Source organism: Leptodactylus fuscus, chromosome 7 (assembly GCF_031893055.1).
Source record: "Leptodactylus fuscus isolate aLepFus1 chromosome 7, aLepFus1.hap2, whole genome shotgun sequence".
Taxonomy (NCBI): Eukaryota; Metazoa; Chordata; class Amphibia; order Anura; family Leptodactylidae; genus Leptodactylus; species Leptodactylus fuscus.
Window position 1 is genome coordinate 39,942,849 of NC_134271.1, and position 144,179 is coordinate 40,087,027.

At 43.9% G+C, this 144,179-nt stretch overlaps 2 protein-coding genes and 1 non-coding gene across 3 annotated transcripts; 1 reads left to right on the forward strand and 2 right to left on the reverse strand.

Moving 5' to 3' along the window:
* Positions 1-28,865: 28,865 nt before the first annotated feature.
* On the reverse strand, positions 28,866-93,845 carry LOC142213455 (cytochrome P450 2J4-like). The gene is made up of 11 exons (XM_075281802.1): positions 93,684-93,845; positions 78,697-78,859; positions 69,250-69,402; positions 65,392-65,552; positions 64,467-64,640; positions 64,183-64,327; positions 63,454-63,641; positions 61,571-61,712; positions 34,607-34,766; positions 31,278-31,405; positions 28,866-29,160 (listed from the first exon to the last, which is right to left on the reverse strand). Exons 1-11 carry the CDS (start codon positions 93,843-93,845, stop codon positions 29,039-29,041), a joined length of 1,698 nt encoding a protein of 565 aa, XP_075137903.1. The 3' UTR covers positions 28,866-29,038.
* A 3,549-nt stretch (positions 93,846-97,394) lies between these two features.
* LOC142213458 (cytochrome P450 2J6-like) lies at positions 97,395-118,026 on the reverse strand. The gene is made up of 9 exons (XM_075281806.1): positions 117,868-118,026; positions 108,837-108,999; positions 106,313-106,465; positions 103,763-103,923; positions 100,528-100,701; positions 99,169-99,313; positions 98,884-99,071; positions 98,545-98,686; positions 97,395-97,646 (listed from the first exon to the last, which is right to left on the reverse strand). The coding sequence occupies exons 1-9, from the start codon at positions 118,024-118,026 to the stop codon at positions 97,465-97,467; spliced, it is 1,467 nt and encodes a 488-aa protein (XP_075137907.1). The 3' UTR covers positions 97,395-97,464.
* Positions 118,027-143,488: 25,462 nt separating this feature from the next.
* Positions 143,489-143,595, forward strand: LOC142214739 (U6 spliceosomal RNA). The gene has a single exon (XR_012717304.1). It is a non-coding gene; the product is annotated as a U6 spliceosomal RNA (small nuclear RNA).
* The last annotated feature ends 584 nt before the right edge of the window (positions 143,596-144,179 follow it).

Here is a 144,179-nt window from a genome sequence, read left to right on the forward strand (position 1 = left end):
TTGACTTGCAGAGTAGCTGAGAGCTATTATTCTGTACTCCTTAAAACATATTAAATCACTTAATGCACTCTTTAAAATCCCACAAAGAAAAGCCATGCGTCTGCAGGATATGGAAACCAACTACAGATGTATTTGCTTCCGTTACATGCTTACATAAAGTGTTCTACATTAACCTGGGGCATACATTTAACCTTAACTACCATCAGTACAAAAAGACGTCATTCCACATCCAATATTTTCCCATAATTACAATGTACTTGTTACCAATACCGGGCATAATGAAGAAGCTATTTTACAGCCTATGTCTGTATTATTGAGTGCTCACATTTTACAGCTACATAGTCACAAATTGGACTTTAGTATAGGGTGGATTTTCTGCCATTCAACTTTCTGTCCTGCTGTGGATTTCTTTTTCTATCCATTTCCAAATTCTCTGTATGCTGTCAGTGAATAGAACATAGTTGCTAAAGAGCAATATAGAGTCCTGTTTGCATAGATGCAGTTTGCTAGAACAGAGTATAATTACATTTGCTGCACTGAAGTATCCAGATTCCTGGAAGTGCTCATTGCAGTATAAGAGGTTTACCCACAGTTAGGACTTAACTGTGCGCAAACACTAGTGTGGAGACATCTTCTATAGCAGAAGTAATCCCTGCACTAGAAAGGGTTAATCACAATCATAACTCAATTAATCCTGTGAGCATGGACTCCTTCTGATATATATAAGGGCCCCCTGCACTAGGGGTTTATCCACATACAAGTTACGTCAATGAGAACTCCTAGAATACAGGGATTCCTATAACAGAAGGAGTCTCTTCACTCAGGGTTAGTCACAGTTAAGTTCTAAGTGCAATTTACTCCTTTCTAGTGCAGAGTCTCCTTTTGACATAGCAAGAGTCCCAGCACTTGGGTTTTACCCACTGTGAAGTCATGACCGTTGGTGATCCCTGGAGTGCAATGACTCCTTCTGTAACACTTCAAATGATATAGCATGACTGCACATAAGTTGGTGATGGCTAAATCTGTAGATCAGAACAGCCTAGAAGGGGGGCAATCTGTTGACACAACCATTCTATTTCTCTCAGTCCAGTAATGCACCCCTTTTCAAAGTCTGTCAATTAGGCAAAATATATTTGTATGCATTGTAAAGCCATCAACAATCTCTTCTCCAACTGGTATACTGCCCAAACGTACTTCTGAGATCCTTTTGAAAGGGCGGTGGGAGAAGCACTTGTACACCCTTTGGTGCCAATACCCACTGTCTAATCGGAAAAGGGAAATAGTAACACCCTCTAATTAGTTTACGGATATAGACAAATAGCATTAGAAATCTATGAGGAGTGAGAGTACTTATTATAACAAAGATGTAAGTAAAGCTGACAATGCTTCTACATGTGTAGGAGTAATGGAATCTTTCATATCCTGAAGTAATTGTGAATACTTATGTATGTGTATCTAGCATTAATATTTTTTATTTGAGATGGATAGTTATTGGATAGTCAGTTTGTGCATTTACCTTAAAGACGACCTTTCATGGGTTTGGGCGCAGGCAGTTCTATATACTGCTGGAAAGCCGACAGTGCGCTGAATTCAGCGCACTGTCGCCTTCCCCGATCTGTGCCCTAGGTGAAGAGCTATCGGTGCCGGTACCGTAGCTCTTTACAGTCAGAAGGGTGTTCCTGACAGGAACGTCCTTCTCCACAGCAGCGTCTATCATGCTGTACAGTGTGAGCGGGGAGGAACACCCCCTCCCTCTGTTCACAGTGCTCTTCCATAGATGAGTATTATCAGGAGTGGAGGGGGTGTTCCTCCACGCTCAAACTGTACAGCGCGATCGGCGCTGCTGTAGAGAAGTCCTGTCAGGAACACCCTTCTGACTGTAAAGCGCTACGGTACTGGGACCGATAGCTCTTTACCTGGGGCGCAGATTGGGAAAGCCGACAGTGCGCTGGATTCAGTGCACTGTCGGATTTCCAGCAGTATATAGAACTGCCTGTGCCCAAACCCATGGAAGGTCCTCTTTAAATGAGCTTTGCTTTGGGTAACTCCAAATATACTAATATTATAATTTGATGTTGTATCTGTTACTCATTATTGAACCAATACACCTGCAGTCCGCCTTTGTTTTCCTGTAAATCTGAAGCCAGAAATCAGAGAGGAAATCTCCTGTTATTTATTTGTCTATTACTGCTCAGGATGAAATGCAATACAGCCTGTTAATGAAATTCCTTCCAGGATGCCGAAGTCTGTTATCAAGATTAAGCATGATACCAAACCAATAAAACAAGAAAATGACAGATTTGCAACACAGTCTTGATCTGTTGACTCTGCTTGTCTCTGCATAGGACAATAAACAAGTTATTTGATACATTGCAAATCCCATTGCAAGAACTGTACATGTGTCCACTACCTACTGCATATCATGGGAAGAAGGAATAGCACTGGGGATCATAGTTCAGAGCTGACACACCCTAGTAAATATGCCTGTTTGGCAAATATTAGGGATGCAAGTCTAGGATCAGCATCACTATAATAGGGTGTTACTGCTAGCAATAGGACGGAAGATTGGGGATAGGAATACAGCAAAGGTAAAGGGGAAAACCCATTACTAGGTTTGCAGACAGTTTAATCTACCACAGAGCTTGTGAATACTGAACAGTGAGTCATCTTCCATGTTGCAAATCAGATTGCTGGGTGTTGCTGAGGAAGACCCAGCCGTCATTTTTCACATCGCCTGTAATGACAGGGTAAGAGGGAAGTGGAAGGTCCTTAAAAATGGTGGACACACAGGTACAGAGCTCACTACAGTCACAGCATAGTAATCCGCCATCTGTCTTGTAACAGCTGACTGTCCATCACATGACCATGGACTGTATCAGTGGCGTAACTAGGAATGGCGGGGCCCTGTGGCAAACTTTTGGCATGCCCCCCCCCCTCCTCTGCACTCTTTTATGTCCCTTAGTAAGCCCTGCACACAGTATTATGTCCATCAGTGGCCCTGCACACAGTATTATCCCCCATAGTGGCCCCTGCACACAGTATTATTCACCATAGTGGCCCCTGCACACAGTATTATCCCCAATAGTGGCCCCTGCACACAGTATTATCCCCAATAGTGGACCCTGCACACAGTATTATCCCCAATAGTGGCCCCTGCACACAGTATTATCCCCAATAGTGGCCCCTGCGCACAGTATTATCCCCAGTAGTGGCCCCTGCGCACAGTATTATCCCCAATAGTGGCCCCTGACACCGGGCCCCCTAATGGCCCAGGCCCTGTAGCAGCCGCCTCTGCTGCCTCTATGGTAGTTACGCCCCTGGACTGTATATTACATTATGGACTGATTTTTAGCCACTGAAAGTAAACAGCAAGACAGAGATCTAGAAAACTGTGAGGCATTGACTCAGAAAGTATATTGGAAAATTGTATAATTTTTCATTATTCGAACATTTAATGTTTAATAATGGGAATTTAATTTAACTCACCAAGCATAGGCGAGAATGATGAGGATGTGACACTGCAACCGATAGAGAAGGAAGCAAATAATAAGACCACTTGAAGCAATATCCTTATATTTACTGAGAAATTGGGAGTTTGCGTGTTGCAAAAGCAGTATGTTTTATCCACAATTCAGAACAACTATTTCTCTCACTTGGTTGATGGACCAATCAGAGGAGATTGTCAACTAGATCTGGTATTGCCAGATTCAAAGGCCCAGAAGCACGTGGGCAATGTTCAATAAAACACTGCAAAAAAGAAACTATAGAAAAGCATATTTCAGTCGACCAAAGTAATAGCTTAATCTAGTAGACTGGGATCAAGTTCTGACCTATAAGGATACTGAAGATAAATGGGTTTGTTTTTAAGAATATTTCACAGGAATCATGTAGTAAATGTATACACTCTGGTAACAAAATGTCCAGAAATATAGCACTACATACTTATACATGGATAAGGAAGTACTGAAAATAATTAGAGTAAAACAAAAAACATTTAAGACATTGAGAATCAGGGGTTCATACAATGCATTGCAGGCTTAGGCCTGGGCCCCAAATACCATAAACGTAGCGACTGTGCCGCAACAGGTGGCAAAGCAAAAACCACGGGATTGTACCTCCAAAGTGGATGAGATTCTGGCTTATCTCATCCACACATTGCAGAAAAATATCTGCAACAAATATTTACTTGGGGCCTTAGCCTTGCAAAGAGGCCAATAGCAAATGTAAAAATAAAATCAAGTTAGCAAAGTGAGCTACAGAAAAACAAATCACTATTGGCATAGAAACAAATCCCAAAATGTGTTAATACATAAAAGCCATTTAAAAAAATCTGAAAATATGAGCCATATGTAAGATGTCCACATAATTGTAGAGGACAGAGGGAAGGATGGCATATTAAAGGGGCTCTATCACTAGGAAAAGTCATTTTTATCTAAACATATACTTGCGTAGCCTACTTGCAAAGGCTATTCCACCTTTTGTATGTAAATTGCCTCAGTAGTTTTTGAATGAGACCGTTTTTACTCATATGCTAATTAGTTTCCAGTGAGCACCGGAAGTCTCAGCAAGCACTCTCTGCTGCGTGTGTGAGACTAGGGAGATGAGTCATCAGCAGCCTGGGCTGTATACATAGCAGAAAGAGGAATTCTCACTGGATGCTAATTAGCATATGAATAAAAACAGTCTCATGCAAAATGCATTTAAAGTCATTGTACAAAGGTCCTTTAAAAAAAAAAAAGAAAAAAAATGCATTTAAAAAAACCCCCCAAAACATTGTGTGTACAGACATCTATTCCTCACTCCAGAGAACATAACTTAAGGTGTTCACATGTATTCAGTTGACAGTAATATATGATCAAAATGTGTATACTTTGTTGCCATCTAGTGCCTAACTATAACAATTTGAAAGCAAGAGTAAGCAATTTGTAACACAAACCCCCTGTAAATAAATGCTGTTATAGTTTAATAAGCATTCTAATATGAAAGTGAAATCCTATGTGCTTGATACAATTCTCCCCATGGTTTTTGAGAAAGAACAACATTAAGGGGAATTTATCTTTGTATGTCGTCTAGAGATGAGCGAACAGTGTTCTATCGAACTCATGTTCGATCGGATATTAGGCTGTTCGGCATGTTCGAATCGAATCGAACACCGCGTGGTAAAGTGCGCCATTACTCGATTCCCCTCCCACCTTCCCTGGCGCCTTTTTTGCTCCAATAACAGCGCAGGGTAGGTGGGACAGGAACTACGACACCGGTGACGTTGAGAAAAGTAGGCAAAACCCATTGGCTGCCGAAAACATGTGACCTCTAATTTAAAAGAACAGCGCCGCCCAGGTTCGCGTCATTCTGAGCTTGCAATTCACCGAGGACGGAGGTTTCCGTCCAGCTAGCTAGGGCTTAGATTCTGGGTAGGCAGGGACAGGCTAGGATAGGAAGGAGAAGACAACCACAACAGCTCTTGTAAGAGCTAAATTCCAGGGAGAAGCTTGTCAGTGTAACGTGGCACTGACGGGCTCAATCGCCGCAACCCAGCTTTCCCAGGATCCTGAATGGAATACACTGTCAGTGTATTCCCGTATACCCGATATATACCCCCGATACCCGTTCCAACGGTGTGCCCCCCCACCTTCACCCCAGAAATACCCTGCAAGTCCCCTAGCAATAGAATTGGGGCTATATACACCCACTATTTTTGCTACTGCCATATAGTGCCATTGTCTGACTGGGAATTCAAAGAATATATTGGGGTTACGTGCACCCACAATTTTTACTACTGGTATACAGTGCCAGTTTCTGACTGGGAATTCAAAGAATATATTGGGGTTATAAATACCCTCATTTCTTGCTACTGCCATATAGTGCCAGTTTCTGACTGGTAATTCAAAGAATATATTGGGGTTATAAATACCCTCATTTCTTGCTACTGGTATATAGTGCCATTGTCTGACTGGGAATTCAAAGAATATATTGGGGTTACGTGCACCCACAATTTTTACAACTGGTATACAGTGCCAGTTTCTGACTGGGAATTCAAAGAATATATTGGGGTTACAAATACCCTCATTTCTTGCTACTGCCATATAGTGCCAGTTTCTGACTGGTAATTCAAAGAATATATTGGGGTTACGTGCACCCACAATTTTTACTACTGGTATACAGTGCCATTGTCTGACTGGGAATTCAAAGAATATATTGGGGTTATAAATACCCTCATTTCTTGCTACTGCCATATAGTGCCAGTTTCTGACTGGGAATTCAAAGAATATATTGGGGTTACGTGCACCCAAAATTTTTACTACTGGTATACAGTGCCATTGTCTGACTGGGAATTCAAAGAATATATTGGGGTTATAAATACCCTCATTTCTTGCTACTGGTATATAGTGCCATTGTCTGACTGGGAATTCAAAGAATATATTGGATTTACATGCACCCACAATTTTTACTACTGGTATACAGTGCCAGTTTCTGACTGGGAATTCAAAGAATATATTGGGGTTACAAATACCCTCATTTCTTGCTACTGCCATATAGTGCCAGTTTCTGACTGGTAATTCAAAGAATATATTGGGGTTACGTGCACCCACAATTTTTACTACTGGTATACAGTGCCATTGTCTGACTGGGAATTCAAAGAATATATTGGGGTTATAAATACCCTCATTTCTTGCTACTGCCATATAGTGCCAGTTTCTGACTGGTAATTCAAAGAATATATTGGGGTTACGTGCACCCACAATTTTTACTACTGGTATACAGTGCCATTGTCTGACTGGGAATTCAAAGAATATATTGGGGTTATAAATACCCTCATTTCTTGCTACTGCCATATAGTGCCAGTTTCTGACTGGGAATTCAAAGAATATATTGGGGTTACGTGCACCCACAATTTTTACTACTGGTATACAGTGCCATTGTCTGACTGGGAATTCAAAGAATATATTGGGGTTATAAATACCCTCATTTCTTGCTACTGGTATATAGTGCCATTGTCTGACTGGGAATTCAAAGAATATATTGGGGTTACGTGCACCCACAATTTTTACTACTGGTATACAGTGCCAGTTTCTGACTGGGAATTCAAAGAATATATTGGGGTTACAAATACCCTCATTTCTTGCTACTGCCATATAGTGCCAGTTTCTGACTGGTAATTCAAAGAATATATTGGGGTTACGTGCACCCACAATTTTTACTACTGGTATACAGTGCCATTGTCTGACTTGGAATTCAAAGAATATATTGGGGTTATAAATACCCTCATTTCTTGCTACTGCCATATAGTGCCAGTTTCTGACTGGGAATTCAAAGAATATATTGGGGTTATAAATACCCTCATTTCTTGCTACTGGTATATAGTGCCATTGTCTGACTGGGAATTCAAAGAATATATTGGGGTTACGTGCACCCACAATTTTTGCTACTGGTATATAGTGCCAATTTCTAACTGGGAATTCAAAATGCGCAAGGCTCCCGGAAAGGGACGTGGACGAGGCCGTGGGCGAGGTCGGGGGAATGGTTCTGGGGAGCAAGGTAGCAGTGAAGCCACAGGGCGTCCCGTGCCTACTCCTGTGGGGCAGCAAGCATTGCGCTACTCCACAGTGCCAGGGTTGCTTGCCACATTAACTAAACTGCAGGGTACAAACCTTAGTAGGCCCGAGAACCAGGAACAGGTCTTGCAATGGCTGTCAGAGAACGCTTACAGCACATTGTCCAGCAGCCAGTCAGACTCTGCCTCCTCTCCTCCTATTACCCAATAGTCTTGTCCTCCTTCCTCCCAAAATTCCCAAGCTTCACAGAACAATAACCCCAACTGTCCCTGCTCCCCAGAGCTGTTCTCCGCTCCTTTCATTGTCCCTCAACCTGCCTCTCCACGTCACGATTCCACGAACCTAACAGAGGAGCATCTGTGTCCAGATGCTCAAACACTAGAGTCTCCTCCATCTCCGTTCGATTTGGTGGTGGATGACCAGCAACCCACCCTCATCGACGATGATGTGACGCAGTTGCCGTCAGGGCATCCAGTTGACCGGCGCATTGTGCGGGAGGAGGAGATGAGACAGGAGTTGGAAGAGGAAGTGGTGGATGATGAGGACACTGACCCGACCTGGACAGGGGGGATGTCAAGCAGGGAAAGTAGTGTGGATGTTGAGGCAAGTGCAGCACCAAAAAGGGTAGCTAGAGGCAGAGGCAGAGGTCAGCAGCTTAGGCGAAGCCAGGCCACACCCGGAATCTCCCAAGATGTTCCAGTTCGTACCCAGCCCCGAAAAACTCCCACCTCGAGGGCACGTTTCTCGAAGGTGTGGAGTTTTTTCAAGGAATGCGCCGAGGACAGATATAGTGTTGTCTGCACAATTTGCCTCTCGAAATTGATTAGGGGCTCTGAGAAGAGCAACCTGTCCACCACTTCAATGCGCCGTCATTTGGAATCCAAGCACTGGAATCAGTGGCAGGCAGCAACGGCAGGACAAAGGCCGCCTGCCGTTCACGCCACTGCCACTGCCTCTGCCACTGCCTCTGCCTCTGCCACTGCCACTGCTGACTGTGCTGGCGATGCACTCCAGAGGACGAGCCAGGACACCACTTCATCTGCCTCCGCCACTTTGTTGACTTCTCCCTCATCCTCCCCTGTTCCTGTCTTATCTCCTTCTCCTGCACCATCAAAGGCACCATCAGGCGCTTCTTTACAACAACCCACCATCTCTCAGACATTGGAGCGGCGGCAGAAATACACTGCTAACCACCCACACACACAAGCCTTGAACGCCAACATCGCTAAACTGCTGGCCCAGGAGATGTTGGCGTTCCGGCTTGTTGAAACTCCCGCCTTCCTGGACCTGATGGCAACTGCGGCACCTCGCTATGCCGTCCCTAGCCGTCACTACTTCTCCCGGTGTGCCGTCCCCGCCTTGCACCAGCACGTGTCACTCAACATCAGGCGGGCCCTTAGTTCCGCGCTTTGCACAAAGGTCCACTTGACCACCGACGCGTGGACAAGTGCATGCGGACAGGGACGCTACATTTCACTGACGGCACACTGGGTGAATGTAGTTGAGGCTGGGACTGCTTCCCAAACTGGCCCGGTGTACCTCGTCTCCCCGCCTAACATTCCTGGCAGGGACACGAGAAGAACACCCCCCTCCTCCTCCTCCTCTACCGCCTCCTCCTCCGCCACCGCCTCCTCCTCCGCCACCGCCTCCTCCTCCGCTGTTAGATTGACCCCAGCTACGAGTTGGAAACGTTGCAGCACTGGCGTTGGTAGACGTCAGCAGGCTGTGCTGAAGCTGATCAGCTTGGGGGACAGACAGCACACTGCCTCCGAGGTGAGGGATGCCCTCCTCGATGAGACGGCAATATGGTTTGAGCCGCTGCACCTGGGCCCAGGCATGGTCGTTTGTGATAACGGCCGGAACCTGGTAGCAGCTCTGGAGCTTGCCGGACTCCAACATGTTCCATGCCTGGCCCACGTCTTCAACCTAGTGGTGCAACGTTTCCTAAAGAGCTACCCCAATGTTCCAGAGCTACTGGTGAAAGTGCGGCGCATGTGCGCCCACTTTCGCAAGTCGACAGTAGCCGCTGCTAGCTTAAAATCTCTCCAGCAACGCCTGCATGTGCCACAACACCGGCTTTTGTGCGACGTCCCCACACGCTGGAACTCAACGTTTCAGATGTTGAATAGAGTGGTTGAGCAGCAGAGACCTTTGATGGAATACCAGCTACAAAACCCTAGGGTGCCACAAAGTCAGCTGCCTCAGTTTCACATCCATGAGTGGCCATGGATGAGAGACCTTTGTGACATCCTACGGGTCTTTGAGGAGTCCACAAGGAGGGTGAGCTCTGAGGATGCGATGGTGAGCCTTACAATCCCGCTCTTGTGTGTTCTGAGAGAATCCCTGATTGACATCAGGGATAACTCAGATCACACAGAGGAGTTAGGGATAGCATCCGATCCGTCACAGCTGGAGAGTAGGTCCACACATCTGTCCGCTTCACTGTGTTTAATGGAGGAGGAGGAGGAGGAGGAGGAAGAAGAGTTGTCCGATGATGTGATGGTGATACAGGAGGCTTCCGGGCAACTTCGAATCGTCCCATTGTTGCAGCGCGGATGGGTAGACATGGAGGATGAGGAGGAAATGGAGATTGAACTTTCCGGTGGGGCCAGAGGAGTCATGCCAACTAACACTGTGGCAGACATGGCTGAGTTCATGTTGGGGTGCTTTACAACCGACAAGCGTATTGTCAAAATCATGGAGGACAACCAGTACTGGATCTTTGCTATCCTTGACCCCCGGTATAAAAACAACATCTCGTCTTTTATTCCGGTAGAGGGGAGAGCCAATCGCATCAATGCTTGCCACAGGCAATTGGTGCAGAATATGATGGAGATGTTTCCAGCATGTGACATTGGCGGCAGGGAGGGCAGTTCCTCCAGTAGGCAACCAAGTTCTCACCGGTCCACACAAACGAGGGGCACACTGTCTAAGGTCTGGGACACCTTGATGGCACCCCCTCGCCAAAGTGCCGCCACGGAGGGTCCTAGTGTCACCAGGCGTGAGAAGTATAGGCGCATGTTGCGGGAATACCTTTCCGACCACAGCCCTGTCCTCTCCGACCCCTCTGCGCCCTACACGTATTGGGTGTCGAAGTTGGACCTGTGGCTTGAACTTGCCCTATATGCCTTGGAGGTGCTGTCCTGTCCTGCCGCCAGCGTCCTATCTGAGAGGGTGTTCAGTGCAGCCGGTGGCATCATCACTGACAAGCGCACCCGTCTGTCAGCTGAGAGTGCCGACCGGCTCACTTTGATAAAAATGAACCACCACTGGATAGAGCCTTCATTTTTGGGCCCACCTGTGTAAAGCACCCCAACATGAAACTCCATGTCTGTACTCAACCTCTCCAATTCCTCCGCATCCTCATACTCATCCACCATAAGCGTTGCACAATTCTGCTAATACTAGGCTCCCTCCACCCTGATTTCCCCCAACTCTGCTGGTTAGAGGCTCCCTCCACCCTGATTTCCACCAACTCTGCTGGTTAGAGGCTCCCTCCACCCTGCTTTCCCACAACTCTGCTGGTTAGAGGCTCCCTCCATCCTGCTTTCCCACAACTCTGCTGGTTAGAGGCTCCCTCCACCCTGCTTTCCCACAACTCTGCTGGTTAGAGGCTCCCTCCACCCTTCTTTCCCACAACTCCGCTGGTTAGAGGCTCCCTCCACCCTGATTTCCACCAACTCTGCTGGTTAGAGGCTCCCTCCACCCTGCATTCCCACAACTCTGCTGGTTAGAGGCTCCCTCCACCCTGATTTCCACCAACTCTGCTGGTTAGAGGCTCCCTCCACCATGAATTGGTCCAAACTGGGCTGTTTAGCGGCTCCCTCCACCATGAATTGGTCCAAACTGGGGTTTTTAGAGGCTCCCTCCACCATGAATTGGTCCAAACTGGGCTGTTTAGAGGCTCCCTCCACCATGAATTGGTCCAAACTGGGGTTTTTAGAGGCTCCCTCCACCATGAATTGGTCCAAACTGGGCTGGTTAGAGGCTCCCTCCACCATGAATTTGCCCAAACTGGCCTGTTTAGAGGCTCCCTCCACCATGAATTTGCCCAAACTGGCCTGTTTAGAGGCTCCCTCCACCATGAATTGGTCCAAACTGGGGTTTTTAGAGGCTCTCTCCACCATGAATTGGTCCAAACTGGGCTGTTTAGAGGCTCCCTCCATCATGAATTGGTCCAAACTGGGGTTTTTAGAGGATCCCTCCACCATGAATTGGTCCAAACTGGGGTTTTTAGAGGCTCCCTCCACCATGAATTGGTCCAAACTGGGGTTTTTAGAGGCTCCCTCCACCATGAATTTGCCCAAACTGGGCTGTTTAGAGGCTCCCTCCACCATGAATTTGCCCAAACTGGGCTGTTTAGAGGCTCCCTCCACCATGAATTGGTCCAAACTGGGGTTTTTAGAGGCTCCCTCCACCATGAATTGGTCCAAACTGGGGGTTTTTAGAGGCTCCCTCCACCATGAATTTGCCCAAACTGGCCTGTTTAGAGGCTCCCTCCACCATGAATTGGTCCAAACTGGGGTTTTTAGAGGCTCTCTCCACCATGAATTGGTCCAAACTGGGCTGTTTAGAGGCTCCCTCCATCATGAATTGGTCCAAACTGGGCTGTTTAGAGGCTCCCTCCACCATGAATTGGTCCAAACTGGGGTTTTTAGAGGCTCCCTCCACCATGAATTGGTCCAAACTGGGGTTTTTAGAGGCTCCCTCCACCATGAATTGGTCCAAACTGGGGTTTTTAGAGGCTCCCTCCACCATGAATTGGTCCAAACTGGGGTTTTTAGAGTCTCCCTCCACCATGAATTGGTCCAAACTGGGCTGTTTAGAGGCTCCCTCCACCATGAATTGGTCCAAACTGGGCTGTTTAGAGGCTCCCTACACCATGAATTGGTCCAAACTGGGCTGGTTAGAGGCTCCCTCCACCATGAATTTGCCCAAACTGGGCTGTTTAGAGGCTCCCTCCACCATGAATTTGCCCAAACTGGCCTGTTTAGAGGCTCCCTCCACCATGAATTGGTCCAAACTGGGGTTTTTAGAGGCTTTCTCCACCATGAATTGGTCCAAACTGGGCTGTTTAGAGGCTCCCTCCATCATGAATTGGTCCAAACTGGGGTTTTTAGAGGCTCCCTCCACCATGAATTGGTCCAAACTGGGGTTTTTAGAGGCTCCCTCCACCATGAATTGGTCCAAACTGGGGATTTTAGAGGCTCCCTCCACCATGAATTGGTCCAAACTGGGGTTTTTAGAGGCTCCCTCCACCATGAATTGGTCCAAACTGGGGTTTTTAGAGGCTCCCTCCACCATGAATTTGCCCAAACTGGGCTGTTTAGAGGCTCCCTCCACCATGAATTTGCCCAAACTGGGCTGTTTAGAGGCTCCCTCCACCATGAATTGGTCCAAACTGGGGTTTTTAGAGGCTCCCTCCACCATGAATTGGTCCAAACTGGGGGTTTTTAGAGGCTCCCTCCACCATGAATTTGCCCAAACTGGCCTGTTTAGAGGCTCCCTCCACCATGAATTGGTCCAAACTGGGGTTTTTAGAGGCTCTCTCCACCATGAATTGGTCCAAACTGGGCTGTTTAGAGGCTCCCTCCATCATGAATTGGTCCAAACTGGGGTTTTTAGAGGCTCCCTCCACCATGAATTGGTCCAAACTGGGGTTTTTAGAGGCTCCCTCCACCATGAATTGGTCCAAACTGGGCTGTTTAGAAGCTCCCTCCACCATGAATTGGTCCAAACTGGGGTTTTTAGAGGCTTTCTCCACCATGAATTGGTCCAAACTGGGCTGTTTAGAGGCTCCCTCCATCATGAATTGGTCCAAACTGGGGTTTTTAGAGGCTCCCTCCACCATGAATTGGTCCAAACTGGGGTTTTTAGAGGCTCCCTCCACCATGAATTGGTCCAAACTGGGGTTTTTAGAGGCTCTCTCCACCATGAATTGGTCCAAACTGGGCTGTTTAGAGGCTCCCTCCATCATGAATTGGTCCAAACTGGGGTTTTTAGAGGCTCCCTCCACCATGAATTGGTCCAAACTGGGGTTTTTAGAGGCTCCCTCCACCATGAATTGGTCCAAACTGGGCTGTTTAGAAGCTCCCTCCACCATGAATTGGTCCAAACTGGGGTTTTTAGAGGCTCCCTCCACCATGAATTGGTCCAAACTGGGCTGTTTAGAGGCTCCCTCCACCATGAATTGGTCCAAACTGGGGTTTTTAGAGGCTCCCTCCACCATGAATTGGTCCAAACTGGGCTGGTTAGAGGCTCCCTCCACCATGAATTTGCCCAAACTGGGCTGTTTAGAGGCTCCCTCCACCATGAATTTGCCCAAACTGGCCTGTTTAGAGGCTCCCTCCACCATGAATTGGTCCAAACTGGGGTTTTTAGAGGCTCTCTCCACCATGAATTGGTCCAAACTGGGATGTTTAGAGGCTCCCTCCATCATGAATTGGTCCAAACTGGGGTTTTTAGAGGCTCCCTCCACCATGAATTGGTCCAAACTGGGGTTTTTAGAGGCTCCCTCCACCATGAATTGGTCAAAACTGGGGTTTTTAGAGGCTCCCTCCACCATGAATTTTCCCAAACTGGGCTGTTTAGAGGCTCCCTCCATCATGAATTGGTCCAAACTGGGGTTTTTAGAGGCTCCCTCCACCATGAATTGGTCCAAACTGGGGTTTTTAGAGGCTCCCTCCACCATGAATTGGTCCAAACTGGGGTTTTTAGAGGCTCCCTCCACCATGAATTTGCCCAAACTGAGCTGTTTAGAGGCTCCCTCCACCATGAATTGGTCCAAACTGGGGTTTTTAGAGGCTCCCTCCACCATGAATTGGTCCAAACTGGGGGTTTTTAGAGGCTCCCTCCACCATGAATTTGCCCAAACTGAGCTGTTTAGAGGCTCCCTCCATCATGAATTGGTCCAAACTGGGGTTTTTAGAGGCTCCCTCCACCATGAATTGGTCCAAACTGGGGTTTTTAGAGGCTCCCTCCACCATGAATTGGTCCAAACTGGGCTGTTTAGAGGCTCCCTCCACCATGAATTGGTCCAAACTGGGGTTTTTAGAGGCTCCCTCCACCATGAATTTGCCCAAACTGAGCTGTTTAGAGGCTCCCTCCACCATGAATTGGTCCAAACTGGGGTTTTTAGAGGCTCCCTCCACCATGAATTGGTCCAAACTGGGGGTTTTTAGAGGCTCCCTCCACCATGAATTTGCCCAAACTGGGCTGTTTAGAGGCTCCCTCCATCATGAATTGGTCCAAACTGGGGTTTTTAGAGGCTCCCTCCACCATGAATTGGTCCAAACTGGGGTTTTTAGAGGCTCCCTCCACCATGAATTGGTCCAAACTGGGCTGTTTAGAGGCTCCCTCCACCATGAATTGGTCCAAACTGGGCTGTTTAGAGGCTCCCTCCACCATGAATTGGTCCAAACTGGGGTTTTTAGAGGCTCCCTACACCATGAATTTGCCCAAACTGGGCTGTTTAGAGGCTCCCTCCATCATGAATTGGTCCAAACTGGGGTTTTTAGAGGCTCCCTCCACCATGAATTGGTCCAAACTGGGGTTTTTAGAGGCTCCCTCCACCATGAATTGGTCCAAACTGGGGTTTTTAGAGGCTCCCTCCACCATGAATTGGTCCAAACTGGGCTGTTTAGAGGCTCCCTCCACCATGAATTGGTCCAAACTGGGGTTTTTAGAGGCTCCCTCCACCATGAATTGGTCCAAACTGGGCTGGTTAGAGGCTCCCTCCACCATGAATTTGCCCAAACTGGGCTGTTTAGAGGCTCCCTCCACCATGAATTTGCCCAAACTGGCCTGTTTAGAGGCTCCCTCCACCATGAATTTGCCCAAACTGGCCTGTTTAGAGGCTCCCTCCACCATGAATTGGTCCAAACTGGGGTTTTTAGAGGCTCTCTCCACCATGAATTGGTCCAAACTGGGCTGTTTAGAGGCTCCCTCCATCATGAATTGGTCCAAACTGGGGTTTTTAGAGGCTCCCTCCACCATGAATTGGTCCAAACTGGGGTTTTTAGAGTCTCCCTCCACCATGAATTGGTCCAAACTGGGCTGTTTAGAGGCTCCCTCCACCATGAATTGGTCCAAACTGGGGTTTTTAGAGGCTCCCTCCACCATGAATTGGTCCAAACTGGGCTGTTTAGAGGCTCCCTCCACCATGAATTGGTCCAAACTGGGGTTTTTAGAGGCTCCCTCCACCATGAATTGGTCCAAACTGGGCTGGTTAGAGGCTCCCTCCACCATGAATTTGCCCAAACTGGGCTGTTTAGAGGCTCCCTCCACCATGAATTTGCCCAAACTGGCCTGTTTAGAGGCTCCCTCCACCATGAATTGGTCCAAACTGGGGTTTTTAGAGGCTCTCTCCACCATGAATTGGTCCAAACTGGGCTGTTTAGAGGCTCCCTCCATCATGAATTGGTCCAAACTGGGGTTTTTAGAGGCTCCCTCCACCATGAATTGGTCCAAACTGGGGTTTTTAGAGGCTCCCTCCACCATGAATTGGTCCAAACTGGGGTTTTTAGAGGCTCCCTCCACCATGAATTTGCCCAAACTGGGCTGTTTAGAGGCTCCCTCCACCATGAATTTGCCCAAACTGGGCTGTTTAGAGGCTCCCTCCACCATGAATTGGTCCAAACTGGGGTTTTTAGAGGCTCCCTCCACCATGAATTGGTCCAAACTGGGGTTTTTAGAGGCTCCCTCCACCATGAATTGGTCCAAACTGGGGTTTTTAGAGGCTCCCTCCACCATGAATTGGTCCAAACTGGGCTGTTTAGAGGCTCCCTCCACCATGAATTTGCCCAAACTGGGCTGTTTAGAGGCTCCCTCCATCATGAATTGGTCCAAACTGGGGTTTTTAGAGGCTCCCTCCACCATGAATTGGTCCAAACTGGGGTTTTTAGAGGCTCCCTCCACCATGAATTGGTCCAAACTGGGGTTTTTAGAGGCTCCCTCCACCATGAATTTGCCCAAACTGAGCTGTTTAGAGGCTCCCTCCACCATGAATTGGTCCAAACTGGGGTTTTTAGAGGCTCCCTCCACCATGAATTGGTCCAAACTGGGGGTTTTTAGAGGCTCCCTCCACCATGAATTTGCCCAAACTGGGCTGTTTAGAGGCTCCCTCCATCATGAATTGGTCCAAACTGGGGTTTTTAGAGGCTCCCTCCACCATGAATTGGTCCAAACTGGGGTTTTTAGAGGCTCCCTCCACCATGAATTGGTCCAAACTGGGCTGTTTAGAGGCTCCCTCCACCATGAATTGGTCCAAACTGGGGTTTTTAGAGGCTCCCTCCACCATGAATTGGTCCAAACTGGGCTGTTTAGAGGCTCCCTCCACCATGAATTGGTCCAAACTGGGGTTTTTAGAGGCTCCCTCCACCATGAATTGGTCCAAACTGGGGTTTTTAGAGGCTCCCTCCACCATGAATTTGCCCAAACTCTGCTGGTTAGAGGCTCAATCCACCCTGATTTTCAAAACAAATGTTGGTGCCAACCTCAACTTACTACAAGGGCCAAATTCACTGCTGGTGACAAGCTCTCCTCACTGCAAGTGCCAAATACACATGTTTCAAGGTGTTTTCCTACTGTCAGAGAGGTGGTATTGAGTGTGTAAAGTGTGTAGTTGTTAGGCTGTGATGTTGGGGTAATAGAGGGTCTTTGGTGTGTTAGATGCCCCCAGACATGCTTCCCCTGCTGTCCCAGTGTCATTCCAGAGGTGTTGGCATCATTTCCTGGGTTGTCATAGTGGACTTGGTGACCCTCCAGACACGGATTTGGGTTTCCCCCTTAACGAGTATCTGTTCCCCATAGACTATAATGGGGTTCGAAACCCGTTCGAACACACGAACATTGAGCGGCTGTTCGAATCGAATTTCGAACCTCGAACATTTTAGTGTTCGCTCATCTCTAATGTCGTCCAGTTTTATTTTTTTATTTTTTTTTCTGTTGTTTTTCAAAAAGACAGGTCACTGCTGCAGCCAATCACTGATCTCAGAGGTCACATGCTGAGTACCAGCATTGGCTTGGAGTATTTTTTATTTTTTATTTATTTATTTTTTTTTACAACTGGAGCAATTCCAAATAAATGTAGGAAGTGGCGGATACCAGAGAGCAGTAGAACAAGCAACCTAAATCTTACACTGCACTGGGAGATAGATCTAAAGAAATCCAAACATTCTTCCCCAGAGCTCAACGCAAAGTTTGCTGGACTTATGCTGGATTTGGATTGAACTAATAGCCAAGTGAAAAAAAATAGATGAATCTGAATACGAACCAACGACTAAGTCCCACAGTACTACCGACTAGGCAGATCAAAACAGAAGAACTGAATCAAAAGTATAAACGTATCCAGGCCAAGGTCAATCCAAGATGTCAGCATTAATGTCAGAATCAGAAAACAAGAGAATATTCAGTAAACAAGTCGAGGTCAGTGTAACAGCACGAACAGATATGAACAGAGTTCTGAAGCCAAACTTGGTAATGATTGACTAATAGCAGGCACATGGGGCCTAGAGAATTGGCCTTAAATATTCCTCCTCAGCTGCTGATAGGTTCAGCACAGAAGAGCTCGGACAGCTACAGAAGCTTCATGTGTTGGTATGACAAGCTTAAAACAGCAGTGATTAGAGCAGCACAGTGCCCAAATATTACTATGCAAAACGTTTGTTTGGCTAAACTGTTTTTTCCATTTACTATGACATTTTTGACTCTCATTTATTGTAAGTCTGAAGCTTGACTGTTTTGCAGGGTTTTTTTTTTTACCTCCTCCAGCCTAACTAAACAATACAATTTTAGCCTGGACAACCTCTTTAAGATTTTGATTACCTCTGCAAAAAAAATAAAAAATCTTGTGCAAAAAGTCTAGGTGTAGCCCTAGCCTTAGAGCACTATATCAGAAAACCATCTGTAGATGAGGAAATGGGCAAGGATTGCCTTCTTAGACAATCCCTTTTAAAAGGTAGAAATTTAGTTAGGCAGCGAGGCCCATTATAGTGAACAGAGTAATTCACAAGTCCATTTCTTTTCACGGACCAAGAAATACTGAGAGAGAAAAATAATGTGGCAAGAACTATTAAAATCTATAAAAGGACTGTATTCATCTGTGTTCTCTTTGTTTTCCACATATATATTGCTAGGTGATTGCTGAAAAATAAAGAAGACTGCATCTAGATCTGTCCTGTACCGACTTCTAAGAAAGTAGAACACAAAAGAAAAAAAAAAAAAAAAAAAAAAAAAGCCTCTCTTAGCAGGAGAGATCTTTATTAGAGATGAGCGAACACTAAAATGTTCGAGGTTCGAAATTCGATTCGAACAGCCGCTCACTGTTCGAGTGTTCGAATGGGTTTCGAACCCCATTATAGTCTATGGGGAACATAAACTCGTTAAGGGGGAAACCCAAATTCGTGTCTGGAGGGTCACCAAGTCCACTATGACACCCCAGGAAATGATACCAACACCCTGGAATGACACTGGGACAGCAGGGGAAGCATGTCTGGGGGCATAAAAGTCACTTTATTTCATGGAAATCCCTGTCAGTTTGCGATTTTCGCAAGCTAACTTTTCCCCATAGAAATGCATTGGCCAGTGCTGATTGGCCAGAGTACGGAACTCGACCAATCAGCGCTGGCTCTGCTGGAGGAGGCGGAGTCTAAGATAGCTCCACACCAGTCTCCATTCAGGTCCGACCTTAGACTCCGCCTCCTCCGGCAGAGCCAGCGCTGATTGGCCGAAGGCTGGCCAATGCATTCCTATGCGAATGCAGACTTAGCAGTGCTGAGTCAGTTTTGCTCAACTACACATCTGATGCACACTCGGCACTGCTACATCAGATGTAGCAATCTGATGTAGCAGAGCCGAGGGTGCACTAGAACCCCTGTGCAAACTCAGTTCACGCTAATAGAATGCATTGGCCAGCGCTGATTGGCCAATGCATTCTATTAGCCCGATGAAGTAGAGCTGAATGTGTGTGCTAAGCACACACATTCAGCACTGCTTCATCAAGCCAATACAATGCATTAGCCAGTGCTGATTGGCCAGAGTACGGAATTCGGCCAATCAGCGCTGGCCAATGCATTCTATTAGCCCGATGAAGTAGAGCTGAATGTGTGTGCTAAAGCACACACATTCAGCACTGCTTCATCAAGCCAATACAATGCATTAGCCAGTGCTGATTGGCCAGAGTTCGGAATTCGGCCAATCAGCGCTGGCTCTGCTGGAGGAGGCGGAGTCTAAGATCGCTCCACACCAGTCTCCATTCAGGTCCGACCTTAGACTCCGCCTCCTCCGGCAGAGCCAGCGCTGATTGGCCGAAGGCTGGCCAATGCATTCCTATGCGAATGCAGACTTAGCAGTGCTGAGTCAGTTTTGCTCAACTACACATCTGATGCACACTCGGCACTGCTACATCAGATGTAGCAATCTGATGTAGCAGAGCCGAGGGTGCACTAGAACCCCTGTGCAAACTCAGTTCACGCTAATAGAATGCATTGGCCAGCGCTGATTGGCCAATGCATTCTATTAGCCCGATGAAGTAGAGCTGAATGTGTGTGCTAAGCACACACATTCAGCACTGCTTCATCAAGCCAATACAATGCATTAGCCAGTGCTGATTGGCCAGAGTACGGAATTCGGCCAATCAGCGCTGGCCAATGCATTCTATTAGCCCGATGAAGTAGAGCTGAATGTGTGTGCTAAGCACACACATTCAGCACTGCTTCATCACGCCAATACAATGCATTAGCCAGTGCTGATTGGCCAGAGTACGGAATTCGGCCAATCAGCGCTGGCTCTGCTGGAGGAGGCGGAGTCTAAGGTCGGACCTGAATGGAGACTGGTGTGGAGCGATCTTAGACTCCGCCTCCTCCAGCAGAGCCAGCGCTGATTGGCCGAATTCCGTACTCTGGCCAATCAGCACTGGCTAATGCATTGTATTGGCGTGATGAAGCAGTGCTGAATGTGTGTGCTTAGCACACACATTCAGCTCTACTTCATCGGGCTAATAGAATGCATTGGCCAGCGCTGATTGGCCGAATTCCGTACTCTGGCCAATCAGTGCTGGCCAATGCATTCTATTAGCTTGATGAAGCAGAGTGTGCACAAGGGTTCAAGCGCACCCTCGGCTCTGATGTAGCAGAGCCGAGGCTGCACAAGGGTTCAAGCGCACCCTCGGCTCTGATGTAGGAGAGCCGAGGGTGCACTTGAACCCTTGTGCAGCCTCGGCTCTGCTACATCAGAGCCGAGGGTGCGCTTGAACCCTTGTGCACACTCTGCTTCATCAAGCTAATAGAATGCATTGGCCAGCGCTGATTGGCCAATGTATTCTATTAGCCTGATGAAGTAGAGCTGAATGTGTGTGCTAAGCACACACATTCAGCTCTACTTCATCGGGCTAATAGAATGCATTGGCCAGCGCTGATTGGCCAGAGTACGGAACTCGACCAATCAGCGCTGGCTCTGCTGGAGGAGGCGGAGTCTAAGATCGCTCCACACCAGTCTCCATTCAGGTCCGACCTTAGACTCCGCCTCCTCCAGCAGAGCCAGCGCTGATTGGCCGAATTCCGTACTCTGGCCAATCAGCACTGGCTAATGCATTGTATTGGCGTGATGAAGCAGTGCTGAATGTGTGTGCTTAGCACACACATTCAGCTCTACTTCATCGGGCTAATAGAATGCATTGGCCAATCAGCGCTGGCCAATGCATTCTATTAGCGTGAACTGAGTTTGCACAGGGGTTCTAGTGCACCCTCGGCTCTGCTACATCAGATTGCTACATCTGATGTAGCAGTGCCGAGTGTGCATCAGATGTGTAGTTGAGCAAAACTGACTCAGCACTGCTAAGTCTCTGCATTCGCATAGGAATGCATTGGCCAGCCTTCGGCCAATCAGCGCTGGCTCTGCCGGAGGAGGCGGAGTCTAAGGTCGGACCTGAATGGAGACTGGTGTGGAGCGATCTTAGACTCCGCCTCCTCCAGCAGAGCCAGCGCTGATTGGTCGAGTTCCGTACTCTGGCCAATCAGCGCTGGCCAATGCATTCTATTAGCCCGATGAAGTAGAGCTGAATGTGTGTGCTTAGCACACACATTCAGCTCTACTTCATCAGGCTAATAGAATACATTGGCCAATCAGCGCTGGCCAATGCATTCTATTAGCTTGATGAAGCAGAGTGTGCACAAGGGTTCAAGCGCACCCTCGGCTCTGATGTAGCAGAGCTGAGGGTGCACAAGGGTTCAAGTGCACCCTCGGCTCTCCTACATCAGAGCCGAGGGTGCGCTTGAACCCTTGTGCAGCCTCGGCTCTGCTACATCAGAGCCGAGGGTGCGCTTGAACCCTTGTGCACACTCTGCTTCATCAAGCTAATAGAATGCATTGGCCAGCACTGATTGGCCAGAGTACGGAATTCGGCCAATCAGCGCTGGCCAATGCATCCCTATGGGAAAAAGTTTATCTCACAAAAATCACAATTACACACCCGATAGAGCCCCAAAAAGTTATTTTTAATAACATTCCCCCCTAAATAAAGGTTATCCCTAGCTATCCCTGCCTGTACAGCTATCCCTGTCTCATAGTCACAAAGTTCACATTCTCATATGACCCGGATTTGAAATCCACTATTCGTCTAAAATGGAGGTCACCTGATTTCGGCAGCCAATGACTTTTTCCAATTTTTTTCAATGCCCCCAGTGTCGTAGTTCCTGTCCCACCTCCCCTGCGCTGTTATTGGTGCAAAAAAGGCGCCAGGGAAGGTGGGAGGGGAATCGAATTTTGGCGCACTTTACCACGTGGTGTTCGATTCGATTCGAACATGGCGAACACCCTGATATCCGATCGAACATGTGTTCGATAGAACACTGTTCGCTCATCTCTAATCTTTATGTGAAGGAAGGAGCACCATAAATGAACTTATTTCTTCTAAATGCATTAATAATCTTGCTCGCTCTAGCTGTGCTATTCTGAGGAGCCTGTTGAATAAATGTGTCAGAGATTTAAGAATGTGGCTATTAGAAATGCTTATGAACAGTAAGGGTCAGTTCACACGTGAACTGCCCGCGCGGGTTTTGACACCGAGAGAGACGCGGTGAGCCGCGTCTCTCTCTTGTCAAAACCCGCCTACCGCGACCATCGCGGTCGCGGCTTTCCCCTCCGCTGTCGGTTCAAATGAATGAGCCGACATAGGAGGGAGCTGCCGGGGGCCGCCTGAAGAAAGGGCATGTCCTTTCTTTTCTCCGCTAGCGGAAAAAAAAAGCCCGGTGGTCTACATAGACCACCATTGTAAAGGGGCGGATTTTGAAGCGAAATCCGCTGTCAAAATCCGCCCCTTTGCCTAAATGTGAACTAGCTCTAACACTCAGGATCTGTCTAACCTACTGTAACTGGTAGATAATGTTTGGAGTTTAATAAAGCTGGATTCACACTAGCACTGGAGTCTTCATAGGAGGCTCCGCCACTGAATCTGTCTATTTTTCTTTAAACCAGTTTCAGTATAAAATCGGCCGGAGGAATTTTTCGATTTCTTCGTTTCCCGCTTTTGACTCCTCCCCTTCCAAACCCCATAACTTTTTTTTTATTTTTCCGCTCTCAGAGCCATATAAGGTTTTAATGTTTGTGGGACAAATTTTTCTTCATGATGCTACCATTAATTATTCTGTACAATGTACTGGGAAGCTGAAAAAAAATTCAGAATGGGGTGGATTTGAAGAAAAAGTGACTTTTTTACGGGCCTCGTTTTTATGGCATTTGCTTTGCAGTCAAAATGACATGTTCCCTGTATTCTATGTTTCAGTACGATTCCGGGGATACCAAATTTATATGGTTTTATTTACATTTTAACTACTTAACAAAAGTCTAAAACTGTGCAAAAAATCTTTTTTTCGAAAAGTCGCCATGTTCTGGCACCCGTAACTTTTTTATAATTCTGTGTACGGGGATGCCTAGGACGTCTTTTTTGCAGGACTAGGTGTACTTTTTAGTTTTACCTTTTTGGGTAATTACTATTGCTTTGATCACTTTTTATTCAAATTTTTATTAGAGGCAAAACAGTGAAAAAAATGGTGGTTTGGCACTTTTGATTTTTTTTCCCCGCTACGGTGTTTACCATACAGGAAAAACGTTTTTATAGATTTGTAGACCAGGTTGTTTTGGACACAGGGATACCTAATGTGTATGTATTTCAGTGTATTTAAGTACTTTTATATGTATTCTAGGGAAAGAGGGGTTATTTGAATTTTTAAATTTTTTAAATATTTTTTTTCTTTTGTATTTATTAGACCCCCTTGGGGTCTTAAACCCAGGGGGTCTGATCACTCATGCAGTTCATTATAATGCATTGTAAATTATCTGAAAAAAATACATGTAAACAGATGTAAAAAATGTGAATCAAACTTTCACACGAAAGAGATTCAAAACAGCCGTGAAAATTAGACTTTGTCACGGACCATGAAAATATAGGTCATGTCTGTATGGGGGATGCGTGAAAATGGGTGTCCCTCTAGTGAAAGATGGTTGTGAAAAATTCATTTTTTTTTCACAGCTGTTTTGCACCTCTTTTGTGTGAATCTAACCTTAGGATGCAGTCACACTAGCGTTTGTGGACCGTTCGGGGACTTTTCATTCCGCAGATTTCGGGCGGAAACCCAGCAGACCCAATTATACTCTGTTTCCTGTGATGAACCCAGAGGTGCACAGCTTGTTAGGGGGCGTTCACACTACCGTCTGTGTCCAACAGGTAGTGTCCGCTCCTAGTGTCCGCTCAAAATCTGGCACGGACATTAGGAGCGGACACTAGCTGCCAACCTCCCAACCGTCCCGATTTCCGCGGGACATTCACGATTTGGGTGACATGTCCCGCGGTCCCGGTTAGAGGGAGGTATGTTCCGATTTCAACTCAGATCTGCGTCCAGAGGACGCAGATCTGAGTTGAACACATATGCGGCTGAAGCAAGGAGCTGACACAGGTCAGCTCCTCGCTTCGCCGCTGCCGCCGGCTACTGGCTTGTAGACGCGATGTGCATCACATCGCGTCTACAAGCCAGTAGCCGGCGGCAGCGGCGAAGTGAGGAGCTGACCTGTGTCAGCTCCTTGCTTCAGCCGCATATGTGTCAGCGAGAGAGGCGCGCAGAGAGCAGCAAGGGAGCGGAGGAGAAGGTAAGTGTAATGTGGAGGTGGAACGTGAAACTGATGAAGGAGAGGACGGCATGACACTGGGGGCAGAGATGGAGAGGACGGCATGACACTGGGGGCAGAGATGGAGAGGACGGCATGACACTGGGGGCAGAGATGGAGAGGACGGCATGACACTGGGGGCAGAGATGGAGAGGACGGCATGACCCTGGGGGCAGAGATGGAGAGGACGGCATGACCCTGGGGGCAGAGATGGAGAGGACGGCATGACACTGGGGGCAGAGATGGAGAGGACGGCATGACACTGGGGGCAGAGATGGAGAGGATGGCATGACACTGGGGGCAGAGATGTGGGGACATGAATCTGGGGGCAGAGATGGAGAGGACATGAATCTGGGGGCAGAGATGGGGGGACATGAATCTGGGGGCAGAGATGGAAGGGGGACATGAAACTGGGGGCAGATGAAGGGTGTATATGAAACTGGGGGAGAGATAGAGGGGAGTCATATAATTTATGGGTGACTGTAGGAGGATTATACTGTGTGCGGGCACATGAAAAATTAACGAGTGGGCGGAGTCAACACAAAAGTGGGTGGGGCTAAGTTTGCCACGGCACGCTACGCGTGCTGCACATTTTGTCCCTCTTTCAGTTCTTCAAAAGTTGGGAGGTATGTAGCTGTGTCCGTGACACCTGTCATTTATTTAAATGGGCATCGGGTGCATTCTTCTGCACTCCGTGCCCTTCCTTCCCTGTCCGCATGTAAAGATGTCCGACTTCTCAAGCAGACAGAAGAACCCTACAAGTCGGGTTTTGCTGTCCGCTTGAAAAGTCAGACATCTTTACATGCGGACAGGGAAGGAAGGGCACGGAGTGCAAAAGAACGCACCCGATGCCCATTTAAATAAATGACAGGTGTCACGGACACAGCTAGTGTCCGCTCCTAATGTCCGTGCCAGATTTGGAGCGGACACTACCTGTCGGACACAGACGGTAGTGTGAACGCCCCCTTATAGTCACAGCCCAGTAATCAGACATCTGCCTGGTAACGAGTTTTGCACCTATGTGGCCATCACATGACCGTGGACCATAAATCACATAACCATGGACTGTATATCACATGACCATGGACTGATTTGTATCCACTGTGCGTAAACAGAATGAATGACAGCAGATACAGATCTAAAAAACCGTGAGGAATTGATACATAACTATATTGGAATATTGCATAAACTTTTATTACACAAACAAACTAGTCTCTCAAAATTGGTCTGAAAGTGGACACCCCTTTAAACATGATTTGCCCTAGGCCAAAATGTTTTGGTTTATTTGTTGGGCTGACATATATCTGATTACCTGTGTGATCTGTAGTTAGGAGGGCTAAATTAATTATGCACTATTTGTGAATAGGATGTGGGTGTTTCCAAGTAAAATGGGCCCTACTCTATTAAGCCCTTCTCATGAGTGGGCATACCCCAAATGGTTCCTCCTCTATTGCCAAGCCTCTCCATCCCAACACCGGAATGGACATCCCCAAAATAATATTGCTGGAATCAGCCCTCATCATGCTGTATGTTTTAACGTGTTGAAATGAAGCAATACTGTATCAAACAGTGAATACTGAACTGATTTTCTCCTGCTATTGTACTATATAAATTTATATGCATTTGGCTCCCCCTAGTGTTATCTGCAAGAAGTCAATTTTATCATATACAATTTAAAGGGAAACAGAAGGTGTTTAAGGCAAGTTTATCACGTATTTATGCCCGTTATATTGGGAAATATATTAGTGTTCAATTATCATCTGACAAATAAGCACACACTAATTGCATCTATTATGCAGCACTTTTAGCACAGAACCTTAGAACTGTGTGCAACACAAGCCAGGGAACAGTGTAGATGGGAATCTGGACTTGCAGGACTTTGTGTCTAGCTTAAAAAACGGTTTCCCCGTGGACAGACAGAAGACGCACACGGGCGGTCACCTTTGCAAACCCATTCATGTGAATAGGTTTTAAAACTGATTGCCGGGTTTCCGTCCCCAGTCTAGTTTCGCCAGGGCAGAAGACAGAAACACGGCAAAATACACAAACCGTAGAACGAGCGCAGGAGTGAAAGGACCCTAACTTCAACCCCTACACAGCTAACCCTCCCCCCCAAATGGGTCACCATGCAACCTGATGTTATGACATGATCAGACAGGATATCATACCCTTAGGTTAAAAAGATGTAGTGGAGCGTGCGACTGACTGTCTACATAAAGTAGACAGTAGAATTTTCAAAGGAGAAACTTTTCCAAAGAGAAAGACAAAAAAAAAACTGTGATGTGCTTCATGGGTTGTAGAACACCTCTGGAAGAGATGCTACTGCAAAGGAAACTTCATCAGGTATAAAGAGGAAGTTCTGAACTGTATGAATGCACTCACCTATGCAAAGCAGGTCCATTTCACTACACTCATATCTCCCCTATCCCATAACCCTAAATAGTTATTCAATACCTTCAACTCTCTTCCATCTTCCTGTACCCCCTCCGACATCACTTATCTCAGCTGAAGACTTTATGAAAAACAAAATTGACACCACCAGAAACAGTCTCAACTTACATCTCCCACAACCACTGTACTCAGTTGTTCAGTGCTCTTTATCCTGAACTTGCTTCTGCATCATCACCAATGAAAAGCTCTCCACCTTAATTTCAAAATCCCACCTCACCATCTGTGTGCTTGACCCAATCCAGGTGTAACACTCAGGAGGGCCAGGGCTGGTATCACGGGTAATATATCAGATGTGGCCGGTTTTCAGGGGGTCCCTGGGTCCCAAATGTGCACAAAATCTCCTTTTTGATGTCCCCGACTACCCACCCCCACTCTGATATCTGACAATGACAACAGACAACCAGGTCTAGGGGGTAGCCGTTGCTCTTTTACTAGCAGGACAAGGTAATACAAATGTACATATGGAGTAATTCTTCACATACAATACAGCGATCTTTGTAGGCAGTGTCCAGTTGAGCAGGTGATAGAGCTTGGAGCGGGAATGCTTTGGATAGTTTAATTAGTAGTTGCTTGGGTAGTTAAACTTGTATATACTTGTAAAGATGGCCTGTATCCAGGGAGTTAGTCCTCAACAAACTGGGTACACGTATGTAGGAGAGGAACTAGAATGTGCCAGCAGCGGGAAACCCTCAAATTCTGCCAGACTAGCTGTGGGCTTCTTAAATATAGCTTTGTCCCAAAGACTTACTTGAATAGAGAGATACATGTGAGGTCCCAGATGTATGGATAGGCAGGTCCGTAAGCTTTAATGCTTCTAGGCTTGGAGCTTCAGAGGAAAACACTCTCTGAGGAGAATCTTGAGTACAGAGGAAAAGCCATCTCTGTTGGAAGTGCTCTCAGACTTGGCTGCCATTTTCAGCTCTCCATGTGTCTGTGTCTACAGTTAGCTCCACACAAAGAACTCAGACAAAAGGTCCCCAACCCCCCTAGAGGGGGCTGTAACTCCTCCTCCTCCAGGCCAGTCAAGGGAGCTTGATGGGTCCTGAAGGTCACCTGATCATACTGGACACCCCTTTACAGTGCCAACTCAAATTACCATGGCAAGTATAGGCAGGAGTAGTTCACAAAAACATCCACAAGATGGCACATTAATAGACCCCTGTGTGCTGGCTCTGGTAAAATAGAAGGAATGAAGGGGGAGGAAACGCTTTACCTTATATGCAAATGTCCATACCATCTCGGTCTGCAAGGACTATTAAAGGGAATGGGATGAGCAGTACCGGAACATTACACAGGCGTACCTCATACCCAACCTCAAGTTGTCAATCCTGCACTAACCCATCTTTTTAACCTATTTCTAACCAAAGGTGCCTTCCCTTTTGCCTTCAAAGATGCTATTGTCAAACCCATCTTTAAAGAGGCTCTATCATTGGGAAAAGTTATTTTTAAGTAATCACATCCTTGCATAGACTTTAGAAATGCTATTCCACACCTACCTTTTGTATATATATTGCCTCAGTTGTTACAGAGTTCACTATTTACATCTTACTACAGTTTCGGGAAATAGTTCTATTTGAGCTAATGATCTGATTCGTCCGAATTTGTTGATTAGATTATTGCAAAATTTCCTGTATGTAAACCCAAGTGACGCATAATTCATATGGGTGAAATTATTAATGATGAATAGCACAGACCAGACTGAAACACCATTTACCATTTATTAAAAATGAGAGAGTGGCACAGTTGCGGTGCTTCTGAATGTCCGATATTACAGAGATAAATGGCAATACGGACTACATTGCTTGCCTAAGATTATTGCAGTAGGTATTATAGCAAATCCTTTATTTCATACACGTCTAGTTGTTGCCTTGTTCCTGTTATTTACAGTGCTGGTCCTTATTCAGGTTTTTGAATTGCTCATTGTAGGAGGCTTTTGAGAAGCAGATAGCGGCGTTTCTGTCACACTCACAAATGTGCGTCTCACAGGGGTTATTTTTACCTATAAAATGTGAAAAACACAATGAACAGACATGAGCAACCTATTATAGTATAAAAACCCTTCACCTAAGTATCATGCGTAAGTTATTATTAGAGATGAGCAAACAGCGTTCAATCGAGTACATGTTCAATTGGATATCAGGCTATTCGAGATGTTCGATTCCAGTCGAACACCACGTGGCAAACTCACTAAAAATTTGATTCCCCTCCCACCTTCCCTGGAGCTTTTTTGCACCAATAACTGTGCAGGGGATGTGGGACAGGAACTACGACGACAGAGGCATCAGAAAAAAATCGGAAAAAGTAATTGCCTGACTAAATCAGGTGACCTCCAATTTATACGAATAGTGGATTTAATATCCGGGTCATATGAGACTGAACTATGTGACTGTGAGACAGGGATACAGGCATGGTTAGCTAGGGATTACCTTTATTTAGGTGGGAATGTTACTCAACCAGCTCTTTGGGGCTCTATCTGGTCGGGATTCCTGTCAGCTTGCAATATGCGAGAGCTGACTTTTTCCCATAGGAATGCATTTACCAGCTTTGATTGGCCAAATGCCATACAGAGTACAGCATTCGGCCAATCAACGCTGGTTCTGTGAGGAGGCGAAGTCTATGATCGGGCCAGAATGGAGACCGCTGTGGACCGATCTTAGACTCTTCCTCCTCCGGCAGAACCAGCGTTGATTGGCCAAATGCTGTACTCTGTATGGCATTTGGCCAATCAACGCTGGTCAGTGCATTCCTATGCCGAGATATAGCAGAGCTGGCCGTGCGCGCAGCTCGACTACACCGGAGATGCAGCTGAGCTGAGCACACAGCCAGCACTGCTACACTGAGTGTGCGCTGAACCCTGCTGCACACTCAGCTCTGCTGCATCAGAGATTCTGTTTACACAGTGCTTTCTTATAGTGGTGATGCATGGTGTACCTATTGCTAAATCCCATCCCCAGCCACAGGTGCTTCACCTCTGTGTAAGTGAAACAATGGTGAATTTCCGCAGCATATCATTGCAAGCTGCCGGGTAGCAGAGAATCTGCACTCACTGTATGATATGCAGGTAAAATTTATTCATATTTCACTTACAAAAAAATGAAACACCAACATCAAAGGACCGGATGCGGCTATAGCCACCGATGAATAACAGTTAGGTAGTGTGACCACACTTACTAAAAAACTGCATGCATTTTTATTTGCAGTAATGAGTAGAAACATTTCTATAATGACAACATATGGTTTCTATATAATGGCCATTAATGTACAGCAGGAACACAGCCATGTGCTAGGCATTACTGCATTTAAAGTGTAGCTAAACTTTTTTTTCATAAATTCTTAGTTGAAGAGAAGATAACAAACTTTCTAATATACTTATAATAAGAAAAGTGTCTGTTTATTCACTTGTCTCTTTGTCACTGATCAGATCTACTGTATACAACTCTATCGAAGGGAAGGGGAGAGCGAGTGAAAGGAGCTAGTCAAACAGAGAGACATCATCAATATATAGGATCAGTTATTTTTTTTACAAATCAGCTGGGTTATCAGAAAATGCAGAATTAGCATTCAGCAGCCTCCTGACAGAAATGACTCATCTTATGTTATAGATGCTTTATATCTGTCTTGCCTCTTTCTTCCAATGTCTTGCGAGTGCTAGGTATGACGCAGTGACATCACTTACATTGCGCCTGCTGTACCCTGAAGCCGCCTGCAGCAGAGTCAGGAGAGGATTGCTGAGTAACGGAGCAAGGTGAGTATTTAGGGGTTTTTTTTGTTGTTGATACATTATAAAAGGATGATGGCCACAAACTGAAGAAGCAATGCAGAGATAACCATCTTTTCATGGACGGGTGAGCCTGATGTAACAGATATGTCTGCAAATGGATAAAAATGCTCTAGCTCTCCCTTGGAATCTGTGCCTAGTCGCTTCCCTTTAGCCGTGATTGACGTCTGTAGCCAAATCTGGTAAACCAGGCCATCTTCATGAGTTTGTGGCCACATAAGTAGGTGTCTGATCCCATTAAAGGCCCTCTTAGTTTGGGAGAAATTTTAGAACCGTCAGACTTCAATTAAGTTGGTCTATGGCCACTTTACAATGTGCACAAAGTGTATAATACTTACTGCTACAGGTCACAGTATTGTCAGTACAGGTGTATGAATAGAACTCTGTGTAGGGATTGTCAAATATTACATCACAGTTTTGAATAGACTTGTATTGTCCATAGCAGTCATCATGAATCTGGCAGCATCTGTGTGTGAAAGAAGAAAAACAAGTCTGAGGTCCAGATCACTAATATGCACATGCCTACTGTACATTCAACATGTAAAAGCCACATGCCACGTTATACATGTTTTTTTATCTTCTCTCCTGGCAGGATCTGTCCAGATAAATGTGCTGTACTGTTCAGTATTTTCTCACAATATGAAATCCTATTTGTGTCTTCTGTGTTCAGTGGTTGTGCTGTGAACTGCAGTCGAGGATTTTATTAACATTGTGCAATATTGTATTGAATTGATATAATTGAGCTAATATAGGGGTGGATACATTGATACATTTGTTCTTTCAGAAGACCCTAGAGTTCTGGAAACGACACTGCTGGACGTACCTTACAAATATTTGCGAAAGGAATCTCACGAGGATCTACCGACATTAATCCCTACTTAGATCTGAAAGTAGCACTGCAAAACCAGGGTACAAAGACTATATATGGAAATGCAAATTTACATGTAGACCCTGAATTAATACACTATAAATTTCACTCTTACTACTATTATACACATGAACTGTCTTCAAGATGGAGACTAGTAGTGCAGGAAGCCTATGGAATCTCGGTTGTATATGAAATCTCTTGGGTGGCCCCACTTGCCCTCTTAACCCTTCCCACAATACGCATGGTGTACACTCTGTTACTCTTGCTGTATTAATCATCTTGAATATATTAAAACAATTTTACTTACCTTGGTTTTTAATTCCAGATACATTTTTGCATACTTATTCTGACACTCCTCTTTGTGGGAGGGGAAGTAGGGAGTGAGGAAACACTGGACATATCTGGTTGTACTGTCCTAAATTGTACCATTATGGGTTGCAATTTTTCAGTTGTTTACACAGCTCCAGTGGATTGTCTCATATATGGTTATTACTGATAGATCTCTCATTGCTATAAAATGGAAATCTGATATTTATACTGTGTCTCTCAATACCATGTGCTAAAGTTAACTTACACATGCAGTGGGAAACCATATTGGCATCAGATATACAGGCATTCCATAAATGTTGGGAATCCTGAAATTTGTCTGCCTATCAGACTGCTATTCTTCTAACACTTCTTTCTGGTTAGTCATTTCGCCCATGATGTATAGCTAATCCTAAGTGATGCTACTGTATAGATTTTTTATATTGTGTAGATGTGTCTGGTTTAGGGTTGACTATCTTTTTAAGTGGGATTGAGATCGGTGATTATTTCCCACAATGCTTTGAAACTGGCCAAGCATTGTGGGAAAAGCCTTCACACTGAGCGGAGTGTATACTCAGTGTGAAGGGTCCGCTGTGTTTCCATAGGAATGAATGGAAGCAGCCGGCACACAGCTTTAACACCCTGCGCGCCGGATGCGTCCATTCATTCTAATGGAAGACTAGCTAACATCTCTAGTAGCTACTTACCTGCAGAGATGGCTGGTCCGGTGCCTGGTGTGCTCGTTCTTCTTCGCCTCGCTGCCCCCGCCTCCCAGGTTAGAAAGAGCTAGGAAGAAGGCGGGGCTTATGGCTTAGGAGAGTGTGAGCGGGCACAGGGCGGGGAGACGTGACGTCTCCCCTCCCAGTATCCGCCCACACTCTCCTAATCCGCCCACATTCTCCTAGCCTGGGAGACAGGGGGCAGCGAGGCGAAGAAGAATGAGAACACCGGGCACCGGACCAGCCATCTCTGCAGGTAAGTGGACACCAGGGGGAACTAAGTAGCCAGAGGATTAAAAAAAATCCTCTGGCTATTTAGTGATTAAAAAAAATCCCTACACAGCGTGGATTCTAACAATTAAAGTATTCAATTGTTAGATTCCATGCTGTATAGTGAATAGGATTGTTTTTAAAATCTGATCTCCGATTAGTAAAAAAATCCCATTGACTTGCATTGGGATCGGAATTGGGATCGAGATCGGGTTCGAATGAAAAATGATCGGAAATCAGATTTCAAAATCGATCCTGAAAAGTCAAGATCGGCTCAAGCCTAGTCTGTTTATGTTATTATATGTTATACACCACTGAGTTTGAAATTTGGTTTCCAACCGTCCTGCAAGTTAAAACTGAAAATGTTTTGTATGATAATATTATGGCCCTCAGTCCCATTGTGTGAAATGATTTTCTTTGTAATGTATCTTTCTGTCTGTATTTGAACCCTACAAATTGTACAGCGCTGCGGAATATAAATAAAATTTATTATTATTATTATTATTATTATTATTATATGGTTGTCTATATATAAATAAAAAAGTTTGCAATTAAAAATAAAATGCTCACTATATCCTTTGATAAAATTTTTTGAGGGTTATAGTTTTCAGAATGTTGTCACTTATTGAGGGTTTCATTTTACTAGAACTTTAGGGGGTCTGCAAATGCAATATGGCAATTGAGAACCATTGTGCAAAAGGCAAATAGCACTCTTTCCATTTTGAGTCCTGTCATGTACCCATACAGTAATTTCCAACCACATATAGGGTATTGCTGTGTTACGGTGAGGTGAGAATTTTTCTTTTAATTGTCCTCCAAAAACAAAATAGCAATAGCACTCTTTCTGTTCTGAAAGCCACCAACAAACTACTTAAATGTTGTTTTGATTTATTTGAGCACTTCTCTTGTTTTGATGGAAAACCCCTTTAAGTAGGTGTTCCAGCATTTTTATTCATTAGTAATAGCTGATCGGTGGGGATCTCAAACCAGGCTACACCCTATCAGTCAGCTGCTTTGTGAAGTCAGCAGCACCAGAACTATACAGTAGATGGAGTTGGAAACAGATGGCTCTGTATACTGAATAGTGGATGTCTAGGTCTACTGCAGACACTATTCAAAGGCCACTATACAGTGTACACAGTGGTTTCCTTTTGGCTCTGTTCACTGCATAGTTCAGATGACAGCAGCTCCTCAAAACAGCTGGTTGATGGAGGTCCTAATGATAGATCAAACATCTATGCAGCGCAAAACACACTTTAGCTAAAAAAATTTGGTTGATGTTGCGCATGCTATTCACTTTGCCTGACAGTGGTTAGCGATGTGCATGCTGCAATATATAATAGTTCACAATGGAATGCATAGTTTCTATTAGGGGTCAGACCACTGGTTTTCAAGAAGGGGTACAGCTAAAGGGGATGCAAAGGTTGCAGTCAGTCAGAAGCCTTGGTGCCTGAGATTAGTCAAATGGCACATGGTAGCAGCACAGTTACTTCAAGTTACTTACTTGTCAAGCTCATCCATTGGAGTGCCAGAGCCTCCTAATCCACAGTAGCATCCATAGCCATTGTATTCATTCAGAGGACGACTCTCCGGTATTATGCACTTTATTATTTTTCTGAACTGAATGAGATTTCTGGTGTCAGGTCGACTTGAGACCAAAGTCACTGCAGATAAACATACAGTTCCATGTAGGGTAGTAATAACAACTTGCATTCTGGTATACCAAAGATTGTATAACATACATCAGGGTTCAATAAAAAAAAAAATGTTCTTGACATACTTATTCAATTTACCTCCTAGACAGATGAGCAAGAAGTCTACCTGACTATTCTTATATCTGTGCACTGCGGCTAAAACTCTAATTGCTTTAAGATGGAATCCACTGCCCCCTTTTTGGACACTGACTTTCTTAATAGGAACAAGGATGTCCATAACCTGGAAAGCTTGACAACCTCCCTCAAAAAAACTGTATCCGTCTTTGATGCCATTTGGGTCCTGTGGGACACCTATTGTACATTTAGAAACTTGTAATGTCTCTGCAACCGCTTTCCCCCATCTCTCTTCTACCCTGCTCTACCTTCTTCATGCCTGTTTCTCCCTCCTGTCAGTCCTTAGTCTGATTGCCTTATTGCTGATATCTTATCTGCTGACTGCTTTGTACACTTGGATTTATTGTGTAATATTACTTGTACTTTTCCTTCTCTGTTTTTGTTAATGTGGGGAAATCTTCAAATATATTACAGTTAAAAAAAAAAAAATGTTTAATTTTGCCAACTGTTTTTGATTGTCATTTATAGGATCTAAATGCACAACGTCTTTAAAGTCCCTGAGATTAGAATAAATTATGATAAAACAGAAGCTCTACATGACCAAACTGGGACAATAGAATTTCGAGTTCTTCTACAGGAAGGATAAAATGAAATATCAGGGAATATCTTTAACCCCTTCTATTTCCACTCTCTGTTTGGAAATATATGACGAGGACTTGTCCTGTGTGGAGGAACACATATTTTTATTGTTTATTATATTTTTTTTGTTTGGGGCACCAGTAGAGTATCTTGTTTTGTCCTGCATGCTCCCATAGTGAGTGGTGGTCTCAGACTACCTAAATTAGTCAAGTATTACTATGTAGACAGATTGGTCCATTATTTTTCCAATGGGTGTAGTTAGATTGTTGCTCTGAGTGTTTCCTATGTATGATAATAATAATGCACAATCCACAGCCCAGGCTACAGAGGGGCTAACTCTACTGGGGTCAGCCTAACCAGCAAGCCTTGTGTGTGCAGACAGTTTGACTGATTTGTCAGTCTGTTAGCCAAAAATGACATCCAACAAAGAAAAATGATGACATCACAAGTGAGAGGTTCCAGGAAGTAATTGGGGACAGGTGTCCATAAATGTAATAAGGTATATAAACTCTTTGTCAGATATAGGAACCACAGTCTATCACCTGGGCTTGTTTTCTTTTTTTGTGTGCTATTTGTGGGTGGGGTGGGTTTATTGGTGTCTTGTCTACCTGTGGTGGTCACAACTTTTGGTGTTGATGCGTGACTGTAGAAAGTTGTTTCACTCCTGTATAGCCAAGTATGATAAGGGAGATGGAAGGGAGTGTGGAAGTGAAGTAGCCTTTGTTATGATTACATGTGCATTTTGTGAGCAAGGTTTACAGAACTGGTATACAATGATTGAATATATCTGGTGTGAGGCCCCGATTACCTGATATTCTATTGGAATTTCAAATTGTAGCTTGACAATTAAAAGCTCCTGATGGTCACTATAGTTTATGCCTACTTTACTTCTTCAGCTGATAAACTGCCCTACTGTATATGATGACTTATTAAAAACTTTCTCCTACGAGACTGAAACGATATGAAAAGAGCTAGTTCAAACAAATTATGATCAATGAAAGGTTACATTATATAGTTCTAGATAAGGAAGAACTATTTAAAGAGGACCTTTCGTGGGTTTGGGCACAGGCAGTTATATATACTGCTGGAAAGCTGACAGTCTGCTTTCACGATCTGTGCCCCGGTACCGTAGCTCTTCACAGTCAGAAAGGCGTTCCTGACAGTCTGTCGGGAACATCCTACTTCACAGCAGCGCCTATAGAGACCGATAATACTGATAATACTCATCTATGGATGAGTACTGGGGGAGGCGTTCCTCCCCGCTCAGACAGTTCAGTGCTATAGGCGCTGCTGTGAAGAAGAGGAGGCGTGGATGAAGAAGACAGCGGACCCTGAATGCCCGCCCAGCGTGCACGATGCGTAAGTAGCTAACATTCTTTTTTAGGTTATTATTTTAAAACTGGGGGGTAGTTTAATATAACATTTACGGTGCCTGAATAGCCTTTTTAAAGGCTATTCACGCATATGTGGGGCTCTATCAGCATGATTTAGCTGATAGAGCCCCTTTAAGACAGGATTCTAGGGACTACCTATCTCGCTTCAATGATTTTCCAATGCAAAACAAAAGTGGCACTAGCGATTCCTCATTATATAGAAAATATCCATATCGACAAAACACTAGCGGATAATGTGAAAAAAAACAATACAAGTAAATGGGTTTCTTTTTAACGTCCATCAAAACAAATTTGTCTCTGTTTGATTGTCATGAAACATGGATGAATGTGTTGGGTGAAAAGAAATAGAGGAATGAATTTCAACAATTTTGTTGTCAGTTAAAAATGAATGACAAACTGATGCAAAGCGGAAATTAAAAAACTGACAGACGTCCATAAAAACTGTGTGACACACTGACGGAAAATGTCTGTTTTTTCATTGTGCATGTAGCCTTATTGTTTCTCACCCCCGAATGTACGACAAATGCTGAAGTGATAAACTCCTACTTCTACATAAGATATCTGGTAAAATGTTTCATGGTATCGATAAAGTTTGATAAATATAATACTAGTACTTTAGGTGGGTAATAAATATGTGGCTTTGCAAATGTGAATAAATAAATTTATAATAAAAATAAAAAATAAAAAAAGCTTGAGTACTTTTCCCTTTTTCAGATGACTTACCTGCAAGTAGCAAAGGCAAGAATACCCACGGTCTCATGATGGCAAGTGAGACCCGTTCAGTGGTACACATGGATTTTATATTAGAGGATGACCTTGGCACGTGGTGTGGAATATTGTGCATACTGTGTCCATTAGATATCGCTTCGTTTGGTAAGACTTGGCATAAACAGATTGCTAAAACAGAACAAGGTGTTTTATAATTGTCCTGGATGAAACAGCAATTTTTTTTACACTTTTTTACTTTATTTCAGATCTAGGGAATCGGAGTGAGTTAAATTTTTAGGTTTTTATTAATCAGAGTCATCTCTGAACATTGGCGATTCTGCTGGGTTCTTCCTGTTTCAGAACAGCAGCCATGTTTTTTTCAGCGCACCACGACATAACTGTACATCCTAGTGCACCTAACGGTTACGTTCTAATTTCTGAAAAGTTGTATTACAATTAGAGGTACACCTAAAGCCTCTTAATGTATTTGGTATATCTTACTTTGACTCAGTTCTTACTAAGAGTGGCTTATGTGTGATCTCACTATTACGAAGCATATGACCCACCTCCAGTGCCATGTTTGTTGCGCCAAAATTGATAGATCTTGTTGGCTCTTATATATATATATATATATATATATATATATATATATATATATATATATATATACTAGAGGGAGGACCCGGCTTCGCACGGGTATATTACATTTTATGTTTGTGTAGTGGCCCCATAAGAAATGTCCAATTTTGCACTGGTGTATTTTGTATCTGGTTTGTGTGTATGTCCATAAGCGTCATGTGATTATGTGTATCTCATTTTGGATATCAGTGAAAAACCTATGATCAGTTGTTATGGATACCTGGAGTAAAGCTGTATCTAATCCTTCCCCGTGTAGTACTGTGTTTAGACTCAAGTATCTAATCCTTGTTGGTGTGGTACTGTTTGCAGATGCACATATCTAATCCTCCGGCGTGTGGTACTGTGTGCAGATGTGTGTATCTAATCCTCCCCTGTGTGGCATTGTGTGAAGAGGCACGTATCTAATCCTCCGGTAAGTGAAACTGTGTGCAGACGTGCATATCTAATCTTACGGCATGTGGTACTATGTGCTGATGCGCGTATCTAATCTTCTGGCGTTGTGGTACCGTGTGCAGACAGGTGTATCTAATCCTCTGGCGTGAGGTACTTTGTGCAGATGCGCGTATCTAATCCTCCCCAGTGTGGTACTGTGTGCTGAGACGCGTATCTAATTATCTGGCATGTGGTACTGTGTGCAGAGGCATGTATCTAATCCTCCAAAGTGTGGTACTGTGTGAAGAGGCGCGTATCTAATCCTATGGCGTGTGGAACTGTGTGTAGACACGCGTATCTAATCCTACAGCATGTGGTACTGTATGCAGACGCATGTATCTAATCCTATAGCGTGTACAACTGTGTGAAGACGTGCGTATCTCATCGTCTGGCATGTGAAACTGTAAGCAGACGCGTGTATCTAATCCTACGGAATGTAGTACTGTGTGCAGACGTGCTTATCTAATCCTCTGGTGTGTTGAACTGTGTGCAGATGTGCGTATCTAATCCTCCCTTGTGTGGTATTGTGTGAAAAGGCACGTATCTAACCCTACGGCATGTGGTACTGTGTGCAGATGCGCGTATCTAATCCTCTGGCGTGTGGTACTGAGTGCTGAGACGCGTATCTAATTCTCTGGCTTGTGGTACTGTGTGCAGAGGCATATATCTAATCCTCCAAAGTGTGGTACTGTGTGCAGACACACGTATCTAATCCTCCCCTGTGTGGTATTGTGTGAAGAGGCACATATCTAATCCTGAGGCATGTGGTACTTTGTGCAGACGCGCGTATCTAATCCTCCCCGTGTTGTACTGTGTGCTTAGACACGTATCTAATTCTCTGGCTTGTGGTACTGTGTGCAGACACACGTATCTAATCCTCACCTATGTGGTATTGTGTTAAGAGGCACGTATCTAATCCTGCGGCATGTGGAACTGTGTGTAGACGCACGTATCTAATCCTACGGCATGTGTTACTGTGTGCAGACGCGTATATCTAATCCTCTGGCGTGGGGTACTGTGTGCAGACGCACGTATCTAATCCTCCCCCGTGTGGTACTGTGTGCTGAGACTCGTATCTAATTCTCTGGCTTGTGGTACTGTGTGCAGAGGCATGTATCTAATCCTCCAAAGTGTGGTACTGTATTCAGGCACACGTATCTAATCCTCCCCTGTGTGGTATTGTGTGAAGAGGCGTGTATCTAATCCTATTGCGTGTGGAACTATGTGTAGACGCGCGTATCTAATCCTACGGCATGTGGTACTGTGTGCAGACGCGCGTATCTAATCCTATGGCGTGTGGTACTGTGTGCAGATGTGTGTATCTAATCCTCTGGCATGTGGTACTGTGTGCAGATGTGCGTATCTAATCCTCTCCTGTGTGGTACTGTGTGCAGATGCGCGTATCTAATCCTCTGGCATGTGGTACTATGTGCAGATGAGCGTATCTAATCCTCCCCCGTGTGGTACTGTGTGCTGAGACGCACATCTAATTCTCTGACTTGTGGTACTGTGTGCAGAGGCATGTATCTAATCCTCCAAAGTGTGGTACTGTGTGCAGACACACGTATCTAATCCTCCCCTGTGTGGTATTGTGTGAAGAGGCGCGTATCTAATCCTACGGCGTGGGGAACTGTGTGTAGACACACATATCTAATCCGACGACATGTGGTACTGTGTGCAGATGTGCAAATCTTATGCTCTGGTGTGTGGAACTGTGTGTAGACACGTGTATCCAATCCTTTGGCATGTGGTACTGTGTGAAGACGCATGTATCCAATCCCCCGGGGTGTGGTACTTTGTGCAGACGCGTGTATCTAATCCTTCAGCATGTGGAACTGTGTGCAGACGCACGTATCAAATCCTTCAGTGTGTGGAACTGTGTGCAGAAGTGCGTATTTAATCCTCTGGTTTGTGGGACTGTGTGCAGACGCGTGTATCTAATCTTCTGGAGTGTGATACTGTTTGCTGATCTGTGTATCTAATCCTCTGATGCGTGTATCTCAGTTTGGATATCAGTGTTGGGTTGTGCATGTGGAGTGACCGTGTGTATTGCAGTTAAAATATGAGTGAAAGACTTGCAGGTTTGTATTGGCTAAGGGGGGGGGGCACTGTGTTTGAAATGCTGTATCTCAGCAACGGTACGTCTGAGTGAGTTGGAGTCTCGACTGAAACCTTCCCGGATACCTGAAGTATCTCTGTACCAAATTTGGTGAAGATCGGTCCAGTCGTTTGGTTCGCATTAGAGCACAGACAGACAGACAGACAGACAGACAGACAGACAGAAATTCATTTTTATAATATAGGGAGATATATATATATATATATATATATATATATATATATATATATATATATATATATACTAGAGGGAGGACCCGGCTTCGCACAGGTATATTACATGTTATGTTTGTGTAGTGGCCTCATAAGAATTGTCCAGTTTTGCACTGGTGTATTTTGTATGTGGTTTGTGTGTATGTCCATAAGCATCATGTGATTATGTGTATCTCATTTTGGATATCAGTGAAAAACCTGTGATCAGTTGTTATGGATACCTGGAGTAAAGCTGTATCTAATCCTTCCCCATGCAGTACTGTGTTTAGACGCAAGTATCTAATCCTTGTTGGTGTGGTACTGTGTACAGATGTGTGTATCTAATCCTCCGGTAAATGAAACTGTGTGCAGACGTGCATATCTAATCTTACAGCATGTGGTACTATGTGCAGACGCGTGTATCTAATCCTCTGGCGTGTGGTACTGTGTGCAGACAGGTGTATCTAATCCCTGGCGTGAGGTACTGTGTGCAGATGCGCGTATCTAATCCTCCCCCGTGTGGTACTGTCTGCTGAGATGCGTATCTAATTATCTGGCATGTGGTACTGTGTGCAGATGCATGTATCTAATCCTCCAAAGTGTGGTACTGTATTCAGATGCATGTATCTAATCCTCCCCTGTGTGGTATTGTGTGAAGAGGCGCGTATCTAATCCTTTGGCGTGTGGAACTGTGTGTAAAAAAACACAAAAAAGCACCGCGCGGCACCTAGTGCATTACCTTTGATAGCAACACAAGACCAATATTAATGTATATGCAATCACCTTGTGGTGCTGTGAAATGATCACAGCATTCAAAACAGCCCCACATCCAAATCAAAAGTCAGAAGCAGCAGATGACAAACGCACTAGGCGTATACAGGATATCCAAACTTGGACCAGTTCAAACTTCCACCAACAGTGTAGGGAAAATGAAAGAAATCCGCGCTTACCGACTATATTCTTGCCAATAGACCTTTATTAAAACCTTCCACTCACACAACGCGTTTCGAAACCTATAGCCGGTTTCTTCCTCAGGTGTACATAAGGGACCCTTATGTACACCTGAGGAAGAAACCGGCTATAGGTTTCGAAACGCGTTGTGTGAGTGGAAGGTTTTAATAAAGGTCTATTGGCAAGAATATAGTCGGTAAGCGCGGATTTCTTTCATTTTCCCTACACTGTTGGTGGAAGTTTGAACTGGTCCAAGTTTGGAACTGTGTGTAGACTCGCGTATCTAATCCTACAGCATGTGGTACTGTGTGCAGATGTGTGTATCTAATCTTATGGTGTGTGGAACTGTGTGCAGATGTGCGTATCTAATCCTCTGGAGTGTGGAACTGTATGTAGATGCATGTATCTAATCCTACAGCATGTGGTACTCTGTGCAGACGTGTGTATCTAATCCTATGGCGTGTACAACTGTGTGAAGACACGTGTATCTAATCCTCCCCTGTGTGGTATTGTGTGAAGAGGTGCGTATCTAATCCTATGGCGTGTGGAACAGTGTGTAGACGCGCGTATCCAATCTCCCGGCATGTGGTACTGTGTGCAGACGCGCGTATCTAAACCTACGGCATGTGGTACTGTGTGTAGACACGCGTATCCAATCCCCCGGCATGTGGTACTGCGTGTAGACGTGCGTATCTAATCCTCCCCCGTGTGGTACTGTGTGCAGACGCGCATATCTAATCCTCCCCCGTGTGATACTGTGTGCGGAAATGCGTATCTAATTCTCTGGCTTGTGGTACTGTGTCCAGAGGCATGTATCTAATCCTCCAAAGTGTGGTACTGTGTGCACACACACGTATCTAATCCTTCCTTGTGTGGTATTGTGTGAAGAGGCGCGTATCTAATCCTTCGGCGTGTGGAACTATGTGTAGACGGGCGTATCTAATCCTATGGCATGTGGTACTGTGTGTAGACGCGCGTATCTAATCCTCCCCCATGTGATACTGTGTGCTGAGACGCGTATCTAATTCTCTGGCTTGTGGTACTGTGTGCAGAGGCATGCATCTAATCCTCCAAAGTGTGGTACTATGTGCACACACACGTATCTAATCCTCCCCTGTGTGGTATTGTGTGAAGAGGCACGTATCTAATCCTTCCGCTTGTGGAACTATGTGTAGACTCGCGTATCTAATCCTACGGCATGTGGTACTCTGCAGACGTGTGTATCTAATCCTATGGCGTGTACAAATGTGTGCAGATGCGCATATCTAATCCTCTGGAGTGTGGAACTTTGTGTAGATGCGCATATCTAATCCTACGGCAAGTGGTACTGTGTGCAGACACTCGTATCTAATGCTACGACATGTGGTACTGTGTGTAGACACGCGTATCTAATCTTACGGCATGAGTTACTGTGTGCAGACGCGTGTATCTAATCCTATGGCGTGTACAACTGTGTGAAGACACGTGTATCTAATCCTCCCCTGTGTGGTATTGTGTGAAGAGGCGTGTATCTAATCCTATGGCGTGTGGAACTATGTGTAGACGCGCGTATCCAATCTCCCGGCATGTGGTACTGTGTGCAGACATGCGTATCTAATCCTATGGCATGTGGTACTGTGTGTAGACGCGCGTATCTAATCCTCCCCCGTGTGGTACTGTTTGCAGACGCGCGTATCTAATCCTCCCCCGTGTGATACTGTGGGCAGAGACGCGTATCTAATTCTCTGGCTTGTGGTACTGTGTGCAGAGGCATGTATCTAATCCTCCAAAGTGTGGTACTGTGTGCACACACACGTATCTAATCCTTCCTTGTGTGGTATTGTGTGAAGAGGCGCGTATCTAATCCTTCGGCGTGTGGAACTATGTGTAGACGTGTGTATCTAATCCTACGGCATGTGGTACTCTGTGCAGAGGCATGTATCTAATCCTATGGCGTGTACAAATGTGTGCAGATGCGCGTATCTAATCCTCTGGAGTGTGGAACTGTATGTAGACACCTGTATCTAATCCTTCGGCATGTGGAACCGTGTGCAGAAGTGCGTATTTAATCCTCTGGTTTGTGGGACTGTGTGCAGACGTGTGTATCTAATCCTCTGGCGTGTGATACTGTTTGCTGATCTGTGTATCTAATCCTCTGATGCGTGTATCTCAGTTTGGATATCAGTGTTGTATTGTGCATGTGGAGTGACCGTGTGTATTGCAGTTGGAATATGAGTGAAAGTCTTGCAGGTTTGTATTGGCTAAGGGGGGCACTGTGTTTGGAATGCTGTATCTCAGCAACGGTGCGTCCGAGCGAGTTGGAGTCTCGTCTTAAACCTTCCCGGATACCTGAAGTATCTCTGTACCAAATTTGGTGAAGATCGGTCCAGTTGTTTGGTTCGCATTAGAGCACAGACAGACAGACAGACAGACAGAAATTCATTTTTATAATATAGGGATATATATATATATATATATATATATTTATTTATTTTTTTATTGTGAGCCCCACATAGAGCTCACAATGTACATTTTTCCTATCAGTATGTCTTTGGTATATAGGATGGAAATCCATGCAAACACGGGGAGAACATACAAACTCCTTGCAGATGTTTTTTTTTGCCCTTGGCAGGATTTGAACATCAGGACCTCCAGTGCTGCAAGGCTGCAGTGCTAACCACTGAGCCACCGTGTGGCCTCTAGCTCTCATATTTTGCCTGGATATTCATCTCTTGGCTTTTGAATGGATGGACAGACTTCATTTTGTATTCTTCCAACTGTCATGGCACTCTTGTCTTTGCTGAGAGATTGCTATTGATGAGTTGGATAATGCTGTTTCTCTTTTCTTGACAAATCTTCATGGTTGATCCTTAAAGGGATTCTACCACTAAAACACTTTTTTTTCTAGTTACCACGTCGGAATAGCCTTTAAAAAGGCTATTCGTCTCTTACCTGTGGAAGTGCTCTCCGCCGCGCCGTTCGTTCAAAATACCGGTTTGTACCGGTATGCTAATGAGTTCTCTCGCAGCGATGGGGGCGTCCCCATCGCAGGAGCAGCGATGGGGGCGTCCCCATTGCAGCTCGAAAACTGACCGCAGCGCCGCCTCTCTGGTCTTCGGTGTCCTCCCTTTGCTTCTTCAGCGTACTGTCGGACGCCTGCGCAGTACGCTCTGTTCGACGAAGATTGCCGAACGTACTGCGCATGCGCGAAATTGCGATCCCAGCCATAGTGCGGGCACCGAACTTTCGCGCATGCGCAGTACGTTCGGGAATCTTCGACGAACAGAGAGCATACTGCGCAGACGTCCGACAGACGCTGAAGAGGCAAGGGGAGGACACCGAAGACCGGAGAGGCGGCGCTGCGGTGAGTTTTCGAGCTGCAATGGGGATGCGCCCATCGCTGCTCCTGCGATGGGGACGCCCCCATCGCTGCGAGAGAACTCATTAGCATACCGGTACAAACCGGTATTTTGAACGAACGGCGCGGCGGAGAGCACTTCTACAGGTAAGAGACGAATAGCCTTTTTAAAGGCTATTCCGACGTGGTAACTAGAAAAAAAAGTGTTTTAGTGGTAGAATCCCTTTAATTTCAACCAGTGACCTTGTGCTTGGGAATCAACCTAATAACACACTGAGCTATTAGGAAATGTGAGAACGGGTTGTAATTTGAAGTATATAAGAACAAAAGTATTTTTCCACCACCAGTAGCAAAACAGTAACAATTATTGTGATGTTTTGTGCCCCTTCCAGAGAACTGATTTCCTAACTTCAGCACTCAGGGCTCACCAGCACTCTATCGAAGCAGGTGCACAGGTATATACTGTGGAGTTCCTGCCTACTCATGCGATTTTTGGCTCTTCATTACACTGCTGATGGAGCTGGTACTGCACTTAGGGTGGGCATACCCTTCCTCCCTGCAGCACGAAGAGCTAATGTGCAGACCTGTAAGCGCTTTCCATACAATCCCAGGGTGTTATCTTATTCCTGGGTTTCTACTGGATTATTCTGCGTATTGGTGGTCTTCCTATGTATTGACTAGAGATGAGCGAACACTATTCGAAACAGCCGTTTCGAATAGCACTCTCACATACAAATGAATGGAAGCGGCCGACATGCGGCGGGAGAAGCGGCCAGCTGCCGGCAAAGTCTGCGTGCCGGCTGCTTCCATTAATTTCTATGTGAACATGCTATTCGAAACGGCTGTTTCGAATAGTGTTCGCTCATCCCTAGTATTGACCTTTGGTCTGTTTCCCGATCCTGTAGTTGCTGATCATAATATGCTTCATTACTTTTGCTGACCTTGGCTTGCCTTTGACTACTTAATCTATTCTTCCCGCCCCACCCCATCCTTCATCTGGTCTACGACTCTGAACAGTATCTGTCAGCCATATTAGACCACTCTCTTGTCTGACCGCCTCATGCTACACACTGCCATCTCTCTTGTCTTTGGTCAGCTGTCACTTATACCGGGATCATTCCAAGAAGTAATGAACTAGTAACCTCCACATAGCAATGTCCAGATATCTGCAGAGGGGTTAAAGTGAATATCAGGGAGGCTACTCAATGTCTTTGAAAGAGGCCCAGAGTTTTTAAAGTGCATTCACACGGAGTAAAATGGAGTGTAATTTGGAGTGTAATTTTTACACGTGTAAAAAATTTACGCGCGTATTTTGGAGCGTGTTTTTACACGTGGTGTTTACGAAAAACGTTCCGTAAACGCCACATGTAAAAAAAACCGCTCCAAAATACACGTGTACATTTTTTACACATGTAAAAATTACACTCCAAATTACACTCCATTTTACTCCGTGTGAATGCACCCTTAAACTGGCTAGATGGCATGGTGGGTCCACATCACATTCTTCTTTACACTCTCTGCTCTTCTAATGCACACAATGTTTCCTGAATGAACAGCTGGTCTGCCCTGTGGCAGCCACTACCGGCAGTTACACCACTATTTTCTGCCATGATTTATAATATAAAACTGGAATAAATTATGATAAATACAGGGGTACATGGTCTGTTCCATAACACATTACACATTGTTCCCTTTGAGGAAAGTGGTATGTGGGACACAGGACTTAAAAAGTCACAATTTTGTGCAAAAGTTTAGATGTGAGCAGAAAAACTGTGATTTTTTTTTCAAGGCTTGTATGTCAATTTTCTATTGCACCAACCATGATAAATCAGCCTTTGTGTGCTCTAGAGGGTGTGAGAAGGGGACCAGCAGAGTGCTGGAATCTCATTATATCTCCCCCAAGTTTTTAACTTATGTGTGATCCAGTGCGAGTCTTGAGTAGGTCTCAGCTCCAGGTGCGAATCCTTGCGAGTCTGTGCGAGGCTGCAAATTCTGCACTCCAATCGAGATCCATGGAGTAGGAGGAGGTGTGTGGGTCTGTTCTGTAACTCTTAGTCCGGGGAAAGAAAGTTGTGCTTGTTTATTTTGTGGCTGGTAGTTAGCCACACTTATAGTTAGATTAACATAATTGTTTAGTTAGTCACTCAGATGAGCAGGTTTTTATTTTGTTTTTGCCTGACGTTAAGGCTGTATTTTGTTTTGCACGTTTTGTGCCTGAAGTCAAGGTTTATTTATTTTCCAGGTTTTTTTTTGTTTTTGTTTTTGTTTTGTTTTTTTAAATAAACCAGTTTGCTGCATATTTTGTGTCCCTGTCTTGGCTATTTCGGTCCACACCACTGCTTCTACTGAGCTAACTTCCCCACAAGGGGCAAAGTGGAAATAAGTTGCCTAGAAGGGGCACAAAATGTCACTAAAACTATCCGTCAATTATTTACCAAAATATTACACACAGGCTCAGCTTCAAATTGAGGAACAAAATATGTTTCACTTTCTAGTAAAGTCCCCCCATGTCCCATAGTGTATTGGCTATGCAGTGATAATTTTCCATGGCATAGGTTTAAGAAGACATAGATAATTAAAACTAATTACTGTGCACTTGAATCTAAGGGGGGGGGGGGGCAAAAAGCAAACGACATAAGAAAATACCAGCATTATTGATAGCACATGTTATTACAGATTTTGCATTGGAGTTTGAAGTTATGCTTCTGCACCAAAGCAATAATATACTATGAAGTACGCTAAACTTATTGACATGTTTCTGGCACTTGAAATTATGCTTATTTTAGAATATATTTTCCTGAAAGTAGTCACTACAAGATGCGTAGACGAAAACTCACATAGTCACATAGAGACTCACACAGTCAACAGATTTAGACAAACTGTAGCATTTTAATAATGCTTAACAAAATATTAATAATGTGTTAATAATAATGGATTACAACATATTAAGATAAAAAAAAGTGTAGTAAAAAAAATAGACATAGACCCAATCCATGTAATAAGCAGTTACTAGGGTTGAACCAATCTTGAGATTTCAGGATCAATTTTAAAATCCGATTTCCGATAATTTTCCAGCAAATCCTGATCATGATCGTGAAATTTGCTCGATCGCCGATCAGAATACGATCTTTTCCGATCCCGATCCTTAACCGTAGTCAATGCTTCTCTATGGGAAAAGTCACTTTTAGGGTTGAGCCGATCTTGAGATAACCTCCGACCTCGATCCTGCTGGAAAAGATCGGGTCAGAATTCCGATCGCGATCGTGAAATTTACTCAATCGCCGATCGGAATCCGATCTTTTACGATCCCGATTGCTCAAATCTAGCAGTTACCCATGGAAACTCGCAGGCCTCATAGACTATACTGAGGTCTGCTGGCTTTCTGCCGAAAAAAAGCTTGCAGGACTTTTCTCTCTGCATTTTTCAAGCAAAATGGGGGATGGAATCCCCAAATGGTCACCAGTGTGACCATAGCCTTAGGCAGCTGAATGTGAATGGACTAACAAACAGCACAAACCATATCAGTTTTGTTTTACAAGTCATTTACTGATATATATAACCTTGTAAATGAAGGACCAGCTGCTTCTCTCCCATGCCAGGTGATAAGATAAGAAGAGGAAACTGCAATGGAAAAAAGACATACACTAGTCTTCTTTTGATTTTCAGGGATAATTCCAGGGTTGTTTTTTTTTTGTTCTTGGAAATTTGCTTTTTTATCTATAGCATGCACATGGAGTCTTCACACATTTTCCTTAAGGCTGGGTTTATACAGTGCTTTTTTGACTGAAGAGCTCCATGCTGTTGCAGTAAAGCTTAGCATATGTTACTCTGCCTTTCACTTGTATAGTAGCAGCCATTACATTAAATACATCTGGTTTGCTGACTATTCACATACAGGTGAAATGCACAGTAATATGTGTTACTTGGAGAACGGTGAACGTTTGAAGATTTGTTTCCTCTTGGCTTTACGTGGTTCAGTTCAAAGATTTGTTTCAGGTGGGGCAACACAGTGGCTCAGTGGTTAGCAGTGCAGCCTTGCAGTGCTGGAGTCCTGAGTTCAAACCCCACCAGGAACAACATCTGCAAGGAGTTTGTATGCTCTCCCTGTGTTTGCATGGATATTCAACACAGACATACCAATAGGAAAAAAAAGAAGTACATTGTGATGCTTATATGGGGCTTACAATCTACATTAAAAAAAAAAGATTTGTTTCAGGTTAAATAAGTTTAGAATGAACCAGGGCTTAAATTGTCTTACATTGTGTCTGACACTGTCAGGGTTCCTAGAACTCTATCTAGCTAAATTCTCTCTTTCTAAAGCTTCCCTACACATGGAAATATTGGTCCACAATCCACACAAAAACATGCCTGTATTACATCAGGCTCATCATTAGAGATGAGCGAGCAGTAAAATGTTCGAGATTCGATATACGTTTTGAATAGCCGCTCAATATTCGACTATTCAATCGAATATCAAACCCCATTATAGTCTATGGGAGAAAATGCATCGCTACAGGGGATCCTACCATTCGACTCAGGAGACTCACCAAGTCCACTATCACACCCCAGGAAATGATACCAACACCCTGGAAAGCAACTGGGATAGCAGGGGAAGCATATCTGGGGGCATCAAGTACCTTTATTATGTCGGGATCCCCTGTCAGCTTGCGATATGCCGGAGCTGACTTTTTCACATGGGAATGCATTGACCAGCGTTGATTGGCCAGTCTATGGGATTCGGCCAATCAACGCTGGTTCTGCCTGAAGAGGCGGAGTCTAAAATCGGTCCTCCACAGCAGTTTCCATTCTGGTCCGATTTTAGACTCCGCCTGCTCATTTTAACATTTTAATTATATTTTTTTTGTAGAAAACATTAAAAACCATTTTTTTTTTCAAAATTTCAAACAAAGATATGAAAAACACACAAAGTTAAATAAATTGAAAGTAAAATAGCTGCAGCTACATTTCTTTTCTAACTTTTTCTTTTCAATTTTGTTGGTCTTCCAGCAATAATCGATCTTTTGATGACGATAGGGGCCCGACGTACAAATGTTCCCCCGGTGAACCTACATCTTATGGCTGTGGAGTGGGCACAGCTGCATGACGTCTGTTTCATTCTTCAGTGTCTGGAATACTGCACAAAAGTGGTCAGCGCAAACAACACCAGCGTCAGCATGACTGTGCCACTTTTGTGCACATTCAAGGACAGCCTCATTACTTTGAGGGATCAGGCGTGTGCAACAGAGGAGGAAGAGGAGATTTACTTTGAAGACAGCAAGGACTTGGAAGACCACCATGGCCACCATGACTCTAGGGCTGGACGGATCAGGCAATGGTTGGAGACTGGGTCACAGACTCGAATAGCCTGTGTGGGTACTTATTCACAACAGGAGGAGGGGGATGAGGATGAGGATGATTTTGATCAAGAGATTGATGTCACTGAGGAGAAGTCATTCCATCAGTCCCAGTAAACAGGCATTGTAAGTGGATGGGGGGATGCAGAAGAGACTATAGTCAACTTAGATGAGTTGGACAGTCATGAATCGCCACCAGATACATTGGCACACGTGTCATTTCATACTAAATTGTCTTCTGGAAGATAAATGTGTCAAAAACATGCTTGCAGATCCTGAATACTGGGTGGCAACCCTACTTGATTCTCGCTTCAGAGATAAAGTTCCGGGCTTCATTTCCATCACACCACAGGCATATAGGGATATCGATATGGACCATCAAAAACTGTTGGACGACTTAATGGAGTCAAGATCATCTCCAACTCCTGTACACCTTTCACAACGCCATGGTGGTCCCAGAGACAGAAGCACAGCCCGTTGCAAGGGAAATGTGGGCTTAATGGCTAATGCTTGGCTGTCTTTGTTGGGACCTACAACAGCAACATTAAATGTAGAGATATCAGACCGGAGACAGCATTTTTTGTTGCAGGTGCAAAACTATATGAAAACGCGCATAGACATCTTACTACAAGAGTCTTTCCTGCTGGACTACTGGGTGTCAAAGCTGGAAATGTGGCCAGAACTTGCCCAGTATGCCCTGGGGTTACATTACTGTCCAGCAGCTAGTGTCTCTATGGACTTGCTTATCAGCATTCAGAATACCGGATTCGCCACACACCAGCAATACTGATGCCTGTTTTTTCCCTTTGCCAACAGGTGGTTGAGCACTGGCCAGAGCACCTCTGTTGTGTCCCTTTACTTTTTTTTATTTGGGGGGGGGGGGGGCGTGTATTTTAATAAAATAGTAACTTTCAAGTGAAAAAGCAGATTTTATTTAGTTGAGTGACTGGAGAGTTCCTCTTTTTTTGATGGGAACAGCCTCTCTCTCTCTAGGCTCAGTATTGTGTGTGGCCTCCGCGTGCCTGAATGATCTCCTACAATGCCTGGGTATGCTCCTGATTACATAGTTACATAGTAGATGAGGTTGGATAAAGACATGAGTCCATCAAGTCCAACCTATAACCCTACAATCCCCTACAGTGTTGATCTAGGGGAAGGCAAAAAACCCCATGAGGCTCATACCAATTGCCCTATTTCAGGGGAAAAAATTCCTTCCCGATTCCTGATGAGGTTGTAGATTGTCTCCTGAGGGATCTCCTCCCCTACCTGGCCTAAAGCATCTGCCAACTCCTAGACAGTCAGTGGAGCAACGTGACACGCTGGAGGCGCTACCAGGAGACAGGCCAGTACACTAGGAGACGTGGAGGGGGCCGTAAGAGGGCAACAACCCAGCAGCAGGACCGCTACCTCCACCTTTGTGCAAGGAGGAAAAGGTGGAGCACTGCCAGAGCCCTGCAAAATGAACTCCAGCAGGCCACAAATGTGCATGTGCAGTGGCGTAACTACCGCCATAGCAGCGGAGGCAGCTGCCACAGGGCCCGGGACATTAGGGGCCCGGTGACAGCCGCTACCGCTGCTATCATTATACTCGGGGGTCTTTTTGGACCCCCGAATATAATGATTGGCGGACAGGGAGAGGTAAGAAACATAAAAAACACTGTTACTTACCTCTCCACGATCCTGCCAGGCCTCCTTCCTGATGTCCTTTCTAACGTCTCTGACGTCACATGAACCCGGCCTGCGTCCCAGGTCATGTGACGTCGAACGTCATAGAAGGACAGCAGCAGAGAAGACAGCGTAGGAGCCGGGGGACAGGTAAGTAACAGTAGTTTTTTATGTTTTTATTCTTTTCAGACCCCAGAGTATAATAATTGTTTATGGGTGTCCACAGTAGGACATAATACTGTGTGCAGGGGCCACTATTGGGAATAATAATGTGTGCAGGGGCCACTAAGGGACATAATACTGTGTGCAGAGGCCACTATTGGGGATAATACTGTGTGCAGGGGCCACTATGGGGCATAATACTGTGTGCAGGGGCCACTATGGGGGATAATACTGTGTGCAGGGGCCACACAGGGGGTGTGGCAGAGGGTCGGTCGAGATCTTCGGTGTCGGTCGGGAGGGGGGGCCATGTCAAAAGTTCGCCACGGGGCCCCGCCATTCCTAGTTACGCCACTGTGCATGTGTCTGCACAAATGGTTAGAAACTGACTCCATGAGGATGGTATGAGGGCCCAACACCTTGCAGGACACTTGACATTTGCCACTGAACACCAGGATTGGCAACTTTGCCACTGACGCCCTGGGCTCTTCACAGATGTAAGCAGATTCACACTGAGCACATGTGATAGACGTGACAGAGTCTGGAGACGCAGTGGAGAGCGATCTGCTGCTTGCAACATCCTTCAGCATGACCGGTTTGGCAGTGGGTCAGTAATGGTGTGGGGTGGCATTTGTTTGGAGGGCTGCACAGAGGTAGCCTGACTGCCATTAAGTACCAAGATGAGATCCTCAGACCCCTAGTGAGACCATATGCTGGTGCGGTTAGTCCTGGGTTCCTCCTAATGCAGGCTAATGCCAGACCACATGTGGCTGGAGTGTGTCAGCAGTTCCTACAAGATGAAGGCATTGCAGCTATGAACTGGCTCGCCCATTCCCCAGACCTGAATCCGATTGAGCACATCTGGGACATCATGTCTCGCTCCATCCACCAATGTCACATTGCACCACAGACTGTCCAGGAGTTGGCAAATGCTTTAGTCCAGGTCTCGGAGGAGATCCCTCCGCAACCTCATCAGGAGCATGCCCAGGTGTTGTAGGGAGATCATACAGGCAAGTGGAGGCCACACACACTACTGAGCCTCATTTTGACATGTTCTGACATTACATCAAAATTGGATCAACCTGTAGTGTGTTTTTCCATTTTAATTTTGGGGGTGACTCCAAATCCAGGCCTCCATTGGTTATCAAATTAAAATAATGTAAAATAAATCTGATTTCAATTGATGATTTTTGTGTGATTTTGTTGTCATCACATTCAACTTTGTACAGAACAAAGTATTCACTGAGAATATTCCATTCATTCAGATCTAGGATGTGTTATTTGAGCAGTGTATCTTATAATACACATAATGACCTTTCTACAGACTTTCTATTTTTAATGATTCAGAGCTGTTAATCATTTTTCTATCTGGTCAAACTAGATTATGTACACAAGGCTCACATAGTATTTCAAGGTTGGAACATCACATAGATGAGAAGAAATCACGAGATATTGTACCAACAATTTTCAGAAATAGCATGTCTGCATGTGCATCTGTATTATGCCAACCAATAACCTGTCATCTAAATATATTATTTGATTAATCAATATTTTCTGTATTTTATGCTATAAATTAAAGCACGAGGGCTGATTTAAGGGAGAGCTCTCGCAATACAGACCATTTGTTGTGTCCGTCTGCTTATTCACTGGTTGATATAATCTACCTGAAGAGGCCTAAGAAGGAGGTTACCCTAACACTTCAAAATTTCAAATACAGCACGGACGCACAGACACAAAAATTTGGTTGCATGTCTAGGCCCATAGAAATTATTGGGAATATATTTTTATCCTCAATATAGAGACCTTTTTCAATTTTTTTTTTTTTTAATGTCAACACTGTGGCACAAACAGTGTGGAATAGTAGAATGTGATGAACCAGGTCAAAGGACATGTCTGGCTGAGTAGCAGCAGTTGTAGTAGCTGTGGTAACATAAGTGGAAGTACATTATGGAAGTAGACCACATTTAGTGTGGTGCAGGTGAAGGTACGTGGGATTTTGTAGTCCTGATTCAAATTGGAGATATTTATCTTGTCATTGGTTATGTACAAAATGGGCAAGTTTCACATTTGTACGGTGGGCAGGAAAATGTTTCTGTTCCTGGACACCAGAATATCAAGAAGTGAGTTATTGCAGTACAAAATGTAAAAACAATTGGGGGGCCCCTGGTTATTAAGATAAGATAAGATGATCTTTTAATAGTCCCACCATGGGGAAATTCAGAGTGTTACAACAGCATGGATAATATATTACAATAAAAAGCACATACAAGCTCAGAATAGCAGATAGAAAAAGATACCAGGAGTCATAGCAACTAAAAAGAAAAGAAGACTTCAGGGTCATTTAGTTCTCTGTGTAGAGTGATCTTCGCTTAGCCTGATGTTGATTATACAGCCTGACCGCAGTTGGGAGGAAGGACCTCTGATAGCGCTCCTTCTCACACTTGGGGTAAAGCAGTCGGTCACTGACAGTACTGACAAGTGCTGTCACGGTCTCATACATTGGATGGGAGTTATTCTCCAGTGTGGAACTCACCACGGACAGTATCCTTCTGTCACCCACCACCTGTACTGGGTCCAGGGGGCTCCCCAGGAAAGAGCTGGCCCTTCTAACCAGCCTTTCAAGTCTATTTCTGTCCCTGGCTGGTATGCTACTCCTCCAGCTAGCCACTCCAAAGAAGATGGCTGATGCTACTGCAGCATCCTGGAGAAGCTGCTATTTTCTTGTGTTTGTCTTTTGTGCCTCCAGGTAGTTTTGGATTGTCCTGTGTTATATGATCTATGTTTTATGTAATGCATCCATGTAGTTTTTCCCCCCTTCGCAGTTCAAACTGCTGACTTGATTCAGCCCTTGCCAATCACAGGCCACTGGGTGGGGTTGCGAGGAGATTGTAGTCTCCTAGTTGGCAGTTGAAATCTCAGTCTGGAGTTTTCATCCATCCTGCACAGTTCAGGGTTTGGCCGGCCTGACCTGTGTGGAGAGACAGCCAAGACTGGATCCCAACTATTACCAGCACAGCCCTTAGGAGGAAACTTCATTACCCCAGGCTCATCCAGAGACAGCCCTGAGACACGGAGTATACTTCAGCATCTCTGAGAGACATTTTCCAGCTGTGCCAGGAGGAGCAACGGAGGAATTGACAGGAGGTGCACAATCGGCCCTAGTTTTCAGGTAACCAGATTTCTATCAGCAACTCCTTGCCCTTCCAGAATCCCCTTCTCACTAAATTGGGAGTAGCACAAGAGGAGGAGTAGTGGAGGACTTTCATGTTAGAGCCTACAACATCGCTGGGCAGCCTACTATGAACAAGACAGCGGGCCTGAACTGCAACTGATATCCCCATCTGCAAAGTTGCTGGTTGTACCAGTTGGTTCCTGTTCAAAATAAACAGTTTCTAGGTTCACTGCAACTCTGGATTCCCTGAGTCGTTTGCCTGCATTTACCATCAGGGCTCTCCTGAACAACACCACACCGGCTCAGAGTAGAGAGGCCCCCTCTCCAACTTGTAGTGCCCTGGGGGTAACAAGATCACTATCATCACCATCAGGTAGTGCTGCAGGGACCCTCTGGACTGTGTACAGTCCCGGAGTGGGATTGGAGTGTGTGAGCAGTGTCCCCGGCCTAGCAGGCGGCACAGCCAGTGTCTCTATTACTCCCATCCTCCGGTCTCCTCTACTGAGTTGCTGCACTACCACAGAGTTGAAAAAGGCCATGAGAAGTGCCCCCTGGACTCCAAAGGACCTCAGCCTCCTGAGAAGGTAGAGCCTCCTGTGACCCTTTTGGTGTAGCACATCCAGGTGATCAGCCCAGTCCAGCTTATTATTGAGGAGCACACCCAGGTACTTATAGGTTTTGACTATCTCAATGCCTCTTCCCTGGATGTCCACCGGATTCGGGGCACTCCTCTGCTTACTAACGTCCACCACCATCTCCATAGTCTTCCCAGCATTAATCCTGAGGTGGTTCTACTGGCACCATTCCACAAAATCCCAGTTTAAGTCCCTGTATTCCCTGTTATCTCTGTCTGAGTCATCAGAATACTTCTGCAAGTAACAGCTAGATGAGTTGCATCTAAAGTCAGCAGTGTACAGTGTGAAGAGCAAAGGGACAAGAACTGTACCTGTGCCCCTGTAATACAGATCACAGTGTCAGGCACACAGCCCTGGGCTCTCACATACTGAGATCCAGTGGCGTAACTACCGCCATAGCAGCAGAGGCAGCTATCATTATACTCGGGGTCTTTTCGGACCCCTGAGTATAATGACTGGCGGACCAGGAGAAGTAAGAAACATAAAAAACATGTTACTTACCTCTCCACGATCCTGCCAGGCCTCCTTCCTGACGTCTCTGATGTCACATGAACCCGGTGTGCGTCCCGGGTCATGTGACGTCCGACGTCATTGAACATGGACAGCAGCGGAGAAGGCAGCGGAGAAGACCGCGTAGGAGCTGGGGGACAGGTAAGTAACAATAGTTTTTTATGTTTTTATTCCCCCGGGTCTCCGATTATTATACTCTGGGGTCTGAAAAGACCCCAGAGTATAATAATTGTTTATGGGTGTCCAGAGTGGGACATAATACTGTGTGCAGGGGCCACTAATGGACATAATACTGTTTGCAGGGGCCACTAAGGGACATAATACTGTGTGCACAGGGGCCACTATGGGACATAATACTGTGTGCAGGGGCCACTATGGGGGATAATACTGTGTTAAGGGGCCACTATGGGGCATAATAGAATGCGCAGAAATGCGTAGGAGGGGGTCGGTTGAGGTCTTCGGGGGGTATGTCAAAAGTTCGCCACGGGGCCCCACCATTCCTAGTTACACCACTGCTGAGGTCGGTTTGTGAGGTAGTCTAGGATCCAGTTTCAGAGTTAGAGGTCCACTCCAACAAGGTTCAGCTTCTCCCTCAGTAGCCCTGGCTGAATGGAGTTAAAAGCAATGGAGAAATGAAAGAACATTATTCTCACAATGTTCTCTGGTTTCTCCAGGTGAGAAAGAGCTCTGTGTAGAAGATGGATGATAGCATCAACCACCCCAATACCTGGGCAATAGACAAACCTGTAGGGGGTCCATAGCAGAGTTCAGTAGAGGTCGGACATGTGTCAGGACCAGTCTCTTTAGGAGCTTCATCAAGTGGATATCAGTGCTACAGGTCTGTAGCTGTTTGGGGCCATTGGATATGTCTTTGGAACTGGTACCACACAAGATGTTTTCCACAGTTGTTCCTTATCTTCAGGCTCATATTGTACGTGTGTGTAATAACACCACACAGCTGGTCTCCGCACATTTTAAGAACTCTCACGCTTATCCCATCAGGTCCTCCAGCCTTAGCCGCTTTTACCTACAGCCATCATAAGAAGTCTTAAATTGCACCAGATTTTCCAAAGTGTATAATGCTGTTAGAAAATCTGGAGTATTTTACATATATGACCATAGTTCCTCATTCGCCTAATGTAGGCTTTTGGCCTTCAGCAAGCTAGTATACATTAATATATCTCTTTGTCTATTGTGTAATGCAAAAAAAGAGGAGTGCCACAGAGCACCTTTATTCTTCTGAAAAAAAAAAAAAAAAAAAAGGAATTTTCTCTCATTTTTCGGGCTGAATGGGGGACAGAATCCTCCAACAGAGAATGAGAGCTAGTGTGAACATAGCCTGAGGGGTGTTCAGCACCTGAAAACGCTGCACTGGAAATTACACGTATATTTGAGGACAGTGCTGACTCATAATGAATTTGAAGACGCATAACCATTGTGGACTGCTGTTGTACTCTTTCCTTCTGGATAAATACTTGTAAGGAGCTTGCCATCCCTACATAGAACCTGCACCTAATCATTCACAGTTGTTATAAAAATGCTACCCAGTTCGTACAATTACCATGAGGTTAGGTCATCAGCATCTGAATCCTGGAAAGTATCTGTTCATGAACACAGCCAAACTCAGGCTATGAGAACATAGGACTATTAGGAGGGAGGAGAAATTCGTGGCCAAGAGACTGTATGTCAATTGGAAAGCGCAAAGATTCCCAAACTAACATAGACAGAAGACAGAAAATATCCTGACAGTTCACTCAGAAAGTGAAATAGTTTTAGAACAGTGTCACCTCTGTAGATAATGCTGAGTTTTAAGAGTTTACCCTGGTCCACCATAGAAGATTGTTTTACTCTCCACTCTACTTGTCTCCAGGCAACTGAAAATGGTGGTGCCAAGCTGAGTCTTAATGTAAAACCTGAATTTCTGCAATAAGGAGAAATTTATATTTATATGGCTTGGCCCTCCAGTATTTTCTTCATATGTCTTTTGAGTGTGCACATTTACTACTGACTTCCCAGCAAGATTCAGGTGGTAGCAGGACACCAATGTGTGCAGGGGCTGAATGTTACATACAAACAGTATTCATACAGCAGACTTTAGTGTCATTAATACAGAAAGGAAGCATTACATTAAAAAGAGCACTATATAGTATTTATTATCTATTGAAAGGTACCTGGATCATCAAAACTTAAAATGTAAGAGTGTAAAAGAAAAATCAGGAACACAGTATAAGTTACACAACAGGCACACATCCACATACATTTTTGTTTAACCAACAAGTACGGGATAACTTATTGAATAATAGTGAATTTCAATGCTTTAAGTTCGCATTGACATGTAATGCTGTACCCAAAATATGATTTTGCCATCTTTAAAGACACGTATAATTTTATAGGGCACTTACACAAGCTGTACATTTTTGTAAATTGCTGCATCTTACTTATACCTATGGAAACACTGGTGTTTTCTCTATAGGTATTATTAAAGCAGAAATTCCGCAGAGGAAATCTCTGTGAACTTTGTATGAAAAGCGCTGTGGGAAAAAACACAATGCGTTCCATTGGGGCCTTAAAATCTGTGATAAAACTGTGGTATAATAAAAAATAATGCTGAAGGCCCTGGAAATCTGGCTCCTGACTGTACTGCACTATCAAAATGGCTGCACACCCCAGTGCCCTCACTATAATGGAAAGGGCCATGTAATTCTTGAGACATCACAAGTTTTTACAATTCATAAGTCACAATACAATTGAGTGTAAAACTTTATTCTGTATGTTCCAATTGTTGCAAAAGTTATACATGAAGGCATTATTCAATTTTCAATCATACATTATATGGGTTGTCCAACTCCTTTTTATTGATGAACTATCATTAGGATAATCACTAAGATCAGTTAGGGTCCAAACACTAGGGACCCCCACTGATCAGCTGTTTAAATAGGTCATAGTGCTTGCACAAGCACCCTGAACTCTTTATTATTTACATCATGTGCAATGTAAGCTCATACTCAATCCATTCATTTCTATGGTATGGCGCTGTAATTACATTGCACGAACACTAGGAGACAAATGGCGTTCAATGAAAACAGAGAGGTCACAGTACTTGTATAAGCGGTGTTGATCCATGCCTAAATAATCTTTACAGATCAAAAACATAGTTTTTGTTTACTTTTTTTTTTTTACATAGTAGATAGAAATCTTACACTATGTACTGTGATATTGTAAAGTATTAGTATGGCTCAATATGTTATTCCTCTAAGATTTGCAACATTTCTCTTATACAATATGTCAATTTTCCTTTAATTTAAAGCAATTTTTTAATACCTCCTATTATAAAAATATTAGAGACTAGGATATGACTTTATCTTACTTTATGTTTATGATGATGGAAGTTCTTCATTTTTATCTACGGGCAACTAGTCTCATTTTAAAACGTTTAGGAGCCTGAGAAACACCAAATACTGGAGTGTTGTCTGGAGGAGATTTTAGATCCGGCCATTGGAATTGAAAATGTGTCAGCATAGTAGTGAAGAAGAGAAAGATCTCCATCCGTGCAAGATTCTCTCCAAGACAGACTCGAGGTCCTGGTGTTAAAGAGAAAATTGTCAATGAGTATCACAGAATCAGACAGATGCTGTTTTAGACAAAATAATATTAGTTTGAGTTGTGTAAATATTGTAAGGGTGTAAAACAATGGCAACAAAATCTGAAAACATGTAGTTTCTTGGTTTAACCATTTACTGCAAACTCCTCAGCAGAACACAAGGCTACACTTACTATAGTAGTGCTGTGCTATGAGGTTAGCTGTCTTCAGCAGCACACATGTGGGGAGGGTGTCTCCCTCTTGTTCCATACGTAGCCCCTGGGGGTTGACCTGTTAACCAATCCTTGCTGAAGTACAGTTATAAACTGTAGCATACTTATACAAAATCTCTCAGTAACATGAACACTGAACCACTATTGAACAGTCCATAAGTTGCTTTAACAACACACTTCTCAAGGGCACCTCCTACCCCCATGTAGCCTGCTCCCCCAAGCTACTCTCTGTCTGGTGCAGTCACTGCCAAACACACTCTCCAGCTTTGACTGCTAACTTGTATGACCACCATACTCTAGGCCCAACTCAGGATCAGCCCTCTGGATATGCTCTCTCCCTCAAATGGAGAACACTTGGCCCTGGTGTCTGTTAGTCACAGGCTGGTCAGGTTGTCTCTCTCATCTTACTATGCATCCAAGGTTGCTGAGAGTATATCCTGTATTATACAATTACAACATTCAACAGTAAAAGCTAAGGGGATTGCCTGGCATTAGAAAAATCCCAGTTTATTTTCCAGAAATAACATTATGCTTGTATGAAGTTAGATGGGTGTAAAGGGTGGAGTTTTACCATTTTGTTCAACTCTATCTGCGATGAAATTGAGACAGCACCTGTGATATTTTCTGAGTGGTCAGGAGGGTTGACAAGTACAGTATGTCTTATACACACATATGGTCAACCGGTGGCCCCACCTTGTTACACAATTAAATAATTAAATTATTTTTTTTATATATTTTTTTTTTTTATGTAGATTGTGAGCCCCACATAGAGCTCACAATGTACATTTTCCCCTATCAGTATGTCTTTTTTGGAATATGGGATGGAAATCTATGCAAACACAGGGAGAACATACAAACTCCTTGCAGATGTTTTTTTTTTGCCCATGGCAGGATTTGAACACCAGGACTCCAGCGCTGCAAGGCTAACCACTGAGTCACCGTGTGGCCCCTCACAATTAAATTCTTAATACATTTTATTACCTGAAGAAAAGGGCATAAAACCATCTACTTTTATAAACTCTCCCTCAGAATTCAGGAAGTTTTCAGGATTAAATTCATGAGGATATTTCCACAGTCCCTCATCATAGTTCACTGAGGACAGGTCTGTCATGATTATTGTTCCCTGAACGGAAGACAAAAAGAAATAAAAGAAGAAAAAGTAAACAATATATTGTACAGTACACCATAATATATAATTGGGCCGCAAAATCACGGCCGCAAAATAACACGGCATATACGATCCGAACTCCCATTGAAATGAATGGGAGCAGTTTGAGCGCGTCATCTGCCGGCACGTATATACGTGCCAGATTGCGCTCCACTTTCCTCCATGTGAACTTACCCTAAGGGTCCTTAAATGTGGTCTGTGTATGAATGCTGTGAATACTGATATAGCTCCTTGGTCTGCAATATTCTGTTCATGTGGAGCTTAGTGCCACCCTTTTCTGATCTGCATGCTGCTGTAGATACGGTTGCAATACAGGTCAGTTTTTGTTTGAGGTTTCTGAATGTCAGATCTTTATGACCTGTATATGTAACTATGGCCATGTCTTGAGTATTTATGGTATGGTATATATCCCTTTAAATTACTACATTCTGGTTAAAAGAGATCTGGTCTATCTAATTCCATACCATAAGGGTCTTGGATAATCCTTTTTGTCCTTATGGGCTATTAGCCACTTTCAGGCCAATATTAAGAGACCAATATTATTATTTTATATAATAAAAAGGTGTATAATTGTCCAATATACTTTCTGCATCCATTCTTCACAGAGTTTTCCCCGGTTTATGTCTCTGTATTCCCTATTGTCGCCATCAGTGATAAGGCCTACTATTGCAGAGTCTTCGGAGTACTTCTGTAAGTAACGGCTGGATGAGTTGTGTCTAAAGTCAGCAGTGTACAGTGTGAAGAGAAATGGGGCAAGAACTGTACCTTGTGGTGCCCCCGTACAACAGATTACAGTGTCAGACACACAGTCCCGGGCTCTCACATACTGAGGGTGGTTTGTCAGGTAGTCTAGGATCCAGTTGGACAGGTGATGGTCCACGCCACCAAGGTTCAGCTTCTCCCTCAGTAGCCCTGGCTGAATGGTGTTGAACGCACTGGAGAAATCAAAAAACATTATTCTCACAGTGTTCCCGGGTTTCTCTAGGTGAGAAAGAGCTCTATGGAGAGAAACCCGGGAACACTGTGAGAATAATGTTCTTTGATTTCTCCAATGCGTTCAACAACATTCAGCCAGGAGAACAGGGCACTCTGTACGCCGCCCTCTAGAGGGCAGCATCCTTAACATCATGCATGACTCAGTTAAAAAGTCTAATATCATGATGCAGATTTAATTGCCAAATTAGTATTTCTATTCCAAAAGGAACAGATTCCCAGCTATGGACAGCGCTGTTTCAGCCTATTGGGTCTCCACAGCATAGCGTAGGGATACTGATTTGGCAGAGTGAGAGACTATAGACCAGGGTCAGGGGATAATCATACACATCAGGGAGAGTGTGTGCCTACATAGGCAGTATGGAGACTTACAAGTCATTCCTGCTCTACTAGGGAATAGACTTTTTAACTGAGTCATGCATGATGTTAAGGATGCTGACCTCTAGAGGGCGGCGTACAGAGTGCACTGTTCTCCTAATTACATCCTGGTGAATAGATTTGCATACTTTCATGATGCTGAGAGGAACTGGCCATCTCTTCTCCAGAGTTAACCTGTACTTCTACAAGGTAAACTGCTGCAGTGTCATATCTTATCACAGTAGATAACAAAAACCAATAAAAAGTCATTGAAAAATATATGAAGAAAGGCTCATTTTTTTAACAGTAAAAACTTCTAAATAAATACAAAAAAGCTTTTTCTCACCTTTGGTATAGTATAGCCATTTATCTGTATGTCTTTTATAGGTGCGTGGGAGACTCCTAGTGGCACAACTGAAGAAAAGCGCAGGACTTCTTGCAGCACAGCTTGTGTGTATGGCATTCTCAGTCTGTCCTCATAGTCAAGATGCTCCCTGTTTCCTCGAATTTTGTCTATTTCTTGCTGACACTTTTCTGAAATAATAGAAGATGAATTTCATTCTCGTTTCTGCAACAGTGAGAAACATGAATTGGACAAACCCTTGGGAAGGCCAGGAAAGGTGTTTAAAAAAAAAAAAAAAAGTAGAAGAAGCTTACTCATCTGTTCTCAGCATTCTGTTGTCGACTGCCGGTGTATGTTTGGTCTTGTGTCATGGTCTTGCTGACGAAAGTCCTGTGCTGCACATGACCTCTAAGACTGACCAATGGCCTCAGCGGTCACTGGAGAGGGACCAGTGATGTCACTCATATACATTGCCAGTTTCTTCCCAGCGATTGCTGAGACCACTGATTGGTTTTGGCGGTCATATCCGCTGCAGGACTTTTGGCAGCAAGCGAAGGCATGAGAGTAAATCGAGAGTGGCAGCAGACGATGGAGGGCTAGGGACAGGTGAGTACACTTTTTATATTTTCAATTTTACATCCCCCCCTTTCCCGATCCTCCACAGATGTTTGTCCAATTCCTGGACAACCACTTTAAATATGACAATCCAAATTCTGAATAGATATTACATGCCTTGTATTTCTGGATACATCATCATATACTGAAGACACCACTCAAGGCTGGCGGATGTTGTCTCTGTGCCAGCAATAAACAGATCAGATACAGAGATGAATAGATTCTTATTATCAAACGTCAACGTCTTACTTTCTCTCTGTTCCTAATTTTTAAAAAAGAGGCAATGACACAGTAAGATACTACCATTTTCTTAATACATGAAAAAAACTAAACATTCCTGTTAAAACAATGGCAGTCTATACATTATATTCCAGAATGAAGCTTTATGATATTATATGTACCTTTTCCAGCTCCTCCAGATAGCAGTCTATGTAATCTCTAGGTAGTCCAGGCACCTTCGTTCTCTTATGCTCCTTTAGAACTTTCTCAAGGAAATCAAAGAATATCTCCACATTTCTGAAGATCTTTTGATGGGGCAAAGGTAGGTGTTTGACAAATCCAAATGCATTGTACAGCTGAGAAGAAATGATCACATACAGGAAATATTGTATATCTCGATGCAATAATGTATCCCACAAGGGCACGCCTACTCTACCCAGACCATGTCACTGCTATGGCACCCTTGAAGACAGCAATACAGCCCTGGACATTGTTATCGCTTTCACTACCGGGTGGCGAACCTGAGCAAGAATCAATTCTATAAAAGAATGGCATGATTAGCAATAAAGAAGTGCCAAAACAGAGAAAGAGGCACGTGAGAGTGTAGATTGTTTATAAGAAGCACTGGGGTACAAAGAGGATTTGTGTCTCACACAACTCTTTTACCACTTGCACGCTTTTTATTTGATTCTTTAGATCTGTGCTGCTACCATGGTGATCACAAGACCGAAACCCAAGTAGAGTATTGGTATGACTGAAATCCCCTTTCTTATCGCTGCTATATAAGCAATTAATAAAGGCTTCTTAAGGATAAAGTATAGTGTTCATTTTATACAACTCGTTTCAAACCCAAAATGGATGCACATCCAGTTCAGATCCAAAATGTGTCATGTAAAATGAATGCTCTATCCTAAAAGAAGTTGCCGAGGATATATATATATATATATATATATATATATATATATATATATATGAATGGAGTGACTGATGAGACGTGAGTTGCTCCATCCATTTGAATGGGGACAGAGAGGATAAGAATTATATTGCTGTGGCAGGACAAGCCCTTTATTTCTCCATCCTATATAGTTGACCTGATAAATGTCTTACTTGAGCCCAAAAACCTGTTGCCATCTTCATATTAATATGTATAAGGTTAAGTATGTTCCGGAATGATGAGTCATCATACTCGTAACGTCTTCCAAACACAATCATGCAAATGATGTTTGACACTGCATTATCAATGACAAGATGTGGATCAAGTAGAGTGTCTGAAAGAACAAAAACAGTTATAGATGGTGAACATGGGCTGGACTAGAACTACAGTCTAGTACTGTACTGCAAGGTCTTATTTACACAACATTTACATTTTCATGTGAAAACTCCAGTGAAAAACTTATGCATTGACTGTTTTTGGCTTTAATTACATCTGACATCCATTTTCACAAAGGCCAATACATGTTTATTTTTAAATCCAACAAAATCAATGTTTATTCACATGTTCATTTTTTTGTCAAAACTGACAAATATCAGACATATATGGTCAGTTTACATAACCTGTTAAAAAAATGTACATGTGAATACAAGCCTAGACTTTAATGGGTTTTAAAACACATTTCATGGCTGTTCAAAAAGCAGATGTCAAAGGTCATTTTCACAGTCATGTAAAGAAGGCTTACTAATGTACTCCAACTAGTTTTCAATTTTATACTTTTGGGCATGTGGCGACTAGGGATGGGTCCCCTGATTTGTTTCAGGTCGAACACGTTTGTATAACACTCTCTTTATCCTAGCTATCCAATTGGTAATTCTCTTAGACAAACACAGCCAAAGTTATGTCAAAAGTGAAAATGACATGAATGTATATGGAAAAATGAATGGTAAGCAGTTGATATAAACTCTGACGTTAACCATATAATGTGTTGACTGCTTTTATGCATTTTAAAATAGACCCTTTTTGTGGGGGAAAGGTGCTTGTTGGGGGTTTTGAGAGAGACCAAAAAAGGCAGTGAAGGACAGGAGATTGGAGGCGTACGGGTGGTTTGAGTTAACAGGGATGTAGGGATGTTAAAATCACTATTGATTCTCCATAGCGATTGTCTTCCACTGGCAGACTACCTCTCTCTTGGGATTCATATCTTTCCCACATATACAACTGTCTACTCAGGGATCTACCCGCAACTGTTTTGCGAACTTAGGGCCCCCCTAGATAAATGGCAGACTCTTCCTGTCTCTCACCTGGGGAGAATCACTGTGGTCAAAATGTTCCTCCTTCCAAAATTGCTCTACCATTTCGAGACACTCGGTCCCTCGGTTGGACCTTTGGAATTTACCACAATAGGCAAAAAGGCAATTTTTTGCAAAAGGCTTTTTTCAGTTTATATGGAATGCCAAGCACCACTGTATCCCTCATTCTGTGATGCTGGTTCGGAGGTCTGGGGAATTGGATGTCACACATCTTCTTCACTATTATTGGGCAACACATCTGCTTAGTATGTTATTTTAGGTGGCTTGAAACTGTGGAACGAGAATTTTACAGTCTATGGAAGAGGGTGGGGGAGGTGCAAGGAAGTTAGATGTAATATTTAGGTGGATCCGTGTGCCAGCACCAGTTGTATTACTATAGAGGAAGAAGATTTTACACTAGAGTTGTGCTGAGTTGGTCCAGGATTGGGGGATATGTCAACAGAAGTAAGGAGAACCATTGGAGAAGGATAACAGGTGTAAGCAAGTTCAGCAAGAGAAGTTGTGTGTGTCTGGGGGCAGACAGCTTACAGGTTTGGGAGTAGTTATGCAGAGAAGGTCAGATGGTGGGGTAGAATAGATGGAAAGGTAAAGATTGTGTTACTGACAATGGTGGTTTGGGGTGGAAGAGTCACTTTTACAAGAAGAACAACAGTGATTATGGTGATAAGCATCCATGTTTGTGACATTATGTAGGTATTGTATTTTGAAGTTTTCTGTGTTAATTTTGCAGTTACCTTCTGGTTCTATTCTGGCCCATGCACTTTAAGAGTTGCACTTTTGGGAGGTTTCCTAAAAGTTACCAAGGCTAAACAGAAGATTGGAAAAGGGTGGTTTGAAGCAATGAGATAAAAGTCAGTAGACTGGGCTGTGATGGGTGCAAATGGGTCTGGAAGAAACAAAGAAAAAGAGGGATGAAGGATCGAAAATTGAAGGAGCTGTCAAGTTTGGTGGAGGAAGCCTGATGATATGGGATTGTTTGACTCCTGGCGATGGTAGTCTCAAGTACTCGAGTACTATGGATGACATAGTGTTCCATCAGGGCAACAACCCAAAGCATACATTGAGATTGGCAAAGAAATGGTTCAATGACAATGAAGTAAAGGTGCTGGAAAGACCCCCACAGTCCCCAGACCTCAACCCAATTGAACACTTGAAGAAAAAGCTGTATTTGTACCCAAGTGTACCAGTATGCTCCAACATTGGGAAACTATAGATGAGACCTGGGATCAGAATTTAGTTGAGACATGATTGAGAGTATGCCCAGTAGGATTGATTTGGTTATAACCCTGCATTATGCAGTAAAGACTTCTGGGAAAGTTGGGCATGATGTTCAGGGTGCTTCCCATAGAGGGCGGCATAACAGAGGCACTGCCTCCCTGTTTACATCTTGGGAGACAGATTTGCATATTCTTCCCAGTATGATTCAGGCAGTGTTGAAAGCCAAAGGTGGATTCACAAAATACTAACAAACTAATAAAAATCTAAATTTTGATCTTTAGGGGTAGTTCACACGGTGTAAAGTGCCGCGTGATGTGGCACATGTACGCCGCGGCACCCTTTGCGTGCCGTACACGCTCCCATTGATTTCAATGGGATCGTATGCGCCGCGCTAGTTTGCGGCCGTGCATTTATTCACGGCCACAAACTAGCGTGGCGCATACGATCCCCGCTCCCATTGAAATCAATGGGAGCGTGTACGGCACGCAAAGGGTCCCGCGGCGTACACGTGCCACATCACGCGGCACGTTACACCGTGTGAACTCCCCCTTAGGAGCAAAACAGTAACAATGCAATGACATGACAAGAAACTGCATAACTAAACATTTGCTAAATAGTTGCAAGTCAAATTTATGTATGAGACATTTGAAGCTGTGGTTAATGGTGAGATATGGAGATATGGAGCCTGAAAGTCAAAAGTTCAAAACATTGTTACCCTTTTGCTCTTCAGTATATATATGATTGAGCAGCAACCAAAAACAATAAAATACTCAAAAAAGCTATTTTTTTTTTAAGATTGAATATTTCGTCACTTGTGTGTTGGTGAGCAGAGCAGAGAAAAAAAATTAAATAATTAAATTAAAACATTTTTTTTCTTTGATTACCGCAAGCTGTTAGACTGTATATTGGATGAACAAAAGAGAAATGGTTAAATAACATTTTTTTTTTTTAGATTTGTGTAGGCGTAATGACAGAGCGAGACAAAGTGCAAATCCTTCCCTATCTCCGCCATTACTGCTAATGCCTGTGATCAGCAGTTTAAGGTGTTCACCAACCACTGTCTATTAGCTGACCAGATGTTTGCTGATGTTGGGTGATGCCAGAACATCAAACAATGACATACACTCGTGTGTCTTCGACACATGGCAGCAGCCATATTTGTTCATCTGAGATGAATGGGCACTACCGAGCAATTTGAACTATTCAGGTCCAACCTGGTTGTGACAAATTGACTTCCCCATCTTTAGTGGAAACCATTCCTTCTTCTTAAGTGTAGGATATTGTCAGTCACTTGACAGCTCAGGTAGGGGAATGTGTAATGTGCCAATTTTAAGTAATCTGCATGTACACTATATAAAGCACAGTAAAGTTAAGGTAAAACCCAAATCACTACATTAACTTTCTATTATTATCTTTATTTTACTTATTGGTTAATGTAACTTGTAAACTGGTTGATGACATGTTACAAGTCTATTTGGTCAGCAATCTATAGAAAACATTTACCTTTCTTCTTCTTAAATTCTTGAATTAGATATAAACTCTCCTCGCAAATCCTCTCTTCCATGGACTTTTTACCTAGTCCAAAATTTCGGAGTGTTGAGAGTGTGAATCGCCTGTGCTCTTTCCATGCTTGCCCATATCGTGCTAGTACCAGACCTGAAGAAAAAAACGTATAGTTACGGTATTTTGGGCACATTCAGACAATAAGGTTGGGTTTAGTTTTATCTGCATCAAAATCAAAACCTGCACCGAAAAAGATGCACATAGTTTTCAATTCTTGATGTAGTTCTTGACTTTATTGGTGAAACGTGCTATGGGTAGTGTGGCCCAGAGCCTGGCAACAGGAGTATTGCTGGGCTACTGGGTCACTCTCCATTGCGGTGGTGGTTGTGGAAACTGTGCAGTGCGACAGCCTGTAAATTAAGGACCCATTATATAGAAGTCGCCATGAAGTGACTAGGCTTGTGTTCAATTTTGTAGATTATTGCTGAATAGAATAGGATCGATGTATATAATTCCTCAGAAAAAACATACAGAGACATACATGGGGTCCATTTATTATGTAAAGAAATACCTAGCATCTACATAAGGTACATGTGTGTATTGTAGAAGAGAATAGCAGCCCTTGCACTGCCTAAGAAAAAGGGCTAGGACTGCTGTGCTGGGGTTGCTATGGAGATGGAGTTTTTTTAAAATCTAACCCGCCCCGTGTTAGTGATATGATGTCACTTGTTATGGTTAATAAACTTTATATAAATCAGGGGCACGTGGGGTTCAGGTCTCTTACCCTTCGTCCAGTCCGACGTGAGGAAACGCCCGCCCACTCTTGTCCTCGTGATATTTGGTTTTCTTTTTAGTTCTGTGTTTTTCTAACTTTTCTTTGTTGTCACAGCTAGGCGGGAGTGCGCCACATTCCGTGGCGAGTTGAGATGTCATGAGGGGGCCCGCTGTCCATCAGCGGGCTGTTCGGGAGTCCGTCACGGATGAAGAATTGTTTCATTTCGTTTAATTTTGTTAATATATTTGTAAATAAAGCTGTGGCCAACCCACTTAAAACCATACTTGGTTTCGTGTGGTTTTTGTCGAGGGGTTTTACACCGGGGCGGTTCATTTAAGAGTGAGAGTGGTCAGTCACAGCAGTCTGTCCAGAGATATATATAAGGTCCATTGGATACTGTAATGTCTTCAAGAAGTATGAGGAGTCAGGGATGAAATCCAACAGCAACTTGGTTTATTTACATCTCCATACAAGCAACCCCCATCTCCTTCCTCCTTCCTGTCCTATGAGTCCCTGCTCTTACAGAGACAGGACTGCTTGCTATATATTACAGATACATAGAGAAATACATAGCAAATACATAGAATTAGACAGGGTAACATAGAATCCTTATTAAGCCTTTCACTGCCAAGGACGTAGCTCTGCGTCCTCCCAGGGTGTCACTTGTCTAGCCAAGGAGGTAGCTTCTACCAGTGGCGTAACTACCGCCATAGCAGCAGAGGCAGCTGCCACAGGGTCCGGGTCATTAGAGGCCCGGTGACAGCTGCTACCGCTGCGTTTTTTTTTTTCTTAATAGGCCGTTACCATCTGGAGTTACTCCAGCCGATAACAGGCCCTATTTACTTACTGATCCTGGCAGGGCCGGGATCGGTAAGTGACACCGCGGGCCCCACAAACACTATCTTTCTATCTTTCCAGACCCCCGAGTATAATGATCAGAGGCCCGAGAGACGTAAGAAACATGCCTGTGTCCCGGGTCATGTGACGTCTGACGTCATTGAAGATGGACTACAGCAGAGGCCAACAGCGGAGGACTGCAGCAGAGCCGGGAGATAGGTGAGTAACAGTGTTTTTTATGTTTTTCTCCCCCTGGGTCTCCGATTATTATACTTTGAAAAGACCCCAGAGTATAATACTATGTGCAGGGGCCACTAAGGCACATAATACTGTGTGCAGGGGCCACTAAGGCACATAATACTGTGTGTAGGGTCCACTATGGGGTATAATACTGTGTGCAGGGGCCACTATGGGTCATAATAGAGCACGCAGGAATGCGTAGGGGGGGTAGGTTGAGGTCTTCGGTGTCGGTCGGGGGAGGGCCCCATGTCAAAAGTTCGCCACGGGGCCCCGCCATTCCTAGTTACGCCACTGGCTGCTACGTCCTTACTTCCAATGCCCATATCTCTGGTCTCGTTTGGGCTATGAAGATAATTTTAGATTCATTTTAAAGATGAGAATCTCCAAGTTCTTCAAGTTAACTCTTACTGTGCCAAAGGGGGAGGAGGAGCAGCCTGCAGCATGCACAGAGACAGAGAAGCATTTTCTCTGTCCCTGTGCACAACCTGTATATGACCCCAGGAGGGGGGAAGAAGGAATTCAGTCCCTATTCCCCCCCCCCTTTCAATCAGAGCGCATACTGTACTTTTGCTGTCTGATTGTCACATACAGGTATAATGTAATTCCCCCCTGAGCTTTAGTAGTGGGTTATTCTTTTGTTATACCCCCTGAAGATAACCCGGAAGTTTATTGGCACTGTGACCCAGACATTTACCATTGTCCAGGTCGCAGAGCCAAAAAAAAAAAAGTCGCACCAAACACTTACACAACATATACACAAAATCATGAATAAAGTTTACATTTCACCCAATCCCTGTCCTGTCTATACCTGAGCTTTCTAGAGTAAAATATGCCTCTAGCAATATCCGTTACATGCTAAAATAATAGTAATAACGATTATCACTAGAGATGAACGTATAGATTGCTAAGATTTTTATAGGGGGATGGAAAATAACATTTTTATGTAAAGTCCTATTTAATTTGCATGCACAAAATGGGATGGCGCATTTCTGCGATTTTGGCGTTTCTTTAACCCTTTCATTGCCAGGCACGTAGCTATACGTGCTCCCAAGGTGGCACTTCAGTAGCGGAGGACGTTGTATACTAATATCTCTGGACTGCATCAACATATCTTGATTAGAGATGAGCGAACACTAAAATGTTCGAGGTTCGAAATTCAATTCGAACAGCCGCTCACTGTTCGAGTGTTCGAACGGGTTTCGAACCCCATTATAGTCTATGGGGAACATATACTCGTTAAGGGGGAAACCCAAATCCGTGTCTGGAGGGTCACCAAGTCCACTATGACACCCCAGGAAATGATACCAACACCCTGGAATGACACTGGGACAGCAGGGGAAGCATGTCTGGGGGCATAAAAGTCACTTTATTTCATGGAAATCCCTGTCAGTTTGCGATTTTCGCAAGCTAACTTTTCCCCATAGAAATGCATTGGCCAGTGCTGATTGGCCAGAGTACGGAACTCGACCAATCAGCGTAGGCTCTGCTGGAGGAGGCGGAGTCTAAGATCGCTCCACACCAGTCTCCATTCAGGTCCGACCTTAGACTCCGCCTCCTCCGGCAGAGCCAGCGCTGATTGGCCGAAGGCTGGACAATGCATTCCTATGCGAATGCAGAGACTTAGCAGTGCTGAGCCAGTTCTGCTCAACTACACATCTGATGCACACTCGGCACTGCTACATCAGATGTAGCAATCTGATGTAGCAGAGCCGAGGGTGCACTAGAACCCCTGTGCAAACTCAGTTCACGCTAATAGAATGCATTGGCCAGCGCTGATTGGCCAATGCATTCTATTAGCCTGATGAAGTAGAGCTGAATGTGTGTGCTAAGCACACACATTCAGCTCTACTTCATCGGGCTAATAGAATGCATTGGCGAGCGCTGATTGGCCAGAGTACGGAACTCGACCAATCAGCGCTGGCTCTGCTGGAGGAGGCGGAGTCTAAGATCGCTCCACACCAGTCTCCATTCTGGTCCGACCTTAGACTCCGCCTCCTCCAGCAGAGCCAGCGCTGATTGGACGAATTCCGTACTCTGGCCAATCAGTGCTGGCCAATGCATTCTATTGGCGTGATGAAGCAGTGCTGAATGTGTGTGTTTAGCTCAACTACACCAGTGGAGTAGTTGAGCTAAACACACAGATTCAGCTCTGCTTCAATCAGCGCTGGCCAATGCATTCTATTAGCTTGATGAAGCAGAGTGTGCACAAGGGTTCAAGCGCACCCTCAGCTCTGATGTAGCAGAGCCGAGGGTGCACTTGAACCCTTGTGCAGCCTCGGCTCTGCTACATCAGAGCCGAGGGTGCGCTTGAACCCTTGTGCAGCCTCGGCTCTGCTACATCAGAGCCGAGGGTGCGCTTGAACCCTTGTGCACACTCTGCTTCATCAAGCTAATAGAATGCATTGGCCAGCGCTGATTGAAGCAGAGCTGAATCTGTGTGCTTAGCTCAACTACTCCACCGGTGTAGTTGAGCTAAACATACACATTCAGCACTGCTTCATCACGCCAATAGAATGCATTGGCCAGCACTGATTGGCCAGAGTACGGAATTCGGCCAATCAGCGCTGGCTCTGCTGGAGGAGGCGGAGTCTAAGGTCGTACCAGAATGGAGACTGGTGTGAAGCAATCTTAGACTCCACCTCCTCCAGCAGAGCCAGCGCTGATTGGCCAAAGTACGGAATTCGGCCAATCAGCGCTGGCCAATGCATCCCTATGGGAAAAAGTTTATCTCACAAAAATCACAATTACACACCCGATAGAGCCCCAAAAAGTTATTTTTAATAACATTCCCCCCTAAATAAAGGTTATCCCTAGCTATCCCTGCCTGTACAGCTATCCCTGTCTCATAGTCACAAAGTTCACATTCTCATATGACCCGGATTTGAAATCCACTAGCTATTTAGCTAGTTGAGCTAAACACACACATTCAGCACTGCTTCATCACGCCAATAGAATGCATTGGCCAGCACTGATTGGCCAGAGTACGGAATTCGGCCAATCAGCGCTGGCTCTGCTGGAGGAGGCGGAGTCTAAGGTCGGACCAGAATGGAGACTGGTGTGGAGCGATCTTAGACTCCGCCTCCTCCAGCAGAGCCAGCGCTGATTGGCCAAAGTACGGAATTCGGTCAATCAGCGCTGGCCAATGCATCCCTATGGGAAAAAGTTTATCTCACAAAAATCACAATTACACACCCGATAGAGCCCCAAAAAGTTATTTTTAATAACATTCCCCCCTAAATAAAGGTTATCCCTAGCTTTCCCTGCCTGTACAGCTATCCCTGTCTCATAGTCACAAAGTTCACATTCTCATATGACCCGGATTTGAAATCCACTATTCGTTTAAAATGGAGGTCACCTGATTTCGGAAGCCAATGACTTTTTCCAATTTTTTTCAATGCCCCCGGTGTCGTAGTTCCTGTCCCACCTCCCCTGCGCTGTTATTGGTGCAAAAAAGGCGCCAGGGAAGGTGGGAGGGGAATCGAATTTTGGCGCACTTTGCCACGCGGTGTTCGATTCGATTCGAACATGGCGAACACCCTGATATCCGATCGAACATGTGTTCGATAGAACACTGTTCGCTCATCTCTAATCTTGATGCTTTAAAATGCATTTTAAAGAAGAGACTCTCATCTTTAAAATGATACCAGGAACTTGATGATTTTACTTACAGTTTTGGAGTGATTCACTGTTGAAAACACTATTTGGCATTGAGATCCAACTGCAGATCTCAATTCCCGACAGTGTTTCAACAGTGAATCACTTCAAAACTGTACATCCAATCATCGAGTTCTTGATATCATTTTAAAGATGAAATTCTCCTCTTTAAAATGCAATTAAAAGCATCAAGATATGTTGATGCAGTCCAAAGTTATAGCGCTCCAAAGTGCCCCCCCCCCCTCCTGTCTAAGCAAGCAATTTGCAATCTTTAACAAGAAAGGAAGAGGGACACGAGCAGTTCAGCAGAGAGAGAGAGAGAGAGAGAGACAGAGAAACAATCTGACTCTCTGCATAACTTGTATGTGACAGCAGGAGGGTGGTGGCAGGGACTCTATTGTCCCTATTAACCCTTCTCCTGCCAATCAGAGAACATATTATACATTTGTCTCTGATTGTCACATACAGTTATAATGTAATTCCCCCCTGAGCTTTACTAGTGGGGTATTCTTATGTTATACCTCCTGAAAATAACCAGGAAGTTTATTGGCGCTGTGACCCAGACGTTTACCATTGTCCAGGTCGCAGTGCCAAAAAAAAAAGTCGCACCAAACACTTACACAACATATACATAAAGTCGCAAATAAAGTTTACATTTCACCCAATCCCTGTCCTGTCTATACCTGAGCTTTCTACAGTAAAATATGTCTCTAGTGATATCCGTTACACGCTAAAATAATAGTAATAATGATTATCACTAGAGATGAACGTATAGTTTGCTAAAATTTTTATAGGGAGATGGAAAATAACATTTTATGTAAAGTCCTATTTAACTTGCATGCACAAAATGGGCTGGCGCATTTCTGCGATTTTGGCGATTCTTTAACACCCGCCCCTGTAAATATATACATGTGTGGTATGTATGAACTCCTCACATATTGCAGTTTTATGTACAGTACATTATGTTTGCAGAAAGGGATTTCTTGAGCTGCACTTTAGTGGCAAATTTGAATTTTTGCGCAATTTTTGCTAGCAATCTCTGTTTGCCGCAAAGTTGAATGAAGGTGCTTGTATATATAAACTATTAAATTGTGTTTTTAGATACGGTATGCTGTGTACTCTGAAAAAAGTTAGATTTTGGTATCACAGTCACAGTTTGGTAGGTGCAGTATAGCTTTTTAACATATTAGTGAACAACAGCAAAATCCTGCTTGTCTTCTGTATTCGTGTTTTTGGGAGTCCGAGCTCTTTGTTGTAGTTGATGTTTGCGGTACATATAGTATATTTACACATTGTATACACCATAAGCTATTATTTTAAAAGTATTTTGTATATGAATCTGAGATTGAACATGAGTTTTAGGTGCAAATATGTTTTAGTGTATTTTTTCAAAAAAATTATTTGTGTTGGTCGCAAAGTTGCATGAAGGTGGATATGGCTATCGATGACCCATTAAGACATTTGTAATCTTCAGGTTGTCTACTTTCAAAAAATATATAGGGTTTAGGGGTTCACTTACTTTTCATGGTGTGTAATCCCTACATTTTATAGGATGATACTTTTTTAACATTTCCAGCTTCAAAGCAGATTTTTCTTCCTTCCAATTCTAGCGATTTTCTGAAGACACGTGCATGCGGGTTCAGGCCATAGTGATATGTATGAACTCTGCACATGTTGAACTCTTATTTTTAGGAGGTTTGGTGCATCTAATATTTTGTTTGGTTTCCGCTTTTAACAACTAATATACATTTATTTGCATTTTTTCATAAAACATTCACTTTAAATCAAAATTGCATGATGGTGCCTGTTCGTATAAAGTACCAAGTGACATTCTGACAATGCTGCAGGTGTCTACTTTAAGAAAATATATAGGTATGGGGGGTTGGATGCTTTTTTAATGTTGCAATTTAGGTTTGATTTGTCCATTTCAAAACTGTGAAAATTGCTCTGGCTACTGGAGGTGCAAAATTTCCAGAGACCCTTGGCAGCGAAAAGGTTAACACCCGCCCCTGTAAATATATACATGTGTGGTATGTTTGAAGTCCTCACATCTTTTTTCGAAAGTACATTTTGTTTGCAGAAAGGGATTGCTTAAGTCGCACTTTAGTGGCAAATTTGAATTTTTGTGCAATTTTTGCTAGCAATCTCTGTTTGCCGCAACATTGCATGAAGGTGGTTGTATAGTCAGTGTTTTTGGGAGTCTGAGCTCTTGTTGTAGTTGATGTTTGTGGTACATATAGTATATGTACATATACTATATGTACACATTGTATACACCATAAGCTATTGTTTTAAATGTATTTTGTATATGAATGTGAGATTGAACATGAGTTTTAGGTGCAAATATATGTTTTAGTGCTTTTTTTCAAAAAATGTTTTGTGTTTGTCACAAATTTACGTGAAGGTGGATGTGGCTATTGATGACCCATTGAGACATATGTAATCTTCAGGTTGTCTACTTTCAAAAAATATATAGGGTTTAGGGGTTCACTTGCTTTTCATGGTGTGTAATCCCTACATTTTATAGGATGATAATGTTTTAATATTTCTAGCTTCAAAGCAGATTTTTGTTCCTTCCAGTTCTAGTGATTTTCTGAAGACACGTGTATGCAGGTGTAGGTCATAGTGATATGAATGAACTCTGCACATGTTGAACTCTTATTTTTAGGAGGTTTTGTGCATATAATTTATTGTTTGGTTTCCACTTTTAACAACTAATATACATTTATTTGCATTTTTTCATAAAACATCCACTTTAAATAAAAATTGCATGAAAGTGCCTTTTCGAATTTTATTATTATTATTATTATTATTATTATTATTATTTATTTATTTATATAGCACCATTAATTCCATGGTGCTTTACATTTGGGGGTTTACATACAATACACAGAATATACAGGTAGATATAATACTGACAGTGACAGACTGGCACAGTGGGGTAGAGGGCCCTGCCCGCGAGGGCTTACAATGAGGGAAGGGGGTAGAGACAGAAGGAGAGGGGGAGACTGTACAGATGTCAGTGAGGTGATAGTGTTATTGGAGGTTGTAGGCCTTCCTGAATAGGTGAGTCTTCAGGGCCTTCTTGAAGCCTGTGATTGTGGGGGTCAGTCTTAAGTGTCGTGGTAAGGAGTTCCAGAGTATGGGGGATGCATGAGAGAAGTCTTGGAGACGGTTGTGTGAGGAGCGGATGAGGGCAGAGCGGAGGAGGAGGATCTGAGGTTACGTGTGGGCAGGTAGCGGGAGATTAGGTCAGAGATATATGGAAGGGCCAGGTTGTGGATGGCTTTGTATGTTAGCGTTAGTAGCTTGAATTCAATTCACTGGGCTATGGGTAGCCAGTGGAGGGACTGGCAGAGGGGAGCAGCCGATGACCAGCTTTTTTGCTGTGGCCTGCTATATGGGGCCTTAGTATTAAGGTGATGGACTACAGAAAAACCTCATTGAAAAAACTACTCAAAAATTCAGTGAAAAAATTGATCTTTAAAGAGTTGGGTCTATCAAAGAAGACAATGATCTTAGCAAATTGTTCAAATTAACCATTGGAAGCATCTATAAACAGGGTATGAGAACAGGTGAATGTTGACTGCTAGCAGTGTATAGCCATTACTCCATCGAATCAATAATAACATGAGATTAGTCTAAGGCCTGGGCCCCTCTTATAGCCTAAATGCAGCGTTTTACAGTACTTGCAAAGTGGATGGGATTCTGGCTAATCCCATCCACACATTGTAGAAAAATATCTGTAGTGAATATGCTTCGATTTTAAAAAGCATTGCATTCTTGTAAATCGCAGCATGTCAATTATACCTAAGGAAACGCTGGCAGTTTCTATATAGATATAATAGAGGCAGAAAGTCCGCAAAGCAAAACACTGCAATGCATTTCTGACGTGGTCTTTTCCATTTTAGCCTAAAAATGTCAGAATATTCTCAGATTACCTTTGGTTCCAGAGACGGCTTCTGTCAGTCTGTTATAAGGTCTGTCTGCGCATTCATGTCCTTTATTTATTAAGACTTCTTTGAGGTCTTTATGTCCTCGGACCACCACTGCTGGTGTTAACCCTAAGTAAATGCTGTACACTGGACCATATTCTTCGGAGAACTAAAACAAAATTATACATATCAGCTTTATAGAGATTTATTTGCAAGAGTGTTATGGTTTCCAAATCCTAAGAGACATAAGAGATCAATGGTGTTATAGAGAGAGAGCAATGATATACCATGATTAGTATTATTATTATTATTATTATTAGACCCCTTCACTAGCAGTCATGACATAGGGGAGCAACACCATACCTCCCAACTTTTGAAGACGCTACGCATGTCGTGGCAAATTTAGCCCCGCCCACTTTTGTGTTGACTCCGCCCATTCTCATTCATTTTTCATGTGCCCGCACACAGTATAATCCTCCTACAGTCACCTGTAAATTATATGTCCCCCCCTCCATCTCTGCCCCCAGTTTCATATACACCCTTCATCTGCCCCCAGTTTCATGTCCCCTCCATCCTTGCCTCCAGTTTCATGTCCCCTCCATCCCTGTCCCCAGATTCATGTCCCTCCATCTCTGTCCCGATTCATGTCCCCCATCTCTGCCCACAGATTCATGTCCCCCTTCCATCTCTGCCCTCAGTTTCATGTCCCTCCATCTCTGCCCCCAGATTCATGTCCCCACATCTCTGCCCCCAAATTCATGTCCCCACATCTTTGCCCCCAGATTCATGTCCCCTCCATCTATGCCCCCAGATTCATGTCCCCTCCATCTCTGCCCCAGATTCATGTCCCCTCCATCTCTGCCCCCAGATTCATGTCCCCTCCATCTCTGCCCCCAGATTCATGTCCCTCCATCTCTGCCCCCAGATTCATGTCCCTCCACCTCTGCCCCCAGATTAATGTCTCCACATCTCTGCCCCCAGATTCATGTCCCTCCATTTCTGCCCCCAGATTCATGTCCCCCCATCTCTGCCCCCAGATTCATGTCCCTCCATTTCTGCCCCCAGATTCATGTCCCCTACATCTCTGCCCCCAGATTCATGTCCCTCCATCTCTGCCCCCAGATTCATGTCCCTCCATTTCTGCCCCCAGATTCATGTCTCCACATCTCTGCCCCCAGATTCATGTCCCCACATCTCTGCCCCAGTGTCATGCCGTCCTCTCCTTCATCTGCCCCCAGTTTCACGTTCCACCTCAGTGTAAACATTACACTTACCTTCTCCTCGTTCCCTCGCCGCTCTCTCTCTCTCGCGCACAGTTGTAGACACGATGTGACGTCATCACATTGCATCTACACAGCCAGTAGGCGGCGTGCAGCGGCGAAGCAAGGAGCTGAACTGTGTCAGCTCCTTGTTTCAGCCGCATATGTGTTCAACTCAGATCTGTGTCCTCTGGACGCAGATCTGAGTTGAAATCGGGACATACCTCCCTCCAACTGGGACTGCGGGACACGTCACTGGAATCGTGAATGTCCCGCAGAAATCGGGACGGTTGGGAGGTATGCAACACTTGGTTGGAGAAAAGTTTTACTGTGCTGTCTGTTTATGGAGTAGGCGCACCACCTTGTTAAATGTTGTGCACTTGTGTTAGTGTAGATGCGCCTTTATAAGCTATGTGCACTTTTCCCCTTTTTTGTTAAAATAAAATTTTAAAAACCCACAATTGCCTCGTTTTAATGCATTGTGATCTAACAACTTTTGCCTTTTTTGCTTCTTTTTTAAAAAGCACAAGGCATAAATACAGCATGAATAGAAGCGCCATTTAGGCCTTTCTCGACAAAAACAATAATGGTGAGGGCAGCTTAACATCTGGACAAAAAGGGCAGGTCATAGGACTGAAGAGGAGAGATGCAGGATGGTTGTTTTGATGCACTGCCCGCCATCTATGTGTTCTTAATGTTACCTGTTAAGAGGTGTTTGGAGCAATGGTCATGTCAGGGGAACACACACAGCAAACAGATGGCCCCGACAAACCACTGGTGGAGAGGATTGCTTAGTCCACCAACAAGCATGAGCAGCTTCCATGGTTTCCTTGTACACAATGCAAACAAAGGTCATACCTATCTGCAGGACACACCTCTGTCTTTGAGCAGACCACTTCTAGTTTCTATAATTTTCAAGCATATCAATTTGCTGTCACAGCAGCCATTATGTGCCCTGCCATTGACAAGCAACCAACCTCACCTTTGTTTGCAGTGGTGTTGTGAATGAAAAATCTGAACTGTAATGGACTTTAGTAGTGATACGAGGAACGCTAACAGCTCAGTAATATGTGAAGGACATACTGCGATCACATGCGCTGTCTCTCTTCCCTCTCTTTAAACCTATCTTTCCTATGCATTTATCATCCATTTTCCTATCTCCATACTTTTAACCCCATCGCTTTTTCACCCCTCCCCCAGTTTCATCCCCTAATATAATATAAAATATCCCCCACCCCATTATCTGTTTATAATCCAGGCCACATTGTGTAAACTACTAGTCCAGCGCCGCACCTCCCATGAGGCGACCTGAAGCGACCGCTTCAGGCGGCGCTATGCCGGGGCCCCGGGGAAGGGTGGAATTTTTACTGACCTAAGCTAGTCCAGGAAAATCTGTCCTGGACTGGTTTAGCATCACAGTCACCGAGCAGTGGATTGGGGCGGCCCTGTGGACACAGCGCTGCTCCAGCGGCCGCCCCTCACGCTTAGGCAGAGAGCAGGTCCTCTCCCTGCCTGCTCTCTGCCTACTAACGACGCTCGCTCCGCTCTGCCATGCCCCCTCCGCTCAACAACACCCCCTCTATGCGGCCCCGCCCCCTCCGCTCCGCCCCCTCCTCTGGGGGGGGCGGCTTTCTGACGTCCGCCTCAGGCGGCAGAAACCCTCGGTTCACCCCTGTACTGGTCATATTATTATGGACCTAAGGTCATATCATTTAACCCTGCTGTTCTGTTCGGGTCAATATGACCCGAAATGATTTTTGAGACCCTGCAGATTTTTTTTAATGAGGATTTGAAACTAGTGGTTCCTTGACTTTTCCTCATTTGTGGAGCTCTACATTTTTATTTTATTTTATTTTTTTTTTGTTTACTTTTTGCTACACGCTGATTGCTACACTTGTACTGTTCGGGTCAATATGACCCGATAGCATTTTATACTGTTCTACAGGTCTCTGATTATTTCTGACTGCAAAAGTTATGTTTTTTTTATGTGTACTTCCTCTCCAAATGGTGGTGGTTTCACTGTTCTTATCAGTAAGCAAGTAATTATCTAGTCTGTTTGTGAGAGAGGAGACTGGTTGTCTATCATTCAAAGGGTAAAAGTTTGTGGAATTGCGAAATCGGTCGCCACATATTTAGAACTACAATGTGTCTTGAAAGGTTTCATGACATTTCGAGAGTACTGTGGTTTGATTCTAAAACAGATAGAATGGAAAGAAGAGCTAAAGATAAACTAGCCCCTATTAGAAATGTTTGGAATCAATGGGTAGAGATTCTACCAAAATTGTATAACAGTGCTGAAAATGTAACTGTTGATGAGCAACTGGTGGCATTCCGAGGTAGGTGCCCATTCAGACAATATATACCAAGTAAGCCAGCAAAATATGGCATCAAGATCTGGACACTTTGTGACAACAAAAGTTCATATGCTCTAAATGTTCAAGTGTATACAGGAAAAGCCCCTGATGAGAAAGACCTGAAAAAAATCAGGGTATGCGTGTTGTTCTAGATTTGACTCATGGACTAAAAGGACAAAATGTCACATGTGACAACTTTTTTACATCCTATCAACTAGGCCAGATGTTGGAGAAAAAACAACTTACCATGCTGAGTACTATGAGAAAAAACAAACCTGAACTACCGCAAGGTATCCTTAGCAAGAGAGAGGTGTACAGTTCTACTTTTTATTTTTCTGGAAATACAACTGTTGTTTCTTATGTTCCAAAAAAAACCAAACAGGTAATTCTCATGAGCACAATGTACCATGACAATGCTGTAAGTGATAGAGAAGACAGAAAGCCTGACATTATTTTGGATTATAATGCCACAAAGGGAGGAGTTGATACTTTAGACCAAGCAATATCAACATATACATGCAAACGCAAAACCAATCGGTGGCCAATGATTTTATTTTATAACATACTGGACGTTTCTGCATACAATGCATTTGTCTTATGGAGAGAAATCGACCCCGATTGGAACCGGAATAAGCTGCATAAAAGAAGATTATTTCTTGAGGAATTGGGAAAATCCCTGGTGAGGCCATATATTGTATTGAGAGCAGAAAAGTGACCCCCAGAAGTGAGGGAGCAGCAGCCATTGTAAAAAGTGTCCAGCATGCTCAAGAAAGAGACTCCACGTCCACGGCCTCCACCAGCACAGCTACCAGCAAAAAAAGGAAGAGATGGAGCTTCTGTCCATCTTCCTGTGACAATAAGACTAATCTGACATGTGCTGGATGTTCAAAATATCTGTGTAAAGGACATGTGTCTTATTATTGTGCTCAGTGTAAAAACGCATGAACATGTTCAGTGTATTCTTTTTTCTTTCTAAAATGGTTGAAGTTTTTATGATTTTTCATTTGTTGATTTATAAAATTTGTTTTCAAAAAGTTAAATTTCATGTTTTAGTAATAGTAATGTAAAGCTTCTTTATTATTTGTATGCAGAATGTCAACAATCGAAGATAATTGCAAAAAGCCTGTGTAACCTTTTTATGAAAAAAATAAATAATTAAGTTTGAATTTAAATTTTTCTTTTGTTTATGATCAAACATGTTCATATACAGTATTTCAATGAAAAAAGTATTCAAATAAAACAATCAGAGTAGCTAAAAATCAAGAATTAATAGGTCGGGTCATATTGACCCGGGAACAGTACAAGTGTATAGCAAATGCGAACAGAACAGCAGGGTTAAACCTCACCCAATTTCTGTCACTAATTTTATTGCAGGTCACAAGCTCTTCCCTTTTTCAAGTATAACCTTCCTAGTTACACTTATTTATTAGCAAGAATCAATCCAGGCTATAGTCATCTCCACAGGGTACTAGATCCTCACGTCAATTGTACAGTTTTCCTAAATAATCTTATCCTCTAATTCTGATATTGTCATCACTTAATTGGTAATTTTTGGAGTGTAAATCTTGAAATGTGTAAAAGCAAGCACCACAGCAGTGTATGGTTGTATTATCTACGTACCATTCTTTTTCCCGTAGACACAAACGTAACATTACATTTGATATAACTTTGGCTGTGTTTTCCTTAGAGAGCTAGAAATGGGATAGAACATGGGATAGAAATGGGATAGAATGGCTTCTAGAAAGTCTAAGAGTGTCCTACACTATATTTTAGACCAATTTAAGCTGTGCTTCATACCTAACTTGTTGGACCTGAAACAAATCTTGGGACTGAACCACCTGAACCTGAAACGAATCTTGAGACGTTTTCCCATCTCTATTAAAAGGATGCAGGTAGGTATCGGGGCAGGTATGCTGACATATTTTTAAGTTTTTACTTTTTGGTCTATTCCCCAATATCCCCTTTAGAGTTTCTACAGCATCCCAGTGTACACTGCTTTATATGTTCTTATTTTATTTTGTTGTGTTCGTGTGCCAGTGTGCATACAGTTTGTTTCTATGTGTTTCTTCTGTATTGTGCCACTTCCCATTTGTTATATGTTCCCCTTTTTAGGACCTCTCCCCTTTTTAGGACCACTTCCATTGTGGTTTGGCAACCCTCATTCAGTAGCCTAGGCAAAGACATTGAAAGTCTCCAGCATCAGTTAGTTGTGGAGTGTACTAGCAGTCAAGAGGTCAACACCTGCTGAGTGTATCCAGTGCAGCCCCCAAGGGAAAAAAATTGACCAGCCCAACAGTCATATACATCCCTGAGACAGGGAAGAGAATCTGACAGGTCCTACAGAGGGAGACAATGTTCCAACCTTTAGAGGAAGTCTAGATTGTGGAACCTACCACCTACTGTTCATCTCCAGGTATTTTGATTCCTGAGACTTCAGGTAATACAGCTCCCATAGCCATAGTGGGTGAGGCAGAGACTTTATATAATTAGAGTGGAGAAGGGGCACCAACTTCCATCCCTAAACTGGTCATCCCTCAGCCCAAGTCTGGGATCAGCCACCACAGTGGAATTATTCCTAATAACTATTATTCTCATTGGAAAGCTGCATGTGTAGCGCCCCACGGAGTGGGTCACTACAAATGTCATTTTATGTGATCTACACTGTGTACTGTGAAGGTATAGTGAGATCCAGTCAACCTGTTAGCATACACAAAGTTCCACAGCCATTATCTCTTTAAGAAAAGGGGTGGAGCTACAGACTGGAAGAGGGTCTCTCTTTTAGTTCCAGATCAGAAAGTGCAGGAGTGCAAGAGAGAGGAGCAGGTGTGTGGAGGTGCAGTGTGTGCGGCAAGCCTCATGGTGTGATAGAACAGCAAAGGAGACCTGCAGAGGTGAGACAGGACCTTGCAGGGACGGAGCCGCAGTTATAGGACCATCAATTCCTAACTAGTGTAAGAAACACTAAGAACATTGAGAAACTCACTGGACCGAGGCCTAGTGAATGCAAGATTCCTGGAGGCTCAGTAACATACAGAGTTGGGGTGAGTGCATCCAGCATCCCAAAGAACTCGCGTTACCTGCTGTCCAGAAGGGGGAACTACCCAGTTGCAATTAACCTTTGAGCTCCTGGAACCCAGGAACAGAGGAAATCTATTAGAGAGTTTGAGCAGCAATGGAAGGCTGAATCATACTGGTGGTAAAAGGGAAGACTGGCATCTCACTATACTGAAGCAAGGTGAATCCTCCTGTAACATCTGGTATCTCCTGCTGACTACAGAAGTAAACTGTAAGTGTTTGGTTAACCCCTGTCTGGACTGTATTCTTTCATCGATCCTCTGTTACTCCTCCTGGAAATCATCCCTTCCTCACCTATATCATCTGGCCCTGGGACCTGCCCTGGTTGGGGAGGGTATAACATCTGGCACTGCATCACCACCTATTCCCAGAGGCCCTATCTACAGTGCCCGGCTTCACCTCAAGCCGAAACCCCAACTGGCGTCACGACAAACTTTTATTTTTCTTTATTTTTCTTTCATCCATTTTTGCTTAAAGCTTCCATTTTTCAAGGCGCTGCCGCCCCCGGTGTCGGGCCTGCTCACACCGTGAATCTACATAGGCCGAGCCGGAGCGACTCACCTTTTTGGCGCCACGAACAGGATAGCGAAAGTGCGCAAAACTTTTATTTTTGTTGAAAAAGACTGTTGCATTTTTCAAAATTTTCCCTGCTTTCCAAAATAGCAACAAACAGCAGTTGCCTGATTCATGTTACATTGAGCTGCAGGGTTGGTGTCTTTTCCTTGCAAGCCATGCTGAGTGCAGAACATGTGACATGCCTGTGCAAGAAGCAGTGAAAGATACAGATTGCATCATCCCCAATTGCAGTCTACCCCTGACAACTGTAGAAGTCTCTGTAGCAGCCGGACCAGCATCCTCTGCAGTGATAAGTCATCCATCCATCCGGATCAACTCTTTACAGTATCAAGTCCGGTGAGTGTGGCCTTGCTGGGGTTAACAAGGGGGGGTGATGTATCAAGCAATTGGATCCTCATCTCCAGCCCCAGGCCCCTCTGATTCCCCCATAGACTCTAACCGTGGTCACAACCAAGTAGCTATGGCACCTATATTACCGTTAACAATGCCGTACATTCCAGGTGCGTCCTGGCTGCCCCAGTATACAGGTGAGTCCCATAGCCTCAAAGAAAAGCTGAGTAGCCTGTTTGACCTATACCCTATGACAGAGGAGCAAAAGGTCGCAATATTAATAAGTCAACTTGGTGGTGCAGCACAAAGGGAAGTGAAATCCTGGCCATTGAGTGATAAAAGAACTGTAAAGGACATTTTTACCAAACTCAGGATCACCTTTGACACCCGCACCACAGCTGAGATAAAAATGCGGTTTTTCAGCTGTAAGCAAAAACCGCAGGACACTGTGAGAGATTTTGCCCTCAATCTGCAAGAAGCTTTGTGGGTTATTAAACAAGTAGATCCCGATAGTATTCAGGATGAGGACAGGATGCTAAAAGAACAGTTTGTAGAAGGCCTATTGTCAGAATCCGGTAAGGCCCAACTGCGTATGATGGCCCTGCAGAATCCTGATATGAGCTTTATTGAATTCAAGGACAGATCCATCCGTATCCTGAGGGAACCTGTCTATCCATGCGGACAGACGGAGGAGCAACAACTTGCTCTCCACAGGCAAACACCTGTGAGCCCTGCAAGTGCTGCACCTTTTCCATCTACTGTACAGTGTGCACAGATCCAATGTGATGATGCTGCAGAGCTGCGGTTACAAATGACTGAGCTAACTAAACATGTAGCTGCATTAACCAAAACTGTTCAAGATCTCCAAGTTTCTTCTCCAGCAAAGATCCAGCTTGCTTCCAGCCCAGAGGATCTACCTTGGAGACGTTCAAGAAGAACATTGTTTCCTCAACAGCGACTGACGCGCAACGGCAGGAGGACCACTGACAAGTTTGACCCCTCTGGCCGACCCATCTGCAGACGGTGTGATAAGATTGGTCATGTTGAGAGAGAGTGTCCTTTAAATGGGCAACTCCTGGAGTAGAGGACCAACCTTCAGGAGTAAGACGATTTGGTCCAACTAGCTGGAAAAGCAGGTATGTAGGTGGACGTCCCATAATTCCAGTTACAATTGACGGTGTTCCTTTCACAGCACTACTGGACACTGGTTCTCAGGTAACCACTATTCCTCAGACTTTGTTTCGCAGGTACTGGACTGATGCTGATATTACCCAGCATCCAAATGGGGACTTGGTACTAATTGCTAGTAATGGACAGCCTCTGGTCCAGGTTGGATATAAAGAGGTCACCATGAGAGTAGGTAGCACGGATCTTAAATCCCAAGGTCTAATAATTGTTGATGTGGATGAAGGGGAATTTGCTAATGTGTTAACATTGGGGACAAATGTGTTGGAGAATTGTCTAGATGAGGTAATTGCCATCTTACAGGACGCATTGAGATCTACCCCCTACAAAGAAAGATATGCTCTGAATAAGGAGATTAAAGCCCTTGTCCAGCGTCAACAAGTGGAGTTAGCAGGTGGAGAGATTGGCAGTGTGAGGGTAAGCGACCCCAATTCCATCATGCTTCCCCCCAGGAGTGAAATCATTGTCTGGTGCAGAGCAGCAATAGGCATCAAAGGGCAAGACTACCAGGCCCTGCTATAACCTGTCTATTCTGACTGTAGGCCCACTGTTATGACAGCTAGAGGGATAGTTAATGTGAAGAAGGGCAGAGTTCCAGTGCGCATCTTGAACTGTGGGGAGGAGGAGGCTTGCTTACCCAGGTATGCCACAGTGGCTAAACTGTTCACTGTCAGTAACAATGACATCCAGCCAACAGAGCCCTTGGCTGATCAGACAGATGTTAATGATTCCCCAAAACAGTTAGAGGACTGGTGTCAAGCAATACACATTGGCACTGACAGCACTCCTCAATACCAAAGAAATGGGGTTGTGCGGTTAGCACAAGAGTACGCAAGGGTATTCAGTAAGACTCCCTTGGACTTTGGGCAGGTGAAGGTAATACAACATACCATCCCCACAGGAGACCATCCACCAATTAAAGAAAGGTATAGGCCCATTCCACCCGCACATTATCAGTGTACTAAGGACATGATTAAGGACATGAAGAGTGCTGGGGTAATCAAGGAAAGCCATAGCCCCTGGGCAGCACCCTTAGTGTTAGTTCACAAGAAAGACGGGACGATGCGCATGTGTGTGGATTATAGAAAGATTAATAATATCACGCACAAGGATGCTTACCCTTTGCCGCGCATAGAGGAGTCACTAGCAGCGCTCAGGACGGCTAAGTACTTTTCTACCCTAGACCTAACCAGCGGGTATTGGCAGGTTCCTGTAGCAGAGGCTGATAAGGAGAAGACTGCCTTTACGACTCCCATGGGTCTTTACGAATTTAATGTCATGCCCTTCGGCCTATGCAATGCGCCAGGAACCTTTCAAAGGCTGATGGAGTGCTGCCTAGGACACAAGAATTTTGAGACAGTCTTATTGTACCTAGACGATGTGATTGTTTATTCCAGAACATATGAGGATCACTTGCAACACCTGGCTGAAGTCTTTGAGGCCTTGTCCAACTTTGTCCTGAAGGTCAAGCCTTCCAAATGCCACCTCCTGAAACCAAAGGTACAGTACCTAGGACATGTGGTCAGTGCAGAAGGAGTTGCCCCAGACCCAGACAAGGTGACTGTGATCAAGGACTGGAAAGCTCCAACTACCATCAGAGAGATCCGCCAATTTCTAGGGTTAGTTGGCTACTACAGACGATTTATCAAGGACTTCACTACCCTAGCAGCCCCCTTGCAGGATCTCCTTGTTGGCCAATCCAACAAGTCTAAAAGCAAGAGCCCCCCAGTGGAGTGGAAACCCCAATTGGAAGAATCTTTCCAGAAGCTAAAGCAAGCCCTCACTGGAGAAGAGATCCTGGCATATCCTGACTACAGTCAGCCCTTCATTCTGTACACAGATGCAAGCAACAATGGACTTGGAGCTGTCCTCTCCCAAGAACAGCAAGGCAAAGAGAAAATAATTGCTTATGCAAGTAGGAAGCTTCGTCCTTCTGAGAGGAATCCAATCAACTATAGCTCCTTCAAGTTAGAGCTTCTAGCAATAGTATGGGCAGTGACAGAGAGGTTCAAACATTACCTGGCTTCTTCAAGATTCACAGTCTACACCGATAACAATCCCTTGACACACCTGGACTCTGCTAAGCTTGGAGCTCTGGAGCAGAGATGGCTTGCCCGCCTATCCAATTTTGAATTTGTCATCAAGTACCGAGCTGGCAAGAAGAACCTGAATGCAGATGCCTTGTCCCGCATGCCAAACCCTCCTGATCCAGAAGAAGAATCTGATGACTTAGAAGAGGTTGAAATGCCAGCCTTCTACAACAAGCGAATGGCCCATAACTCTGGCTGTATGACTGGAAGAAGTCTAGCAACTCAAGAGATTTCCCTGAATCCGTTACCCCATCATGGCTGGGCTGAAACTCAAGAGAGTGATCCAGCTGTGCAACTTGTCAGAGAACTTCTTGGAGTAGAAAACGCCTCTTTACCTGCGGATGCACCACCAGATGCTCAACAGCTCTAGAAAGAGAGGAAGAAGCTCGTTGTTTTTGAAGGGAAGTTGGTTCGAAGAGCTATCAACCCAAGGACCCATGAACTACTCTGGCAGATTGTAGTGCCCCAAAAGGACATACCTATGGTGCTAGGAGCTTATCACAACCAAGCAGGACACTTTGAGTGGAAGAAACTAGAAGTGGTGATCCGAGACCGTTTCTTCTGGACGGGTATGAGAAAATCCATTGAGCAGTGGTGCAGAGAATGTGGTACGTGCAATCTCAGGAGGAAAGACACTACTACTCAAAAGGCTCCCCTGCAACCTATCCAGACAAAGCAACCCTTGGAGATAGTGGCCTTAGACCACGTGCAGCTGACTCCCAGTAGATCAGGATACACCTATGCTCTTACCATTGTGGATCATTACGCCCGCTTCCTGGTTGTTGTTCCAGTTGAGGACCAGACTGCAAAAACAGCTGCAAAAGCATTCCAAGAGCATTTCTGTCGGCCCCATGGTTATCCTGACCAAGTCTTGACTGACAGAGGTCCAGCATTTGAAGCGGAGGTATTCAAAGAGTTCTGCTCCCTCTATGGATGTAAGAAGATCAGAACAACCCCATACCACCCTCAAGGGAACGGACTTTGTGAGAAAATGAACCACCTGGTCATCAGTTTGTTGCAGACCTTGCCTTTGGAAGAGAGAAACCAATGGCCTGACAAATTGCCTGACCTAATTGAAATGTACAACCATGTCCCAACTAGCTCCACAGGGTATTCTCCAGCATACCTAATGCATGCCAGACCAGGTAAACTTCCAATTGACTTGGAGATGGGAGTCCTAAATCCTGAGGAAGTGCCCAACTCACCTGATCTTGATTGGATTGCTGAAAGACAGTTGCAGTATAAAAAGGTTCAGCAGTGTGTAGAGCAAAGCCTTGACCAAGCTAGACAAAGACAAGAGAAAAGCTACAACCAACATGCTCCAGCTTCCCCTTTACCAGTTGGTGAGCAAGTATTGAAAAGAAAGAGAAGACACCACAAACTAGATGATCAATGGGAATCTGAACCCTATACTGTCCAACCATCTAACAGTGATAACAGCAAAGTATGTAAGATTTCCAAAGATGTCGGAAAGACTTGTATAACTGTATCCAGAGACAATTTGAAACTATGTCCGTCTCAATTACGTGAGGAAGCAGGAAACAAAGTGGAAGAAAATCCTCAACAATCAGGAAAATCTGAGACAGAAGTTCAGACCATACTTGGGCCGTTTCCTAGTTCTTGGCCACAAATTGAAGGTGCTTTAGTAGTACCAGTAATGCTGTTCCCACAAGCATCGCCTCAGGAGATAGAAGATCCTCAAGAACAGCCAATCCCAGTTCCTGATGATGTACCAGCGCAAATTCCAGTAAGCCCGATTCCTAGTGAAAGTAGGCCTACCGATCCCCTGATGACTCCGGTGAGTAGGAGAAGACTGTCAGGAATCCCATTTCTGCGTAGATCTCAGCGCAATACACAGGGACAACTCCCCATACGTTACAGGGACAATCAGTAAAGGTATACTAACCCAATGTGTTTACAGATAGTTGTGTTGTATATGTTGAATTCAGTTTATGCAACGTTACAGGTTTAATTGCAGTGCCGGCTCCCTAACGTATTGCACTAGTAGGTGAGTCAGAAATATGAACTGTGCATTAATACTTACTCTCCTGAGCATGGCATTACCAAGAGAGAATGGACTAAAGGAGCTGTGCCAGTGTTTAACATGTTTAGTTTTTCAGGGTTCCTACCACAATAACTTTCTTGTGGTATTGAAACGTTTAAACTTCCATTTGCCTACCAACCTCTTCAAGTGCATGGAATGCAATTTATGCAGGTGCACCAACGCTCTCGGGGGTTGGGGGATGTTTCAAATATGGCGGCCTGTCGGATAGGAGCCATCAAAACAGCCTGTGCAGTGAAGAATTTTGAATGTTCTAAAATACTCCGCAGCTGCACTCGGAGTTAAGGAGGTGGACTAAGCGGTTTGGGGCTGTAATCCGCAAGGAAAGCAACCGTGAATGTTGCTGGGTTGTAAGGAATACACAACCAGATTCTAACGGGTTATAGAAATTGTGTTTACTTGAATGTTTTTGTAAAAGTTCAAATTGATCTTGAGGAAGTTGCACTTTTTCTCCTTAGGGAATTTACTTACATATGAAGTTTACACTTGTATGTAATGTCCTTCAAACACTATGGTGTTCATGTTACCGTCTACTAACCCTCTTCTTAGTTCACTGGAAGGGTAGCCCGAGACGTGCTACTTTTAACAAGGGGGGAATGTAGCGCCCCACGGAGTGGGTCACTACAAATGTCATCTTATGTGATCTACACTGTGTACTGTGAAGGTATAGTGAGATCCAGTCAACCTGTTAGCATACACAAAGTTCCACAGCCATTATCTCTTTAAGAAAAGGGGTGGAGCTACAGACTGGAAGAGGGTCTCTCTTTTAGTTCCAGATCAGAAAGTGCAGGAGTGCAAGAGAGAGGAGCAGGTGTGTGGAGGTGCAGTGCGTGCTGCAAGCCTCATGGTGTGATAGAACAGCACAGGAGACCGGAGACCTGCAGAGGTGAGACAGGACCTTGCAGGGATGGAGCTGCAGTTATAGGACCATCAATTCCTAACTAGTGTAAGAAACACTAAGAACATTGAGAAACTCACTGGACCGAGGCCTAGTGAATGCAAGATTCCTGGAGGCTCAGTAACATACAGAGTTGGGGTGAGTGCATCCAGCATCCCAAAGAACTCGCGTTACCTGCTGTCCAGAAGGGGGATCTACCCAGTTGCAATTAACCTTTGAGCTCCTGGAACCCAGGACCAGAGGAAATCTATTAGAGAGTTTGAGCAGCAATGGAAGGCTGAATCATACTGGTGGTAAAAGGGAAGACTGGCATCTCACTATACTGAAGCAAGGTGAATCCTCCTGTAACATCTGGTATCTCCTGCTGACTACAGAAGTAAACTGTAAGTGTTTGGTTAACCCCTGTCTGGACTGTATTCTTTCATCGATCCTCTGTTACTCCTCCTGGAAATCATCCCTTCCTCACCTATATCATCTGGCCCTGGGACCTGCCCTGGTTGGGGAGGGTATAACATCTGGCACTGCATCACCACCTATTCCCAGAGGCCCTATCTACAGTGCCCGGCTTCACCTCAAGCCGAAACCCCAACTGGCATCACGACAAACTTTTATTTTTCTTTATTTTTCTTTCATCCATTTTTGCTTAAAGCTTCCCTTTTTCAAGGCGCTGCCGCCCCCGGTGTCGGGCCTGCTCGCACCGTGAATCTACATAGGCCGAGCCGGGGCGACTCACATGTGTTTGCAGTTATCTGACTAAAGTTCATCTTGATTCAACTGTACAACTACCTCCGATCACCACCACATGAATGGAAGAGCCCTCTGGGAGAAAACTACCACCAAAGGCAGGTACCTTGCAGGTTCCTGGTCTGGCCTGGTTGGTGGACTGGAGGAGTTGGTTGCCTGTCTTTAGCCTAATCCTGACATCACCACCACAACTTCAACTACCATTCTCTGCTTCCCTCCATTTGGTTGCTATGTTTTTTGGAGAATTTTTATGTTGTTACATTGTATATTTATACAGTATATATTCATATATTAAAAACTCTAAAAACCGATCACAAAGATAAAGTCTGCTTGGATTTGTCTTTACATTGACATTGTAGAAAACAGGGTTCAAAATATACAGTCTGTCCATATTCTCATGACACTGTACTTTATACTTACTTTCTTCAGTGCCTTCAGTGGATTTGAGAAGTCAATCTGCAATATGTTGCCCACCACAGGGAAAGGGACAGGTCCAGGTGGGAAACCCTTGGGGCGAGACATCTTCCACCACAATAAAACCAGCAAGAAGAGTCCCAGAAGAAGAGCTGTGCTAAGCTCCATGGTGAATGCTTTGCTGTTTCTCACACACTGACCCCTGACTAGGGCCTCGTGCTACTTCCTCGAATACAAGGTACAACCACTCCCAAAGAGGAGGCTTAGATGACATCTAGTGCTAGTGTAGAGTAGACTGAGGTAAAACATATATGGTATATACACATGATTATGGGGAGAGAGAGTCTGCTTGACTTCTGCTTGTTGTTACTTTTAACACTGGATTTCTGAGTTACACTACTTGCTACACGGTGAAAAGTGTTACTGCTGTTTGCAAAATGAGAACATTGTAGGACCTTGGAGCCTTTGGGTTTTCCAACTGCGAGATTGGAATACAGCACTCCCCAGTTTTGTTTTGATACTTGTCAATTCTAAGGAGAGGTGCAAGATTTAAACTTGGGTTTTAATAGCATATAATACAATAGAAAAGGTCTGAGATGGAACAGAATAGCGGATAGTACAGAGTAAATGTGAACAAAGCAAATATACTATCGTACCAGAGGTATAACTTGAAGTTCCAGGGCCGAAATGCAATATCTGTAAAGGGGCCCCCAATTACCATGCACTACATATAATACTCTGGTCATCTAATTATTTTGTTGTAATATTCCCCATCAGGTAAGATGTGCTCCATACTTACCAATGTGGTCCAGTGTGCATCTTGCAACATGTATTCTCTGCTTGAGCAGCTGCTTGAGGAGGAATACTGTTGTGCAAGATGTACAGTGTTGGCCAAAAGTATTGGCACCCCTGCAATTCTGTCAGATAATACTAATTTTCTTCCAGAAAATGATTGCAATCACAAATTATTTGGTATTATTATCTTAATTTAATTTGTTTTCAATGAAAACCACAAAAAGAATTGTCAAAAAGCCAAATTGGATATAATTCCACAGCAAACATAAAAAAGGGGGTGTACAAAAGTATTGGCACTGTTTGAAAAGTCATGTGATGCTTCTCTAATTTGTGTAATTAACAGCACCTGTTACTTACCTGAGGCACCTAACAGGTGGTGGCAATTACTAAATCACACTTGCAGCCAGTTGAAATGGATTAAAGTTGACTCAACCTCTGTCCTGTGTCCTTGTGTGTACCACATTGAGCATGGAGAAAAGAAAGAAGACCAAAGAACTGTCTGAGGACTTGAGAAGCAAAATTGTGAGGAAGCATGAGCAATCTCAAGGCTACAAGTCCATCTCCAAAGACCTGAATGTTCCTGTGTCTAGGCAGGAGGCCTTCAAAGAAAAGAACACGGTCCCTACAGTCAATCATGGTGGAGGTTCCCTGATGTTTTGGGGTTGCTTTGCTGTCTCTGGCACTGGACTGCTTGACCGTGTGCATGGCATTACGAAGTCTGAAGACTACCAACAAATTTTGCAGCATAATGTAGGGCCCAGTGTGAGAAAGCTGGGTCTCCTTCAGAGGTCATGGGTCTTCCAGCAGGAGAATGACCCAAAACACACTTCAAAATGCACTAGAAAATGGTTTGAGAGAAAGCTCTGGAGACTTCTAAAGTGGCCAGCAATGAGTCCAGACCTGAATCCCATAGAACACCTGTGGAAAGATCTCAAAATGGCAGTTTGGAGAAAGCACCCTTCAAATCTCAGGGACCTGGAGCAGTTTGCCAAAGAAGAATGGTCTAAAATTCCAGCAGAGCATTGTAAGAAACTCATTGATGGTTACCGGAAGCTGTTATTTGCAGTTATTTTGTCTAAAGGTTGTATTATCAAGTATTAGGGAGGGTTCACATGGTGTAACGTGCCGCTTGACGTGGCACGTCTACGCCGCGGGAGCTTTTGCGGGCCGTACACGCTCCCATTGATTTCATTGGAAGCGGGGATCGTATGCGCCGCGCTATTTTGCGGCTGTGAAATACTTTTGGCCATCACTGTGTGTGTGTGTATATATATATATATATATATATATATATATATATATATATATATTTTTTTTTTTTTTTAATGTAATACCCCTCTGAACCTTATTAGAGGGTTATTCTTATGTAATACCCCTCTGAACATAACCAGGAAGTTTATTGGTACCATGACCAAAATGTTTACCATTATCCAGGCCACAGTGCCAAAAGAGTTTCACCAAATACTTACACAACACATGCGCATGCACATCAATAAAGTTTACATTTCCATACCTGATCTTTATAAAGTAAAATACACCTCAAGCGATATCTGCTACATGATAAAATAACAGCAATAACGATTATCACTAGAGATGAACGTATAAATTGCTACAATTTTTATAAGGGGATAGAAAATTATATTTAATTTGCGTGCACAAAACTGGTTGGCGCATTTCTGCGACTTTTGCGCTTCTTTAACCCCCGCACTTGTAAATATATATATATATATATATATATATATGTGTGTGTGTGTGTGTGTGTGTGTGTGTGTGTGGTATGTATGAATTCCTCACATATTACAGTTGTTTGTTTGCAGAAAGGAATTGCTACTTTTTAGTTGCAAATTTGAATTTATGTGCAATTATTGCTTGTGTGGTTATATATATATATATAAAATATTAAGTTGTGTTTTTATATACAGTATGATGTACAATCTCAAAAAAGTTCGATTTTGTTATCACAATCACAGTTTGCTAGGTGCAGTATAGATTGAATTTGAGTTTTAGGTGCAAATATATGTATATTTAGTGTATTTAAAAAATATATATATTTGTGTTTGTCACAAAGTTACATGAATTTGGATGTGGCTTTTGATAACCCATTGAGACACATGTTATATTCAGGTTATCTACTTTTAAAATATAGGGTTTATGGGTGCACTTGCTTTCCAAGGTGTGTAATCCCTACATCTTATAGGATGATACATTTTTGATATTTCCAGCTTCAAAGCAGAGTTTTGTTCCTTCCAGTTCTGGTGAACTTCTGAAGACACGTGCATGCGGATGTAGGCCTTAGTGATATGAATGAACTCTGCACATGTTGTACTCTTGTTTTGTTTTGTTTTTTTATGTAGATTGTGAGCTCTATTAGCAACTAATATACATTTATTTGTTTTTGGGTTTTTTTTCATAAAACATTCACTTTAAATCAAACCTGCATGAAGGAGCCTGTTTATATACAGTAGTAAGGGGCATTCTGACAATGCTGCATGTGTCTAATTTAAGAAAATATATAGGTATGGGGGGGGGTGTTGGATGATTTTTTTTAAAGTTGCAATTTAGGTTTTTGTCCATCTCAAAGCTGTGAAAATTGCTCTGGCTACTGAAGATGCAAAATTTCCAGAGATCCCTGACAGTGAAAGGGTTAAGGGCAAGAGCTATTGGGATGGTAAAGGCCAATATTAGACCTATACTAAGATATAAATGAATGTATACACCTAACTACATTTGGCATATGACCCTGCTACTGTAATCTTCATGTATGTAAATAACTATGTTGAACAAAATATTTTATTAGCTTTTAAGATTCTTGACATAAAAATTCATTGCATCTGTATAAAATCAACCACAAATGTACTCTAACACAGGGTATGGGTGTTGACATACATTCGGTAGATAAACATATAAATATTTCAGCTTATGAGTTGTAGTCCATGTAGTTCCAAAATTTTAATTTAATTTCTTGCTCTTGTCTTTCTTCAGATCATTTGATCTATGTGCGCAGCACCAGCCTCATCTTAAACCTTTTAGGAGTCTGAGAGATCCCAAAAACAGGTTTGCTGTCTAGAGGAGACTTGGGGTCTGGCAGGTGGAATTCAAAGTGTGTCAGCAAAGTAGTGAAAAATAGAAAAATTTCCATGCGTGCAAGATTCTCCCCAAGACAAACCCGGGGGCCTGAAGAGGAAATAGATAATAAGAATACAGATAAGAACCAGTAATATGTAGCCAAAAGGAGTGAACATACATGACCCCACACTTACAACGACTACCTGGATAATCCATTGCCTGGTTATATAGATTCAGATGTGCCCACTCTTACCTTAAAGGGGTTGTCCCATCACAAGGATCCTATCTACTATGTTAGTTCATGTGGTTTTAAGACTTTTCCTAAATGCATTGCTTTGTCAAAACTGCTTTGTTTGGCCGCTACCTTAATATATTCACTTCATTGTTTACACTCCATTTCTATGGCCCTTGGGATTATCTGCTCATTTGTCAAGTGATGTAGCTGCTTGCTCTCAGAGGGGGAGGGAGGGACTGCGAGCAGCTCTGAGGTATTTGATAAGCTCCGCTACTTAAATGACACAGATAGGGGAAGTGAGAGCTCTGGGATTTCTGAGCTCTTATCAGTCGGTTTAATTGAATTTGGCTGATAAGGGCTGAGATAGGGAGTCCGTTAACTCTGTATGTAATGCAAACTGACTCAAATCCAGCTCTGCTACATTAGCTTCACACTGTGGTAATTCATTTACAACCAATCCTGTGCAAGTGGAACCCCGCCCACCAAGGTGCCAAGAAAAGCAGGAAGTGAAGAGAGCACAACAGCCTGCAGGTTAGTGAACGAGCGTCATGGGAATACCTTTAACCTTTGGTTGAGGCTTCAAATTCTCCTGAAACATAATACGGTAAATAAAATATTGCAGTATTCTAACCAAACTGTGTACAATTCACACAGAGTGGGTTTATAAAAGTAACGGTGACATTGTGATGATCTAGTATCTATTCAACATAATTTATGAACCATTTGTCTTTTGCCTTACACCCTTTCTCATTTTCTTTAGTCCTATATTACCTGCAGAAAACGGTAGAAAGGACTCTACTTTCTTAAGTTCTCCATCCTTGTTTAGAAAGTTCTCAGGATTAAAGTCATATGGAAACCTCCATTTACTCTCATCGTAATGCAATGAGGACAAATCTGTGATAATTGTTATCCCCTAGATGGAAAAATGAAAATTGGTCAACAAAGTATATTCTATATATAGATTCTTTATGAAAATGAGCACTATGTGTATAAGTGAGATGGGACGATGGGACACGATACATATACAAAAATCCCTTTACCCAGGTCAAACTGGCTTCTGTACATTTACCGGTTTGTCTCAAATGATAAAAAACAAAGTATTTTCCTCACTTTTGGGATAACATATCCATTTAATTGGACGTCTTTTATAGGTGAATGAGCAACACCCAGCGGTACTACTGAGGCGAAACGTTGTACTTCTTGTAACACAGCCTGTGTGTATGGCATATTCACTCTGTCATCGTAGTTAAGATGGTCTCGTGTTCCTCGAATCTTGTCTATTTCTTCCCTACACTTTTCTAGAATACAATTATTAAAAGCAGATATGATATAGAGAAATACAGAAAATATAAACATTTACTGAAAATATAAAAATATTAAATGATACACTTTTACCTTGAACATCTGGATACAACGTCATGTAAAGAAGGCTCCATTCTAAGCTGGCAGATGTGGTCTCTGTACCAGCCACATAAAGATCTCCCACACATGTAAACAGGTTCTCATCATCAAAAGTTGACTTGTTGCTGCTATTGTGCTCCTATATAGAACATACATTAGAAGGTCACAAACATTTAGCCTGCCCTGCTTGAAGTATATCTAACCTTTCAAACTTTGTAAAAACCAGTTGTAGTTTGTGTACATATAAACAGAGATGAGCGAACAGTAAAATGTTCGAGATTCGATATTCGTTTCAAGTAGCCCCTCAATATTCGACAACTCGAATCGAATATCGAACCCTATTATAGTCTATGGGGGGAAAATGCTTGTTTCAGGGGTAGGCAACATTCGATCAAATTATACTTACCAAGTCCACGAGTGAGGGTCGGCTGGTTCCTCCGTACAGTCTTCTCCTTGCAGTGTCCCCGCGGCATCTTTCGGCTCTTCATTCACTCTGCCAGGCATCGGGCCTGGGCAGAGCCGAATGCGCATGCCCGCACTACAAGCAGATATGCGCAGTCGGCTCTGCCCAGGCCCGATGCCTGGAAGAGTGAATGAAGAGCCGGAAGATGCTGCGGGGAAGCTGCACGGAGAAGACTTCTAAAGGTAGGAGAAGAACCAGCGTTGATTGGCCGACTGTATAGCATTCGGCCAATCAATGCTGGTTCTGCATCAAACTTTTCCATTCGAATAGCGAGTGGTACTCGATCGAGTACGAGTATTTCGAATATCGTAGTATTCGATCGAATACCTACTCGATCGAGTACTACTCGCTCATCTCTACATATAAAGTGTAACACAATATGTGGCCATTGTATGATGTGTAGTCGGCATGTGTTTGCAGTTTTCTCCTCTGCAGGCTCTGTCTGTAATTTTCAATTCTCCTTGAGCTGGTGGGTAAAGTCTATCTACAATGACGTTCCCCATACTCTGCACACAGAAAGTAGTGGATACTGATACTGATAGTGATAGTGTTCCCTCTCTTTCTGTTATTTAGAAGCAAGATTATATACGAAATTAAAGAGACTAAATAAAGTACTTCGGTTGAGATTCCTAAGAACCTTCTGTAGTCTTTACCTGTGTCTCTCCACTGTCCGTCAGCTCCAGCCCACCCCCACAGACCTCATATAATAACTCCATGAGCATTCTCTTCTGATATGACATATTACAAAATTTCATATACTCGCTTGTACTATTGATTTATGCTAAATTTCTTGAAAAGATAGTAAATGATAAACTTAAATCTAAGATTTGATATAAAGATACAAATACAATTCTCTGTGTAACTATATTTGATATGTTAAAGGAATTTACCTTTTCCATTTCATCTAAATAACAGTCAATGTAATCTCGCGGTTGATCGGGCACTCTGGTTCGCTTGTGCTCTTCTAACATTTCTCTGAGAAACCCAAAAACAACCTTTTGATTTCTGAAAATCTTCTGATGTGGCAAAGGAAGATGTTTGATGAATCCAAATGCATTGTACAGCTACAACAAGAAGTTAAGATTTGGCAATTACATTTGGATTATTGTGAAACAGTTTTTTTTTTTAGGGCATTCATAAAAGAGAACCCAGTCATAGCTTTCCTTAGCTTTTCTTCAATTCAGTATCCAAACTCTATATTTATGAGGCTACTGATAGGACCCAACCGCCACGTGCAACTCGGACGTCAGCCAGAAGAATGTATTGGAATTGCAGGACTAGACCGTGCTGGGAGGCACCAGACCATGGGGGATGAGTGAGTATGTTTTTTTTGTTTCGTTTTTTAAATTTTAATCTGGACAACCCCTTTAAGTAAAAAAAAAGGTACATGAGAAGATCCTTAAGAGTTAATATGATATTGTAAGACTTGCAATGCTGAATTAGACTAGAAATGCTGAATTTAGCACATCATTTCAATGCTATAACAACTAGAATTGGGGCATCGATGACGCTTGGTCCTGAAAGATTAAACCCTTCCTGCTACAGGAATTTTACAATTTTAATTTTTGACTCCCACCTCCTTCCAAACCTCATAACTTATTTATTTTTCCATTCACAAACCCACATGAGAGGTTAATGTTTATCGGACAAATTTTACTACATAATGATATCATTTAATTTTCTGAACTATGTACTTGGAAGCTGGAGAAAAAATTCAGAATGAGGTAAAATTGGAGAAAAACTGTAATTGTGTGACTTTCTTAGGGCCTTTGTTTTTATGGTGTTTACTGTGCAGCCAAAATGGCATGTCACGTGTATTCTATGAGGTGGTATGATTTCAGAGATACCAATTTTATTTAGTTTTCTTTATCTTTTAAAAAAAATCCAAAAATTTGCAAAAATTTTTTAATAGAATCATCATAATCAGACACTCATAATATTTCCATATATGAGAACATATAACATGTCTTTTTGCCGTTGTATTTTTTATTCATACCATGTTTTGATTGCTTCTTATCCAAATTTTTATGGGAGGTGAAACCAGAAGATATCGGTTTGGCTCTTTCGATTTTTCCCCACTATAGTATTCACCGTATGGCAAAAATATTTTAAGCTTGTAGAACAAATGTGTTTTATTTTATTTACTTACTTTTATATATGGTCTATGTAACAGGGGGTGATTTGATTTGTAGTTTTTTTTAATTTCCAGGGGCTGGCAATATATGAAAAATGGTGCCTTGGTTAGTGGAGATGCAGCAACTATTTAAATATTGGACATCCACCATAATAATAGGGTGCATGTCAGGAAGGGGTTCAAGTGAATGCAGATTGATTGTCATTCTATTAGTGTTAAAGTCTGTTGCTCTCATTCCATGATGGATGAGAGCAACAGACACTAACAGTGGAGTGAGTCATAAAAATTATATAAAATTATATCGACAAACTGCATTTTGTATTCATTTAAGTTATCTTTGGCTGACATTGAAATTTGATAATCTGAAAAATGTAAGTATGACAAAAAAAAAAAATCTGTAATGGGGCAAATACTTTTCCCAGCACTGCACATCAGGCTATAGATAGATCAATGGCTCAGAATTTTGTAGACCTACGGACTGGGTGTTGCTCATAGAAACATCTGGTATAAGTCTTGATTTTTTTAATTTGCTTTACCTGTCTCCACCTTTAGGTGAAATCAATGGGAGCGTGAACGGCCCGCAAAAGCTCACGCGGCGTCTTCGTGCCGCATCACGCGGCACGTAACTCCGTGTGAACCCTCCTAAAATGTTACCATCATGGCTTGTGGAAAAAGCAGTGATATGGCGGAGACATTCCTAGTTTTACAGTGTAGGATATCTGGTAATTGTCTGTGTATCTGAATTTGTTGTGAACTCAGTTTATATGTGTTATAGTTTTGTTATCACTCAGATATGAACTTAATGTTATATCCAAAAATTAAATACAGTGGACTTCATACAATACTGTAAACTGCAGCCTAAGCTGCAGTTCACACCTGCGTTCTACTCTCCGTTCTGTGCTTTCCGTCTTCTGCATGCCAGAAGACGGAAAGCTCAGACCGGGTCCGGCCGTGAGCGGCGGTGAGTGTTTTATGCTCTCCGCTGCGAAACCGGATTTTTTAATCCGGACACAGAGTACTGCATGTCCGACTCTGTGTCCGGATTAAAAAACCCGGTTTTGCGGCGGAGAGCATAAAACGCTCACCGCCGGACAGCTTTCTCACCCATTCAAATGAATGGGTGAGAAAGACTCCTGCAGGTTTCCGTCTCCTGCTCTGTTTTATGCAGGAAACGGAAACCTGAAGTACGGAGAGCACAACGCAGATGTGAATGAGCTCTGACAGGTTCACATTAAAGATTTTACTTGTGTTGTGTTCCTCTTTGTTTTATTGTACTCCAACCTTTTCAAATATTTGTCAACATTTCTTTTTAGTTTCTATTTATGGTAAATGATTTAAAGAGGACCTTTACTGTCCTCAGGCACATGCGGTTTTATATACCGCTAGAAAGCCGACAGCACGCTGAATTCATGAATTATGAGCCCCGAGTGAAGAAATATTGGTGCCGTTACTGATAGTTCTTCGCTGTCAGAAGGGCGTTCCTGACGGTCTAGCTGGGAACGCCCCTCCTGAAAGTACTGTGTGTAGCGCTATACTAGGAGGGGGCATTCCTTACCGCCCAGAAATGATGCTGAGCAGTGAGGAATGTCCCCTCCTCCTCCTGACAGTATTCTTGACAGTCTATAGACAAGTACTGGGGGAATGTTCTTCACCGCTCAGCATCATCACTGGCCGGTAAGGACGCCCCCTCACAGTATAGCACTACATACAGTCAGGAGAGGTGTTCCCAGCTAAATCATCAAGAACGCCCTTTCGACAATGGGCAGACATCGGTAATGACACCAATATCTCAAGCCCCAGGGCACATAATGGGAAAGCCAATAGTGCGCTGAATTCAGTGCACTGTCGGCTTTCTAGCGGTATATAAAATCGCATGTGCCTGAGGACATGAAAGGTCCCCTTTAATACATTGCTAATAACTATTTTCATAAAATGCATTTAGTTTTTATTAACTTGTTAGTTGTAGAATATCATAGATTAGTTATTCATACCTGTGCCCAGAACTGCGTTGCTATCTTTACGTTTTCACGCACAAGATTGAGAATATCTCGAAATGTTGAATCATCATAATCATATCGTCTCCCAAACACAACGGAACAAATTATGTTGGACACAGCATTTTCAAGCACATAGTGAGGATCGTACAGACAGTCTGAAAAACACAGGTATATAGTCTCATTATGTTAAATATGTTCATTTCTGGTTCTGTTTAAAGAATGGTATTAAAGTATGGCTGATGCTGTCACCCGTGTCTAGTACCTGTGCCTAAGTCTGTCTACTGTATCTGTAAAACATTGCAAAGGTAATGTTAAAAATGTCCTTACTGGGGGGGGGGAGGTCACACAGTGGCTCAGTGGTTAGCACTGTAGTCTTGCAGCGCCGGAGTCCTGGTGTTCAAATCCCACCAAGGGCAAAAAAACATCTGTAAGGAGATTGTATGTTCTCCCCATGTTTGTATAGATTTCCATCCCATATTCCAAAGACATACTGCTAGGGAAAAAATGTACATTGTGAGCTCTATGTCACCACAGGTCCTGCAAGCAGCACCAGCTTCTAATGATAATAAATGCATGGTGACTTGGCTATTGTTGAGGGTGTGGGGACTATAGGGAGCAGATTTTAATGATCTTGACACATGGTAGCTCTCAATAGTATTTGCAGGAACAGAGACCTCTTGTTTACACAGCAATCCATGCTGAAACTGAGAGGTCGAGGTGTGATCATCTGACTTATTGAAGGTGAAAGCAAGATATAAAAAGACACTGTGAGTAGACAACTACTATTACTGAGGGGATGGCCTTTAGACAATATAATGAATGGAAAAAAAAATCTGAGTGTCCTTAAAGATTCAGATCCCATACTACTTAGGGCTCATCCTATTACAGATTACTGTAATACAGTGGACACGGGGGTGTTCCTTCCATAAGACGACCTGAGACAGCTTGAGGTGGCTCATTATGGAATAAACTGGGGGCAGAATTTTGTTGTTACTTATGTTGTTATTGCAATAAGTAGCTGCCGGTACTTTTTACTCATCTGTCCACGCTCCTGTCTAGGCCACCTTTCGCTGCCACCGCTAGGCAGTGCTACACTTCTGTTATAACGCTGAAAAAGTATGGTGTTCTTCAGCGTCAGCTACAAAGCACCCTGGAGACGGCAATGGAGGGCGGTCAGGACCAGAGTGTGGACAAGGGAGTATAAATTATTGTCTGTGGGAGTGGAGAAAAAAAGGGGGTCCTGAACTTAGTGGTGGTGGGGTGTGTGAAAAAGAGGGTTATATGCTGTGTGTGTGCTCAAGGCCAAGGCCCCATGTTGAGGAAACGCAGCTTTTTTTGTTGCAGATTTTGTTACGTTTTTTTTGAGCCAAGAATGGCCAATAAAGGAATGAAAAATAAATAGGAAGTTCTTACACCTCTATCTTCTGCTTAATCCACTCCTGGATTTGGCTCAGAAAACCGCAGCAAAATCTGCAACAAAAAAAGCTGCGTTTCCGCAAAGTGGGGCTTCAGCCTTAAAGGCATTCATATACTGTGTAGGTGCATTTAGTTCGCCTCAGACAGCAAAGAGGCTAGGTTCATCCCTAAGTGGACAGAAACTGCTCCTAGCCTGTGCTATACCTACATTTGCTATCTAGTTTATACAAAAGCACACAAAGGCATACCTCCCAATCGTCCCGATTTCCGCGGGACATTCACGATTCCGGGGACGTGTCCCGCGGTCCCGGTTGGAGGGAGGTATGTCCCTGATGAAGCCATTGGGCGAAACGCGCGTCGGGGCGTGGTACGTGTGGTAGGTGCTTTATATTATAACTATTGTCTTAGGGTTGGTGCTTTACCTTCTATGTATATAATTTTCACATATGTCTCTCTGTTGTGAATTCTTACCTATGGGATATTTCTATCTACTTTGGAACTGCCACACTTGCAACAACATGTGAACCCTTATTATTTGACTGTGATATATATACCTTTTTTTTACCCTAGACCTATATACTATTTATTACCACACACCACCAGCCTTTTTGTGAAGCATTTACCCCCTGTTGTTTATGTGTAATTTATGTTTTCATATTTATTATCACTTAATAAAAATTGTCATTTTATTTATTGTGTTGCTTCTGTCACTTCTTGGACATAGTCATACTTAGGATTCACATCTGTAGCATTCATTCTGTTTTTCTGTTCTATCTTAGGAACAAGTAGCAATCCCTACTACAATGGGGTCCGTTGGGTATCTGTTATGGTTCCCATTATTTTGCGGGGCTGAAAAAGTCTGCCATGCAGGACATTTTTGATAAAATCTGTTTCTCAGAGGCTACGGATAAAACCTGGCTTAAAAAGGCAATATCCCCTAGAAGTTTTGCTCAAGTCTCTATAGGTCTCTTGGACACCTTCAATACTCATATCAATCTCATTTATTGTCTTTATACTCAGGAAAGATTGCTGGTCAACCATTCTAAATTTCTAATTGGCTAAAATCTTAATATTCATTGGATAAACTCACATACTAAAGACATCTTAAGGTGCCGTCCACAGGCTTACCTTTATTTTTCTTAAATTCCTCAATTAAGTGCATTTTCTCCTCACAAATTCTCTCTTCCATTGACTTTTTTCCTAGGCCAAAGTTCCGCAGTGTAGACAGGGTGAAGCGCCTATGCTCCTTCCATCCCTGCCCATAGGGGGCAACAACCAGCCCTGGGTCAAGATGTGGAAATTTATTAGGGTTAGCAGAATAACATATAATTCATACATCTTCAAACTACAAACATGTAAAAATAAAAGACTGGAAGGCATCAATTTGCATGGTTTTCTATATTTTATTCAAGTTATTTATATTTTTGTTGCTCACATAGCATCAACATATAACACAGCGATATACAAAGATTTACTGTACTTCAGACTGGCTTTTCACATGTCATTCACCTCCCCAAGCATATTCAGCTATCACTACCATATTACAGAGCACTTATGAAGTCTTATGCAGATTAGATAGTTGGTGCACTGTGCGCAGGCTGCACTACCCTATGCAGTGGGAGTTGATCTTCCCATTACTATGACATTACCCATCCTATTCGAACAACAAGAGCAGTGGTCTCAGAGCTGAAGTCCTGAAGTCCCCTGCCCTGGGTGCACAAACTGCCTCATTTGCACAAGACTTAAAGGTTGTTTTTCTCCAAATCTACAACAGTGACATACATAATAAATGTATGTTGTGTATTACTGCAACGTGCTCTGTAATACAGTGGGGACAGTAGAATATTCTTGGGGGAGTTAGTAGACTCCCTTTATGTCCAATAGAGAAAATAAAATCACAATTTTTTAAGAGGCATACACCTCTTAATAAATTTGGGTCATTTTTAGGATGTCCCGAACTCAGATTTGGAAATCTACTCTGACTCTTGGTACCCCCACTGACGGATTAGCTTGGAAATCATCATCTCCTGCCATAAACAGGCACTTTTGCCAGAACAATAAAAGTCCAGCCAAGTACAGTACAATTGGCCACAACCAGTTTTATTTGTGTTTTTTCAGGCAGTCAAATAACTACTGCACAGCATCTCAAAAACAGCAACCAGTATAGGATTTTATTCAGCAGCATTCCCAGGAGCAGAGTCATGAAGCTGTGTGCTGTCTGCCCTTATACACACATCGCAGGATTACAAGGAAATAACCCCAATCATCCAAAATACCTGAAATTGCTAAATGGAATAGCGACACACCCAACGCTCCCTACTCCCGAAGCAGCGAGGTGACATGAGGACATCCCCTCAGGCGGTGCTACCAATCAAAAACTAGGGTATGGCATTTTGGCTAAGGTCTTCTTTAAGCTAAAGCAGCCCAGGTACAGTACCCAAGGCAGGGAAGGAGACTGGCAGAAACAGGGAGCTCAGCTGTGTGGGACATCGCAACAGCAATGCAAATACTGCACAGTACGTTTACTTAGTGGTGCACATAACTACCGGCAACTATCAACACTTATTTCTTTTTATTGGCAGCCCCCAGACGTTAGGGCACGATTGTTCTGTTAGTGTCAGTAGACCACTCCAGTCATTTACAATATTGCAGAAGCCAGTACAATCATGCTCTAGCATCTAGAGGGGCCACCAACAAAAGGCACACTGGCAAGCAACTATGCCACTATAGGGTATAATACTGTGTGCAGGGGCCATTATGGGCATAATACTGTGTTCAGGGGCCACTATGGGCATAATACTGTGTGCAGGGGCCACTATGGGCATAATACTGTGTTCAGGGGCCACTATGGGCATAATACTGTGTGCAGGGGCCACTATGGCCATAATACTGTGTGCAGGGGCCACTATGGGCATAATACTGTGTGCAGGGGGCCACTATGGGCATAAAACTGTGTGCAGGGGCCACTATGGGCATAGTACTGTGTGCAGGGGACACTATGGGCATAATACTGTGTGCAGGGGCCACTATGGGCATAATACTGTGTGCAGGGGCCACTATGGGCATAATACTGTGTGCAGGGGCCACTATAGGGCATAATACTGTGTGCAGGGGCCACTATGGGCATAATACTGTGTGCAGGGGGCCACTATGGGCATAATACTGTGTGCAGGGGCCACTATGGGCATAATACTGTGTGCAGGGGCCACTATGGGCATAATACTGTGTACAGGGGACACTATGGGCATAATACTGTGTGCAGGGGCCACTATGGGCATAATACTGTGTGCAGGGGACACTATGGGCATAATACTGTGTGCAGGGGCCACTATGGGCATAATACTGTGTGCAGGGGCCACTATGGGCATAATACTGTGTGCAGGGGCCACTATGGGCATAATACTGTGTGCAGAAGCCACAATGGGGCATAATACTGGGTGCTGAAATGAAGGAAGTGGGGTTGGTCGATCGGGGACAGACATCATGCCAAATGTCCGCCTTGGGCCCCTACCATTCCTCTTTACGTCACTGAGTGCATGGGCAGCTTTACCTTTGTATAGATTTATCTTTTATAAATCATCATAATTTTACCTAACTGTACTGAAGAAGTTGGCCAGATATAGCTGGATAGGAAATATAAAGTAGCATTTACCTTTTCTACCAGAGATGACTTCTGAAATCCTATTCTGAGGCCTGTCTGCGAACTCAACACCCTTAGTCACAAGAACTTCTTTAAGGTCTTTCAATCCTCGGACCACCACCGCGGGAGTAAATCCCAGATAGATGCTGTATACTGGACCATATTCCTCAGAAAACTGGCCAAGAAATAAAATAGTTGTTCTGTGCATTAGACAGATAGACATACATAGACCAATTGTGTAAAATCTAATATACTCTGCTTATCACTGCTTCCATATCACTGCATAGCTAGGCATATTTATCATTCAATGAAAGCTAGGTAAGCATTCCTGTATAAGGTGCAGCCATCCAGCTTATCCACAATATAATATACTTCCAAAGCAACACAATCAAGAATTTGTTAAAAAAACAAAATCTAAATAATTTATATTCACAAGGGGAATAATAGAAAACATATAATAGGAATAATGATAATATTATTATTATAATAATTATTATTACTATTCATATAATACTACAGTATACTACCATAGCAAATGTCTGATTGCAAACCCATGACACCAGATTATCACGTATGTAGAGAGAGTCTGGTCGCACTCGTATGTTAATTTCACATAGAAATAATCACATAATCTGATACAGAATTCACCAGCAGCCATACGTGACTGCTCATCTAGTGTCTACTCTAAACACTATTGTGCCTTCGTAATACCATGACTGTCATTGTATCATGAAAGTTGGCTTCAAGGTCAAAAGAATTTTACTGGAATGCACCAAGAGGAAACTCACTTATATCTGTGAAAAAGTAACAATTCTACTACCTAATTTGTAATACAGGATCCCACAGCAGCTTCTCATAGCAGAATAAACTGGGAGCACCAGACTCAGAGGTGCTGACAGATGATTTCCCTGAATTGTCTCGGAGGTATAAACCCTTCTACAGGGAACCTGTCAATGAATAAATGACTGTTTACAACAAATCTTTTCCCCAAAAATGATATCAATCTACTCAGCGCCTCCTGTTGTATAAGGACTTGTTCACATCTGCGTTCAGGGTCGGACTGGCCCGCCGGGGAGCCTGGGAATCCCCCGGTGGGCCCCGAGCCTTGACTATTAGTGCTCATTTCCCCAATGCAGAAGCATTGGTCAGGGGCCCGATCGGGATTTTCAGTGGCCGGGTCGGGCCCCTGAACCAATGCATTTGCACTGGCAAACTGATCACTTGATAGTGGCAGGGGCCGGATCTGTAAGCTCGGGGCTGCCGGCAGCACTGTAATGATTAGAGATGCCCGGCTGCCGGCAGTTTCCCAGGGCCCCGACACTTACACCGGGGGCCTCCTGCCAGGGAGAACTGAGGACACCCGGGGCAGCATCTGCAGTAGCTATTGCTACCATCCTACGGTATGTAGAACTCTCTGCCCAGAATTTCCCCTCCCCCTCCCAGCAGTGAGTTATCGCTCACATCGTACTGTGAGGGGACAGAGAGAAGTCTGCTGCTACTGCTGCTGCGACCAGATCATCACCTTTCTACTTCACAAATGTGCACAACTATGTTGAACAATCTTTGTTTTCAGATCATTTGAGAGTTGTTTTGAGTAGCCCATGATGCCACTCTTCAGAGGAGATTCAAATAGTAGAACAACTTGCAATTGGCCACCTTAAATACCTTTTCTCATGATTGGATACACCTGGCTATGAAGTTCAAAGCTCACTGAGGTTACAAAACCAATTTTGTGCTTCAGTAAGTCAGAAAAAAGTAGTTAGGGGAATTCAAATCAATAAAATGATAAGGGTACCCATACTTTTGCACCGGTCAAATTTTGGTTTAATGCATATTGCGCATTTTCTGTTAGTACAATAAACCTCATTTCAATCCTGAAATATTACTGTGTCCATCAGTTATTAGATATATCAAACTGAAATGGCTGTTGCAAACACCAAAATATTTAGAACTAAAAATGATTAAGATTAATAGGGGTGCCCAAACTTTTTCATAGGACTGTATATATTTTTTTTTCATTTTTTGGTAAAATGTAATGTTTAATATGTATATGTGTACATTTTTTTTAACCCTTAAGTCCTATCATGGTGTCTATCATACACCACTACCTACACATATCATTATGATAGACACCATGATAGGACTTAAGGGTTAAAGTATCTGTCTCTATACTGTGTGAGGACTGTATGTTTGTATACAGGTATGTGTGTGTATATACAATATGCTATAATAATGTGTGAGTGTATGTATATAGGTGAGTATATATAGTATTCATATATGTATATATATGGCTTATATATGAATGTATATAAATGTATATGTGCTATAATAATGTATATGAGTGAGTGTATGGCTATATTTAGTATTCATATAAGTATATATTTGACTTATATATGGTATACTAGCATGTGCCCGCGACTTAGTCTGCGGGTTGGTTGCGGCGCTGAGCCGCTTATATGTAGCGAACTCATGGTGGCTATGATCCGCCGCACTCCTTACGCCATCGGGCCCCCTCCCTATTTACGGCTTGCCCCCCGCCCCCCCATTCCCCAGGGCTCTTCCCCCCCGCACCAGGTCCCTTACCCCATACATGCGCTACCGCGCCCATGCACCTTTCCCTGCCCTTACGTCTGCCTGTGCCCATGCCCTGTCTTCCCTTGCGGTGCGACCGCAGCCGCCCCTCCCGCTCACAGGTTCTTCGCCCCGTGCTCCGGTTCCTCCCCCCCAAACATCCAAACCCACAAACTTTCACATTTATAATATTATTAGGGTAAATGTGCAGTACATATCCTAATATATATATATATGTATATATATATATATATATATATATATATATATATATATATATATATACACAGTGGGGCAAAAAAGTATTTAGTCAGTCACCAATAGTGCAAGTTCCACCATTTAAAAACATGAGAGGCGTCTGTAATTTACATCATAGGTAGACCTCAACTATGAGAGACAAAATGAGAAAACAAATCCAGAAAATCACATTGTCTGATTTTGTAAGAATTTACTTGCAAATTATGGTGGAAAATAAGTATTTGGTCACCTACAAACAATCAAGATTTCTGGCTCTCACAGACCTGTAACTTCTTCTTTAAGAGTCTCCTCTTTCCTCCACTCATTACCTGTAGTAATGGCACCTGTTTAAACTTGTTACAAGTATAAAAAGACACCTGTGCACACCCTCAAACAGTCAGACTCCAAACTCCACTATGGTGAAGACCAAAGAGCTGTCAAAGGACACCAGAAACAAAATTGTAGCCCTGTACCAGGCTGGGAAGACTGAATCTGCAATAGGCAACCAGCTTGGATTGAAGAAATCAACTGTGGGAGCAATAATTAGAAAATGGAAGACATACAAGACCACTGATAATCTCCCTTGATCTGGGGCTCCACGCAAAATCTCACCTCGTGGGGTCAAAATGATCTGAAAGAACGGTGAGCAAAAATCCCAGAACCACGCGGGGGGACATAGTGAATGAACTGCAGAGAGCTGGGACCAATGTAACAAAGCCTACCATCAGTAACACACTACGCCGCCAGGGACTCAGATCCTGCAGTGCCAGACGTGTCCCACTGCTTAAGCCAGTACATGTCCGGGCCCGTCTGAAGTTTGCTAGAGAGCATTTGGATGATCCAGAAGAGTATTGGGAGAATGTCCTATGGTCTGATGAAACCAAACTGGAACTGTTTGGTAGAAACACAACTTTTCGTGTTTAGAGGAAAAAGAATACTGAGTTGCATCCATCAAACACCATACCTACTGTAAAGCATGGGGGTGGAAACATCATGCTTTGGGGCTGTTTCTCTGCAAAGGGGCCAGGACGACTGATCCGGGTACATGAAAGAACGAATGAGGCCATGTATTGTGAGATTTTGAGTGCAAACCTCCTTCCATCAGCAAGGGCATTGAAGATGAAACGTGGCTGGGTCTTTCAACATGACAATGATCCAAAGCACACCACCAGGGCAACGAAGGAGTGGCTTTGTAAGAAGCATTTCAAGGTCCTGGAGTGGCCTAGCCAGTCTCCAGATCTCAACCCTATAGAAAACCTTTGGAGGGAGTTGAAAGTCCGTGTTGCCAAGCGACAGCCCCAAAACATCACTGCTCTAGAGGAGATCTGCATGGAGGAATGGGCCAACATACCAACAACAGTGTGTCCCAACCTTGTGAAGACTTACAGAAAACGTTTGACCTCTGTCATTGCCAACAAAGGATATATAACAAAGTATTGAGATGAGATTTTGTTACTGACCAAATACTTATTTTCCACCATAATTTGCAAATAAATTCTTACAAAATCAGACAATGTGATTTTCTGGATTTGTTTTCTCATTTTGTCTCTCATAGTTGAGGTCTACCTATGATGTAAATTACAGACGCCTCTCATCTTTTTAAGTGGTGGAACTTGCACTATTGGTGACTGACTAAATACTTTTTTGCTCCACTGTATATGTATATATGAATGTATATATATGGGTGCGTTCACATGATGTAAAATGGAGAGTGATCTGGCATGTATACGGCATGTCAGATTTTGCACGCTCAAAAAGATCCCATTGATTTCAATGGGAGTTACGAGCGTATACGCCGCGTTATTTTGCGCCCGTAATTTTGGGGGGTCTTTTTGAGCGCACAAACTGCTATCACGCGTAGACGTGCCAGATCACTCTCCACTTTACATCGTGTGAACGCACCCTATGAGTGTCTAAGTAACTGTTGCAGTTTTTGGAAATCGCAGAAACTCTGTGGAGTTTCTGTAAAAAGTGCTGCAAGAAAACTCATGTGTTGCTGCTGGAGGGGTTTCCCGCAGCGCTTTTTGGCTGCGGGACGCTGTGCTAGACCTTGTCCTGATAGTGTGGTGTACAGTATTTTGAGATTTTAAAGAGGAGCTCTCACCACCTGGGGCACATGCAGTTTTATACACTGCTAGAAAGTCGACAGTGCACTGAATTCAGCACGCTGTCGGCTTTCCCGTTCTGTGCCCCCATTGAAGAGCTATCGGTGCCAGTACCGTAGCTCTTCACTGTCAGAAGGACATTTCTGACAGTCTGTCAGGAACGCCTCTCCTCACAGTAGTGCCTATTGCGCTGCACTGTGAGCGGTGAGGAACGCCCCCTCCCCTCCTGATAATGCTCGCCGATAGACAAGTACTGGGGGGGGGGGGGAGCATTCCTCACTGCTCAGCTTCATGGCTGAGCGGTAAGGAGCGCCCCCTCTCAGAGTACAGCGCAATAGACGCTTCTGTGAGGAAGGGGCATTCCTGACTGTCAGAAACGCCCTTCTGACACTGAATAGCTACGGTAATGGCACCGATAGCTCTTCACCGGTGGCACAGAATGGGAAAGCTGAATTCAGTGCACTGTCGGCTTTCTAGCGGTGTATTAATCCGCCTGTACCCCAAATGGTGAAAGGTCCTCTTTAAGGATTAGGAACAACAGTGAGACGCAGTGTTTTTTATTGAGGTTTTGTCCCCAGCACCTCGTTGTCTCCTGCCTGTGTCTGTTCAGTCTCATGGCCTTATTTCTGGAAATCCTGCACCTAATTAGTCTTAGTGATCACATGAGGTGCAGGACTCCCAGCAAGGAGGTGCCGGCACGAGACTAAATGGACACTGGAAGCGGACAACAGAGTAACGGGGACAGGTGAAGGCGCTTTTTATTGATTTACTTTTTATTTTACACCTCCCGCCCGGTACATGGGTTGCTCCAATTCCTGTACAAATCTTTAAAGGATTTATCCATCTTTGTAATATTGATGGTCTGTCCTTAGGATAGGCCATCAATATTACATCTGTGATGATACAACAGCCAGGACCTCCGCAGATCAGCTCCTCCAGGACAGCGTGGCTACATGTAATGGTAACATTTCTAGGAGCCATGCTGATCACTTTCCATACAGTGTGTAGCAGTAGGTCTAGGTAGTGCGTTGTTGCACATCGTATGGTAAGTGAGCTGCATGGCTCCCGACATGTTATTACCTTTAGCCGCCCTGTCTCGGTATCGCTGGTCTGCAGGGGTCCTGATGGTGGGCCCCTGGAAACAATTCCACTGGTGGGCCCTAGACACCCCAGTCTGACCCTGTCTGCGTTCGGTATTCCATTCGGGGAGTCCCCTAGGGACGCATTAAAAAGCGGTGAGTAATGAAAGCACATGGACCCCATAGACTATAATGGGGGCCGTGTTTTCCATGTGCTGTCCGCATGAACCATTGAAAGAGAAAAGTTGTTCTTGAAGTACTTTTCTCTCCACATGACTCGTGCGGACACCGCGCGGAAAACACATGGACCCTATTATAGTCTATGGGGTCCGTGTGCTTTCATTGCTCACCGCTTTTCAATGCGCTGGGTATTACGTTTGGATGGTCTTGAAGCGGACACGCTGAGCAGAATACTGAACACAGATGTGAACATGCTACCTGCAGACTAAATAGAATTTTCCATGTCACTGGTTCCCTTTAAGAGGGGCACTCACAAGGTATAAGTATATCATAAACATGTTGTGTTTGCATTGGCATTTAGAACATCATAACATTACTATGCATGTGTCATTATGACTGTTAAAGTTCATGGTGTTACGATAATACAGAACATTTACCTTTAGCCCTATGTATAGATAACATATTACACGAGTAAATGTGCTGCTGGCCAACAAGTCATTTCACAGATTCATATAAGATAAAATGAACAGCAAACAAGTGTTTTATTTATTTTATTGTTCCATCTTGGCCATTGTTATACTGGGATATAGAGATGAGCGAACAGTAAAATATTCGATATTTGATATTCATTTCGAATAGCCCCTCAATATTCGACTATTCGAACGAATCTGGAACCCCATTATAGTCTATGGGGAAAAATGCTTCGTTTCAGGGGATTCCACTCTTCGACTCAGGAGAGTCACCAAGTCCACTATGACACCCCAGGAAATGATGCCAACACCTCTGGAATGACACTGGGACAGCAGGGGAAGCATGCCTGGGGGCATCTAACATGCCCAAGTGACTGTATTACATCGGGATCCCTGTCAGCTTGCGAAATGCGGGAGCAGACTTTTTCCCATAGGAATGCATTGACCTGCGTTGATTGGTTGAATGCCATACAGAATTCGGCCAATCAACGCTGGTTTTGCCGTAGGCTCGTCTGTGAGGAGGCAGAGTCTAAGATTGGACCAGAATGGAGACTTCTGTAGACAGATCTTAGACTCCGCCTCCTCCGGCAGAACCAGCATTGATTGGCCGAATGCTGTACTCTGTATGGCATTTGGCCAATCAACGCTGGTCAATGCATTCCTATGCCGAGATGTAGCAGGGCTGGCCGTGCTCTCAGCTCGCCTACACCGGAGATGCAGCCAAACTGAGCACACGGCCAGCACTGCTACAACAGAGATGCAGCTGAGCTCAGCGCACGGCCAGCACTGCTACACCGGAGATGAAGCAGATCTGGCTATGCGCTCAACTCAGCTACATCGGAGATCGAGCTCAGCGCATGGCCAGCTCTGCTACACTGGAGATGAAGCAGAGCTGGCCGTGTGCAGAGCTCTGCTACACCAGAGATGTAGCAGAGCTGAGTGTGCGCTGAGCTCTGCTACACCCGAGCTGTAGCAGAGCTGAGTGTGCGCTGAACCCTGCTGCACACTCAGCTCTGCTGCATCAGAGATGTAGCAGAGTTGAGTGTGTGCTGAACCCTGCTGCACACTCAGCTCTGCTACATCTGAGATGCAGTAGTTTTCAGCACACACTCAGCTCTGCTGCATATCTGGTGTGTGTGCTGAGCTCTGCTGCTTCTCCGGAGTAGCAGACCTGTGTCAGCACTGCTACATCTGAGAACGAACCACAATGGAAACTGGTGTGGACTAATCTTAGACTCTGCCTCTACCGGAAGAACCAGCGTTGATTGGCCGAATGCTGTATTCTGTATGGCATTCGGCCAATCAACGCTGGTCAATGCATTCCTATGGGAAAAGTCAGCTCGCACATATCGCAAGTTGACAGGGATCCCGACCAGATAGAGCCCCAAAGAGCTGGGTGAGTGACATTCCCACCTAAATAAAGGTAATCCCTAGCTAACCCTGCCTGTACATCTATTCCTGTCTCACAGTCACATAGTTCACAGTCTCAAATTAACCGAATGTTAAATCCACCATTCGTATAAATTGGAGGTCACCTGATTTAGCCAGCCAATTACTTTTTCCCATTTTTTTCGATGCCTCCTTTCTCGTAGTTCCTGTCCCACCTCCCCTGCACAGTTGTTGGTGCAAAAAAACGTGTCAGGGAAGGTGCGAGGGGATACAAATTTTTAGTGTGTTTGCCTCGTGGTATTCGATTGGAATCGAATACCTCGAACGGCCTGATATTTGATCGAACAGTGTTCGCTCAGCTCTACTGGGATATCATCCAGAAGAAGTAATATGTGATAAATTATAATACTTCCCACGTATTAGATCCTGAAACTTTAATCTGTGACATCGGTATTAGTATATCTATCTGTTGCAGCTATTTGGGACAGGTTTTTGTCAGCAGAATATGTAAACATCAGGATGTATTTTGATAGAAATAATTTTTTTTTTTTTTTTTAAATAGTTTCAGAAATATCACCAAATACTATCTTTGTTGCCAATACCAATCATTAACACTGCAGTTTTCATTTCCCATTGCTTTGTGGTCTGAGACGCAAATAAAGTTGATGGTGGACAGTTTGAAACAAGACATTTTTTGGTGCTTTGAGCCAATGTTACCCATCAGATGGCTTTTGTGTCAGCCAAGTCCCCTAAAAAAGATTGTCACTATATACTGTGCATGCACCTGCATTCTTATATAGATTCTGCACTTACCTTCTTCATACCACAGTACATCAGATACCTTCTATGTGAAGGATGGGACAAAATATACATAATATATACATAATATACATAATATATACATACATAATAAAATAAACTTCAATGCTAATGCCAAAAACCCTTCCTGCTTCCTTGGATAGTACTATACAACCTGTACACACAGTGATCTGCCCCTGGACTGGTTACTTACTTTCTTCAGTGCCTTCAGCGGATTTGAGAAATCCATCTGCAGCATATTGCCAAAGACAGGAACTGGTACAGGTCCAGGAGGGAAATGTTCCGGGCGACATACCTTCTTGAATAAATAAATTAGAATGAGTCCCAGGAGAATAACTATACCGACATCCATGATGACTGCTGGTTCTTTGAAAGCGTCTCCAGATCAGGTACTTCCTACTACAAACTACAACCACTCCCAGACAGGAAGCTGTGACGATGCCTTGTGTTACATACAATCCCTGTCAGATGAAGGGAAAAGTTATTTTTATGCTGAAAAAGTTTGACAATTTGGAAAACTTCATTTATGGTAAAGAAGTTGTCCAAGATCGACTATGTGTCAGGTACTCATGACCTATCCACAGAAGGGAAAACTTCATGATGACATACCGATAATACCACAGGATAGGTCATCAGCATCTGATAGGGGGTCAGTATTGGAAAGTGAAACATTTGCTCTTTGATGCAATTCTAGTTTTAGCTTGATACCATGTCATATACAGTCCTATGAAAAAGTTTGGGCACCCCTATTAATCTTAATCATTTTTAGTTCTAAATATTTTAGTGTTTGCAACAGCCATTTCAGTTTGATATATCTAATAACTGATGGACACAGTAATATTTCAGGATTGAAATGAGGTTTATTGTACTAACAGAAAATGCGCAATATGCATTAAACCAAAATTTGACCGGTGCAAAAATATGGGCACCTCAACAGAAAAGTGACATTAATATTTAGTACATCCTCCTTTTGCAAAGATAACAGCCTCTAGTCGCTTCCTGTAGCTTTTAATCAGTTCCTGGATCCTGGATGAAGGTATTTTGGACCATTTCTTTCTACAAAACAATTCAAGTTCAGTTAAGTTAGATGGTCGCCGAACATGGACAGCCCGCTCTCAAATGATCTGAAAACAAAGATTGTTCAACATAGTTGTTCAGGGGAAGGATACAAAACGTTGTCTCAGAGATTTAACCTGTCAGTTTCCACTGTGAGGAACATAGTAAGGAAATGGAAGACCACAGGGACAGTTCTTGTTAAGCCCAGAAGTGGCAGGCCAAGAAAAATATCAGAAAGGCAGAGAAGAAGAATGGTGAGAACAGTCAAGGACAATCCACAGACCACCTCCAAAGAGCTGCAGCATCATCTTGCTGCAGATGGTGTCACTGTGCATCGGTCAACTATACAGCGCACTTTGCACAAGGAGAAGCTGTATGGGAGAGTGATGAGAAAGAAGCCGTTTCTGCACGTACGCCACAAATAGAGTTGCCTGAGGTATGCAAAAGCACATTTGGAGAAGCCAACTTCATTTTGGAAACAAAGATTGAGTTGTTTGGTTATAAAAAAAAGGCGTTATGCATGGTGTCCAAAAAGAAACAGCATTCCAAGAAAAACACTTGCTACCCACTGTAAAATTTGGTGGAGGTTCCATCATGCTTTGGGGCTGTGTGGCCAATGCCAGCACCGGGAATCTTGTTAAAGTTGAGGGTCGCATGGATTCCACTCAGTATCAGCAGATTCTTGAGAATAATGTTCAAGAATCAGTGACGAAGTTGAAGTTACGCCGGGGATGGATATTTCAGCAAGACAATGATCCAAAACACTGCTCCAAGTCAACTCAGGCATTCATGCAGAGGAACAATTACAATGTTCTGGAATGGCCATCCCAGTCCCCAGACCTGAATATCATTGAACATCTGTGGGATGATTTGAAGCGGGCTGTCCATGCTCGGCGACCATCTAACTTAACTGAACTTGAATTGTTTGTCCAAAATACCTTTATCCAGGATCCAGGAACTGATTAAAAGCTACAGGAAGCGACTAGAGGCTGTTATCTTTGCAAAAGGAGGATGTACTAAATATTAATGTCACTTTTCTGTTGAGGTGCCCATACTTTTGCACCGGTCAAATTTTGGTTTAATGCATATTGCACATTTTCTGTTAGTACAATAAACCTCATTTCAATCCTGAAATATTACTGTATATACTGTAATGTATTCCAAGATAGTGCCCATCAGAGCCATGCTGGCAATGTTGTAGCAATAGCTTGTAAATAAGCAAGCATAGTATTCTTATTTGCTTCACTCTTTCTTCTGTTGATTTTCAGGCAGACATTGCGGCCAATTTTCCATGAGAAACATCAGCGCAAATGTGAATGTAGCCTTGGGCTGGGTTCATATCTGCATTGGTATCTCCGCAGGTAATTAGTTTTTGTGATCTGTGGAAAGATAAGAACTGACAAGAAGGGGTCGTTTAATAACCTTTCATTTTATAGGGTTTTCTAAAACCATCCCCTGGTGTGCATTGGAGCATTGGAGCTTTAACGCTGTGTGTACGCTCTTTTGGATGGAGACAAAAGTCAAACTTGCAGTATTTTTGTTCCATCCAAAAAATAAGGCTACACAATGGACAGCAACATATCTGTCTTAACATTGAGGTCTATGGAAGGTGGACATATACAGATTACAATGGATGGTAATCCCTCTATGTCCATTTTGCGATTAATTTTTTTCCCTCTTCATTCTTCCCTGTCTATGCACAGAAGGATGCCTGTTGAAGCATCAAAAATGGCAGATTGTGGTATGCGTTGTCTAACCGTTTGCGTCCATTTTTTGATGAATGTTGTTTTTTTAGACAGATTCACAACGAGTAGATGCCATTGTATTGTTTATGTTGTATATTTGGATATCCTTTACAATTTAGGTACATTGAATTAAAATTATCTCCTTATTATGATGTATGTTGCAGTTGTTTTCATCCAATGGATGCAAAGAAAAAGGTCTTTAGTTAATATATTATTTGCCCTCAAATGCCAAACTGAATACATAATAATAATAATAATAAATTTTATTTATATAGCGCGAACATATTCCGCAGTGCTGTACAATTTGTAGGGTTCAAATACAGACAGATACATAACAAAGAACATCATTTCACACAATGGGACTGAGGGCCCTGCTCACAAGAGCTTACAATCTATGAGGTAGAGGGGGTGATACAAGAGGTAGCAGGGACGGCATTGCTTATACAGTATTCAGACAATTCTGTAATAGAGATGACTGTCATTACACAAACAAAACTTTATGAGCCGTCACTAGTGGTGTCCTGTAACATGTGGATGGAGCTTGGACAAATAAAGTTAGCCTGAAAAGACATCATATCATGTGGGGTAATGTGGGAGCGGGGACAGAGGAAGGCTAATAGTTGTGTTTTTATTCTTGATTTGAGATTATCCCAGGAGACTTGTCTCTCTGATGGGTCTGGGTAATGCGTTCCAGATAGTGGGTCTGTATGGCAGAAGGCTCTGGCTCCCAATTGTTTAATGTGGATCCTGGGTCAGTTTATTTGTACCTGCTGATTTGAGAGGTCGGCATGGATTATAGGAGTGCAGAAGTAGTCAGGGCCTAAATTGTTAATGGATTTGAAAGTCATCAAGTATACTTTAAAAGTTATTCTCCATTTTCTAGGCAGCCAGTGCAGTGAGCAGAGGATGGGGCTTTGGCTATTAACCTTGCCGCAACATTTAGGACTAGCTGAAGGTGATATTTTTTATGTTTTTATGTTGAAGATCTATATTTAGGGCATTAGAGCAATCCAGATGTGAGGATATGAAGGCATAGATCAGCGTGAAGAGGTCTTTTGTTGGAATAAGGTGTTTGATTTTTACAATGTTCCTCAGGTAGAAATATGAAGATTTGATAATGGAGGATACCTGGTAATAACTACGCCCAAGTTTTGCACATACTCTGAACTTTGAAGGGTTGTGTTTCCCAGTGGATATATAATTGCCATTTTGCCATTAAAGGGGCTCTATCAGAAAAATCATGCTGATAGAGCCCCACATCTGCGTGAATAGCCTTTAAAAAGGCTATTCAGGCACCGTAAAAGTTATATTCAGGCCGCTCTGCCTCCCCAATCCACCGCTCAGTGACCCTAAGCCAGTCCAGGACAGCTTGTCCTGGACAGGCTTAGGTAAGCAAAAATGCCGCCCTCCCTGGGGCCCTGGCATAGCACCGCCTGAAGCGATCGCTTCAGGTCGCCTCATGGGAGGTGCGGCGCTGTATGTATATATTCTGAGCGTCGTCAATCCATTTTTTGTGTGTAGCTATTTAGCAGGATTTGATCATGTGGTTATCATTTGACCATATTTGAGGGGTACGTTATGTTACTTTAATATTGTGTTGTACCTCCTTTCCATGTTTGTTTTATTTATCTATGTATTATGATTAGAGATGAGCAAATGTCGTTCATTCGAATAGGTATTCGATCGAATATCAGGCCGTTTGAGGTATTCATTTCCAATCGAATACCACGCGGCAAACACACTAAAAATTCGTATCCCTCTCACTTTCCCTGGTGCGTTTTTTGCACCAATAACTGTGCAGGGGAGGTGGCACAGGAACTACGACAACGGAGGCATCGAAAAAAAATTTAAAAACCCATTGCCTGCCGAAAAACATTTGACCTCTGATTTATAAGAACATCGGCCATCTTCATGACATTTGCGGTGAGAGATAGGGAGAGAAAGAGATCTGCTGAGGGCTACATAGCTATTAGCTTCTAGTAGGCAGGGAAAAACGGAAGAAAAACAACAGCTCTGTTCAGAGCTATATACTGCAAGGAGAGGAGTCGAGCTTTCCACGGGGTGTCCCCCAAAACTGGGATACAGAGCAATTCAGTCCAAATATATAAGCTCAACCCAGCTTTGCAGGTGGTGTCTCCCCATAACAGGGATACAGAGCAACTCAGTCCAGATATATAAGCTCAACCCAGCTTTGCAGGCAGTATCTCCCCCAAAACAGGGATACAGAGCAACTCAGTCCAGATATATAAGCTCAACCCAGCTTTGCAGGCGTTGTCCCCCCAAAACAGGGATACAGAGCAATTCAGTCCAGATATATAAGCTCAACCCAGCTTTGCAGGCGGTGTCCCCCCATAACAGGGATACAGAGCAATTCGGTCCAGATATGAAAGCTCAACCCAGCTTTGCAGGCGTTGTCCCCCCAAAACAGGGATACAGAGCAATTCAGTCCAGATAAATAAGCTCAACCCAGCTTTGCAGGCGGTGTCCCCCCATAATAGCGATACAGAGCAATTCAGTCCAGATATATACGCTCAACCCAGCTTTCCAGGCAGTGTCCCTATAAACACCTAACAGGGATACAGAGCAATTCAGTCCAGCTATATACGCTCAAACCAGCTTTCCTCGGTGTATAGACCATAAAAAGGGTATTACTATACATCTGAAAATGCGTAAGCCTAGCGCAAAGGGACTAGGACTGGCGCGTGGGAATGTAGCTGGGGAGCAAGGTTGTGGTCAACCAACAACGTCTCCCGTGCCTACTGCTCTGCGGCAGCAAGCATTGCGTTTCCCCACAGTCCCCGGCTTGATGGCCACATTAAGTAGGGTGCAGGGTACAACCCTAACCAGACCCGAGCACCAGGAAGAGGTGTTACAATGGCTGGCGGACTAGCACATTCTCCACTAGCCAGTCAACCTCTACCTCAACTCCTCCTCCTACCCAACAGTCTGGTCCCCCTTACTCACAACATGCCCAATCTTTCCAGCAAAGTAATCCCACCTTTCCCACCTCCCAGGAGCTGTTTTCGGGTCCATTCACTGTCCCTCTCTCTGTCCCACCATGTCCCGAATCACCGGAGGTACCAGATGAGTTTCTGTGTCCTGATGCCCAAACACTGGAGCATCTGCCATCTCCTGTTGTTGTTGACCAGCAATCGGCCCTCAGTGACGACGATGACAAGGCACAGTTGCCATCAGGGCAGCCTGTTGCCATGGTCAGTGTGCAGGAGGGGGAGGAGAAGCCGAGAGAGGAATTGGAAGAGGAGGTGGTGGACAACGAGGACACTGACCCGACCTGGACAGGAGGGATGTCAATCAGGGAAAGCAGTGTAGATGTGGAGGGAAGTGCAGCACCAAAGAGGGTGGCTAGAGGTAGAGGCATGTCCAGAGGCAGAGGACAGCTGCTTCACCGAAGCCAGGCCACACCCAGCAGGGCCCAAAATGTTCCCTCTTGTACCCAGCCTAGAAAAACTCCCACATTGAGGCCACGGTCTTCAGTGGTGTGGAAATTTTTTAATGTATGTGCGTAGGACAAATATAGTGCGGTTTGCATAATATGCAACTCGAAACTGAGTAGGGGCTCTGAAAAGAGCAACCTTACGACCACTGCCATGCACCCTCATTTGGAAAGCAAGCACTGGGCTCAGTGGAGAGAGCAAACGCAGGCAAATCGTCGTCCGGCGTTGCCGCCACTGCCTCTCCCACTGCTGCCAGTGCTGGTGCTGCAGTCCAGACCAGCAGCCAGGACACCTCCACATCTGCTTTCACCACTTTGGAGACTTCTCCCTCATCCTTCACTTTTCCTGCCTCAGCTCCTTCTCCTGCCTTAGCTCCTTCTCCTGCACCATCATGCACATCTTCCCAGCAACCCACCATCTCCTAGATGTTTGAGCGCAAGCAAAAATACAGCGCTACCCACCCCCATGCACAAAACTTAAACGCGCACATCTCCAAACTCCTGGCTCAGGAGATGTTGCCATTCCGGCTTGTGGAAACTCAGGCCTTCCATGACCTGATGGCAAATGCGGCACCTCGCTATGCCATCCCTAGCCATCACTACTTCTCTGTGCCGTCCCCGCCTTGCACCAGCATGTGTCACGCAACATCAGGCAGGCCCTAAGTTCCGCTCTTTGCACAAAGGTCCACTTGACCACCGACATGTGGACAAGTTCATGCAGACAGGGACGCTACATTTCACTGACGGCACACTGGGTGAATGTAGTTGAGGCTGGGACCCGGTCACAAACTGGGGTGGTCCACCTCTTCCCCCCCAACATTCCTGGCAAGGGCTCTGAACCACCACCATCCTCCTTCTCCTCCACCTCCACCATCACATCGACCCCAGCTACCTTCTGGAAACACTGTAGCACTGACGTGGGGAGACGTCAGCAGGCCATGCTGAAGCTCAACTTGGGGGACAGACAGCACACTGTCTCCGAGGTGAAGGATGCCCTCCTCGATGAGACGTCAACATGGTTTTCGCCACTGCACCTGGGCCAAGGCATGGTCATGTGTAATAACGGCCGGAACCTGGTAGCGGCTCTGGAGCTTGCCAACCACCTACACGTTCCATGCCTGGCCCACATTTTCAATTTAGTGGTGCACCGGTTTTTAAAAACGTACCCCAATTTACCAGAGCTACTGGTGAACATGCGGCGCTTGTGCGCCGACTTTCACAAGTCTACAGTAGCCGCTGCTAGCCTCCAAAGCCTCCATCTGCCAGAACACCGGCTGTTGTGTGACGTCCCCACACACTGGAACTCGATATACCACATGTTGAGCAGAGTGTGTGAGCAGCAGAGACCCTTGCTGGAGTACCATCTCCAATACCCAAGGGTTCCTCAGAGTCAGCTCCCGCAGTTTCTGCACCATGAGTGGCTATGGATGGCAGACTTATGTGAGATCTTGCGTGTCTTTGAGGAGTCCACCAAGAGGGTCAGCTGCAACGATGCACTCGTGAGTGTCACAATCCTGCTGTGTGTGATGTGAGAATCCCTCATCGCCATCAGGGATAATGCTTTGTACACTGAAGAGTCGGGCATAGGAGCAGAACCATCCCAGCAGGATAGTCAGTGCACACTCCTGTCCACTTCACAGCGTATATTGAGGGAAGAGGATGACGAAGTGGCAGATGATCTCATTGTCACACAGGAGGCTAGCGGGGAAGTTCATTGCGTCCCATTGCTGCAGCATGGATGGGGCGAAATGGAGGATGAGGAAGAAGAGGAGGAAATGGAGAGTGACCATTCCAGTGGGGACAGCGAAGTCATGCCAAGTAACACTCTGGTACACATGGCTGAATTCATGTTGGAGTGCTTTTCAACTGACAAACGCATTGTCAAAATCCTGGAGAGCAACCATTACTGGATTTTTGCAATCCTCGACCCCCGGTATAAAAATAACATATCGTCTTTTATTCCGGTACAGGGCCAGTCACCAGTCGCCAGGGCCAGTCGCATTAGTGATTGCCACAAACAACTGGTGCAAAATATGATGGAGATTTTTCCATCAACTCTCGTTGGCAGCAGAGAGGAGAGTTCCTAACAACTATCATCTGGTCCACACCCGGCAGGGGCACACTCTCCAGGTCTGGAACATGTTAATGGCACCCCCTCGCCAAACTACCGCCACTGAGGGGTCTAGTGTCACCAGGAGGGAGTAGTAAAGGTGCATGTTGTGATGTTGTTCCGATCCCTCTGCGCCCTATAATTATTGGGTCTCCAAGTTGGATTTGTGGCTGGAGCTTGCACTGTACGCATTGGAGGTCCTTTCCTGCCCTGCCGCCAGCGTGCTTTCGGAAAAGGGTCTTCAGCGCAACCGGTGGCATAATTACGGATAAGCGCAGCCGGCTGTCAGCTGACAGTGCTGACCGGCTGACGCTGATCAAAATGAACAGCCACTGGATAGACCCATCATTTTCATGTCCACCGGTATCAAGCACCCTGACATGAAGTTTCATGTGTGTGCTCACCCTCTAGAATTCCTCCTCCTCATATTCCTCCACCATCAGCGTTGCACAATTCTGCTCCTACTAGGCTCAATCCACCCTGACTCCTCAAACTCTGCTGGTTAGAGTCTCAATCCACCCTTATTCCCCCAAACTCTGCTGGTTAGAGTCTCAATCCACCCAGATTCCCCCAAACTCTGCTTGTTAAAGGCTCAACTAACCCCAAGGGCCTAAAACTCTGCTGGTTCAAGGCTCAACTAAGTTAAGCTGGTAAGAGGCTGAAGTCACCTAAAGGGCCTCAATCTCTGCTGGTAGCTCAGCTTAAGGGCCTCTAACTTAATTTGGAAGGGCTCACGTTAAGGGCCAGAAAAGTGCTTTTTGGAAGGTCTCACCACATCACACACACACACTCACACACATATCCACAATGATAGTTAAGGGTGAGTATTGTTGGATTTCCCATTGCCTATTCCATCTGTGGTTGTCATGGACAACGTGATTTAAAGGGGTGCTTGTTAAGGTTTCATTAGAGTAAAATTTGGGTTTCTGTCCATCCAATTGGGGAGGAAAGAAGGTTTCCAGGTATTTTCTCACTTTGATAGAGTTTTTTTTTGGAGTGTGGAAAGTGTCCATAGCAACAAAGTGAACCAGCCACACAAAATATATGAATAAAAATTAACTTTTATTAAGTGCTCCTAAAAAGGTGTAGCAACATATATACATACAAAATATATAAACAAACATAAAACAAAATCATATAGGGGTAGACAATGCTACAAATACCAACTTGTCAGCCATGGAATGTACACTGGATGGCAACACTAATATCATAGTACAAAGGGCTCAACCATAGCTAAAACTGAAAGTGTCCAATAATAAAGTGTTGTAAATGAAAACAACAAATAATCAGTGTAATAACCCACAGATAGCTATGAGACTGCCCACATAAGATGATCCAAGATTAGCCTCCATACATACCAACAGTAAAGGGACCCTTTAAGGGTCAGCTGATCCGAACAGTACTCGCTCATCTCTAGTTCCCATCTTCAATGAATTTCAGCCCTGCTAACATGTCAGCAATCTTCTGAATTCTAAGAGCTACTTTAAAAGGGGAATATTACCTGACAAGATGGTTTTCTTCTTTTAACCATGGTTACCTCCAAGGAAACGTGTAGTCATATTTGCTTTGGATCAAAAGAGTTTTGCAGACAAAGACATTGCTATTTGTAAGATTGCCCCTAAATCAACTATTTATCAGATCATCATGAACTTCAAGGAGAGGTTTCATTGCTTTGAAGAAGGCTTCAAGGAACCCAATAAATCCAGCAAGTACTATACATATATATGGGCTATCAGTAAAAAGAAATATTTATAAACAATGTGCTACGTGTTATAAGCATCAATTAAACATTAGCACACAGCAAGTACAATAAAAAAATGTAACAAAGTTTATTTGTACATATCATGAATAAGAAACATAAAGGAGGGATACAACCACATACATAAAAAAAAAATAGATTTCCACCTGATGATGCGTCTTCTGTAATACCAAATATCTATTATTTTACACAATAAAACATTTTGGAGCATCTTTGGAGTTTCATTTAATTAATTATTTTTTTTAAAAGACAGATAGAACTATTATTATTGTATTTCTAAGTGAATGAGCAAAAGAGAAATCTAAATCAAATCAATATTTGGTGTGATCGCCTTTGCCAACAGCAGGGTCTCCTGGAGCCAGTCCGACATGGATGGGGGAGTACTGGTCTTCCATCGGCGGGGGTGACCGACCTGATCGCTATCAGCATAAAACCGACCAGTTTACAAATATGTTTCTGAATCTTGTGAGAAAAGATTGAAAGGAGGAGGGGGCTGGGTCGTTCTCTAGGATCACCTCAGTAACCACCCTGATGACTCTGCGAACCTCATGCCAAAACAAGAGGAGAAAGGGGCAGTTCCACCAGACATGCATCGTTGTACCTCATCCTGAGGAGCAACACCAGCAGAAACCAGGGATGGATAGAAACATGCTGTGGAGGACAAAGGGGACTCAGTACCACCTAGAGAGCAATTTGAAGTTGGTTTCCTGTGCCTTACAAGACATAGAAATGTTATGGCAGGAGCAGAAGGCCGCACGCCACACATTGGATGGAAAGGAGGCCCCAATGTCCCCAGCCAGTGGCATAAATGGGTACAAGAGATTCCAGGTCAGCTTCACACAGGTTATAGAAAACAGAGATCGGATGTGGAGGCATTGCAGGGCTCACACATAAGAGGCCAACCGTTAGATTTCTCTTTTGTTCATTCATATTTGCATTTTGTTAAATGACAAAAAGAAAAAGAAAATTTAACACTGTGTTTTTGATCTTTTGTGTCTATGATCTTTTCATGTACTGTGTATACTATATTGTACAGTGTATGGTGTTGTGCAAACACTAGAGGGCGCACTAAATCCATAAAATGTAAGCAGGAAGATATTCTTTTATTTCTGAACTGTCTTGCATAATATATTAGTGAAAAATATCAATACAGTATAACAAGATCAGAAAATGCCTGTGTCTAATGTTATATACAATGACTATTCCCTGTTACATACCAGACCCATAATGTACATATGTAAGGCTATGGTGGGGATTCCAGTGTCACATTGCTAACTAGGTTGGAATTTTGATAAGAAACTATTTCTTCAGTTGTACTGTACTCACTCTATGGGTCCTTGAAGATAGAAAGATATGATGATCATAATATTGTTTAATATTAATGTTTTCTATGCATTTATTTATCTTATAGTTTATTCTTTCTGACAAGGATGCTTTGCGCAGCCACAGATAGGAAGGACATGCAGTCAGCAATGGGCGTTTCCTGTAGCTGATCAGTTTCCCTACTTTGGACAAGGAGGCCCTTATCAGTAGGTGAATTCCATATGGCCTGCATTGATAGGGGACCCACAAGGGTTAACCAGCACTAGCCAGTAAAAATCAAGATTGTCACTTTAGGTGATTCCTTTCAAGGCAGTGTAAGGAGTGAGACTGGGTAACGGGCACTGTTTTAAGGCATTGACTCCAGGACATTGATGCCCAGTAGCTTGGTGACAAAACAAGAGAGTGAGACACAGTAGACTGACAGCAGGTAGCTCTCCTAAAGCTTAATGTGAGGGAAGTCATAAAACCGTGCAAGCCTGGGGGACAGTGGAAGTGTGGCCCCTGAGAGAGAGGGACCATGGACTCTGCACAGAGAGAGAGATAGTGTTAGGAGTAGGACCGGAGGCTCTGTTCAGAGGTTGCTGGCCCTCTCCTCTACTCGCTCTCAAGTTCCCTGGTTCTGGGTCTCAGGAGACAGGCCAGAAACCTCTGCAGCAATGTTTTTCCAGCCTAGCTGAGGGCCGGAGCCTATTTAAAGATAGGCTCTTGTTCAGGACTGCTGCTAGCTATTCAGTGTTTCTCCACAGTTCCTGATAGTAAGCATTTCTCTCCTATATCTGATTGCCTCATTTCTGACCCCTTGCCTTGACGTTTGACTCTGCCTTTGCCTCCTGATTTGTGTACTGTGCCTGCTCCTGTTTATGACCCTGACTTGCCTTTAGACCTCTGCTCCCTGAACCCTTGTGCTGCTCTACCACTCCTGTTACTGACTCGGCCTGCCTGACCTTCCCTCTAGATTACTATCTGTACTGCGCTGCCCTCATGTTGATGGCTCGGATTGGATGACTATGCTTTGGCTCTCTGCTGCCACCTGCTGACTACCACCCACCACTGCCTTCTGATTATTGGACCAACACCACTACTCTGAAGATCTGCTTTTAAGAGTTCCCATTTTCTGGTTGTGCTGTGATTTGTGGTGTGCTGTGTGTCTGGCATTTTCCAACTCATACCTCTCTGCTCGGCAGGGCTGCCAAGTCCATCCCCACCATCAAGGTGCACACCTCTGTGGCATTGGAGTTGGTGCGGCCCTGGGGGTGCTGGACACTCAGCACTGTATTAACCATTTCGATCAGTGTTTCTAGTACTGGTTCTCACTATTGGCTCAGAACTGTATCTGCTATCCTAACAGATAGTAAATGAATATGGTCCAACCTGCCTGCATCAAAAAGAGGATCAGTTGTGACCTGAGCATGGGCCAGAGTAAAATAAGCAAACTTACCCCTAGGAAGCTATCACGAAACGCCTGTTGGGGTAGTGGTCAGTGTGGTCACAGGATTCCTCGCTTGATGGCTAAGGAGTTGCTCCACAATAGATTATGTGTGAGGAATCCATTGTTACAGCTTATTGCAAGTTTTTGTATATTGCACAGTGCACTTGTGCACTTTTATAGGCTGCTATTATTTGTTGTTACTTGATTATCGTATATACTTGAGTATAAGCCGAATTTTTCATCACAGTTTTTGTGCTGAAAAAGCCCCCCTCGGCTTATACTCGAGTCAGCAAAAAAAAAATAATATTATTTTGATATGTTTATGATTATGAGACCTTGTATTAAAGGGGCTCTATCAGCAAAATCATGCTGATAGAGCCCCACATATGCAAGAATAGCCTTTAAAAAGGCTATTCAGGCACCGTAAATGTTATATTAAACTACCCCCCCCAGTTTTAAAATAATACCCTAAAAAAGAATGTGCTCTACTTACGTATCGTGTACACTGGGTGGGCATTCAGGGTGCGCTGTCTTCTTCATCCATGCCTCTTCTTCCTCCGATGTCCTTCGGTCCCGTCCACCTCCGGCGCTCGTGAACTGACACTGATAAAAAAAAAATGGCCTGGGCACATGCGCAGTAGCCGTAGTAGAAGCCGCATGCTACTGCGCAAGCGCCCAGGCCATTTTTTTTTTATCAGTGTCAGTTCGCGAGCGCTGGAGGAGGACGGGACCGAAGGACATCGGAGGAAGAAGAGGCGTGGATGAAGAAGAAGACGCACCCTGAATACCCGCCCAGCGTGCACGATGCGTAAGTAGATAACGTATGGTAAGATAGGTCATCAAAGTCACATGGATTAGGGTCTGATACCAATGACCCAATACAAATCACTGCATCACTCCACGAGCGCAGCTTCCACTTTACAGGTCATGTGATGTCACATTCATTTATGTATGTATCCTGCATGCAGCTCAGGCTTATTCAAGTGAATAGGGCTAAGCTGCATAACCAGTCATATCCGCTTTACAATATATAACGGTAGGATTGGTTTTCAGTGTAAAGGAGTCTCAAGCCACGGACCCTAGGGCTCTGTAGCTGACCCTTTGGCTGGTTTGCAGCCAAATGGAATGCTTATTTTTTTTTCCATGTTCTGCTTCCACCATGGCAGATTGTACTGTGTGAACAGGCCTTTATACATCCATTATCAACTCGTTACTGAATCTTCACCGTCATCTCTGCAACATTTAAATTCATTTCCTTTTTTGTTTTTCCTTGTTAAATTTAAGTTATTTCTGTAATTTTTTGGCAGATTTTCTATGTGTTGTAAATAATGCATAACGCATAAAAACTAATTTGAAAAATACAATTTTTTTTTTTTTTGAAGGCACATCATTTTACATCACTTATAATGATTATGGGCCCTGGCACATATCCAAATCCCATCTGTGGGAAATGGCCTATGTTTTCGCCGTATTACCTGGACTGAATGCAGCTGTGTGCATAAGGGTCATTGCATCGTAGTCAGATATTATGCAGTGAGCTCCCACATGACCCTATTTATACAGGTATGAATTGACAGAACTCTTTAGGTTAATTATAGTATTGATCAGGGGAGCTCATTGCATGATAACTGACTATGATGCAGTGACTCCTATGCACACGGTCGGGTTCAGGCCTGGAAATAGAATCCACACAGATAGGACTTGGTTGTGTGCAAAAAGTGCAAGGGAATATAGTACAAATAGGAATAGCACTCCTCACTATAGACCACTTTGATTAGTGTAAAAGGAACCCAATAATGGACAAACCAGATAAAAGAATATGGTTAATTAAAATGGTTGTCCGATCTCAATGATCCTATCTATACTGGTAGCTATGTAAATTGAAGCCTTATTGTAACGTCTCTGCCTGTTCGAGTCAGTGCGCCACCCTCTGCTCACATGCGGCAGTGCAGGAGGTGTGTGCAGTTTGGTTCCTTGCTTAAAGTCTTTGGTTGCACTGTGTGAACTCGGCTCTAGTTCTGTGATTGAATTTCCACCACGCCCGTCTTCTGCCTTTGTTTGCCGCTGTTAATGAAGTGGTTAATTCTGGTCTTGCCGTGTGATTGACAGCCTGTCTACCTATTAACTCCAGGGTGGGTTCTTCATCCCTATTTATTCTTGGCTCACATTCACACTGGTGCTCGCTATTGCCTTGTGTGTACTTGCTTTTTCTCTCGCTGTTATTACTTATATTCTGATTCTTGACCTCTGGCTTTCCTTATTGACTATTCTTTTGGATTCTGATTTTGACACTTTATTGCTCGACTGTTACTGACCCCTGGCTAGCTGACCTCCCTTTGTTGTTATCGTCTTGTCAGCATTTTGTGTGCCACGTATATAGGTAGGGATCGTCTCCAAGTTGCCGCCTATTGCATAGGATAGGACCAGGCAAGAGGAAGGGACAGTGGGGGGGCTTCAGCTTAGGGCTCACTGACTCTTGTGCCCCTTTCTCCAGGGTTTCCAGCAGCTTCTGGGGAATTGCTGTCCTACCAGTTCCCTAACACTTTTGCTAAATATATTGCTGTAGAAATTCAGCTTTGTTTTCCTGGTATGTGAATTTATTCCTCCCCTTGTTTACTGTACACAGTGTTGCTATAACCACGGACCTATAGAACAAGTGATGTCACTCACTCACTGCTCTTGCCGACAGGACAGTGGTTCAGCTAATTGCAATTTTCTGACAAAATTGTATGCTGAAATATATAGCAACAGCGGCACTACTGCTCCCAGGATGACTCTATGGACTTCTTTAACTTTCAACACACAAGGCAAGGCAATGGTGTGTAAGCGGTCCAAATCGCTAACAAACAACACTGCTAATCGCAGTCCAGGTGGTGCACATTGCAAAAATATATATAAAAGTCTAGAAAATTGAAATTGAGGAAGCAAGGCACTCACCATAGCGATTTCATAAAAGCACAAGTCTTTTATTCCTTTTCTTTAAAAACATATAAGCACATCAACAGATAGGCAGGTAGCAAGCCTGATGAAGTCTGCTATGCACGAAACGGACATTGCTAGGAATTTTTTTTTTTGATGAATGCTACCATTCTTCCTGTTGATGTGCTTATACATTTTTAAAGAAATGGAATAAAAGACTTGTGCTGTTAAGAAATCACTATGGTGAGTGCCTTGCTTCTTCAACTGTTAAGTTTTCTGACAAAGTTGAGTCTGTTATCGCTCTATGTAAACACACAGACAACACTGAGTCCATTCTGTACAAGCATCTGCATATTATCTGACCTGCAGAAGTGTTGTGTGTTCTGTCCAGCCAGAAGGACGAGGGAGATATACAGAAAGTGAGAAGCAGACACTGCAGGCAGAGTGCTGAAAGACTAAGATGGGAAAACCCCTTTAATTAAAAATATATTTAAAAAGTACTGAGATGATGCATTTCGGGGTTTAGACCCCTTTCTCAAATCTAGTGTATAATTTGGTGTACTTGGTTGTGTGCAAGGGCCCTAACATTGACTAAAGCACTAAATACATGGACGATTTCATAACAAATCCATTTGTTTTTATATCATTTCATTTTTCAGATATTATATTTTTATTGAAATTAAAATGTAATTGTTCCTTTAGTGATTTTTATGAACTATCCAGGCCAGTAGCTTATCCCTGTATTGCTTCACCTCCTCCTGTCTATTAGCATTAGCAGCCACAGGTAGTTCTCTATATTTACCACTAATTGCCAGGCTACCCATGGACTTGCCATTGCCTCGAGTTGTAGCATAGTAATTACCAGTAAATAACTAGCTTCGGGGTTCTGCCAAGCAATGCCGCGCCAGCTGCACACCAGACATTGTTGCTGGTGCTTTTAATTACAATTAAGGATTTTTTCTTGTTCTCTTGTTATTCTGGGTTTATAAAGTTATCTTCTCCATAAGAATACATGCAGAATCACATATGTGTATACTTTATATAAAGCATTCAATATAAAATCGCATGTTTCTGTATACATTTTTGTGAATAAAAGCACTGTATAGACCCTCTCTTATTGGCCTCCTGGTTATCCAGGTAAGGGGGAATTTACACGTAGTAAAGTGGAGCGCAACCTGGCACGTATACAGGTGTCAGCAGTTTGCGTGCTCAAAAAGATCCCATTGAGTTCAATGGGAGTTACGAGCGTATACGCCGTGTAATTTTGCAGCCGCAAAATTACGGGCGCAAAGTTACGCGGCGCACTTTACAACGTGTGAATTCCCCCTAACTGTGTGTCTAGTGATAAGCATTAATAAATGTAATACTTACACAGCACCGCCCTGTGTGCAGCTGACGCCACATCGTTTGGCAGGTCCTCAGACACATGATCAGGTTTTGTTGTTGCAGAATTTCAAGCAAAACCTATAAAGTTTATATAGAACTTTAATGCATACATTCACACAAGCCTAAGCCTACACTCACACAAATGCCTTAAACGGATGTCAGATGGCCGCATTAGTTTCAATGTCTATGAATAGGGCTATTCATATGACCATTATTTTAACAGTCCATCAAAATATAGGTCATGTTCTATTTTGTCCTGTTTTCATGGATCCCTCCATACACTGTAATGTTTGAAGGATCTGAGAAAACAGCCGCCTCCTTTGGTGCAAAATCCCCCCACACTGACATGCCCCCCTCAGGTTTTCTCATCACGTACTCAGCCCAGGTTTCCCCAACAGTATCAAGTCTTCCCACCACCCAGGGTTGTTTCCATAGTGTCATGCACCCCCCTGATGGCTTCCTAGTTCATCACTGGCTTCAACTCATTGGCATCCAGTATAAAACTCCCCAGTGGCCCACAGTATAATATGCTCCCCAGAGGGCTGCCTAGTATAATGCTCTACAGTGTCTCCCTCCGTATAGTGCCCTGCAGTGGTCCCACACAATATGATATGCTTTCCAGAGGCCCCCCCTAGTATAATCCTCCTTAGTACTCCCTGAATAATGCTCCACAGTGGCCCCACACAATATAGTATGCTTTGCAGAGTGTCCCCATAGTATAATGCTATACCACACAGAATAATATATTCCCCAGAGGGGTTCCCCCAGTATAATGCTCCGCAGTGGCTCAAAACAATATAATATGCTCCCCACAATGCTTGCTACTATAATGCTATATACTGGTATATACAGTCCTATGAAAAAGTTTGGGCACCCCTATTATTCTTAATCATTTTTAGTTCTAAATATTTTGGTGTTTGCAACAGCCATTTCAGTTTGATATATCTAATAACTGATGGACACAGTAATATTTCAGGATTGAAATGAGGTTTATTGTACTAACAGAAAATGCGCAATATGCATTAAACCAAAATTTGACCGGTGCAAAAGTATGGGCACCTCAACAGAAAAGTGACATTAATATTTAGTAGATCCTCCTTTTGCAAAGATAACAGCCTCTAGTCACTTCCTGTAGCTTTTAATCAGTTCCTGGATCCTGGATGAAGGTATTTTGGACCATTCCTCTTTACAAAACAATTCAAGTTCAGTTAAGTTTGATGGTCGCCGAGAATGGACAGCCCGCTCTCAAATGATCTGAAAACAAAGATTGTTCAACATAGTTGTTCAGGGGAAGGATACAAAAAGTTGTCTCAGAGATTTAACCTGTCAGTTTCCACTGTGAGGAACATAGTATGGAAATAGAAGACTACAGGGACAGTTCTTGTTAAGCCCAGAAGTGGCAGGCCAAGAAAAATATCAGAAAGGCAGAGAAGAAGAATGGTGAGAACAGTCAAGGACAATCCACAGACCACCTCCAAAGAGCTGCAGCATCATCTTGCTGCAGATGGTGTCACTGTGCATCGGTCAACAATACAGCGCACTTTGCACAAGGAGAAGCTGTATGGGAGAGTGATGAGAAAGAAGCCGTTTCTGCAAGCATGCCACAAATAGAGTTGCCTGAGGTATGAAAAAGCAGATTTGGACAAGCCAGCTTCATTTTGGAAGAAGGTCCTGTGGACTGATGAAACAAAGATTGAGTTGTTTGGTCATACAAAAAGGCGTTATGCATGGCGTCCAAAAAAAACAGCATTCCAAGAAAAACACTTGCATCCATCATGCTTTGGGGCTGTGTGGCCAATGCCAGCACCAGGAATCTTGTTAAAGTTGAGGGTTGCATGGATTCCACTCAGTATCAGCAGATTCTTGAGAATAATGTTCAAGAATCAGTGACGAAGTTGAAGTTACGCCGGGGATGGATATTTCAGCAAGACAATGATCCAAAACACCACTCCAAATCCTCAGGCATTCATGCAGAGGAACAATTACAATGTTCTGGAATGGCCATCCCAGTCCCCAGACCTGAATATCATTGAACATCTGTGGGATGATTTGAAGCGGGCTGTCTATGCTCGGCGACCATCAAACTTAACTGAACTTGAATTGTTTTGTAAAGAGGAATGGTCCAAAATACCTTCATCCAGGATCCCAGAACTGATTAAAAGCTACAGGAAGTGACTAGAGGCTGTTATCTGTGCAAAAGGAGGATCTACTAAATATTAATGTCACTTTTCTGTTGAGGTGCCCATACTTTTGCACCGGTCAAATTTTGGTTTAATGCATATTGCACATTTTCTGTTAGTACAATAAACCTCATTTCAATCCTGAAATATTACTGTGTCCATCAGTTATTAGATATAGCAAACTGAAATGGCTGTTGCAAACACCAAAATATTTAGAACTAAAAATGATTAAGATTAATAGGGGTGCCCAAACTTTTTCATAGGACTGTATATACTGGTATATATAATATGCTTCCAAGAAGCCCCAGACAAATATAATTTGCTCCACAGTGGCCCCACACAATATAATATGCTCTCCAGAGGGCCCCCCCTAGTATAATGCTCCACAGTGGCCCCACAGAATATAACATGCTCTCCAGAGGGCCCCCCCCCCCAGTATGATGCTCCACAGTGGCCCCACGCATTATAATATGCTCTCCAGAGGGCCCCTCTAGTATAATGCTCCACAGTGGCCCCAAACATTATAATATGCTCACCAGAGGGCCTCCCCCAGTATAATGCTCCACATTGGCCCCATACAATATAATATACTCTCCAGAGGGGCCCCCTAATATAATGTTCCACAGTGGCCCCACAGAATATAATATGTATAATATAGTATAGTATTGTATTGTATAGTACTGTATGGTATAGCATAGTATATATAGTATGGTATGGTATAGTATAGTATATTGTAGTATGGTACAGTATATTATAGAATCAAGAATCAATCAAGAATTAAAGAAGCTTTATTGGCACGTCCGAATAGACGGGGGGAGTAGTTGGGGTTGAGGGGGATGATATTGGGTATGGGGGGTGGGGTGGTTAATTTGGGGTATAATAGTCTTTGGGGTCTCATCTTCCCCTTAGTTGGTGGCAGATGGACACATATTGGGCAGCGATCTCCACAATCGACTCTCCTTCTCCCAGTAAGATGTAGAATTTCCTCTTCTCATCATCCAATCGGATTAAAACAAGTCAGAGGAGCTTTATTGGTGCCAGAGGGAATGGCTGGTATGGGGGGGGGTTGAAGGTCGGGTTGGGACGTGTGGGGTGGGTAATTAGAGGGGGCAGAAATGGGACGTCCATGGGGGAATGGGTGATTAAGGGCCATAACAGTCCATGGGGTTTCAATCTTTGGAAGTATACGACCCTCACAGCTGTGTATTTGGTACAGTGTAGCAGGAAGTCAGCCTCGTCTTTTAGGGCCTCCTGTTCACAGTGTTGGCACATTCTGTTCTCCTGTGGCTTGTAACGTCTGCTGTGTCGCTTTGTCTCCATCTCCGTGCTGTGGGCGCTCAGTCTGTACAGGCTCAGGGTCTGTCTGTGTTTGGGGTGGTATATTTTCTCCAGGTAAGTGGCCATGGTGTAGTCCCTTTACAGTGACTGGTACACGGTGAGTTTCTTGTAGTTATAGTATGTATAGTATGGTATGGTATAGTATAGTATAGTATGGTACGGTATAGTATAGCATGGTATGGTATATTTTAGTATAGTATAGTAAGGTATAGTATAGCATGGTATGGTATAGTATAGTATGTTATAGAATGGTATAGCATAGTATAGTACAGTACAGTATAGTATGGTATAGTATAGTATAGTACAGTACCGTATAGTATGGTATAGTATACCATTAGACATAACATAGGAGAATCTAGCATAGGAGAGGCATAAGTGCAGGGGCTGGCACAAGGGCAGAAGGCTACTTCTATAAGGGTTATAGTGTGGTAGTGCCCTGGCAGGCAGCACAGGAATGCTGTGTGTACTCATCAAACAAACTTATTTACAAATCAATTATTGTGCAAAATGGCCTCACCATCCTGCAGCTTCCAAACCTACCATTCATCTACGCCTGAAATGAACTCTATCCACAGTCCTTCTCTCCTTCTGTCACCATGCGCAGCTCACATACACTATTGTATTTATTCTTATTATTTAGATGACCATCAGCTGTGAAAAATAGATAAAACAGTCTGTTTTTCATGATTTTCATCCGGGGGACACAGACTCAAGTTTATTAAGAAATCAATGAAAACAAACACAAATAGAGCAGGTAATATTTTTTGATGGATCATTCACACGGTCCATTAAAAAAAATTGACATGTCGATAGCCCCACACTCTGTCATTGAATTCAAAACCCTTATCTCCTGACCACCTTCTTCTTCTTCCACCTTCTTCTCATTTGAAGTTCAGCTCCTTAGGCCCGATTCACATCTGTGTTTCAAACAGAAACCTATACGGATTAAAAAGTGGTTAGCTAAGAAACCACATGGACCCTATATACTGTAGACTATAATGAAGTCCTTGTGGTTTCCGCTCGGTTTCCACATGAATCATGTGGAGAGAAAGTGCTGCTTGCAGCACCAGCGTCTTCACCCAGCTTAAAATGTAAGAAAGTGTCCCCGTCAGCTCTGAGAGAGGAAAGTGTTAGAGCCAAGCTTGTGTGAGTGAGCTGCAACCCTGAGACAGTGAGAAGCAAGGCTGGGTTCACATCTATGCCAGATCCTCAATTGGAGTTCCAGTTGTGCCAATGCAGGAGATCACCTTCAAGAAGGCGACCTGAGGTGATGATTTCAGGCGGCGCCTCATGGAATAAACTTGGTGGGGCTGAATTTTTTTAATTGGCCGCTACTTATTGTATTATTGCAATAAGTAGTGGCCGATAATTTTTATTCACCTGTCCACGCTTCTGTCCAGGCCACCCTTTGTTGCCTCCTCTAGGTGGCACTGCACTTACTCACTGAAGGGCGCCAGGGTGCTGTACAGTCATGGCCAAAAGTTTTGAGAATGATACAAATATTAATTTTTACAAAGTCTACTGCTTCAGTTTTTCTAATGGCAATTTGCATATACTCCAGAATGTTATAAAGAGTGATCAGCCTAAAAGCATTTAATTGCAAAGTCAATATTAGCCTAGAAAATTAACTTTATCCCCCAAAACACATTTCAACATCATTGCAGCCCTGCCTTAAAAGGACCAGCTAACATCGTTTCAGTGATTGCTCCATTAACACAGGTGTGGGTGTTGATGAGGACAGGGCTGGAGATCAATCTGTCATGATTAAGTAAGAATGACACCACTGGACACTTTAAAAGGAGGCTGGTGCTTGACATCATTGTTTCTCTTCTGTTAACCATGGTTATCTCTAAAGAAACACGTGCAATCATCATTGCACTGCACAAAAATGGCCTAACAAGGAAGAGTATCGCAGCTAGAAAGATTGCACCTCAGTCAACAATCTATCGCATCATCAAAAACTTCAAGGAGAGAGGTTCCATTCTTGGCAAAAAGGCTCCAGGGCGCCCAAGAAAGACCAGCAAGCGCCAGGACCGTCTCTTAAAAGTGTTTCAGCTGCAGGATCGGGCTACTAGCAGTGCAGAGCTTGCTCAGGAATGGCAGCAGGCAGGTGTGAGTGCATCTGCACGCACTGAGGCGGAGACTCTTGGAGCAAGGCCTGGTCTCAAGGAGGGCAGCAAAGAAGCCACTTCTCTAAAGAAAAAACATCAGGGACAGACTGATATTCTGCAAAAGGTACAGGGAGTGGACTGCTGAGGACTGGGGTAAAGTCATTTTCTCTGATGAATCCCCTTTTTGATTGTTGGGACATCTGGAAAACAGCTTAAGAGATAAGATAATCCTTTAATAGTCCCACCTTGGGGAAATTTCAGCGTGTTACAGCAGCATAGTAATACAGATACAGGATAATACAGAGTAATATGTTACAGACGTAGACACAGATAAGCTGAGAAGAGAAGATATACTAGGAGTCCATGGCAGCTAAGGAAAAACAGAAGAGAAAGAGGAGACCTCATGGTCATCCTCATAATCATTAGTTCTCTGTGCGGAGAGCTCTTCGTTTGGTCTGATGTAGATTATACAGCCTGGTCGCGGTTGGAAGGAAGGACCTGCGATAGCGCTCCTTCTCACACTTGGGGTGAAGCAGACGGTCGCTTACAGTGCTGCCAAGTCCCATCAGGGTCCCATACATGGGGTGGGATTTGTTCCCCCGCATGGAGGTCACCACAGACAGTATCCTTCTGTCACCCACCACCTGTACTGGGTCCAAGGGGCTCCCCAGGACAGAGCTGGCCCTCCTGATCAGCCTGTCAAGTCCATTTCTGTCCCTGGTTGATATACTGCTTCCCCAGCAGGCCACACTGAAAAAGATGGCTGAGGCAACCACAGAGTTGAAGAAGGCCCTAAGAAGTGTCCCCTGGACTCCGAAGGCCCTCAGCCTCCTGAGCAGGTAGAGTCTGCTGTGGCCCTTTCTGTGCAGCGCCTCCAGGTGATCAGCCCAGTCTAGTTTATTATTGAGGAGCACGCCCAGGTACTTATAGGTCCTGACTATCTCAATACATGTTCCTTGGATCTCCACCAGGGTCGGAGCACCTCTCCGTTTACTAAAGTCCACCACCATCTCCTTGGTCTTCCCAGCATTAATCCTGAGCTGGTTCTGCTGGCACCATTCAACAAAATCCCGGTTTAAGTCTCTGTATTCCCTATCATCGCCATCAGTGATAAGGCCGACTATAGCAGAGTCATCGGAGTACTTCTGTAAGTAACAGCTGGATGAGTTGTGCCTGAAGTCAGCAGTGTACAGTGTGAAGAGGAATGGGGCAAGAACTGTACCTTGAGGTGCCCCCGTACTACAGATCACAGTGTCAGACACACAGTCCTGGGCTCTCACATACTGAGGGCGGTTTGTCAGGTAGTCTAGGATCCAGTTGGACAGGTGATGGTCCACACCACCAAGGTTCAGCTTCTCCCTCAGTAGCCCTGGCTGAATGGTGTTGAACACACTGGAGAAATCAAAGAACATTATTCTCACAGTGTTCCCGGGTTTCTCCAGGTGAGAGAGAGCTCTGTGAAGAAGGTGGATGATGGCGTCATCTACCCCAATGCCTGGCCGGTAGGCAAACTGGAGGGGGTCCAGAGCGGAGCACACTAGGGGGCGTAGGTGTGTCAGGACCAGTCTCTCTAGGACCTTCATTAGGTGTGATGTCAGTGCTACAGGTCGGTAGTCATTGTAGCCCATCGGGTTGGGTTTCTTTGGGACTGGTACCACGCAAGATGTTTTCCACAGTTGAGGTACCACCCCCAGCTTCAGGCTCATATTGTACATGTGCGTTATAATACCACACAGCTGGTCACTGCACATTTTAAGAACTCTTGCGCTTATACCATCAGGTCCCCCCGCTTTGTTCGCTCTAATATTCTTCATTTCCTTACACACCTGAGACTCCTGCAGGATCAGATAGTCAGATTGCAGTTGACCGCAGGTCAGTGGGGGTTGGGTCTTGGTGTGTGAGGGGAGGGCGGTTAGCTGACATGCTGGTGGAGGGAGCATTTGCTTGGAGTTGAATCTATTGAAGAATAGATTAAGCTCGTTAAGCCACTTCCTGTCCCCTACTGTTCGGTGCCTTGTCTTTTCCTTGTGTCCTGAAATTGCCTTAAGGCTGTCCCACACCTCAGAGATTCTACCCTCCCCCATCTGTAGCTCCATCTTCCGTCTGTAGTTGGCTTTCCCTTCCCTGATCAATTGTCTCAGCTGTTTCTGAACCGCCCCCAGGCCATCTTTGTCCCCAGACCTAAAAATTCTCTTTTTTTGCTTGAGGAGAGTTTTAATCTCAGAGTTAATCCATGGTTTGTTATTGGAGAAACACCTCACCTTCCTAGTTGGTACCGTGCTGTCCACACAGAAATTAATGTAGTCCGTTATGCAATGTGTGAGTCCCTCAATGTCCTCTGGAAATGAGTCTTGAAACACTTCCCATAAAGTTATATCAAAGCAGTCCCTTAGAGACTCGACACTTCCCTCTGACCAAATCTTCACTGTACGGGTAACCGCCGGTTCTCTGCGCACCAGTGGAATGTATGTGGGTCGCAGATGTACCAGGTTGTGATCTGATCTGCCTAGGGGTGGTAGGGCAGATGAGTTATATGCATCCCTTACATTGGCAAAGAGCAAGTCCAGCGTCTTGTTGTCTCTTGTATGGCAGGTTACATACTGTGTGAAGCCTGGTAGAGTGGATGCTGAGACATGGTTGAAGTCTCCAGACACTAGGAGCAGGGCATGGGGGTGAGATGATTGCAGCTCACTCACAACAGCATATTCGGAGAAGACGAGGTGAGTGCTACCACCAGTCTTGTCTCATGCCAACTGTAAAGCATCCTGAAACCATTCATGTGTGGGGTTGCTTCTCAGCCAAAGGAATTGGCTCTCTCACAGTCTTGCCTAAAAACACAGCCATGAATATAGAATGGTACCAGAATGTCCTCCAAGATCAACTTCTCCCAACCGTCCAAGAGCAGTTTGGCAATCAACAATGCCTTTTCCAGCATGATGGCGCACCTTGCCATAAAGCAAAGGTGATAACTAAATGGCTCAGGGAACAAAACAGAGAGATTTTGGTGCTCGCTTCGGCAGCACATATACTAAAATTGGAACGATACAGAGAAGATTAGCATGGCCCCTGCGCAAGGATGACACGCAAATTCGTGAAGCGTTCCATATTAAAAAAAAAAAAAAAACAGAGAGATTTTGGGTCCATGGCCTGGAAACTCCCCAGATCTTAATCCCATTGAGAACTTGTGGTCAATCATCAAGAGACGGGTGGACAAACCAAAAACCTACAAATTCTGACAAAATGCAAGCATTGATTGTGCAAGAATGGACTGCTATCAGTCAGGATTTGGTCCAGAAGTTGATTGAGAGCATGCCAGGGAGAATTGCAGAGGTCCTGAAGAAGAAGGGTCAACACTGCAAATATTGACTTGCTGCATTAACTCATTCTATCAATATAAGCTTTTCTTACTCATAATATGATTGCAATTATATTTCTGTATGTGATAAAAACATCTGACAAACACGCATAAAAACCAGAGGGCAGCAGATCATGTGAAAGTATAATATTTGTGGCATTCTCAAAACTTTTGGCCATGACTTTATGTTCTTCAGTGTCAGCTACTGTGCACCTTGGAGGCGACAGCGAAGGGCAGCCTCATCAAGAACCTGGACAGTTGAGTAAAAATTTAATGGCCACTACCTATTGCAATAATACAATAGGTAGTGGTCTTACATACACTGGGAAGGGTCATATAC

Excerpts from the sequence above, each read along its gene's own strand:
- LOC142213455 (XM_075281802.1), bottom strand. The coding sequence starts at position 93,845 with ATGGAGCTTAGCACAGCTCTTCTTCTGGGACTCTTCTTGCTGGTTTTA. Across the intron at positions 63,642-64,182 it reads GATGTATCCAGAAATACAAG|AAAAGTGTCAGCAAGAAATA; the intron begins GCATGTAATATC and ends CTATTATTTCAG. Across the intron at positions 31,406-34,606 it reads CCAATGGATGAGCTTGACAA|ATGCTGCCAGATTCATGATG; the intron begins GTAAGTAACTTG and ends TTTCACACACAG.
- LOC142213458 (XM_075281806.1), bottom strand. The coding sequence starts at position 118,026 with ATGGATGTCGGTATAGTTATTCTCCTGGGACTCATTCTAATTTATTTA. Across the intron at positions 99,314-100,527 it reads ATTTAGATGAAATGGAAAAG|GAGCACAATAGCAGCAACAA; the intron begins GTAAATTCCTTT and ends TGTTCTATATAG. Across the intron at positions 98,687-98,883 it reads ATGGATATGTTATCCCAAAA|GGGATAACAATTATCACAGA; the intron begins GTGAGGAAAATA and ends TTTTCCATCTAG.